This window comes from Bactrocera tryoni, chromosome 4 (genome assembly GCF_016617805.1).
Source record: "Bactrocera tryoni isolate S06 chromosome 4, CSIRO_BtryS06_freeze2, whole genome shotgun sequence".
NCBI lineage: Eukaryota > Metazoa > Arthropoda > Insecta > Diptera > Tephritidae > Bactrocera > Bactrocera tryoni.
In genome coordinates, this window is record NC_052502.1 from 37255969 (window position 1) to 37400147 (window position 144179).

General features: G+C 37.9%; 2 protein-coding genes across 2 annotated transcripts in view; one reads left to right on the forward strand and one right to left on the reverse strand.

The window, feature by feature from the left end:
- The first annotated feature begins 57891 nt into the window (after positions 1-57891).
- Positions 57892-97934, forward strand: LOC120774774. Its single transcript, XM_040104545.1, has 14 exons — positions 57892-57954; positions 61852-62411; positions 62481-63169; positions 72403-72475; positions 73501-73541; positions 75292-76894; positions 77431-77693; positions 77836-78064; positions 79593-79787; positions 81115-81177; positions 81337-81449; positions 81570-81650; positions 84591-85021; positions 94556-97934. The coding sequence occupies exons 2-14, from the start codon at positions 61870-61872 to the stop codon at positions 95576-95578; spliced, it is 5346 nt and encodes a 1781-aa protein (XP_039960479.1). The 5' UTR covers positions 57892-57954; positions 61852-61869; the 3' UTR covers positions 95579-97934.
- Positions 97935-136022: 38088 nt separating this feature from the next.
- LOC120776205 (serine/threonine-protein kinase Smg1) overlaps positions 136023-144179 on the reverse strand; it is a 26409-nt gene continuing 18252 nt past the window's right edge. Inside the window, exons 5-10 of the mRNA XM_040106840.1 lie at positions 143254-143591; positions 142390-143182; positions 140074-140649; positions 138958-140004; positions 137291-137756; positions 136023-137231 (exon numbers count right to left, since the gene is read on the reverse strand). Of these exons, the coding sequence (XP_039962774.1) occupies positions 137026-137231; positions 137291-137756; positions 138958-140004; positions 140074-140649; positions 142390-143182; positions 143254-143591 (3426 nt within the window). The 3' untranslated portion in view covers positions 136023-137025. The remainder of the gene's footprint in view (positions 137232-137290; positions 137757-138957; positions 140005-140073; positions 140650-142389; positions 143183-143253; positions 143592-144179) is intronic.

The following is a 144179-nucleotide window of genomic DNA, read 5'->3' on the forward strand; positions in this document are numbered from 1 at the left end:
TCATCATTGAAATTCATGGAAATGGAATTGAACATCTCCAAAACATCGATTTATCGCAGTTTGGCCGAACATTTGGGCTTACGAAAGCTGTGTGCACGGTTTGTTCCGCACAAATTAACTGACGAACAAAAATTGCTCAGAATCCAACATCGAATCGAAGGACCATTATTTGACCAAAAATCACATTTTAACCATTAACCAATTTTTACTTTCTAAACGCGGAAAAGTCAAGAAGAAAGTGTTGAGTTGTTTCCACCTAATCTTCTTCCATACAGCTTCTGCAGATAGCGTCTGGTAAGATTTCCAGCCTTACAGCATGAATGCCAATAGGCCAGTGGCCTGTTAAAAGCCCCACAACTAGGGAGAGGCTAGCCTTACAGAGGGTAAAGAGATCACTAGATCTCTTGAAATCATTGTTGTACCAAGAGGCTTTTACAACAGCGCATGTACCAAGCTTCCGCGAAGCCTAGCTATCTATTATTATTAGAACTCAAGAGGATACGAGAGCACCGACCTGCTCCCATTCTACTGATAGCGGTTCAGGGTACCTTTTTTCAAAGACACTCGATGTGATATAATGCAAGGTTAGACACTCCTCGACCAATCCTGAACGCACTGTTAATATGTTCAAGGCTAGTATCGCCGCTCTGCTATTTATGTGAATGGTAATTTCTTTGAAGAAAGCTGCAGTACGCAGCAGTGGATCTGCTGCTACCTTAATGGCTGCAACATCTGCTTGGAAAACACTGCAATGGTCAGGAAGTCTGAAGCTGGAGTTGATAGAAAGCTCTTGACAGTAAACTCATCCACCAAATTTTCCCCCAAGCTTTGACCCATCCGTAAAGAAGCTCACTGCCCCTCTCCTTCAACGGCTTCCTCCCACCCACAATATATAGTAGTATAGGACCCGCTAGAGTTCGGTTTGGCGACTCCATGATCCAAGTTATCTGGTCAAAGTCAAAGTGTGTGAAGATATGCGAGTGTTCAGATACGTGTGCTTTTAAGAATCCAAACTTTCTGAGTCTGATTGTGACTTTCGCAGCCATACACCTTCCGACCATGTTTCCGGGCACTATGTGCAATATGAATTTGAGAACCATGGTTATAGTGGACCTTAGTGCACCATGATTGCTGGTGAGCGCCATTCGTTGAACATTCTCGAGTTTCTTTGCAAGTGTGGTCTCTTCTAGCGCCCTTCACCACATAAACACTTCATAGAACATAATGGGCTTGACTATGGTGTCGAAGAGCCAGAGGATCACTTTTGGTGAGAGTCCCCACCCTTTGCCAATGGCGTCTCTACAGCAGTATAAGGCAATCGATGCCTTTTTTGCTCTCTCTTCGGTATTCGGCTTCCATGAAAGCTTCCTATCTCTTCCTATCTCTTCCTATAAGAGCTCTGTATATTTCACTGTATCCGCCGGTTGTAGACGGATGTCTCTCATTTCGGAACTTTTCCTTGTTTTCTAAACCGAACAATAAGGAAATTCGCTACCATTCATGATATAGGGGTAGAACTGCGACGTTGGAGGTGTTCACAAAGTATTCCTCAAGAGAAGCAAGACCTGAGAAGAACTGGTGGAGAATTGAGAACTATAAATATTTTAAAAATCTGATAAATTCCTTAAAAGTCAAGGTCTACAGAGTAAAGACAAATTAAAGGTGCATTTTCGCTGAAGTCGACTTAATGTGGGCTTTGAACTATTTCTGAAACTATATGAAGGATTGCAATTTAAGACTAAAAAGAAATGAGAGAGATTTGGCACTTTTTTAACGAAATCCAAACTTTCTTTCGATGTCGCCTTAACATCGAAAATTAAATATACCATTGGACTGAGCAAACCCAACTCCGCTGCCAATTACGTAGATTGCAACGCACAAACACACTCACATGCTACTGTCAATTGTCGAAAAGAGCGCAACGGAAAATCGTGACTTATTGACTTTCGCCGTTATATCAATAGAACCCGCAAAAGGGTTCATTTTGTGCGCCAAATCACATTCGGCCAGTCGTAAATATCAATAACCGACAATGACACGCCACATCACGACGAATCAACATATTCATAAATTTCTTCCGTTTGTTTAAACACACTCCTCGCCATTTTTGCACATTATATTTTTTGACTCACACACACACACACACACTTGCAAACATATACAATTTTATTATTATTTTCATTGTTTATTTGTAACGACCATAGAAAAAAGGGGTAAACCGAGAGGATGCCCCCGGAAAAACAAATTGAAATCAGCAGCAAATAAAAAAGGACGAAATGAGTGTGTGGGGGAAGATTGAAAAATTGTGGTGAGGGCGCTGGGATGGCATTCCTTGAGACACACAATGCAAATTGAATGACTGCTGGGCGCCTCAACGGAACACGAACACATATGAATGCTTTCGTGTGTGTATGTGAGGCATGGCGTGTGGCAAGGAAGTGGCTTAGGAATGGATATATGGAATTTTCGGAGCGAAATGCCTGCGGGCTTATGGTGTGGTAATGGTGATAAAATATGCAGTAAATTTGTGAATATGAAAGCAGGCGTCAGCATTGACTGCTTACACATTCAAATGTGGAAAAATTACAAATGGGAGGGTCGCCGGACGACACAAACACACATCCGGAGATTCATAACTGCATACATGTGCGCATATGATGGACGGGCTGACCCAACGGGATGTGGGTAACCCAAAGGCATTGCCATTCACACACACATACACATAAGCAAATATAAGGTATGACTCTCTGTGTGTGTGTATTTGTATACCGTGGATTGCTGGTTGGCGTGTCTAAGTTTGCGAATATGAAAATTAATGTATGCGCACTGATTGATTTTATGAATTCAATTGAATGCTTCGATATATTTATTTTTCGCTTTTATGCTTGTTTTCTGTTTTTTTATTTGTTTATTTTTATTTTTTACTTTTCGGCCACAGTTTTGCTTGCTTTATTTGTTTGGCACCGCAGCCATTCTTGGCGCCCTCTATTTGGCGGTTGGGCGCTTTGTGGCTATTGTGTGCCGCAACGTGTGGTTGTGGGTAAAAAGAATGACCAGTCAAGTGTGTCAGAAAAATGTGAAATCCCAAACAAATATGTGAAATACGCAAAAATTTTGCGAAATAAAAAATAGCGAACATTTTTAACTTTTTTGTGGCTGTAAATTTTTAAACCCAGCGCACATATTGTATATCTTTTTATACCCTGAACAAAGTACATATATTGAATTTGCAACGAAGTTTATAATATTCAAAAGGAAACTTTGAAGATCCTATTAAGTAGGCGTATCTCTTCAGAACCAACTAATAACTGGTTCTCACCTCTGCTTAAAGCCTCAAGTCATAAAGAGGTTTCTCCCATATCAAGTTCTTTATCAATTGGAAGATATGTATTCTACAATATAATTGAGCTTGACTCGGACCCGGAAAAAAACTTCCATTTTCACTTATTTTAAAGGATTACATGTGGTTTCTCGGAGAAAAAAGAGCCTTTTTTTAATGTTTTCCTCATATAAAAATGAAATATTTTATTAGATTTTTTTATTGTTACGCACATACACTATTAACAAAGAAATTTTGAAATTAAAAAAAAAAAACAAGTAAGGAAGGGCTAAGTTCGGGTGTCACCGAACATTTTATACTCTCGCATGATAACGTGATAATCGAGATTTCATTATACGTCATTTACATATTTTTCAAATACCGTATTTTTGTAAATTTTTATTCCGCTATCATCATTGGTTCCTAATGTACTCGTATATATTATACAGAGAAGGCATCTGATGGAATTCAAAATAGCGTTATATTGGAAGAAGGCGTGGTTGTGAACCTATTTCACCCATATTTCGTACATGTCATCAGGATGTTAAGAAAATATTATATGCCGAATTTCATTGAAATCGGTCTAGTAGTTCCTGAGATATGGTTTTTGGTCCATAAGTGGGCGAGGCCACGCCTATTTTCAATTTTTAAAAAAAGCTTGGGTGCAGCTTCCTTCTGTAATTTCTTCCGAAAAATTTTGGGTTTCTGACGTTTTTTGTTAGTCGGTTAACGCACTTTTAGTGATTTTCAACATAACCTTTGCATGGGAGGTGGGCGTGGTTATTATCCGATTTCTTCCATTTTTGAACTTTATATGGAAATACCCGAAAAAAACGATTCTGTAGAGTTTGGTTGACATAGCTATAGTAGTTTCCGAGATATGTACGTACAAAAAACTTAGTAGGGGGCGGAGCCACGCCCACTTTTCCAAAAAAATTGCGTCCAAATATGTCCCTCCCTAATGCGATCCTTTGTGCCAAATTTCACTTTAATATCTTTATTTATGGCTTAGTTATGACACTTTATAGGGTTTCGGTTTCCGCCATTTTGTGGGCGTGGCAGTTGGCCGATTTTGCCCATCTTCGAACTTAACCTTCTTATGGAGCCAAGGAATACGTGTACCAAGTTTCATCATGATATCTCAATTTTTACTCAAGTTACAGCTTGCACGGACGGACGGACGGACAGACGGACGGACAGACGGGCGGACGGACAGACAGACATCCGGATTTCGACTCTACTCGTCACCCTGATCACTTTGGTATATATAAAGCTATATCTGACTCTTTTAGTTTTAGGACTTACAAACAACCGTTATGTGAACAAAACTATAATACTCTCCTTAGCAACATTGTTGCGAGAGTATAAAAATATTTTATACCCGGCCATTGCGACGCCACTTCCGGTGACCCTTCTGAAAAAAGATGCGCCCGCGTTGTCCGGATAACTCCTTACAGGATCATCTAAAGTAAAAAATACGTATTTAAGTTAAGTTATGGTTTTAACTTAGAACTTGTACGAAGGAAAAAAAACTGAAAATAGGATAATTGGCAGACATTTTTACAAAAAAATTAAAATTTCGCAACATTTTTTTTTTGAAATAGTTGTAATCGAAAACAAAAATCCTTCGTGCAAGTCTTTAAAAATGAAATGAAAGGGTACATAAGTGTTCTACAATCTGATCAAATATTACCCGGACCCGGTATTTGAATACAAACCTCTATTATCACATCAAAATAGGCTTCTGAGTCAATACAAGCTTACTAACGCTTAATAATCCAATTCTCCATACACAGTGGTTATAAGCTTGAGATGGTCTTCGGCGAATTTTAGTTTTTTTCGGGCCCGGCCATTTTTTTAATCCTCATTCGTGATGAAGTAGTGTCCACAAAACACTTCTCCAACATTTTCAATGATTTCGTGGCCATGATTTCATTGGAAATACAAAATTTCTAGTAAATTCATTCATTTTTTTCAAAAATCGCCAGACAAATCATCCACATCGTAAAGAAGCAGCTGCCAAATACTGACTATTTGGCATAAGGCGATCAAATTGCACATGAATAAATAAGTGTACCAATCTTGGAAAATAAGTATTATATCAATTCGGTTTGCGCCCATTTTGTATGGAAGTTGCCTAGTCAAATTTGGTCAGTATGATAACTACAAAACTGGTCGGGATCTACCCATACAACCCGCCGTTTGCCACTACCTATCAAATTGCAACCAGGAAAATGAAAAGCACTTTGTGATTGTCGACCTCTTCAACTATTCCATCACTGCTACCACCAAAGATACTTTATTAGTATGCATGCAATATATATATGTACATATATTTCCACGGATGAGTGCTTGAGAAAGCTGCAAAGGTATTTATTTTTTATTAGCATTTGATTTTAAAACATACTTGCATGTCTAGATTATCGACTGAAGAACTCATGATACAGACAGAATGGTGAACTATTTATAAACGGTGATCTATTACGAGGTTCTCTACTTGTTTAAAACAAAAACACAAAAACTTCAAATTTAGTGGGGTATATACATATCTTTTCAAATATTGGCGCGGCTACGTCTCAGATGGACACTCGTTGACTCCAATTTTCGATGACTCGTTCGAGCATTCATTCGACTGTTAACTGGCGAGTAATATGCTTGATGTTTTGCTCCAAGGCCTAATTCAAAACAAAATTGTCTGGTTAGACTTTAAACTTAACATATCTCCACAGGAAAAACTCTAACGATGTGATATCATATTTGGTGGCCAATCGGCCGGCCCAAAACGTGAAACGTACAGCTCACTGAAGTGTTATCTCAATAAATTCATTGATTGATGCGATGTGTGGAAGTCGCCAAGATCACGAATTTCAACTTCAGACCGACTATTTATCATGGCGCGATTTGACGGTTACGTTCATACCGACAGGTTGCTCTTCGTCCAAAATGCGGCAATTTTCCTTGTTTACGTGCCCATTGATATAAAAAAAGGGATTCATCGGCGAACAAAATTTTTACTGGAAAAAGTTGGATCTTCTTGGAAGTTTTCTAAGCCCATAGAGCAAAGCGATATCATTTCAGCTCTTGCACAATTTGTATTTTGTAAGCTGTCAATTTTAGATCTCGACGTAAAATGCGTCAAGTCGTTTCATATGTCAATCCAAGTTACTGCAAACGGCGCCGAATCAACTCCACACGGTCTTCGTGTACACTCTCAGCTCCGGCAGTTACATATATTTTCTTCACTACGTGCTGGACGTGGTATATTTGGTCGAATATTTTCCAATAATGAATTCTGGGTCTCAAGATGGATGATGGTGATGGCCTATTATTACGCTCAGTAGGCCGATTATGTTGACCATAAGTTGAGCGGAACGCGTGAAACACATTCTTTACAGAAGGTGAATTTTCGTAATGAAGTTAAACGATTTGTAAACATTGTTTAGGCGTAACTCTTTTCATGATGAAATGCCAAACTATATTGAAGAAAAATAACAAGACAGCTTGATACGACTCATGGGTAATTTGTGAAGAAAGGCTATTGAAAAGAGGATCTTTACCTGGATCATCCAATTAAGTTCATTCAATATGCGATTTTGTTGGAATGACCGGAATTAAATATGTTAAATGATTTTATAGCCCCAAGCATCTAAAGCTAAAGCCAACTAAGGAACTAGAAACCACAATCCTGATACTGCTACTTATACTTCCGGTACCATTTTAGGAATCTATTTGTCCACACTAGAATGCTGGATGCGTTGGGTACAAAAATATGTGAATATTCCGCTACAAGACATGGTTACTGTCCATGTGGGTGTTGAGCGTGCATGTTTACTTAACACATACAGCCAGTCATATATACATACATACACACATATGTACATACATATCTGCCATTGCAAATGTCATTGGCATGCGTGACCGCCGCGAAGAATGTCACGCGTTTATAGCTTCTTCAGAGCACAGCATCCCTCCTCCCACGCTCAATACAACTCGCAGCACAATACGCAAGTTCGATGAAGACTATTCAAGCGCACAGAAATGCGTATGTCGAAATACAATAAAATAACAATGAAGCGGCGTATTTTAGCAAATAACATTTGCATAAAATTCAATTTAAAAATTTGTTGTTTTGCTATGTGACCGTTAGCCATTGTCGCAATAGCTCAATCCACAAAGAATACCAGCAGCAGAAACTTATAAATAAAATAAAATGTGAATAAAATTGCTATAAAGTTGAGGAGCGAAATTTGGCAAGTAGGCATTTTTAAGTTGCCACTGGAGGCCCTTTGTGCAACAACAACAACCACTATTTGTTCTTTTTGCAAAAACATCCGCAAAGTTTTTCGCTACAATGAAGCTTTGAATTTATAGCCACGCCATGGATCATTGTGCAAATTTATTACACGGATTTATTTTCCCGAATATTTGACACAAAAGAAATGAAATATTGCTGGAAATGATGCGTAGGCAGAAACTTCGAATTTTTTAGGGGAATCAAGAAAATGTTCATATAAAAAATAAAAAACAATGTACATTCACACTTAAGTAGTATATACTATGTATGAGTATATATGCAGAAAAAAAAAATTATTCTTCTCTATCTAAGTTTGGAATTTTAAGCACCAAAAACTTAATTGTTCATACACTTTAACCAAGTTCACAAGCCAAATCCCAACACTTCACAGCACCATACATGAACGCCATCATTAGCCATGGTTGATGGCTTTTCGTATTGCAAAAAATATCAAACCTTTATTCTGCTTTTGTTAGCAGTTAACATATTTAACTAAATTTTTTGCATGTCAAGTTGTTTTCTTCTTTTATTCCCCCTTAATAGTAAAATTCTGTGGGTTTTTGGGAATTTCAATTTTTGCCCCTTCCTTATACCTGACTATCAAACACTTTATTCCTCATATGTAATAATATCCAAATATTGATTTTTTGTATACTAGTTGTTGTTGTTGTAACGGCAGAAGTCTGAAGAGCCATTGGCTGGATAAAAGGCCGGGTCCGATCCGGTTACGTAGACCCGACTGTCGTGGGATCGGTTATAGTCAGCTCGGAGAGGCCTTGTATATACGCGCAGAAGCCCCTGGTAGTCTTTAATAAGTAGAGTTGAATTGGGTTCGACCCGTGTAGCATTCCGCAAATCTGACAAAAAAAAACTACTTGTTCACGTACTTTAATGCAAAAATGTTTTCAACGTCATATAACTCACATCTCCTTGCCAGTAATAATGTAGTTATTTGTTGAATGTCGGGTCCTAGGCGACGTTGTCAAACATTCCTTTTGTGACCTCTACTCAAACTTATTTTTACAAACGAGTCTAACATTGGCACACTTCATACCCAAAGCATTAACCGAAATGTGTTGAAACTATTCAGAAGAGATGTTCAGATGCTCTGTTATCCGTTTGATGTCAACATGTAGATTTTCAAGCACTGCCCCTATAACGGTTTCGATGTTATCGCCTTTAACAGAGGAGGACCTCTGCCTTCTCGACCTTCGTTGATTGATTTTTGCCGCTCTAATACTTGGTCCGTGATAAAGATGATAAAGTAGACTCTTTGAAATAATTCTGCAGCATTTTCAACAACTTCGTTGCTGTAATTTCATTGGCAACACACAATTTTGAGCCACAAATTGCCAGAAAAACTGTCTGGGTCGTAAACAAACAGCTGCCATACACACACAAAATACTTAATATATGGAATAATTTACATAAAATTGAACAAAATATATTCTTCTTCCTCTCCTTCTTCTTCTTCTTCTTCCATTTGGACCAGATGTTGTCATCGTCCATGCCTTTTGCAGCATACAGCAAGACGGGGATGATGAGTCAGTTTTAACAACAGTTATATGCTATAGTGGTCCGAATTGAACAATTTGATCGCGGATTGTAGAGTTGCTTTAGACAATGATCCGGAAAAATTCGAGAAAAATTTATGTCATATAAAATGTTTAATTTTGACAGTTCAGTTTGTATGGTTTGTCGGTTTCGACATATGAGCAGTTTCTTAAAGGAGAAAGGAACGTGTGCTAAATTTATATCAATATCCCAAAAATAAAGACTAGTTCGCGTATAAACGGACGGACAGACCGACAGGCGCACCTATCTGAATCAACTCAGCTCGTCACCCCGGTCATTTTTATTTGTATTTATAAGGTTTTTGACGTTTCCTTCTTGGTATTGACAACATACAAGTACTTATATAGACTACCACTGCCATGATAACTCTCTGTATGTAGGGTTTTGCGGTTCTACATAGACAACATTAGGAGCTGAGTGCCAAGACGACTTCCTGCATTGCTTTATACGATTCAGTGATATTTTAGACATTGATTTCTGTATAATCACTCAACTTGATTTAACTAGATAGTTATAAAATATATAACTTAAACTCGTTCCAATAATTTTTCTCAAAAACCATCTTGAGTAGTAGACAGCGACATTGCAATAGACGTGCCCGCAATTTATATGCAACAAGTCTTATTATCGGTAAGATGGGCGGACTTAGTCAACGATTCTTCTCGCTTTGCTTTAGAAATCTCAGAAGTGATGTCGGCAACCGTATTAATTTGAATTTGCTCGAATCCATTGCAGGTTTATCCAGAAATAGGATGTTCGATTTATTATTAGATCAAGACATTCTTTCACTAGCTTTGTAGAAACCATAAGTGACTTGCTTGTTGTGAAAACACGAGAACGAGAATGCTTAATTTAATGGAAGTGATCTCCGCTGGGAAAATACAACATTGCACACTGGTCTTGTAGTCGCAAGGCGATTCTGGTAACTAATAGCTGAAAAACACCACGTGTCACTCGATTATCTAATTTGGATCCGTCTGTATAGCTGCTGATCCCTGTGTGCCTGTCCACCTCAGCACTTTCCCACTTCCTACCGTTCCAGTGAAATCTCAGAGAAGAAGAAGAAGTAAGGGAAAGAAATATTTTAGACAGAATTCAAGTTTAATTCTATGGTATAAGATTCTGGTCTTGATAATATCGCTTAGAAGCGATCTAAGATATCGAAATCCGATTTTTGTAAGATAAGGTCAGCTGGTTATTCATAGATTTATTTTTTTTTTTTCAAAGTTTTCTAAATCATCTCCTTTTGGAATTGGTGTTGAACAAGGCGGCAACATTAATTTGTTTCACTTTCTCTTTTGTTTATTCGGACCACATACGTACCTTAAATATTTATTGTACGAACATCTTCAACCTGAAACATATGCCACAACAAACAAATTCCAGTGAAAACAAAAGTTTTGCACAAAGCAGAGAATTTTTTAATTGGCTTTAAAGCCATTTCCTCAACTGGCTTCTGCTATTGATTTTCAGACATAAACGCCGACTATGACGTCACCGGCGCCCGGTGCCAATGACTTTTGCTCGATTAAAGTTTGTAGGAAATAGAAAAAAGTTATGGAAAAAGTATAAATTACTTGCGACAAAACCTAGATTCGCCAGTTCTAGGCGCGCGTCTTGTGGCAAAAGTTAGCTTCTTTCGCTTTCTTCACAACACGACCGCCAGCGCACCCCGCGCACGCGCACAAAACTAAGTAAAATTATTCAAAACTTTGCCGACTTTAACACACAAACACACACACACACTCATACATACCCAACTCCCCTTTATGGCCCAACTGCAACTCTTGCCGCGCGCCGCTCATTTAGCACGCTTATTACACTCATTCATGTTTTTAACTTTTGCCGCTTTCCAGCGCTTTTGCCTCGCACTTCCGCTTTTAAGTGCCCTGAAATTTGCCAAAACAAAGCGAGCAGCTACTGAATTAAAAACAGCGCTTAGATAGTGTGCCCACTTTCGGAACGGGGCTCTTGGTGGTGGTGTTGTTGAAGGTGGGCCGGCTGTTGAGCCGCTTAATGCCCCGGGGGCGTACGAGTAACCCGTTTTTCAAAGTCAGCCGCCGCCTCCGCCGACGACACCTCCGCTGCCTGTGCGCCTTGGTGTGATAACGGTGCGTTGTTCAGCCGTGCGGTGTGTTGTCAAACTTTGCCGCCGCTGTTGGCGTTGGCAGCGCCTTTAGACGTCACTCATGGCAAACTTATGAAAATTCAGTGAAAAGTAAAGCAAACTTTTTTGAGAAACTTTTCACTTTTTTTGCTGCTTCTTTTGCTCTGCTATCTTTATTTTGATAAAATTTTTGGCTAACTCGGTAAACAATGAATGATAACGGCCCGCATAACAACAATAATATTTAGAGAAAACAAAAATGGTGAAATCTTTAATATTTCGCTAAAAACTTGTTGGTATAAGAATGTTGCAAAACTTAAAGATGAGTAACCTAGACTTATGAATACTCGCTTATAGCATGTGCATCCAAAAAAAATTGATTGGTGCATCTCATACGTATTCTAATTCACAATTCCATATTAGATTGATCCTCTTCTCTTTTGGAACCCAATTTAATTTCAATAGTCTTCCGTTGAGATGTGAAGCTTTTCCAAGCTACTGGGAGCAATTAAATAGCCACAGAACACCCTTAATCTGAATTCTTCTTCTTCTTCTTGATTGCCTTAAACACCGCTTACGCGATCAAAGACCTACTCGTCTCAGTCCTTCTTCCATCCGTCGCACTTCTTGGACGGCCGTCATGTCAGCCTTTATTCTCATGAGAACATCTACAAGTTGGGCAGCGTCATCTTCCCAATTAGGGAACCGGACATTACAGGTGCATGCCCTTAAATCATAATCCTTGAAACGTTTGCAGAGGTCGTTATAAAAAGGGGGTTTCTCATTCGAGGCCGGAGAATGGGGCTGTGTTTATACACTGTAGATGGAAGTTTCGCCTTCTCACTTCACCTTCAAACGTATGTTTTTTGGGTACCCAGATAATACTTAGTCTAAGACCGGAAGTCGTGAGCCCAATGGCTCAAACAATTTGTAAAATAATCGTTTTTGGCCACTGCCAATTGAAAGCATAGTTAGAATGATCCCACTTTAATCAAATATTCACAGTTTTGCTCAATAACTTTTTGCCATTTTGAAAGTAATTTCTTATTGTCGTCCCCATTGACACTCTAGCTACTATTGGCCAAAACCTAGGATATTTGATTTTCATAAACCTCCATTGAGGAGAAATATTCACCTGCAAATACGTTCGCCCCAGATAAGAGCAAATAGTATATATACGTTCTTGGTACCAAGCTTGGACTGTAGGGTGAATGCATAAGAACTCCCAAAACAAGCAATCTAGAGTTATGGTGAGTCACTATCGATATGAATGACCTGGCGTGGTCTTGATGGAACACCATCCCTCACCTATTGTTCAACGCTGGCCGCTTCTAGGTGATTGCTTCTTCAGACATTCCAATTATTGATGGTACAAGTCTGGATTAAGAGTTTAGCCGCAGAGCAAAGTAGATCATAGTAGATGATTCCTTACAATTCCATCATCCAAATGACAAAATATTTCCGACCGTTAATCGTAGCTTGGCCAGCGCCTGCGGCAGCTCGCAAACCGACCACTACCGTCATCGCTTGATGTTGACGCAAGTTACCCACTTTTTATCATTAGTAACCATCCACTTCAGAAAAGAATCGTTTTCGTTTCGCTTCAGCAACGATTGCATCACAATACTTAAGGTTCTAGTTTCCATATTTTTTGGTTAATTTATTTTTAGATCAATATTAGGAAATACTTCTTTACATATACAACTCCAACTTTCACTAAAATTATGATGCGATTTTGATGAATTCAAGACCTCTTCTCTTACAAAGATTTTATCCAAAACACCTTTGAATTGGAAATTACATAATTTCGATATTTCTTGAATCCAAGCAACGAAGACCATAAGACTGATATGTATTCGCTCTAGAAAGTTAAGATTTAAACTATATCGACCTTTGTGGCACTCAATAAATTTTAACACTCTTTCATCACAACATTATCGAAAAAGTGTACTGAAAAGAGATAGAGTCTAGCCGAATATTTTATGCTCTTGGAACTTGTAAAAATCAAAAACCGGGACGTACCTTCAAGTACATAAGGCTTGTTAGTTATATGGAACCTGGGCTACTTTTCTCCGGAGTCTATTCATTCTAAGCACAAAAATGCATTGTTATTAAAAAAAACACCTTCTCTAAATTGTATTAAAATAACTAAGATATTGGCTGATATATGCGACATAAAGTCACCCGGAAATTCGAATATCTTTACATTAGGTTTTTGGGGGCTAAGGGAAGTATTGACTCGATATAATCCCTTTTTAAAGCACACAGGCTATTATATTATTAGGAAAAAATTAGATATCTAGGCTTCTATAGTTTCCACTATTCGTCCCAAGTTTTATCCTGATATACAAGGTCTGTCGCAAAAGAAACAGAACTTTTTAAATATAACTGTTTCCGGTGGCGCCACCTATTGGTGGGTATATGAAATAAAAAGTTTGATCTCTTGTTGACATTTCGTAAAAATTTTGAGACAATTGGATAACTACAATCGATGTTATCGATCAAAAAGTGACAGCAGCTTTTGGTCATCTGTCGTAAAATGCAAAGAGGAAATATTAAATTTTGTTTAAACTTGGGAAAACGTTCACTGACACATTTCAAATGATGAAAAAAGTTTACGGTGATCAGTGCCTATGCCGTAGTAATGTGCATGAGTGGTTGAAGCGATTCCAAGAAGGTGGTGAGGACCTCTGTGACGATTAGAAGTCGGTCGTCTTCAGAAGTCAAAAATAAAGACAATACTGATTTGTTTTTACGATTCCGAGGGTATTGTACACCGAGAGTTCGTCCCACCTGGGCAAACGATTAATACTGTGTTTTACCTTGCTGTTATGAAGCGTCTTTTGTCACGTATTCGTCGTGCTCGACCACAATACCGTGAGGCAGGGTCCTGGCACCTGTTGCACGATCATGCGCCGTGTCATCGGTCGACGCTTGTCACTGATTTTTTGACAAAAAAACTCCATATTGACCATTAATCACTCACCCTACTCACCTGATCTGGCACCCTGTGATTTTTACCTATTTGGAAAACTTCATTTGCCCATGAAAGGACACTGGTTTCAGGACATTTCAGCTATCCAAAAGGCGGCGACCGATATTCTCAAGAGCACTCCGAAAAATGACCTTAAACACTCATTTGAAATGCTAATTGACCGGGCTAAACGCTGTATCGAAGCACAAGGAAACTACTTTGAATAAAAAAATATAACTTTTGAAAAATATTAATTTTTTGTTGTTTTTTTAACAGTCCTGTTTCGTTTGCGACAGACCCTATATTAATTCATTCTTGATTTATGCACTTGAAAGTGAAGAAAAGCGTGGCTGCAGACCATGTAGTCCATTTTCACACTATAACATAAAAATGCCAGAGGAATGTCACATACGAAATTTTATTAAAATCGGTAGGGACGTTCTTGCGATATCTGATTACCTAAAAGTGAGCGGTAACACGCCTGTTATATGGGGAGTGAGCGGGGTTATGATCCGGTTACATGCAGTTTCATACTGTCGACAGTGTTATTGCGCCCAATTGTATAATAAATGAGTATTCAACTTAGTTTTGGATAGAGATTCGTTCTGACCTCTATGGAATTCGGTAGATGACTTGTTATTAAAAGCGAAGGGATTGAGTTAACTTTTAAAACTCGAAAGCATCAGCAACAGTTAATTTGAAATTTTCGTTTTAGGAAAAATCTCAGTAGGCTTCAAGTAACTTAGCTAGTTTACGATAAGGTTTTTTACGTAGGATTCTATGTTCAACAGCAGTTTTCCTTAAAAATTGCTATGTAAGAATTATTACCGGCCACGCTAAAGCACTCAACTCATTTAATAACTCATTTAGACTACAATTCCAAGTAATGCTCGTCACATCTCTACCTAAGCCGCACAGCTAATTACTCAACGGAATAGCAAAAACCGGAAAAACCAGCATAAAAATCATAAAAACACAATGTTTCTTAAAGTGACTACTTAGAATATGACTATAAAAATTGGCCTCTACCTCATAATCATAAAACCGAATGGGACGCCGAGGAATATTTTTATTTTCTAACAACACAACAGCAGGCCTAATGAAGGACGGCACAAGAAAAAAATCATTAGCACTTTTCGCCACCAACAATTTGATTATGCAACACAAGAGCCGCAATAAAACGTGAGCACAGAAAATAAGCAGCAACAACAAAGAAAGCAGCAACAACTGCATTTAAATATAAAAACACAGCTGCGTCAAGCAGGTGACTACCGCAGGAAGTAGCCGCTAAAAGGAGTTAATTTGCTGCTGCAGTAAAATTTTTTTCTTTAATTTTTGCATAAAATTTTTATTATTTTTATTCCTTGAAGAGAGTTGTTAGCGCCGTGGACGCAGCGGTTGCTGCGGCTTGGCATACGACCGCAACCCTTTTTACGTCGATATCCTTGAAGCGGACAGTAGCTGCTGCGGCAAATGGAAATGAGCGGTCGGCGAGCTGTGGGTTGGGCGACACGGCAACCAGCGCATAATTGCATTTTTATTACTTTAGAGGTATGAAGAGTAAAAAGGCGTGAACCAGCTTTTTGATGGTGACGCCCGAACCACTGAAAATGACAGACTCTCAAGGCGGTTCATTAAGTTGAAAGCGCATTGAATGCTGTGCCGCGGTTGTTCCGAGCAACACATGGAGTATGCAATTTGCATAGCAAATGCTCACACAACAACAACGCTGGCGTAAAGAATAATATGGCTAAAGAGCATGTGAGCGCACTTGCGGGCTTTGGCATATGTCCCACGCTATACTTTAGTACCTAATGTAGGGTGTTTCAATTCGCAGAATCTGGTATTGGTAGACAGTGATGAAGATACTGTTTTGGTATCTTATGGAATGTGGTTTATCTTTCAAGAATATTAAAACTTTCCAAATATCAATTTCATTGCCAGTACCAAATGGCCATACCTCTTGTCTCCATGGATAATATGCTGGAAGCACTCACTTTGATCTGTGAAAATATTTTGTGGTACTGACCGTAAGCTTTTGGCAGGACGATGAGAACCGCAAAGCCAAAAACTTGCTAGGGAGGTTACTCCTTTCAAAGGATCAATGGGTCTCTTGTTAACTCGACAAATACTGGGCAACAACCAGAACTTTGTGCTTCCGAAGACAATCCTCTTCTTTCAGTTGTATATAACGGTTCCCGGTTTTTTTAAAGTTCATCATGAACCTTTCGTATTATTTTCATTCCCACTTTGCTGATATGGATTGTCTAGCGTGACTATTAGGGTGTTCTTTCATGTCTGGTTTGGTCACTCCACTTCATATGTCCCTATCGCTGATATTATTTTAATGAATTTTCTTCATTTGCGCGAATATTTGATCTTTTATCAAGGTGATGAGAATTTGACAACAAAATGAGTGCTTTTAAATCCTGCTCCTTTTCTCGAAATTCTAGCCTAAATCGGCTCGTATATCATGGGATGAAAACTAAAAAAATTTAGGAGACTTCTTCGTCTAAACAAATATTTTGACTAATATTTCTTGACTAACTTATTTCCTTCCGTCTAAACATGGATGCACCCATATTGGAAACCCCTCTATCTACATTAGTTATAAACATTCACTGTATATCTCTATGTCAGAGTATTTATATTCATCCATCAAGCGCATCAAAGGCGTAAAGAAACTTTCAATGAGTTTAATTTTCCATTGCGCGCAGCAATAACCTCACTCTTCCCGTTGGTGCTCTACTCAAATTGCGCTAGCGGTTAACCAGCAGCTCGGAAGTTCAAAAAAAGGTTCATTTGAGCCAATTTTTGTGCTCTTTCGTAAAAACAAAAAATTATTTCAAAATAATAAAAGTAAAGAAGTCGCAGTAAATATTTACGAACTTGAAGGAAAATGTGCATAAAAGCCAATTACAAGAAAAAACGTTAATCATAAAAAAATCTCACATTAAACAGAGGCCCTACCCATCATGCCAGCATAACAAATTTTGATGAGCGTTACTGCTGAGCCTTGAAAAGCTGTCCGCTAACCAACCTGTCCACCGAAGGCACCACAGCAACTGCGGCCAGGTTGTTGTTATTATTATTTTTGTTTTCTTTTGCATAATTTTCTAAACAACGCCAATTGCCCGGCAACGCAAAGCAGCTGAGCTTCTTCGAGGGGTTTTATGCAGGAATAAATTGACATTAACAGGAGAGGGTGGGTCTTCTGTGATATGCAACTAAACGTGGGGGTGATTGAATATTTCAGTTAGCTTTCGTTTGAATTCAGAAAAAAATTAATAAAAATAACGAATATTTTAGGATATTTTAGGAGAAAGACATTGATTTTATCCAGGAAAAACTCATTAAAGGTCTACTCTACCACCACTCAAGGCTAGAGAAGGAGTGTCTGACCTTTTGTAGCAGCAGCGTCAGCTACTTCTTTATCCGACTTGTGTAGGTACTTAGTCACAGCGAATTCGCTAAAAACTGTAAAGCTTATAAGAAGGGGATCTTTATCCCTTCCTTTGTCATTAGATTGGAAACAAGTCGGTTCTCCGCTGTTCTCTTACAATCTAGAATTGAACATATGGACCTCCGGTTAGCTCACCTAGCTGTAGTCAAAAAAGCGAACTTGTACGGCTAAACGAACCTTATGAGATCTGAGTGGAATTGAAGAGGTCATCTGAACTACTTACTTAGCAAGGTTTATCTCGGCACAACAGATGTTCTGACTGGACACGATTAATAGGCTTACAAACAGTAAGGCTACATATCTTGTCGGTTGCAAATTGCCAAAGTCAAATGAAGGCACTTTTTTTTCAAGTGACCAGGTTTTGCAAAACTCAGGTTGAGGCGAACTTGGTCAAGTGGTTGACTTGATGACCCATATCTAAGTGTTTTAGAAACCAAAAATAACCAGCGTTGCCCATGCATCCGCATGCAAGACGGAAATTATGGAGGACTTGTAGAGTTCGGTCTTTGTTAGTTGGGAGAGGATTTCGCTTTTCAATTTCCTACAGTACCTTATCTATTAAGTTCTGCAGCTTGAATTATTTTATCCAGGAGTAGATTGAAGAAGTCACACGATAGAGAGTCGCCTTGTTTGAAATGCTTGATATCCGACGTCTCAGAAAGGTTCTTTCCGATCCTGACTTGCTCGGCCGATAATCCGTTGGCCCTTTCGCTTTGTTGTTCTTCAGGCGGGTAATTACTATTGGAATATCATCCTGGCCGGGAAATGGAACATCCCTTCCATTGTCATCGACTGGGAAATCGGTATTTCACAGGGTTTTGAAAACACCATCCCTGATTCTAAAGTCTGTGAGCTCGCTTTTACGGCTTTTCTCTATAGACAAATTGGTGGTGGGGTTGTAGTTTGAAACTCTGTGTTGTAGCTATTCATTCTAGGAAAAATGGCAAATACATATTGAATTCTCGAAATTGTCTCTTTCGTAATAATTTCGGTTGAAGTTCTCTCTGGAAGTGCCAAAAACCTTATTAGGAATATAGACTTTTTTTTTAATAATACTTGAGCCATTTGCGAAACATATGTAGGTCTTTTGGATATTTTTGGTATAAAAGGTATATTTAGCCCATCAGCGATCAAAGGTAGATTAATGACTCATTGACAGATTTGATTAAAAAGTAAAATGAGAGCTTCTTAATTCATATGTACCACTACTTGGAAGACAATTTTCGACAGGATCTACCAACAAGAACGACGTGATGGTGATCCGTAAGGATGGCAAGGTTCAGATAAGTTGTAGGCCCAGGACACGTGTTGTTTCGACGGGGTCGGGCCATGGGGAGAGGGGTGTCAAATGTGTAGGGTTAACAGAAGAAGTGATTACTGTCATGCTGGTTAGTGTCATGTAGGGAATCGTTGCACTCTGGACAAATATTTGATAGAAGTTTCGCAATGGTCATTTTGAACTATCGCGGCAACTCGAGCTCGTCGTTGTGGGGGTGGTTTGACTACAAGTACGACATTCGTGTCTGAAGTTTGTTGCGTCCGAAATGATTTATATGAAAGCACCCAACTGAAAGTGCTTGGAGAGGTAGCTTCCTCGTCTGTATCCAGATTAACTTGTAAGCCGCCAACAACATTCCTTTGTCTTCTCGCCATGAGCCGCCGGCTAGCGACGTGTGGATTTACTACAATATCTCTGCTTGACGTAAAAATTACAGATTTCTTAGAAAACTTCTAATCGGAATCGATTCAACAAAATTTCTGTCGGAAAAAGTGAAGATACACGGGTTTGAAGTATTAACTTTCAAAATTTCAGAACTTTTCGAAAGTCTTGTGTGGACTTTTTTGGAACCCTATGATTTTTTCAATTTTCTAAGTTTTTGTAAATAACTACTAAAACTAATATAGAAAGTCACAGCTCTCCAACACTTCGAAATCTTTGTCCTTAAGCCTACCATTAAAATAATGCACAGAGTAAATTGAAACAATTTGGTTACGCTTTAAATTTGAATTTCGTCACTTGGGACACTCGGCAAACCTGAGGGTAATATCACCAACACCAAAATATAATCAACACAGCAAATGAAATAAGGAAAAAATAATAATCGTACTCATAACGGTAATAATATGCGTACTCAGGCCGTGGACACGAGGATTTGAAAAATCTTTACGAATTTGCCAAACAAACACCGTTGCAGTCCGTTACGAGGATGTGAATTGGACGCGTGAGGAAAAGAAACTCATTCTCTGCCAAGAAAAGCAGAAAATAAGAAAAGAGTGCGGAGAGAAGGAAACACTCGGCCGCTGAGCTGTCAATAAGCCACCCGGTGGCCATCAAATACGAGCACAACAACCACACTGGCGCTCCGTGCAACCTGTTCATAGCTGTTACGCGCTTGCCGGGGATGGGCGTGACGGACAAGCGCACCAGAGAGCGAGATTGACAAATTGACATTTGCATTTAAATTGAAAATTTACATTTGTATGATGCTTGTTGTCATTTTTATTATTCACCACATTGGGGTAATGAAAGCCTCCTGTGGTGGGACACACTCGTCGACATGCCGACGCCCGCTGTGTTACCTCAAAATAATCTTGAAGTGTATTTGCTATTTTGTACGCATCTTGTAGTATTTGTTGTTTTCTGGATGACAGCCGACACTTGTGGTCACAATGGTGTAATTCACTTTAAATACCTTATTTCACTTATTTGCGAATTTAATGCCTACAAAGCTTCACCTTTCCGTCATGCAACATTTGTTTACATTCCGCAATTCGTTGTTGTTTTGTTGTCGTGTTTGTCATGCTGACATATTTTTTTGACAATTCGACAACATTTCAAATTTCGACTGATGACTTGCGGGATTTTTTCAATTTTCTACAACTTTTTTTTTCAATTCTTTTTTTGATTGGCATGGAATCTCTGGTGACTAACAATTTAAATTAGAGTCTTCTTTGAATGTATTTAAGAGACCTCTGAGTTGAGTCGCGTTTATGTACTACAAGTGATTATACAGTTGCATTGTTCCCTTAGTACCTTTTATAACCGTTTCGAGAACGTTAGGTGGAGGCTTTAGCTAACCAAATTTCCCTGCTTTGCTAGGGATTCCCTAATCCATATTAATGTTGCGCAGTACATGTTTAAAATCTTTAACTTGATAAGGATAAACCATCCAACAAGGTCCTACTGAATGAGCTGAGCTTATTCCATATACGGATAAGTTAAAGGAGGTGGCGATCTTCTCGCAATTGGAAATGAAAACTCAATCAATCCAATGAAGTGAAGTCCTTAAAGTGGGCTTGCCTTTTGAGTACAAAATATATTTTTTAAACATAACTTACATGAGTTTCGTACTCCAAAATGTTTTTGCTCAATCCAACAATCTGTCTGCCTTTCAACACCTCAGCCACAAGTATTGGTTTTCTGGCTTTTTTGGGTTTTCTCCTTGATCAGCTGCCAGTCAGCTATACCAGGTATAGACTTCTAGAGGGCCAGTCAAATGCGAGCAAGAGGTCTTTGAGATATGCTTTACGAGTGTATTCATTGATTTGAGGCTTAAATATGCGTCGCTAAATTTAGCGACACCACACGTCAGAAAATCTAAGGAGGCCTAGAGTTGCGCTTGATGACCCTGTAGCAGTTTCTGAGGAGTTGAACTACGGATGGGAACTCAATGGATTCTCGAGTACATTCTCTATGGTGCTCGATGACGAGGAGTTACCCGTCAGAAAAACTAAGGGGGCCCAGAGTTGCGCTTGATGACCCTGTAGCAGTTTCTGAGGAGTTGAACTACGGATGGGAACCCAATGGATTCTCGAGTACATAGCGAAAAACTAGACTCAATAATCTGACGTCCACCCCCACCCTTCTCTATGGTGCTCGATGACGAGGAGTTACCATCTACGACAACCACCTGAAGGTTGTCTTTGGCCGCATCGTTGAAGGGCTTTGCCGAGGCTGGACTGTTCTGCTTTGATCCTCATCTGTGTTTCTTGGGTAGACTCTAAGTTTCTTCGGCTTTCCTCATTCAATTTATTCCTTTTATTGTGCTGATATTCTCCTTTGATAGGTACTCATGCCTGGTTTGGAGATATTTTAGATTAGGGTACTTTGCTTGATACCCACTGTGCTAACTGCTATCTCCACCGACATAGTATGATTGGTACAGAGATCTCCTGGTAGAAAACGAATTGGGTATTTTTGTGAAACTCCGTTACAGATCCTAGAACCCTGTACTCTGTTGTAAAAATCTTTGAGCATTGATCGTCAATTTGTTAGTACTTGTTGGTTTTTCTAAGTTTTTATTTTTGTGTTCCCACGAGTCAGCCTAAAAGGTTTTATCACTCATCTGCCGAGTCGGTATGCGTAGAGAATGCATTTACTACCCCCGGACCTCGCGCGGACATCGGAGGGCACCGCTTGTGATCAGCTATTCAATTACTGTCCACTGACCATTCAGCACGGGTATCTCAATACATTGACTTAGGGTGATGTTGGTGCAAATGTCCTCACACTTCTAGAATAGGAGTTGGTCGTAAAACCGAAAAGTTTATGCATCCTTATCAATATAGTGGGAATTATGAGGTATCGCTCTTAGTTGGAAGAAGCAATGTGCATTCTTATTTGAATTGTCGCATTATAATTTTTAAGCGCCTTCGTCACGACAAGGCGACCAAGGCAGAAGCGATAGTAATAGAATAGATATTTACAGCAATAAAGCTCAAATTCCAAAAGAAAGCTACCCGCATTCAATACAGATGTTTTTGTCAAGCGGTAAAGTGATAGGATGTCCAAGGACTTTCATAATGACTTCAAAGATGGCTTTGAGTAAAGATTCCAAAGAGTTCCAAGGTGAGTAAACGGAATGGACACCGAAAGACAGGGAATCGTAATAGCTAACGAAAGGGCTTACCAGCCAACCAAAGCCGAGCTCATTCTACCTATATCAGTGTTGTCCTATAACAAGCACTGGTCAGTTAAATATTTCAACTGCACCGTGGGAATATGCCGTCCTATATTCCTTTTTGTTTAGAAAAACTCTAAGCGTTGAAGCCACACTACCAACAATTATCAGCATTTATATACTCGGTACTTACGTCACGTTAATTACAGCTTGTGACCATATCGCTACGCGACGATCAGCAGCCACGCGAAGCACTTCGCAACACTTATATAAGCACTAATTTCTATTTGTGGCAGTTGGCGGGGGAGTAGTCCTACATTAGCAGCGCGTGGACTCAGCACGGACCAGTGCTGTCAACAGGTTAAACGGTCAGTATAACAACAACAACGACTATATAACAACAACACTGCCTGCAAGTGCTGCCAAACAATCAACTGTCAAGCGATAACATTTCAAACGTCACGCATTGTCCATTTGCCACAACAACAACAACAGCAACACCGCATTAAGGCAAATTAAATAAAAAATAACGGCAATAAATAATAAAAAAGTGGCAAAAGCGTAAAGTTGCATGTGGAAAAAGTTTGTTTGTTTGCTGTTGTTGTTTTTTTGCTTTCCTGCTGTTCGTACGATTGTCGCGGGTGTCGCCTTACAGTTGTTCTAGCGTTACTTTGACTTCTGTCATTCGCATTTGCCCTCAACACTGCGCCATTGACAGTTGGCAGTTGACTAATTTTCGTTGGCGTTTGCTTGATTTTTTCCCCCCTTTCCGCTTGCGTTTTTCTGATTTTTTTTTTTTTTTTTTGTATTATCGCGTGTCAATTGTCGGTCATGAAAAGGCTGACATCCACACACATACTTACATAGATATAATCGCACAATGAAGATAGCTAGCTGACTGATTGCCCGCATGGCGAACGTCATGCAATCAACAAACCGAAAGACGTTGAGAAAAAAACGCTAATAATCAGGGAAGTCAACAAATGTATAAAAAAAAAAATAGAAAGAAAATGAAAAAAATATGTAATTGCTGAAATTTTTATTTCTTGTAATGCCACACTTTTACTTTCGTTTTTCTCACATTAAAATTGCATTATAATCGTTTTGGCCACCTTGTCGCCATACATACATACATATGTATATACATATACACGAGCATACAAATATCCTGCCAGTTTTTCATTTCAAGTAAACGAGTATGAGCTTCCGTTTCGCGTTCACACGCTGCTCTCTCTCATCCTCCAAGCTGGCTACTGTACATATGTACTATATGTGTATGTGTGTCTATGTGTCTATGTGTATGTGTGTCTTTGTGTAATGTGATTAGCCTAGGACTGGGCTTATGCACTTGTTTCAATGGTTTTCCATACCCGTGTCCTGGCATTTGACACCGAACGACCAGTTCTACGACTGCCGCGTGACACACTTTGATTGCCATTTAATTGAATTTAATTAGGCTCGTTTTCGAACATTTTTTTCCGTGTTTTCATGGAATTCAGTCTTTTTACATTTATTTTACACGGCTGTAAGTGGGCTCACGACTCTCATTCATTTTATATATCCGTCAACTGCTTTTGGACAGTTTTGATTGAAAGTCCTGTTAAAGAAGGAATTAAATAAACAATTACTGCCATACATAAATACAGCTTATACTTAAAGAATATTTCATGTGCAGTTATTTATATTTCTAGAAATGCGTAAGGAGCATAATATACATTTTTTACAAGTAATTTTATATAACCATTTTGAACCAAGCTCAACAGAACTCTTACATTATCATATTATTTTTCGCAAAGCTTGAAGTTGGTCAATATTCCAACCCTTAAATTACCCTATACGTGGACATGGAAGCAACACGTTCCTATCGAACTAGGTATAATTAATCTTTTTCTTGGTTTGTAAGTCACAAACAAGCTACAAGGAATTCCGAGGTATTTAAACTTATATAATTGGCATTGTCAAATCTTACAGCGTAACTTTGCCTCTCATTTGTTTTATGCAAGAAATGAACTGACTATTGAGTGGAGAATGCGACTACTAGGATATTCTTGATGTAAACCAAAATGGGATCGCAGTTGAGTCTTACGTAATGCTAATAGAAAATCGAAATAGATTTAGGGTTATATACCGGGGTTTCCAATAGGGATGGTATGATCTGTAAGTGTCGGTTTGGCCAGTTTTAATACGTCATGATCTGAAATTTTTGGTTGCATCCGTATAAAATTATTGTCACTCCAGAACTGTAGCTTTTGGAGCACTGTAAGCATCCTGACTTTACTGATTTTAGCCTGGAACAACTAGAAAGCGATAACGATTTTTTTAAGAAAATCATCTTCTCCGATGAGGCTCACTTTTATCTGAGTGATGCGATAAACAAACAAAACTGTCGATTCTGCTGTGAAAAAAATCTACTTACTCTTATTTATGAACAACCATTACATTCACCTAAATTGACAGTTTGGTGTGGTTTTTCTTCTTCTTCTTCTTTACTGGCATAGACACCGCCGAGTTAACAACAGCGCGCCAGTTGTTTCTTCTTTTCGCTACGTGGCGCCAATTGGAGATTCCAAGCGAAGCCAGGTCCTTCTCCACCTGGTCCTTCCAACGGAGTGGAGATCTTGCGTCGAATACTTTCAGAGCTGGAGTGTTTTCGTCCATTCGGACAACATGACCTAGCCAGCGTAGCCACTGTCTTTTAATTTGCTGAACTATGTCAATGTCGGATATCTCATACAGCTCATCGTTCCATCGAATGCGATATTCGCCGTGGCCAACGCGCAAAGGACCATAAATCTTTTCTTTATAAAATTCTATTCTTTAAAACCTTTCTCTCGAAAACTCACAACGTCGACTCATCAGTTGTTGTCATCGTACAAGCCTCTGCACCATAAAGCAGGACGGGAATAATGAGTGAGTTATAGAGTTTGGTTTTTGTTTGTCGAGAGAGGACTTTACTTCTTAATTGCCTACTCAGTCTGAAGTAGCACCTGTTGGCAAGATTTATCCTGCGTTGGATTTCCAGGCTGACATTGTTGGTGGTGTTTACTTGAATACTGGTTCCAAGCTAGACGAAATTATCTACGACTTCTAAGTTATGACTGTCAACAGTGACGTGGAAGCCTGCCCTCGTTCACTACCAGTTCCATTTTTTTTGCTTCCTTATTCAGTCTTGAGAAATAAGAACTAACGGCGCAGTTGCTATGGTCAATTTTGCTTCTGTAGTTGAGCAGCTTAAGATCGCAACGCTTAAAACTCTCTTGCCTTTTATGACGCGGCTAATTCCACTCGTTCGCGGATTGTGCCCCTCGCGTCGGTTAGGCGGGAGGAGGGTAATCGTTGGGTATTATTATTATTATTATATCGTTGTCATGAGCATATGCCAGAGTTTCTACACTCTTGTAGACGACTGTACCTGCTCTATTCAGATCTGCAGCTCGAATTGTTTTCTCCATGAGTGAATTGAAGAAGTCGCACGGTAGGAGTCGCAAGTAATTTGTTTGTTTTGCTGGTGGGCTTTAATCTTTCACACGCTCGATAGAACCTTACTTGCGTTGCTGGGGAGGCTTATCCCTTGGTAATTGGCGCAGATTGTAAGGTCCCCTTTTTGTGGATTAGGAAGAGCACCTTTATAATCCAATCGTCAGTCCTGCTTTCGTCCGTTTATATTCTACAAAGAAGCTGATGCACACTCCTTATCAGTTTTTCGCCGCCGTATTTGAATAGCTCGTCCGGAAATCCATCGGTCCCCGCCGCTTTGTTATTCTTCCAATGGGTAATTGCTATTCGAACTACTTAATGGTCGAGCTATGGTTTCACCATCTTCTGGTGTTATGCTTTCACTGCCATTAAGCAGGCTGGAGAAATGTTCTCTCCACAATCTCTACTATGCTCTGGCCATCAGTCACTAATTCCTTTCGGGGGGTTCGACAAGAGTATTACAGTTTTCATAGAAATCTAAAATTTCAACATGTAGCTTGGACTATGTGTCTTCAGTTTAAATATTTATCAATAACATGAAAATTAATTATATATTTCGAACTATTGTCTAACACATGTGTAATAATTGGCTTTCTTTCCGAATTTCGAAGCTATGATTACAGTTTAAAAATTCTTACAGTTAAATAACGTAACATAACACTTATACGTATAATTATAATTTTAATTGAAAAAGTTTAACAATTTTTATGAAGAAGTCTCCAATTTACTATTAAAGTGTGTTAAAGTTTCTAATCGTAGACTTTAATTAACAACTTCGCGCTATTAAACGCTTAATTATTTATGTACTTATGTGTGTAATTAAATTTAATAAATAACATTTGTGTGGAACCTTTCCATCACTGCCATAACTCAGATGTTCCTGCTTGTGTTTCGCGTCTAAAGCAATTAAATATCAATAAATTTCGCCATTGATGCGTATTTGCCACGCAACTTTCTTAGAAATGTGGCGAAGGCAATAAATAATCTATGAATATACTTATATTTACACAAACGCACTGAAATATACACATATATATATATATATATATATAAGGTGTATAGCAAGAATATTCTCACACTTTATATTTCACGTTTACGGCACCTTCAATCGCAGATAATGAAACAAAGTAATATATGTGGTTGAAGTGCAAATATTACAAGAGTATGTATATTTCTTCATACTAGATATCTCTGCGGAGGTCCTTATTCGCTTGCAATACTTAAATGCCGTTTAAAGCGTTTATAACTGCGCTTAGAAGCTCATATGTCTGTAAATCTAATCAATATGCTTACATCTGCCAGTTTTATATGCATAATACACACACACTCATGCATACATGTTTATGTGTATATATGTGTGATCCTCCTTAAAACGTTCAACGCATTCGCTCCTCATGATTTGCCATTCAAGTTTTAATTGCTTCCAATTAAAAATGTATGCAATTGCCGGCGAAACTAAATTCTAATAAATCTTGGTAGCGGATGTATGTCTCTACACAACTTTGTGGGTATGTGTGTGATGTTGAATACATATACATATATACTAGGGTGTTACTTATTTTCAAATCGATTTTATTTGGCATACGACTCCTGAAATATCAGTTTCACACTGTGCGACACAGCACTCCTCATCGTGCCACCTGCGCTTTTGCCTTTTCCGAAAAATAATGGTTTCTTTCGAAGCTGTACATAAGGAGCTTGAAATGTCGTTCCACAGTTCCCTTACACCGAGTCGCTGAGTGATGAGTGCTCTCAGATAGCAGTGCTCAGAGAGCAAATCGACTAGAAAATCGTACGGCTGTACGTTGTAATTGCAGCTTTTCGACGTCCAAACTTCCTTGTGTTTGTTGACGTGCGTTTTTCGCTGCACAGAGGCGGGTGCGTACCTTCGCTGTAAGGAGATAGTGGTCCGAGTCAATGTTAGGACCTCAAAGCGTACGCACGTCTAAAACTCTGCAGACGTATCTTACGTCTATCACAACATGAGTAATATGGATGGTGGCGTTTCGATTCGGAGGCAGCAAGGTAGCTTGATGAGTTTTCCTATGCTAAAAGCTTGTACGGCAAATAACCATATCGAGCCCCGGCGAAGTCAATCAGCCTAACCCCATTAGGCGATGAATGCCAGGACGACGGAATCTCTCTCCCACCACGAAGCCAACGTCGAATTTGCACTTCTTTATATGGTCACTGTAGTAAACGCCAAAAGGACCTACTCGTCTCAGTTCTTGCCCTACCCAACGCAATTCATGGACAGCATCTTTACACTTACGAAGGCATCAAGGAGCTTGACAGCAACACCTTCCTAATGAATGGACCGAACATTCCAGGTTCACGCCTTTAAATCGTAATCCTTAATACATTTGCAGTGGCCGTCATCAAGAGGCGGTCTCTCATCCGAGACCGTTGTGTCTTTTCATTGTGTGTGCTTTATTACGTGGCGGGTCCCAAATCCAGCGCACAACCCGGGAGAGAGATGTTTCGCCTTCTCACTTAGCTTGCCTTCAAACGGATGTTCTTTGGCTACTCAGAGGATACTTGTGAGTTATCTCAATGAAAATAACAGTGCATTCTAAAATAGACTTGACCTGTCCTCTATGCAACGAATATGAGGATTTTCGAGGAACCGGCTGATTTCACTCCATATGATTGGTGATTGTATGTGAGGTTCCTTGGTGAAAGCCTGAGAGCATTTTATTAGTATGTAGCATAATAATTGTCCCTCCAATAGAAGTCAAGAGAATTTCAAACTTGATTGTAATTGATTAACAATTTCATCGAATAATAGATGTTTAAACCTTTCCCAACATTTTTTGGTACAAAGTTTTCCAGCACCTGAAGGAAATTCCCTGTCTTTGGCCTTTGCAAGAGTATAAAATGTTCGGTTGCACCCGAATTTAACCTTTCTTTACTTGTTATTTTTTGATATTTTACATTACATTTTTAATCTCCAAAGTACTGAGCCTTACACATTCTATGTTCCTCATACGACATGGTGTACCCTAATATGATATCTAATAATATATATTCATATAAATAGACTCATACTTACCCCACTGACTTGTAAAGCCCCATTGCCGATTGACACCTTTACACTCATCAATTACTCACTATAAATTTATAAACACACCCATACATATACACACATAGGCACATAGGTGTGTAAATATATACAAAGCAATAATTGCAAGAGCGTTTTATCGTTTGCAACTATCACAAATCTATTGAAACTAATTAAAACGCGTTGAGTCGCAGCTTTCCACTCCACGCGGCACTTGCACACACTTACTCACACACACACATACACATATTATATGTTGCAGCGTGCCTTGTGGGTTGTTGCCGCTGAAGTGTTGATTGCTTTGCTTGTATCGAGTGCTTCATTTACACCTTCGCCAATGAATTGACACATCCAACTACGCAATCATACCTATATACACCTACCTATACTTGTATCTCAACCTATCTAAAGCCGCTACTTCTAAGTATGTAACGGTACATTTGTAAAGTCTATCAACTTTTTGGTATTCCCCTTTGGCAGTTGTTGGCTTCTGGCTTAGAATTTTGTATGAAAGCGTTTAATGAGCGTGCAAAGCAACAATTATTTTAATTATATCTACAAGTGTGGGTCTTGATGAACACACACACACACATAGCCTCACACATATGTTTGCGAGTGTTAAGGGGTTAATGATTTGTAAATAAGCAATTAATTATGACTGCACTTCAAATATGTGGTTAATAAGTTGCGGTTAAAGCGCGGCTAATATGAAGTTGATTATACATACTTTTGTGTTTATATTCTATATACATACATACATATGTGTGGCTGGATCTACGTCTATGAATTTAAAATTAGTTTTGACAGTGTCGCGAATTGATTTGAGCCTTAATGTTTGAATGGGAAGGTTTTAAGGTGTCATCGCGCTTTTCTTCTTCTTCTTTACTGTCGTAGTCACCGCTTACTGCGCTACTTAGCACCAATTCGAGATAGCAAGTGTAGCCAGGTCCTTTTCCCCCAGATTTCACCAACAGAATGGAGGTCTTCCTCTTCCTTTGCTTTCATTGGCGGGTACTGAATCAAAAACCTTCAAAGCAAACATGTTCTCTTCTATCTGGAGAACATGACCTAGCCAGCCGCAGTCTCTTCATTCGCTGAAATATGTCAATGCCACCGTTCATCACGTACAGCTTATCGTCCATCCACTGCAGTACTCGCCGTTACCAATGCACAGAGGACAATAAATCTTCCACAAAACCCTTCACTAGAATACTCCTAAAACCGACTCATCAGAAGTTGTCATTGTCCATGCCTCCGCACCATAACTTGTAGAGTTTGATCTTTGTTCGTCGAGAGAGGACTTTACTTTTCAATTGCCTGCTCAGATCGAAGTAGCAACTATTGGCAAGAGTGATTTCGCGTTGGATTTCAAGGCTACTCGAGCCCCCGAACTTATACAAATTACTTCAGGGAGGGTAGTACAAATGTATCATGCCTAAAAATGATAAAGATATCAAAAGATGGCATGGCATGAGAAACCGTACCCGTTTACACAACAGCTGGTTCTTTATATCCGGAAAGCACAACCAAGTGCAGTCATCTAGCACATATGCGCAAAATTTGTTTTAATTTGTGATTGATTGGGGGTTGGAAGAGCTTTCACTGGTCTAGTTCGTTATAGCCCTTAGCTATCTCAGCGTTTTAGCGGTAGCTTAGCCTTTACCAAACTAATACCCATCATTCATTTCTTATTCTCTAGCATTACCTAGACTTCAAGATACATTTTCTTATAACGGACGAACTGAGTTACTTCGTGACAATCATTCAGTCAACTGGGGCATCTTCGTTTACTATCGCTCTTGCCCCAACGCTCCTCCCTTCCCTTTCACCAATAATCATATTGCACTTAGAATCGAATCTTAATGTTGGTTTTGTCGTATTATTAGTATTATTATTTTTAGACAACAAAGTCTCTCATCTGAAAAATTTATAACTATTCGAGCAGATGGAGAGACTCATATACGTATATCGCTATACCAAATATTATTTCGTTAATGGATCTAACTTTTCAATAACCTCTGTATGGTAGTCTCAAAGCATTTATATTGTCTTATTTCTTACGAGCTTGATTTATTACTTATGATTCACTGCTATAATTATCATTTTATAATTATCAGACTTTGCAAAATTTACCTGTTCTTCAGCCTTGTTCTCTAATAACTGTGCTCTCCCTTCATATTTATTCCATAGACCTATAGCATATTAATATATAGATAACACTTTACACTCCATCAGAAATTCAACCTAACAAAGACCATTTCCGCCATTTCATCTGGATAGCTAGAAGTATGAGATATGAGTAGAAGAAAGTATTGTGATGATTCTATCTTATGTATCTTCTCGCAAACAGCTAATGCAACTGAAATTAGATAAGATGTTTAATTTTACCGCATGAATTCCAATCGGATAGTGTTCTGTGACAACCACGACAACCATTGAGACGTAGAGCTTGTTGCAAGCGGAGAGTTCGCTAGACCCACTACGATTTATCTTGGGTTAGAAGGATCGAGCAACTTTACAGCTGCTGATAATTAAACAAATCATGCTGTGCTGATCTGAGGCGTAATAGCCTAGTAGTAAGCCACAAGAAACCAACGGAGCTCCTACCATTTCCCGCTGCGCAGTTATTGAGACTGTAGTACCTGACCCAGCAAACTCTTTAGCCTCACAGTGTCCTGCAATACCGCTGTGACCATACACTCAAAGCAGTCTAATCATAAAATAATTCGATGCTACAAATAAGGAGTCTTCACATCCTTTCACTAGTTTTGAGTGCACAGCAGCGACTTCAAGATTAATATGGGTCTCCGGAACAATACCCATTTCCGCTTGGAAGACGCTATTCTACAGTGGTCAGAAAGCCTAACACTGGCGCTGATGTAGAACCACCGACCCTTTCCCCCCGCAAGGCTTTCCCTCGCAGGCTTTCTTTGAAAGTATATGAGCAGAAAAAAGACATCCAATGCTAGACTCTGCCACCTAGTATTCCAAGTATTTTGGAATGAAATTAAATAGTACGAGAATTCCTGAGAGCGCAGGCTCGCAGTCAACTAAGTACTCAGATTCTCTGAGTCTTATGGCTGTTTCTTTGACCTTTGCGATATTAGATGGAGTTCAGTTGCTAAGTTCATAAGGAGTAGTAATCTTTTAGGATGCCTGCGCTTGATCAAATTCTGCGGCCATACTAGTGTATCACACATTAAGGACTTCAGATGCTTACAGCGTAGTCTTGCCTTGCTCTAGGCATTTCTTGCAGTTTTCTCGATCTGTCAGCACCATTCTGAGGGTGTGTGTCGCCAACAGACTGCAACCAGTTAGTAAAATATCATATATTCCGAAAGAAATTTTTGAACTTCCATTTAACCAGCTATCTTTTTGCAAATCTTTTCCGACTTCGTCAAATAAAGTATAAAATTAAAATAAAAAAAAAAAAACAAAAAATGCTCCGGCGTCGCAACGCGTCAACTAATTGTAAAAGAAAATAATAAATTCGCACCGACAAATATACAAACCTCACACACATCCCAACAAGCACACATACAGGCTGGCAATAAATCTGGAGTAAAGCATGCTGAAGCAAAGACAAGGAAGCAGCCGAAGAAAACACAGTAAAAAATTAAGCAAGTCTAACGGTAAGAAAGTATGGCTGCAACGCGTTATTCATCATCGCCATAATTACAGTCACGCCGGCAATGACAACGCCAGTGACAACAACAACAACAAAAACTACAATAACAATTAGTGTGTTGGTGGTGAAGGCAATGGTTCAAGCAACAGTGACTAGCATCCGAAAACCAAAAGCGTACAAAATATGTGTATATGTGTGTGTGTGTAAAGCAAAAATGCCGAGAGTGTCTTAAAAGCTGGAAGCTGCCTCACACGAAGCGCCCGGCAACCACAGCGAGGTGTCAGTGGAATATTAAAAAGTCAAAGCGAATGCAGTTGGCCAAGTTAACTGGAGTTTTTAAGCAAAATCGCGGCTTGCCACAAACACGCTGCGAGAGAGAGAGAGAGAGAGACGAAAACACACACACACATAATTATTTGCGTAAATGCTACGGAGATAGTGTGCTGCGGTGTCTGTCGCCACAGGATTTCCATTCAAAGCCAAACATAATCAACTCATTACAGGAACAGACGGAAATCCAGTTGTGGCGGCGGCGGCATTCAGCAAAAAAGGCACTAAACATTGAAATAAAATAAAGAAAGTGCAGGAATGCTAGTTATACACACACACATACATGTACAAACACTCTTCTGTGCTAATAAATAGCAGCCACTGTAGTGACTTAGCTGCGAAATCCGCGCGCATTGCTGACTGAAGCGAGCAGAGCTGCTAAAGGATAACAACAACACTCTTGGTAAAATTCATTTTTGTTGTTGTTGTATTTTGCTTTTTTTGTTTTGCAAAGGATCTCAGCCTTTTTGGTTCACAGATTATCAGCAGCCGCAGTCGCTGTCTAGTGTGTACATCCTCCTGTCCTCCTGCAGCTGGCGAAAGGAGTAGCAGTCGACTGCCGAAAGGACTCCAGCTGTGATTTCGAATTTTTCTGCGTATTCTCCGCGAGATTTACAAGTACTGCGGCGTTATTTTATTTTTATTTTGTTGTTGTTGTTGTTATGTTTAATGTACTCGTGGCTGATCTGCTTACAATTTCTTGCAATTATTTTTTGTGCTGACTACTTTTTATACCCTAAACAGGATATATATGTATTAAGTTTGCCACGATGTTTGTAACACCCATAAGGAAACATCTAAAATCCAATAAAATATATTTATATATTTGATCTATGATCACCATGACGAGCTGAGTCGTTATTGCCATGTCTGTCTGTCTGTCTGTCTGTCTGTATATAGTATTTTGAGTTATCGATCCGAAATGCTGTATATGTCCTTTTCTTGCACATTTGTGGGAATCGTCGATGTCGGGAAACTATAGCATACAGCTGCCAGAAATTTGGCATGAACTGTTATCCAAAACAATGGTTCAATTCCTGCAGAAATTGTTCAGACTGAACCACTATAGCATATAGCTCACATACAAACTGAATGATCGGAGTAACGAGCTTGTATGCAAAACTTTCTATTAGGCAAGATACATTCCAGAAATTTTTCATGAGTTATTGCCTAATGATATGGTGCAATCTCCAAAGGAATTGTTCAGATCCGACCACAATAATAAAAATTCACTCTAAAATCCACTATAAAATCAAATTCATGTAAGAAATATTTTTTCCTTATGAAGGGTATTCATAGTAGCTTCAGTGCAACCGAAATTAACGTTTTTCTGGTTTCTCTTTCATTTTATTTTTATCTTTTTTTCCGATTTTTTATTTTTTCTTGCTATAGCTTAATGCTGCTTTTTCCCTTCTGGAATTCGAAATAAATAAATTCAGTGGATTTTATTTTGAGGTTGTTGATGGTTGAGATTATTTTATTGTCAATACTTGTATATTGGATGGCACGCACTCACCGTTGGTATATACAGCACACCCATATGTATTTTCATACTCGTACAAGTATCAGTATTTGGTGTTATTTCTTAGTTATTTTATGGGTTAGTAGTTGATCTTGTACAACTAAAAGCTTTTAATGCCCTTACGGGCTTGGTCGCAAGGGCTTGCTTCCCTATAAACAGCTTTTACACACATATACACAGACACCTAGATAGAAACAGTAATGATTTCTGTAACGAAAATTGCTAATATTTTAAAAAGAGTTGCAATATCGATATAAAAAAAAACTATTTTAGATCCCCAGACTCGGATGTGAACAAGCGACGGATAAAAATTAAATAGTCTATTAAATACTTTAAGAGGTTAGGTGAGTTTCAGAGATACAAAAAAGCGGTATTTTTATATTTTTTTAATGTAAAGAATCATATATTTCAAAAATATTATACAATATGCCATATTAAAGGTAGATATTCCAAAAGTGTCTCCTGAAATTTTGAAATAAAAATGTTGAAAATTAAGCCGTTGAGACTTCATCTCCCTGGGTGTCTCACAAAAAAGAGATAATTTAAGATAATGTGGTCCCCAACGATACTTGCAACAAATGATCTTCCACTGCTACTGTGATTCCGACATTCTGGATGAAACCTAAGAAAAAATTCCTACCAGAAGACACTCTCCGGTTAAATGACTCAGGGTTGAAAAATATCAAATTTTTCTTAAAATTGACAAACTGACAGCGTGTTTTAAAAAGTTGAATTTTACCCAAAACTTTCGTCGATTTTGGCCTTCCAAAGTTCGATTTTTACACAGATCAAAGCACTGGTAAGTGGTTGTATGGAGAACTATATATGATCGCATATCACTTGTCTCCGATAAACACGAGAATACATTTAAAAAATGTAGTTTGCGAAAAACGTACATGTTTCTATGTTGTTATGCAGATAATTTGATGTCATTAATGATTTAAAAAAAATATCGGCCAAATGCCCATCACGACTCTTTTTGCATATCTAAGCTAGTTTACGCCAATTTTCGCAGCACTTTGGCTAGAGTTTCGGGTGTAATGCGAGATCAACCAGAAATGATTGGCGTAAATATTGGGTTTAACACAATATCGGCCAAATGCCCATCACGACTCTTTTTGCATATCTAAGCTAGTTTACGCCAATTTTCGCAGCACTTTGGCTAGAGTTTCGGGTGTAATGCGAGATCAACCAGAAATGATTGGCGTAAATATTGGGTTTAACACACCTTAGAGAAAATAATCTAGAGGCGTTAAATCGTATGATCCTGGCCTGTTCGGTGTAATCTTCATTTATTTATCAATACTAATCTAAATAAAAAACTTGTCCAATTGGCTTCATACTTACCTTAGAAACGGAACGAACGCTGTGCGAAGAAATTTTTGGGACTAATGATTTTGTTCATATCATGTTAGTGCTTTCCGCTTACAGCTTCATCTTGCGAAACAAAGTAAACAAGAAACTTTTTTCGATTTTAGATAAAACATTACCAAATACTCTGTAAGACCAAAGCAAACATCAGGTATACCAGTTAATGCTGTAGGGAACTAGTGAAGTTGATCGTCACCAAAATCGTATAACAAAATGAAGATTTATATTAAGCCACAGTAATGAATGTATGTACCATATTGAAGTACATATGTATATAGTTATGTACACACCTAAAAGGCTGATAAAGTGGTAAGGTTTTAGAGATAAAAATTTTTCTTTGAAGCTCCATTGTATAATTCAACAGAGTTAACTTCGAAGGCAATACATATTCTAATTTTATTACGATCTTACCACTTTACTTTACTTAGTCTCAGTCTTGACGATTTTTCTGCTTTGCAGCGACCATTCTATATATCCTGATAATAAGGTGGATATCTGAACGATTCGATGTCAATTCATGCATATTGGTGTTCGTGTTCATTGCATGTTCATTGCATGATGCATTGTCTAAAGTAAACAACACTTTCTTCTTCTTTAATTCATTCAACATTTTGCAACGACTTTGTCCTTCCCCATATATTGGTTGATCGAAAAGGGAAGCATATGAGCGCGAGACCGCAGGTGACCGCCCCTAGGGTATCATAAGGCCCATTGTACTCTCAGGTGATTGCCAAATTAAGCTTTATTCCGAAACTCAGTTGATTTGGAAAAGCCTGATTTTGTTCCATCTCAACTTCCCAAGGGATATGCTAGGAATATATCTCGTGTCATCCGGCTGAAGGCTCGACATTCGCATAGATAATGCTCCAGCGTCTCATCACCTTTTTCAATTTTCTAAAGATAGAATCTCCAACAACATGACTAAGCTTTATTTTTTCTAGAAGTAGCAGCTGGTTGCTATTTTCACCATTAGCACTGCCCCTTAGTAACTTTGTGCTGTATCCCGTGTGTCAAGACTTAATGAATAGCCAAGCGACAATTAAAGCTATATTACTAGCAGATACTAAGTCTCATTGCGTTATGTTAGGCAAGCAAGTAATAACTACGCACAGACAGACCTTATAACACCCTACATATATTTCTCGCCCTAGATAGTATGAGATTTTTATAAATTTTCGACTAAACTTTATGCATTTAAAAATATATATGTTTGCCTGCTTTGTATCTTTTTCCTACACCTACAATTTAGTACAACCAACGCAGTTGACTCAAGTGACTAGCGGTGGAGTTGGCAGTGCACAATTTTGACCCGGACTGATAATAATACAAATCTTGATTATCGACTTCAAAATAGGCTTCTGTGCCAAAACAAGTATGCAATTGTATTTAATTTTTGTTCAATTGTTATGAGTAACGTATGAGATGGCCTTCCGTACCTACTATGAGATTTTAGGCATTTTCAGTTTCGACTTAATTTAGAGCGCTATTCGTTGGACAGTTTCGGCGTCATATTCATAAAACTACGCTGTTAGGTCTGCTTTCTCCAGAATGGATAAGGAAGCGAAGCAAATGGGTCTGGTGGTGAACGAGGTCAAGAAGAAATATCGGCCGTCAACAAACAAACAGTCGTCGCACTCGCGACTTGGCTCTCACGTCACTGTTGACAGTCATAACTTTGAAGTCGTAGATAATTTCGTCCATCTTGGAACCAGCTTAAACACCACCAACAATGCCAGCCTAGAGATCCAACGCAGTATAACTCTTGCCAACAGGTGCTACTTCGGACTGAGTAGGCAATTGAGAAGCAAAGTCCTCTCTCGACCAACAAAAGCCAAACTCAATAAGTTACTCATTATTCCCATGCTGCTATAAGGTGCAGAGGCATGGACGATGACAACATCTGATGAGTCGACGTTACGAGTCCTTTGCGCGTAGACCACGGCGAATATCGCATTCGATGGAACTATGAGCTGTATGAGATATACGACGACATTGAAATAGTTCAGCGAATTAAAAGACAGCGGCTACGCTGGCTATATCATGTTGTCCGAATGGACGAAAGAACTCCAGCTCTGAAAGTATTCGACGCAGTACCCGCCGGAGTAAGCAGAGGAAGAGGAAGACCTCCATTCCGTTGGAAGGACCAAGTGGAGAAGGACCTGGCTTCGCTTGGAATCTCCAATTGGCCAATTGTTAACTCGGCTATAAACGCGTAAGCGGTGTCTACGCCAGTAAAGAAGTACGTAACGTCTGAGATGGCCTTCCATGCCTACAGTGCGAGTTTTGGTAGCTTCACTTTCGACTTATTTTGGAGCGCCTTTCATTGAACAGTTCCGGCGTCATATTCATTGACCGACGTTTCGTCATCAGTAATCTAGTGTTCTATGAATATAGCGACCTCATGTACTATATCAAGTTAAGCTTTTGCGATCTTAATTCAACGTCGTTTAGGCAAAATATTTAGGTCTTTTGATTCCCAAAATATTAACCAAGTGCTGCGTTGAGATGTAAGAGATGTTGGATACACTGTTATGTCTCTGATGCCAATACGACGATTTTCTAGCACTGTTTCTGCAACTTTTTCGACATTACAGTCAGTTTTTGACACTGGCGAATCCACCTGGCGGATGAGAGTGGGAGGCTTTGCAGTGTACCATATAATAACCAAATATACAAACCTGAAACTATCCATAGATAACTTTCGATGCTTTCTCCTACTATATAAAAATATATATATTCTAAAGTGTTGATAAACCTATCTCAATTTCAAATAACTTTTATTCAGAAAAAATATGTAAAAGTTTGTTTTTTTTTTGGTAATCTATAGGCAAATCTTTGTTTCGCTTTATTCAAATGAAAAGTCATTTAAACAAATTTTAAATCTAAACACAAAACCAAAGAGTTACACCACTCAAATTAAGCCAATCTAAACGCAACACCTACAAGTTGCTTAAGATTTTCCATTTCCTGCAACAGCTGCTGCGCTTCGAGTGTCCTTGAGCATTGTCTCCAAAGCGCCACTTCATTGTGGCGAACCCGCAACAATCAACACTCAACTGTCGTCAGTGTTGTTGTCCGTTGTTCTTTAGCTTTTCTTTTTTTTTTTTGTGTTTTTGTTTTCTTTTGTGTTTCTTTAAAAAAGTTGTACAACAACAAACATTGTTGCTGTGAACGAAGATATCAAGGCTTTTCTTGCGAATTGAGTTTGCGATAGCTTTTGTTGCTGCGATTGCTGTTGCAAACATTGTTTTTTTATTGTTGTTGCTATCTGCCACGCTATTGTTATTGCTGTTTTTGATTTTTCTGTACTTGTTGTTGTGTGCGATGTATTTTATCAACGCCTTTGTATTTATGTTTTTGTTTTTGCTCTCGTTCAATTATAATTGTTATTGCTGTTGTTGTTGTTGTTGTCACTGTTGTTTCGCCCAAAATACAGCGAAGCACTTAACACCAAAAATCCTATGTTGTGAATTTAATCCTTTGTCTTTGCGCTTTAATGGCTGGCTGAGGACCACGCTATTCCCGCTCCCAGCGCTTGCCGGCCTCTCTTCTCTACGCATCACATTGTTATTGCTATTGCTTACAGCTTAAAAGTGTGAAGCTCAGAAATTGTAGCGTGTACTCGCAGCGATTTGTTGCTGCTGCCAACGTGAGTCTCACGCCAGCTGTGTGTGTCTGTATGGGGTTCCGACTCATTTTCTCTAAGCTTGCCGCAGCTACTCGACGTCCAATGTAACCCGCTCACATTTCCCGCGGCGCTTTTTTACTAATTTTAATTTCCATTCAGAGCACTCACGGCTTCAGTCTCCATGTTTGCATGCTGAAAACCGAACCCCGCCCACACTTTCTGTCAGCTGCCAGCAGCACAGTCTTCCATAACACTCTTCCCTCCTCACCTCACTTCTGTTCTTCTCATTTTCTTTTAAATACCATTTCTTTTCGTGCCCTGCACTTAAGGACCTTGTCTTGTGGTTACTGCTGCACAGACAAAGCATCGCTGCCGCTTGAAACCACAGCCTCCCCCCCTACCATCTTCCACCTACAGTAAACTGATTCAGTTTAATTCGCTTTCTGCGCGTCGCAGTCGAGTTGTCAAAAATCCATTTCGTCTCAGGACTCATTGTCAGGCCAGCGACGGATACGCTTATGCTTAAGCGCTTGGCTGGAAGGTTAGCGGTGGTAGGAGTAGCGGTAGTGATCCCGCTTTGCTCAACGCTTGCCACCTATATTTCCACCGACCTATTCTCGCCACCGGCATCACCACCGCCACCATTGATGTCACCGCAACCGTCGCTCATTCGAATTTTCGTGGTTTTAAATGAAAGTCCTCACGCCACGGGCGCCTCGCAAAGCTCGCCGCAGCACGCGAACCAGTCGACTAAACCTGCCACACAGTGACGCTTGTGCGCCTTGCGCGCCTTCCAATTTTGGCTACCCTCTCCACTCCCCAGCTGCCTTTGGGAATTTAACCCATTCATCTTGTTCGCCAAAATCGCTGCTCGCGCCTCATTGTTCTTGCTGTTGCTGTTATTATTGTTGTTGTTCTAATTGTTGTTGTCGCACACAGCACTGCTAAAGGATTACTCAATTAATTTAATTATGTGCTGTCAATCATGGCGCTGTGTGCGCCGGCCGTCGAAGCTCGCGCTTTCCGTCTTCCGCTGAAGACGACATTGGCCGTCTGCTTTGTGCCACATTTTCAACCCCTACCCCGAATTGCAGAATACGTAAGCACAACCTGCTGCTTCCGCACTCGTCTGCTGCCACCCGTTAATTGTGCCACCGCTTATCTCCTCGCTCCTCACTCGCCGCTTGCCGTTCTCTTTTGATGGTTTTTCAATTTTTGCTTTTCATTTTCCTTCACCATTTCCATTTAGCATTTGAATTTTTGTTGTTCTTGTTTTTTGTTTTGTGTGCGTACACGCAAAATGACTTTTCCTGAGGAGCTTTTCATTTGGCATGGATTTTCCATTTATCCCAAATGTTTACCCTACCCCTGCCCCCACCGCACATCGCTGGTTGCTTCGTGGTTCTCAGCATTTCCTTCACTGTTGTGACGTTCTTGGCTCGCAGCTATGGAACCCATTAAATTTAAGCAACTCAAGTTCAGTGTTTTGGTTTTTCATCTCAGATCAAGTGGTTTTCTTCGCTTGTGAAAGGTAATTCAGTACTAACGGTATATATGGTATTTAGATACGTATGTATGTATATTAGGTTGTGTTTTTTTTAACTATTCATTTTTTTAATCCCCACATGAAATTTCTTTGGAAATATCCTAAAAAAAATTCCCTGAAAATTTGAGCCCTTAATATTAACATTATGGACTGGACCAAGGCATGTAAAAATTTTCCATGGAAAATACACGACAATCGTGATTTTTTATCTTTAAATTTTTATAGCTCAGAGGCATTTTCGCTTTGACTTTAGCCACATATTCGTCAGAATTGAACACTCTACAAAAGTATCCATTGCGACAAAGTCGAAACTCACACCGGCGAGGTAGTACGGAGCTCTAAACCTGATTTTTCCACGAAATTCGCAGTTTTTTGGTATATATCTGGTAATTGACAAGAGCTATAGAAAAAATTTATATAACAAACTTGTAGAAAATTTAATTTGCTACAAGAAGAGAAGAACTCAAAATCGCTATCACTAATAATTCACGAGATATTCGGCTTTTTAAGTACGGCTTTATAGAATTTTCAGAGATGATATGTACTAATAAAAAATCTATGAAGCACGGACCCTGTATATTTATTACCACTATTAAATATTTGAATCGGAAACAGTAATTAGCATTTTGGCATCACAGACCGCAAAGTTTGGAAAAATTAGGGAATAAAAATCTTGTCAAATAAAAAAGTTTTCCTTACAAACTCTTCGTTTGGATTGTTCCGTTTGTATGGCGGCCATAAGACAAGCTGTACTAACCATTAATGATTTTTTTGCTGTGACATTTGGCACAGATGTCACTGACAAACATACCAACCTTAAAATAAATATTTCGACGAACAGCATTTTCAACAACTTTTTCTTGTATAAAAAATTAAATATTTCATTAGAATTTATTGTTACAAACATACACTATTAAGAAAGAAATTCTGAAATTTTTGAAAAACATATTTTAAACTCGGCCATTGCGACGCCATTTTCGGTGAACCTTCGGAAAAAAGATGTGCCGATGTTGGCAGGATAACTCCTTACAGGATCATCTAAAGTAAAAAAATACGAGTTTTATATAAAATCTTAACTTAGAACTTGGAAGAAGGAAAAAACACTGAACATTCCATTTTTGCCACACATTAAAAAAAAAAAAAAGGATTGAAAATGTTGCGACTTTTTTTTTAAATTGTTGTACTCGAAAAAACATCCTTCATCCAAGTTTTTAAGAATTGTATCTCAAATAACTGTGCAAAATTTCTTGAAGATCGGTTAAGTAGTACTAGTTCTCGAGAAATCTTGCCTGCCGACTTTAAAAATACAGTTTCAAGAAAAACGGTTTCAAGAATAAGCCTAACTTTCCTCAATCGCACATGTTCTTAAGGCTGTATCTCCGAAACTATTACTCGAATCAACTTGAAAATTTAAGCCAACATTCTAGAGGTGTTGTAGAATTTAATAAGGCCTAAAAACTTAGATGTTTTTTAAACCCGTGAACCCATGTAACCCCTTAATATTCAAAATTATAAAATTTAATACTATAATATATAGAAATAAGCTTATTCGCGTTTTTTCTAAGGAAATTGGTTAATACTTTAAGGAGGTCATCCCATGTGCCGGCCTGTTTTTTAGGGATTTTTAGAATTTTTCTCTACGACTAAAACGCAGACAGAGCTTTAAGTTTATTATGGTTTATTAAGAAACCTTTCGTGACTGTAAATATAAATTTTCAGTTTTTTCACTGCTGCAGCATAGACTATTTATTATATTATATACTTTGAATTGTTCTTCATGCAGTCTATCGACTTACAACTTTATTTATCACTAAAGAAGCCAACTTAGGCGTTAAGAGATCATCTGAGTGTGAAATTTTCGAAATTATACACTGTAATAAACATTCTCTCAAATCTCGTAATCGAAATACAAATTATTACGGTTGCTACAGCTTTTCATGTAGAAAGATATCAGATTGGGGAACATAGCGACTCCAATCTTTAAACGCGTTTTTCTCAGAATAGTGCTTTTCAAAACGGTTTCCACTCTCAAAAGAAGAGTTTTGCGGATTCTAGTTCCAATTTAGAGATAACAATTTTAACGGCATTGCTATCGCGCTATAGAACCTTTTTTGTGTTTTTTTTTTTTTTTTTTTTTTTGAAATCTTCCTATTTTAGTCTACGAAAAACTGTCGAAATAAAGGGCCAAATTCGATACTTTTTGTTCAAACCGGCGCCATTTTGTCAAACAAATTAAAAAGAAGCTCCAAAGGGCGATTGCGACTTTCCTACAGATTAATAGTCTTTTTGAAATTTTTATTTTAGTTCAAAATGACGGCTGCAATCGTGGACATCCTACAGCACCTTTTTTACGTGTCATTTCAACAATTTATTTAACGATTATGCAAACAAAAAAAAAAAAAAAAAAACAAAAAAAAATTAAATTGTATTCGTCATGAATGTATTTATTCATAAAAAAACCGACCGATTAGTTAATTTTAAAATTAAAAAAAAAATCGCGAAAATCAGTGATTTTTCGGAGCGTCATACTGAGACCGATCTCTTGTGCTTTCTTATATTTGACATCATATTTCGAGTATCCACGTCTGTTAAAAGTCGCGGACGACCGCTAAAAGGGTTTTTAACCGATATATATTGCGCCTTTTTCGGACGCGTATGACCACCTACTGACTTATTTTAAGCTTATTAACTATTAACCGAGACGAACAGCCTTCCTCGGTAAGAGTTATTATAGAATTTTCAATGTCCTGGCTTAATTTTTGAATAATTTTGATATATTAAAAAAAGTCGATTTTAACTTCCAACGTAACCACGTCGACACTTTAAATCATAATAAGCACATTATAATATTTAGGTCTATGAAACAAAGCAAAAACAATGAGATGACATTTAACGGTAAATTATTGATTATTTTGCATTTATAAAAAAGAATGTCAAAGGTGCATAACTGAGCAAATACGAGTTGTTTTCTTTTTAATTTTATTTCTTTTTTCTTTGTGCATCTTAACGTTGATCTTTTCCTGTTATTTCACAGTAAATTATATGTATATTGTATAAAGAACATAAATATTTTTACCATTTGCTCTATTGTTTTCGTCATCAATCGATCTGAAATGTGCAAACATGTTCTCACTTTTGCTCCCCACTGTATATTTGACTCTTTATTTGGTGGCAGTAATCAAATTTAAGCAGAGGTTTTTAAATAAAATATTTAAATTGCATTAAACTATAATAGTTTTTGTATAAAAAAGGAGTTTATGTAGAGCTACTACCTGGCTTAAAATTAAAATTATGGGAAAATAGTAATAAGGTATGTTAAAAAGTTAGAGTATGGCTACACACTTTTAAGGGGGTATTCTCATGTGAACGCATACATTTTACCACTTTTTAGGAAAATTTTTTTTATGCGACAACAAAATTCAATCATTTTAATTTTTTAATATATTTTTATTTGCATTTTGAAATGTACATTTTACATTTTTAATATATATTTTTTTTAATCAAAGTAGTCCCCAACAAAAAAAAAGGAGTTCACTGGTCGTGGTGATAGCGGCTGTTCATGTTGTCTGAAATAAAAAAAATCGAATGTATTATTACTCAGTAGTTCATCATATCGATTTCATTAAAAAAAAATGTCGAACTTCAAAAAAAAGTTACGAAAATCTTGTTTTTTTCGTTAAAAATCGTTTAAAAAAATATGAAAATATTTTCGAAAAGAAACAATTCTGGTAGTGACGATAACTACTCGTATAAATGAGTAGACGAACATATCGTTACCTGAAATGCAAAATAACGTATCATCAAAAAATTCGAAATTGAGCGTCTTATTGCTTATGATTCACTACTTCAAATTACAAACATAATATTACATATGTATGTCCAACATTTTCAGTTTCTGCGCTCATATATGAACCAGTTTTAACCAATATTAAATTGTTTTTCAATCTTGTTCCATTTTATGTCGTGTTTTAATTCATGCCACTGTAAATTTCCGAAAATGTTGTTACGTTATTTTGCATTTCAGGTGACGATATGTTTATATAATCGGTTGAATACTTTTTTTAGGACCATGACAGTTTCAGAAAATGATGATTCGAGAAAAATGTGTTTAGAAACGTAGCAGCTGCAGACTTGTCATGGCGCCTGGTAGACAGTCGCGTACGACACGTCGGCGACTATGAGCTGTAACTTATCAAATACTATGAATTTGGGTCTGAATTTTTCACAGCATGTTTTCAATAGATTTTACTTTCAAAATATTAAAAAAAAAATCGACTTTTCGAAGTGATTACATGAGAATACCTCCTTAATAAGAGCTTCATAGTAAATATAATTAGAGCCAGGGGTGATTAATAAGCTGAATATCCAGTATTTACAACTGTTCTCAATTAAAAATGTGCATTGAAAAATACCAAAATGAGACTCTTTTAGTACAATTAGCATCGATAATAAATTTTCCTAAACAGCTGTATATAAATTTTAGTAGGTATACACTTACACACATACAGCTGTTGACAGCTAATTAGGAACGCTAACTGTTTTGTAGGTGCCTGATGAAAATAATGATAAAAATTTTTGATATAACGTTACTTATATTCCTAAAAGTCATGCATTGTTCGTATTACGCTATAGACTACTAAATTCAATTAGTTTTGTAGTTGTGAAGTTAAAGTTCTTTTAATTTTTTCCCAAATAGTAAATGCGTTAAGATATAGAAGGCGAATTAAATGCGACAGCTAATTAGAAACAGTTGTTTAAAGAATTAAAATTCCTCAAGGTCTTAATTTTTATTAATAATATGTATTATTGATTTCAGGTAAGGGTGTGCCTTAAAGTTGTGGTTTAAAATATATTATTCAAGTTTTTTAATGATAAAAAGCTGCAGAAGTACATCTTCCCTACGTAGTTACATTTTTGACCTTCGTCAGTCTGAAAAAACGTAAAAATAAATTGCGAATCAGATCAAATGCTCAACAAAAATTGATTTCATTGCCTGTAAACAGATATAGAATTTTAAAACTATTTCAAATATTGCGCGCAAAGAAAAAACCCGGAAAACTGCAGCAGAAATAAACCGCAGAATTACTACCATCCCCGGAGGAGACCCAAAAAAAGAGTTCCACTGACATTCTACATGAATTTCAAGGCGAATACAATGTAAAAATATCCAAGAGAACAATTGCCCGGCGTTTGGTCGAATCTGGACTTCACGGCAGGGCAGCACGCAGGAACCCACTTCTGACTAAAATTCGTAGAAACGACGCGTAGACTTTGCCAACTCTTATTGGTCTAAGACAACAAATCAACGGAGGTATGTCGTTTGGAACGATGTAACAAAAATTAATCGCTTAGGTCCTGATGGTCGAAGGTATGTTCGCCGTCCAATAATTCAAGAATTTGATCCTCGCTATGTTCCACGCGTAGTTGAGTATGGTGGAGGATCAATCATGGTGTGGGGATGTTTTATCTGGAATGGTGTTGGTCCACTCCATAAGATTGATTGAATTTCAAACAAGGAGAAATACGTCGAGATCATAAAAAATGGCCATAAGCTGAGGAAAATGTGCATGTTATAAGGAAGATAACAATTCAAAGCATACGTCTAAGTTGGCACAAAAGTTTTTTTATGAAAATTTGGAGTTGGAACCGTCCAGCCCAGACTTAAACCCTATAGAACATCTCTGAGTGATGTTAAAAGAGCCATATGAAATTAGAACGGCATGGCAAGCTACATTATTGGTGTGCAGAGAGAGCCTTATAAAGTAAATTCGGAATCGATGTGATGAAATATTAAAGTAAAAGAGATAACCAACAAAATACTAACTGAAAGTAAGCAAGTTTTTGTAATATCATTATTTTTTGTTGATAAAATATTTTCGTTTCTAATTAGTTGTCGCACTCAAATCGTTGATTCCACATGTTTTTGTTAAAATCTTCAAAACAAAAACGAATTTTAAACAAAATTTTTACTATTAGAGTTTAAGTTTAACATAGGTTTCAATAAAATAAGTGAAAATACAATAAATATACGTGATTTATTGGAAAATAACATCATTTACTTCAATTAGGAGCCGTTTCTAATTAGCTGTCAACAGCTGTACGTACAAGGTCTGTCGCAAAAGAAACAGAACTTTTTAAATATAACTTTTTCTGGTGGCGCCACCTATTGGTGGGTATATGAAATAAAAAGTTTGATCTCTTGTTGACATTTCGTAAAAATTTTAAGACAATTGGATAACTACAATCGCTGTTATCGATCAAAAGGTAACAGCAGCTTTTGGTCATCGGTCGTAAAATGAAAAGAGCAAATATTAAATTTTGTTTTTAATTTGGGAAAACGTTTACTGAAACATTTCAAATGATGAAAAAAGTTTATGGTGATCAGTACCTATCCCGTAGTAATGCGCATGAGTGGTTTAAGCGATTCCAAGAAGTTCGTGAGGACCTCTGTGACGATCAGAAGTCGGTCGTCTTCAGAAGTCAAAAATAAAGACAATACTGATTTGTTTTTACGATTCCGAGGGTATTGTACACCGAGAGTTCGTCCCACCTGGGCAAACGATTAATGCAGTGTTTTACCTTGGTGTTAGGAAGCGTCTTTTGTCACGAATTCGTCGTGCTCGACCACAATACCGTGAGACAGGGTCCTGGCACCTGTTGCACGATAATGCGACGTGTCATCGGTCGACGCTTGTCACTGATTTTTTGACAAACAACTCCATATTAACCATTAATCACCCACCCTACTCACCTGATCTGGCACCCAGTGATTTTTACCTATTTGGAAAACTTCATTTGGCCATGAAAGAACACTGGTTTCAGGACATTTCAGCTATCCAAAAGGCGACGACCGATATTCTCAAGAGCATTCCGAAAAATGACCTTAAACACTCATTTGAAATGCTAATTGACCGGGCTAAACGCTGTATCGAAGCACAAGGAAACTATTTTGGATAAAAAAATATAAATTTAGAAAAATATTAATTTTTTGTTGTTTTTTCAACAGTCCTGTTTCTTTTGCGACAGACCCTGTATATGTATATTTTATGTGTGCTTGTGGCATCATTATTGCTGTGGTAATTTTAAGAAATTCTTTGCATTTTTATTTTCACTCAAAACTCGTCATTTCCTCTCAAGACGAACTCATGATTCTATAATAGTAACAACAACTTCCGGTTGTCAAATACACACGCGCTCGCACACACACAATCGCCAATTCGTCATTCGTCTTCATTTTGACGTCACTCACACCAATACAAGCGCTGCTGTTGAGTACGAGTACGAGTATATCCTGCGGCTGTTGTGGTTAAAAATTTCGTTCGTACGAGCACTTGCCTCACTTGAGGATATGTGCGTGAGTGCGTGTATGTTGCACACATTCATACATTCATTTAATTTGGCTTCATTTGCTCAAACACTTTCACACACAGCCATATGTAGTATATACTCCTTTCGGTGCATGTTAATGTGTTCTCGTGTGGATTCCTTCTTGGCAGTGACGACTTTTCAATTCTGAGATTTGCTTACTTTGTGTGCCTCGTCTTGTTTGGAATGGATTTTAATTATTTTAATTATTTCGCAGCGTTTGAGAAGCTGACATTTATACAATTTTTGGCATTTCAGTTGAAGCTGGTTTGCAGTGAGTGGTGAAATAAGTAAATATGATCAACTCCCTGCTATACTTTGTAGTAGGTAGTCTGTAAAGTTCTTCTCATCTTAAAGAAAAACACACTTTTTTAACAAAATTCCTTTTTTTTAACTTTCGATGGAGAAGCCAACGAAGGTGATATACTGGCTTATAGTTCGGTTGATATTTTTCATCAAAACATACTTTTAAGCTATGTCTGTCTGTCTGTCTGTGTATACGCCACCTAGTCCCTCAGTTTATGAGATGTTCATCAAAAAACTTGAACACACCTTTTTCCTACTAATTTGCAGGAATATACGATTTTGGCACACCATAGGATATAGCTCCATCAAAACTGATCGATCGAAATCCAATTTCAGATAGGACTACTATAGCATATGTTTATAAAATGTAAATGCTTTTTTAATCTTCCAAATTAATTCCATCCCCTTCGAAGAAGGCTCCGTCCGATAAAACGTTCTTTTTCCGACGCTTTCTCCAGCTCTCGAAATAGTCGGGATGGTTTTCTTCCGGCCTTTATAGGCCTTTTTCGATTTGGTTTTTATCTTCTCAAGCTTGTCAAAACGGCATATCCTCCTATTGAATTTGCCGAGTAGCCAGTAGTCGTACGCAGGCAAATCAGGCGAATACGGAACGATATGAGTCGAACTTTTGACACAAAAGTCGTGTCGAACCACTGCAATATGACATCATGCATTTGAGTGATTCGAAACTTCATGCGTTTGATAAAAATATTCTTTTAAATGGTCTGGGCTGAGCCAAATGATATTCCAACACTATCAGCGAGGTCAAGCAACGATTTTCAAGCACCAAATATTTGTTTTTTTTGGACTGGCCCTCGTAGGTAGATGTTGATGGTCGTCTAAAGCGCGGTTCGTCTTTAACACGAGCTCAGCCCGCTTTGAGCTCGTTGTACGACTTAGTTAAGCTGCTCAGCTTATACAAGCGTTGTTTGAGGCAATATACAATGAAGTACAACTCGGCTCCTAGAACACCAGCAACACTGGACATACCAGAATGTTACTACGTGGTTGTGTTGATGGTGTTCAGACTAAACAGTTTATACTTCTAGGAACACGGATACTTGCAATATATAAGGGTTATCTCACGGCACCCTTAAAAAGTAGATTCAGCGGAGGGTTAGGATATGCTGGAACATTATCTTTGCGTATTCCCAGCCTTCATCGGAATGAAACGGAATATAATCTATATGGTTATCACCCGGGCGAAAGATGGGACTAATGGTGGCCTAAGTGCGGCCGCCTGCAGTCTCGGGTCTCTTCTTCGCCTCCCCTTTCAATCAAATAACCAACAAACAACTCTACACTAAAGTTACCTAAAACGAATATTGATTAATAGCTGTCTTACTCATTTTTAAGACCTTTCACAGTGTAAACTACATGTTTTCCCACGTTGTGAAAACCCATATTTTCTTAGCGGTCAGGGCTCCTACAGATCAAAATATTCATATTATCTTTCTTTAACTGACATGAAATCATTTTTAGAAATCGTCACTATTATCTCCAATTCCCTATTTAACTGAATGCGATATTTTGAATTATTATACCCTGAACACGGTATACTATGTTGTAGTACCCAAAAGGAAACGTTGGATAGCTTATACGATTTATATATATTAGTGGATCTGACCACGCCTTGCTGTGGTACGAGTATACATTTAATACTATTACTCATACATATAACAAATTATTCAATATAGTGAACATTTTCTTTACGACTAAAGGCGAAAACGTTTTTGTCGATATAAGAATCCAAGGGATTGTGCTTGAGGTTCAATTTTTGAATATGTCAACAACAAATAAATTTCATTGGAAAAAATAACGAATTAAAGGCTGCTTTCTCAATGTCTGGTTATCAGCCTTTCTGTGGAACCGGTTAATGGAGTTGCTTAATAGATTGTACTTAATAAACATCAACAAATTGTGGGACCGGTTAATGGAGATGTCCGCTTAACTGGGCGTCCATTTTTATTATACCCACAACAGGGTATATAAAGTTTGTCACGAAGTTTTTTAACTCCCGGAAGGAAGCGTCGGAGACCCTATAAAGTATATATGTATATAAATCAGTATGTTGAGCTGAGTTGATTTAACCATGTCCGTCCGTCTGTCTGTATACATATATACGAACTAGTCCCTCAGTTTTTAAGATATCGTTTTGAAATTTTGCAAACGTCATTTTCTCTTCAAGAAGCTGCTCATTTGTCGGAACTGCCGATATCGGACCACTATAACATATAGCTGCCATACAGACTGAACGATCGGAATCAAGTTCATGTATGGAAAACTTTCACATTCGACAATGTATCTTCACTAAAGTTGGCACAGGTTATTCTCTAAGTCAACAATGTAATCTCCGAAGAAATCGTTCAGATCGGCTTACTATAGCATATGGCTGCCATACAAACTGAACGATCGGAATCAAGGGCTTATATGGAAAACTTTCGTATTTGACGTGGTATCTTCACGAAATTTGACATAGATTACTGCTTAAGGTAATAATATAATTTTCGAAAAAATTGTTCAGATCGGCTCACTATAGCATTAGCTACCATATAAACTGAACACATAGTTACTAAAAGAAATGCACCTGTCAAAGATATATTGGCTTCGGTGCAGCCGAAGTTAACGTTTTTTTCTTGTTTATGAGTTGTTTTTACTATCTTATCTTCTAAGTTGGTTTGAAGTGTGCCAAATTTGTTGTTTGAGTGTGCCAAATTTTGCCAAAGTCGGTTCAGTAGTTTAGGAATCCATCGCGGACAAAGAAAGTGACACCTAATTTTTATATTGTATAATATAAAGATATGATATATATCAGTGACCAGCTTGACAAGCTTAGTCTATTTAGTCATGCCCGTCTGCCATCCGTCTATCTAGATGTATAAATCCTATAGTTTTTGAGATGTCGATAGGAATTCTGGCAGACGTTCTTTTTTCCATGAAGCTGCTCATTTAAACGATCAGAATCCAGTTCTTTTATGAAAAACTCTCTTATTTTACAAAATTTTTTCACAAATTTTGGCACGAATTGTTTTCCTAAATATCGTTACAACATTTGAAGAAATTTTTCTGATCGGAAAACTATATTATATAGTTGCGGTTAGTACAAAATGCGACAAATTCAAAAACAAAAACACCAATAAACCACATTTGTCTAACTAATTCTATGAAATGCATTCAAAACACTGCAGTATTTGTCAACTTTTAAACAACTTTTTATTGTTATTGTTTATTTTTACAATCAAATTTCACATTACTTTACTCCGCAAAGCAAAACAATTTCGCAATTTTTCAATTAAAGGCACTTGCACACTAAACGCTGAGCAAATATAAATGCGCTCGAGTAACTGCTGAGCAACAAATAAAACAAAAATAATTCACGCAATCAGTGCAAAATGCTGCGCGCCAAAAATACTAATTTTAACAATTCTTGAAAAAACATTAACAACAACAACAACACCTTAAGCGACTGTGAGTGTGACACTCAGCACAAAGAGGGCACACCGCTGCCGCCTGAGCGCCGGCCAAGCAGGTGAATGCAGATAACACTCGGCTCACATGTCAATTGCAGCGACCGACAAAAACAACAAAACACACACCATTAATCCACAACCGGGCACGGACGCACAGCAGCGTGGTCTTCAGAAAGCTGGCCTTTTGCTTCAGCGGTTCAAAATCACAAAATCTCTTTCGGCTTTGCTTGGCGAAACTAACGGAGCGTCGACCGTCGACCAGCGACGAGTGGCAAAAACTAAAAATCAAAAGCCAAAATAACGGATGCGCTGCATAGAACGCACACACACAACAGCAACAACAACCACAACGAAAACAGACTAGGCAACAACAATTGAAAAAGCAACAGCCAGCAGCGAGCCAACTAATCTGCGCACACACACACTCACACACACGACTATGAGCCTAGTGGGCTAACTGCAGGCCGCGCTCACTCCTCCAAGCAGCAGCGGAAAACTTCAAAACGCGGAAACGAAGCGGACGCTGGCGAAATTTTGGAAAATGAAAAACCAAAAACCGAAAATGAGCAGAAATAAATGAAAATGAAGAAACTGCAAATCGAAAAAGCCGAAAAATTAGAAATATGTCGCAGCGCTGCTGGGAATTTACAGTTGAATGAAGGATATGCACGAGTGCGGCAGTGCATCTCGGCTTAGCGCTGGGATAGTGCTGTCAGGATCACGTATAAACGAAAAAGAAAAAGCAAAAAGACACAAAAAGCAGGAAATCAACACAAAAATCCTGCCGCACTAATTCACATTACTTTCCTCGCTTGGGGTCGCCGTGTAGGGGTAAACCGATAGTAGGCAGTTGGTGGACGCAATGCTTTGTATAACAGTTAAGCGAACGGCGTGGAAACTGGGGAAGCGCTTGCCCCAGAGTGTGTGAGTGTTAAGCTATTTAGTAAGCGAGAGCCAACACGTGTTTCATATTTTCTGCTTTGGTCTCATCGTTCTGCTGCGTGCTGTTGTGCATTTGTTATACAAATGGCTGGGGTAATTCGGAATTGATTTCGTTTAGAATGGTGTTGCGCCACTGGCAGTTTCATCAGCTGATAGTTAGGGAAATAATATTTAAATTAAAATAATTTTTTTGAAATGGTCTACGCGTGAGAAGCTTTTATTGATAACGGTTTTAAGCATTTTATGGAGCATCTTTTAATGGACAATTCTACAACCTCGTTGAACCCTCTCTAAAGGGACAAGTCTACAACCTTGTTGAACATCGATTACCTCGGAGTGTGCTTGCCAATGCTACTTCTCTCTTAAAAGTGACCCTAAGTTACCCACAGATTGGTTACCGCATATAACTCAAAGTTGCTCACGTTGCCCGGGGCCCATGATGTGAATGGGATTGTGTATGTTAGCTCATTTTTAGCTGGATACCCAAAGTAACTACCACATTCCATTTACACCTAATTGGGCCTTATCAGTGTGACTTTACAACTGGCAAATCCTCCATAGACCAAACTTTTACAATGAGTTAAATCAAATACCTCCTTTCCAAGACCTTTTACGAACAAATCGACATCCATCACCTTTTCGTCGATATCGAGGACGCGTTCAACAGCATTGACGGCAGTGTCTTCGACGCTTTGTCTGCATTTTGTATCCCTGCGAAACGCATACCATTATTCAAAAAGACGTTGAGCCAACCATCAGACCGGGAAGGACCTCTCTGAGCCCTTCAATACCAGACGAGGTTTTGGGCAGGCTGATGTCCTCCTGTAATGTTGTAAACTGAACCACAATGGCACAGCTACTCTGAATGGACAGGCAGATGGTGTTGACAGCATAGGCCTTAACAACAGCGCCGTCTACATAGCTTTTTCCAATCTAGAGACCACCTACAAAGATTCATTGCATTTTGGTAACGACATCACTGCTGACAGCTATAAATTTGAAAACGTGAAGAACTTTGTCTATCTCGAAACCAGCGTAAATAAATACCACCAACAATTTTAGCCTACAGATAAGGTGAAGAATAACTCTTGCCAACTGTTACTTTGGGATCGGTACAACCACATACCTCTCTCAACGAACGAAGTATAAGTCTATAACTCTTTTATCATTCCCGTCCTATTATACGGCGTAAAGACATGGACCAAGATCAAAACGCGCGGTGAGTACCGAGAAACTGTGATCACGAACTCTAAGGCGGCATGGATATATTAGCTCACGTCGTACACTTGGTTGGATAACGGAAGCACCCGATGGATACCACGTCCACAGAGACCTGTCTGCGCTTGGGATGTATCACTTGGATGTTTAAGAACATCCAACTTTGATTCAAATGTTGAGACACCGAAATAAATGCGGTTAGGATATACTTTCCTTAGTTCCAGTGTTACAGATAACCAAAGATACGGTCCAAATAAGCCTAACTTTCAAAGGAAAAAGCTTTAGGAAAAATATGTTAGATGTGCAGGCTTCAGTGGACAAGACATATGGCAGGGTTTAATGTAAATAAGTAGGAATTTAATCTACAACAATGTCCATAGCATAAATGTGCAATAATTTCTTTTGCTTTGAGAGAAAACTCAAAAGCCACAAGAGACGGAGGATTAACTCAAAAGACCTTATACACTAGAAGTCCTACAAGCTTATGCTGTAATCAGAGGTATTTGCTGGGGTTTGAATGGCCGCTTGGAAGATCTGGACTATGCTGACGGTATCTGAGCAATGTAAATTAACATGGAATTCAACACCATGCGTGCTAAAAACTCTGTAAACCTTCTTTAACCGCTGGCTCCGCAAGATTATGCGGATATTCTGTCCTTAAGTTATAACCAATGCTGAACTTTGGGCAACGCGCGAATAAATACCTGTGCACAATGAAATTCGTCACCGTAAATGGAAATAGACTGGGCACACGTTGAAGAACAGCGTTTGACTGGAATCCTCAAGGGAGCCGCTGACCAGCCAACACGTGGAGTCGAAAGTTGAAGTTGACTTGCAAGAAGCCGTTCATAGCGACAAATCAAAATCCTTTTCCCAGGACAGTCGGGTCTATGTAAGCGGAACGGACCCGAACTTTTTATCAGGTCAAGGACTATCAACTCGGCAGAATTCTGCCGCTACAACAACAACAACACAACAAATCAAAATCCTGGACTTAACTAAATTTAATTATAACTGTGTTCCACCTGGGGGGAAAAAAATATATAAACATCTTGGGATAATGTTAAGTACATTGAGCAGGCCCTGTACGATCAATGTCTTTGTAGCCAATTCACGATGTTTTCCATCAATTTTAAATAGACTTCCCAAAAATTGGCATAAGTCTGCTGGGATATTTTTTGCAAGGTTAATATTTACGAATATATTTACGAAAACTGGTTGACTAGAGATTAGAGATCTAACCAATAATACAAAAGCAAAATCGCAATATAACACCACGCTACATAAATTATAGAACTCCGAAAAGTATTACAAACCGCTCCACTCCGAAAACTGTGCTCCCTGTGAAATCTTTTGTTTACATTTCGCCAACAACTCTACCTCAATTTCCTACAATTCAAAGCAGACAATGTGCCAAAGAGAGACAGCCACACCAATAAAGCACAGCTGACCACGTCACGCTGTTTCCTGCAATGTGTAGCATACTTCTAGGCAATTACCCCACTCAACTCAACACAGCTGCGGCGTGCACTCACCACCAAACCAGCGAAGGGCTGAGGCAAACAACAAACGAGCATGACATGCCAACACTGACGAAGCGAAGCAGGCGCACGAACGACAACAACACGAACGACACAATGCCAACAAAAACGACCGCCAAGCATACAACAATAGCAACAACACTGCTTGTTCATATGCTAGCAGCGCACAAACAACGCACGAACGAATGCGATTGGGGTATAGCAAGTAAAAACAAACGACGACGACGACGAAGTCAAGTCACAACACGCAAAGCCGACTGGGGAAATGTATGGCGAGTGTGGACGAAAGGACGTCGACGGTGCGCTGTGTGCGCGACATTTCAACAACAACAGCAAATTTTGGCTGCAGTTTTCATTGCGTTCGCAAAGTTCGACAACTTTGGAAAACTCTGCTCGGGTAGTTTGATGCCAGTTAGCTGCGAACTTAGAACAGGTAGAGACGCGCGCGCTTTTGGAGTTTCCTTCGCGGTGAAATTTTCTAAACTCTGAACTGAACTGAAATTGAAATTGTGAGCTGAAAGTTGAAAGCTGAAAACTGCAATAAAAAACACACAAACACACACAAGTGGACATTCCCATACATACATACTTATATACATATATGTGTGCATTTGCGTTAGTGTATTAGTTTGTGTGGACTGCCCAGCAGCGTGCAACATTAGCTGGCGTATACGGCAGGCGCTCCAATTGACTTTCGCCCGAAACGCATTCTTCAGTCGGTCGTGTGCGGCGCGTATTGTACCCACACTAACGGTAAATGCAAAGTTTTGCCATCAAAAAATTTATTACAAAGCCAGTGTCTTTATGAATAGCGCTAGACAGTCTGCGGAGTTCGCTAAAAAAGAAAGTACCGTTAGCAAATAATAATAAAGCCTGAAGTTATAAAAAACTTAAGTCGAAGACAAGCAAACAAGCCAACAACAATAACAAGCACAAACGCAACGCCGATATTATCATAAAAACTTTGGTGACCTCAAAGTCGCGTGTGGTAAAAATTCGCGAAAAATAACAAATTTCGTAGCCAGCCAGCTGTGCGTTGGTATGCGTGTGCCTGTGCGTTGGCATTCGAACCGGAAGTAGGCACTAAAAACCGTTACGATCATATAATTGTTCGGGGGCTAAGTAGTTCAATGATAAGCGTCGCGAAAACCGGCGAAAAAAAGTTGATTAAAAAGTGAAAAGCGGAGCGCGTAATTTTGCGTTGCGGCGCGAAAAAACTTTCTGTTCGGTCGTTCGGCGAGTTTGGGCAAAGTTTCGACCGCGTCGACGTGTGTCTTGCACTCGGTATACTTGGAAAACTTTGCAGCCAACTTTTTAAAGTTCAACCAAACAAAGTTTGTGCTCCGAGTTTGCCAGCCTTCTCTGTTGTTTTCACCGTTATTGTGCGTAAAGTTGGCGGCGGCATAGTTTTGAAACAAAACGCTAGTGCAAACGGTAGTGTTGAAAATCAAAAAAAAATATTTTACTCAAAATATTGTGCGCCCAGAAGTGCAAATTGGTTAACAAAAACAAAAAAAAAACTCAAAAATTAAGTGCAGTGTTTGTGCACAAAATAGTTTGAAAATAAAAGTAGCAACAAATAAAACTAATAATTTTCAAATATATTAAAAATTTTCGAAAGTACTAAAAAATATCAAAAATATTACAAAAATTTTTAAAAGTATTAAGAATTATTGAAAATTATAACAAAAAATCAAAAAAATTTAAACAAATTTTCAAAAAAATTTTTAAAAAATTTCAAAACTATTCAATAAAATTTTCAAAAATATTTAAAAAAAATAATTCAAAAATATTCAAAAAAAATCACAAAAATATTCCAAAAAATTTTCAAAAATGCTCTTCATGTGATTCAACGACACATTTTAACGCAACCAAATTTCCGCTACGCAGCTCTTTCCAACACTAAACGGCATTAGGTAAAGCAACTTGAATTTTATTAAGGCAAACAAACTTGCATATTTTTACATACTTTTCCAATCCTTTTATTGCTCACCAGCCTTTAATACAACGCAAATATCAAAAAATGTAAAGCAATCCCAGCTGATGCTTGAAAATTCAATGCAACAAGAATCAAAATATATTATCAACTTACTATATAAATTTACTTTTTTTTGTGTTCAAAAAATAAAAAATTTCAAAAAGAAATATTTTGCATATCGCATATACCATTTTAGTTATTTAAACACACCTTTATTTATTTAGCACAAAATTTTTCAACATTCAGATATTTGTAAGAAATATTTTAATATACAATTTCTAAAAAAACCCAAAATTACAGTGTTGCTTAAAATATTTTAGATAATTCCTTTACAGTTACTACACAGCACTATCACCTCATTCGCGTTCAGCAAGCTCCTAAAATTGTTAAGAGTGCTGGACCTTTGTGACCAAATGTCATATAAGAGTGGGCATAATAAACCATAGGTCACAGTGTAAGGCTTCAATTACTTCCTATCTATTTATCTACTACACAGCTTTATAAGCAATATGTAGAGTATTATATGGTTAACCGTCGATGGTGTGTGTGACACAGTGTCGTTGCGACTTGCTCATATCCAAAGCTTACTTTGGCAGTGCTATGAAATGTTGAAATTTACATTTCACCCGTATTGAAATTATACGAGAGGCTTAAGCAAAGATTTAAGACACTTTTAGAGTCTTTACAGAGTTGAGTTCAAAACAATATAGACGCCGTCAAACTAAATTTCATACTTTTCCGTTTTTTAAATAATTAAAATTGAGCTACTGAAGCTTAACCACTCACTGTTACAAACATATAGAGGCAAATATTGCGTCTGTTTTCAAAATGCTTTTTTGCATTAAAAGTGACAATTAAACTATATTTCGTCTGAAATAAATAGTTTAAAAAAGACCTCATGTCAACATAACAATTTATCAAAATCTGAAAAAAGAAAATTGTAATATATTTACGAAAATGTTCACCAAGTGTCCCAATAAATGCCTTAGATTCAGATTCAGAGCTTAGTAGTTTCTTCTTCTGCTTTTGCAAAGAAATTGAAGAAATTCTAGTTTTTGAAAGTAAATGAATATAAGGAAATAGAAGTGCTAGACTATTTTATATATTTTTCATATTTTGGTATAAAAATAGGTGCAAAGCAATAAGCCCATTTAAAGAAGTTCTTATAAATATTCATATAATAACCGGGTTTTTCCTAGTGGTTCCTCTGTTGGTTACTAAATATATTAGTCTATAAATTAAGTCCAGAAGATCAGTGCTGACAGCCTAAAAAAACAAAGAGAAACAACGTGAAAATACAACAGCTGCACAAAAAAACATTTTTTTTTTCAATATTTCTTTATTTATTCGAACTTTTTTTGAAAGCCTAACGATAAGTTATAAAATCTTAAATCTATTTAAAAACTAGGCAAGTTCAAGCAAGTGATTGAGTAGTTTTGGTGATACGTTGCTCTTTGGTACGCAGGCATATATCTTCTTTTAAGGCTTGATTGATGGTATTTTCGTCCAAACTAAGCCATTTAAATTCAGATAGAAGTCCGAAAATTGTTATATCAAGCGGATTTGACACATATTATATCCAGAAAATGACGCTCTCTGGCTTTTATTTCAATAAAAGGATAGTCATAAGCACTATAAGATAAATATATGAGCATTGCACCGCGTCCTTAAGTCTATCTAGCGCTAAACTAGACTCATAGGCACTAAGTTCCACACATTTGTTATCTGGAGACTTAACAATTTTGGACGTGGTGGTAGCAAGATTTCGCCCAATTTCAAAACATAACATAAGAAAGTGAAAAAAAATGTTCTGTACAAAATTTGGCTGAAATCGGTTAAACAGTTTCTGAGATATTTTTATGAATTGTATTATTTTGAGTTTATGCTTTTTCATTGCAGTATTATTTTGAGTCCTGCCTACTTTTATACATTTAACGGCTCTTTGTGGGAGTGATCGATTCCGCCCCTCTGATACTGTTAGGTGAACAAATTTAAAACACTCTATGCCAACATTTCGATACTAAAATAATCTTTGTACAATATACTTTCTTAATTAATACCAAGTTATTAATTAGTTATTATGAGTTTTCAGCAATACTAGTGATTAATGAAACACTCACACAACTGAGTTTACTTTTATAATTTTCAAACTTCTTAATAATATTTACATATTACGAAGTTGAACTGACTAATGTAGGTATAGACGAAATAAATTGCTGGAATTTTTTTCGTAATGAAGAGAACATTTTATATCAAAAAAATCTGTATGAAGTCGATTTATGAAATATATGGTTTGTGCTCTCATGAACAGTCATTTCTAAATAAAAAAATATATTGTATTTTTGTATATGTGGTGAGATGATTGCCATAGGACATAAGCGATCAAAAAGCCATAACTATATAAATATTACCTAATTCTAGTACCTTTCAAACGATGTACAGTGAAAAGCTGATAGTTAAATTTTATGAAGAGAGTTTGAAAGAAAAAAGAAAATTGAAGTTTAAAGCCAACTGCTGGTGTTAAGAACAAGGTCTGAATTGAAATATTTTAAGGAGCTCTCTCAAAGTTTTCAATTTTAAATGCTTTATTTTAGTACAGCCAATTTTTTCCATAAAGATCTTGGTATTTCTATGGTAAAGAAAGGAATAGAGGACAACAGAATGAAATATATATAGTATCAAAACACTGAGTTGCTTTAGTATATGAGTTGCATAGACTTAACATAGACTTCGGACTTCTGAATTTAAATCGCTTAATTTGGACAAAAATACTGTATCTGATATTTCGATGTTTTTAAACATATATTGTACTAAGGTTCTGAATACGAATTAAATCAGTGTAGATCGTAGTCTGCAACCCTTATACAAGTATATAATATAATGGTTGCCGTTTCACTGCTTGATTTTTTACTCATATACTCGTTCCGAGGTTTCGAGGTTCTTTACTTTTTTATAGGAAAACACAGAAACTTCAAACTAAATGTGGAATGTTTATTATTATTCGAAAGAATATTCTTTGACGTTTTGCTCTGGATGAAATGGCAGCCCTTTAATCTCTTCAGGTGGCTCTTCGTCCCAAATGCGGCAATTTTACTTGTTAACATACCCATTGAGCCGGAAATGCGCATAATCGCTGGACAAAATTTTACTCGAAAACGTCGGATCCACTTGGAACTTATCAAAAGATTATTTTAATATCGAAAGAAAATAGAGCGGAGCGATGTCGCTTGGAAAGTTCGAGCGGCTTCAGTTCTTGCACAACCTGTATTTTGAACGCTTTCAATTTAAGATTTCAATGTAAAAAGCCAAACTAGTTCTCTTTCAGTCTTTAATGGAGCTTAGAAACAAAAATTCTCATATGCACATACATAATGTATATGATATTGAAGACATTTTTACTAATACAAGTTCATTATATTTCAATTTTTGAATTTGGCTGAAACCATAAATACTAACTACATGGGTCTCAACCTAAGTACACAAGTTTCATAGGATTTTTATGAAATAATAAAATATAATATATAAGTTGTACTTATAGCAATACAGCATATGATTGTATAGAGCATACTATTATCGGAACTTTAATGAAAATTGCTTATTTTGAGTTATGTGATTTCGATTAAATTTTTTAATGGTTTCCTTATTAACCTGAATATTTAAATAATTCCAAAATCTACACTGACTATTTCCAATTATAGTCTCGACAATATTATAACCGCACAGAGTATCTTCCCACAATAATTTAGCTTCTTTTTTAAGAACGCATATACTAAATGTTACATAATTATACCAAAATATGTCGAAATATTCAATTTTAACACGAAAATGTATTTAGATTCGTACCGATTTCGTCATGGCATTGTCCAAACGACCGCTCACCAAGGAGACCGCTTTGCCTGAAAACAATAATAACAACAACAACAATAAAACCGAAGAACACGAAACGGCGGTGAAGCGTAAAAAGCGCGCCAGCCGCGACGATGAAACGGCCAATAACAATAATAACAACAACAAAAGCGATGACAAATTGTCAACGCTGCCACAGAAGAAGCGCGCTGTTAGCAGCAGCACCAACAGCAACAACATGAATAAAACAAACACAACGCCGCACGACATTGCCATGCTGCAAAACTCAGTGCATAACAGCAACAGCAATGTCACAAGCACCACTTTGCATTCACCAGACAGAACACCAGCAGCGGTGGTCAGTACAAGCACACCGACAAAAACGACCGCCGACGACCAGGACGACGAGACGCTCATACGTGAGACTCAAGCGGCACTGAAAAGCCTCTCGGGCAGTTGGCCACCGGAGGCGCGCAACAATCTGTACCGTCTGCAGGATCAGGACGAGAATCCGCCACCTTTTCAGAATCTCTTCGAAGAGAAACAAAAGTATGGCACACAAACGCTACCAACCGACAAAGAAACTTATTTTCAAACTGATCTCTTACGTTTCCACAGACAAAAGGAAAACGATCAGGCGCGTATCAATTCACAGCACTCCGAACAAACAACGTTAGACGAGCGTAAACGTACCACGGCCTTCTCGCAAGCGTCCGCCTTTAAACCGCCACACGATATCAAACGCAACGGTCTCATACCCTATCCGCCGAGCGCAACAGCTATGACATCGGTGGCGTCCTCACTACCACCACCGCCACATTACCCCATCTACACCAACATGAATGACTCTTCGGCTGCATACCTGAGCTATCAGCCCCACGCGCTGGCCGACTCCAACACAATGTCGATGCTGCCGCCCGCGCGTCCTACGCCGACAACGCCCGGCCACGCCAATGGTTTCGATATCGCCTCGCAAATCGGCGCCACCGATAGTAAAATCACCGAGCTCAAGCCCGCGCTGGCAGGCGGTGTGCAGTTGCATAAGCATAACGAAGCGCTTGGCACGCCGGGTGTAGTGGGCGCCGCCTCAGCTGGTGGTCCAGCAACGGCGGCCGATACTAAGCACTACACCATACTGCAACCGGCCGGTGTGGGCAGTCGTGCGGCATCGGTGATGCAGGATATAGCGCGTGAGGGCGTGGTAACGGCGGTCACAGCTGTGGGCAGCAACAATAGTAACGGTGGTGTTGGCGCGACGGTTAGCGTACCACAACCGACCTACTCGCCGGGCAGCATCAATCGTGGCGGTAAGTAGATCCGCAGTGTGCCGCGCGCAACTGCCCTCTTTTTATGCAAAATATTACTATTTTATTACTATTGTTGTTGTTATATGCATTTTCGTTCCAATTGAAGTCATTTTCCTTATATTGATAATTCGGTTTTCAATATCAATTTATTATTTCGTTTGAGGTTATGTTTTTCTGTTTGATTTTTGTGCATTGAATCGGCGTATACTTGTGCTTAACTTCTTGTTGCATTGAGTTTAAACTCCAAACCATCACCAATTCGTACTCACTGTGCACACCCTAAACAAACACCTACATTAGGCAGGCACATACATACACTGAGAGAAATAGCTTAGCGTGCCAAAAGTGCATTTACAGTACGCCCTGTTGCTTAGCTAGTATTAACTCTTTCACGAGGTATTCTTTTTTCAGCAGATCTCATATGTGTATACTCGTATATAATATATTTACAGATAATTTTTTTCCAGGCCGAGAGGTACCGATTCACGGAGCCAAGCAGTTTGATAAAATATGTTTTTCTTTCTTATATTTTAGTTCAATTCAAGACCAGCATTTAACTTTTAATATTTGTTTGGATGTGTCGTTTGTTTGGGAAAGTTTTTTTTCAATTCAAGCAACGGAGTTTGGATAAGTTATTTGTTTTTTTTTTCATAAATTATATTTTGACCGATTAATGAGTCAATCATTTTATATTGTTATTGATATATAATTTTCCACATTGTTTGAAGTCCGAGTAGAAATTTATTAGATTAAATTTTGAAATAAAAAAATCAGTGTTCCCAACTGCTTATACTTCCACCGAAGATACGTTCGGCCTTCAGAAACGGCAAAGCTGTGATATTTGCTTCTCAAATCCTTCAATTTTCCAACGATATATGGGTTATATGGTCTACAGAGCTTAATCGAGTCTTTAGCTAGAATATAAGCTTCATTACAAATCTAAAATATGCTCGACAAAAACCTGTAGTATAGTATACATATTAGAATTAAAAGCTGAGGCATTGCATGCTTTTTTCATTCTCATTGTCACAAAAAGCTTTTCTTATTTAATATTAGGGTTCCCTTATATAATTTTAATGTTTGTATGTATACTATAATGATTAATATTATCATTTATTGACACACAGTATATTCTAAAAACCGTAATGATAAAAAAATGCACGACTTTTTGTTCAATAAAACAAACAGCATTCAAAAAAATGTTGTTAAATCAGAAATCCTGCGGAGTATAGCATATTTATATATTTATTTAATTGAATCAACACGAAGTTTATGAAATTTAATAATGTAAAAGTTTCCATCTGATGCAACTCTGTAAATGAGAAACAGAAATTAGAGCTAACTTCACTATTTTCTGAGGATTAAATCTGAGTTTCGAAAAAGTTTATCTCATAAAATTAGAACCAGCTTGCCTGTTTCATTTAGACTACTTTAAGTAAGCTGTAAATGTGTAAATTTAAAACATTTGTTTTTTTTTTATTTTTTTTATTGTTTTGCGTCTAAAAAATTAAGTTCTTGCAAACTAATATTTATGTTTTGTGTTACAATACTGTTAATTGCAAGATTAAGAAAGCATTGTTGGCAATTTTGCGCTTTTAATCCCTATGATTTAAAGATTGTGACAGAAGAGTACCCGGAAATAGTAAACAAAACGCAAAATATTTAAATATTCATAAATATTTATTTTGTCGCCTTCAAAGTAATTTCCACCAGATACACTTATGCCAACGATTTTTCCAGTTCTCGAAACTTTTTTCATAACAACTTTTTGGGATGGCCTTCAGCTCCTCCACCGAATTTTATTTTATCTCCTCGATCGACTGAAAACGGGTTCCACGGAGCGACAAGTTTAGTTTGGGGAACAAGAAAAAATCACACAGAGCCAAATTTGGTGAATACGGTGGTTAATCGATGGTATTCAATACGTTTTTGGCTTTAAATTCGCTTACAATCTCGATGCGCATTATCATCAAGTAAAATTTATGAATTGTCCTTCCACAATTCTGACTATTTTTGACGGATGCTATTACGCAAATGCCTCAGTGCAGCCAAATAATGACCGTCTGTCCCTCCGGAACAAATTCATGGTGCACCAAACCACGAATATCGAAGAAAAAACAATGAGCATCACCTTAATTTTTGTGCAGCTTTGGGCTGTTTTTGTTTATTTTTTGGTTTCGGCTCGTTTTTTCCCACCATTTCGATGATTGTTGTCTTGTTTGCATGTCAACCTCATAAACTTAAGTCTCATCCATGAATGTGGGAACGAAGTTCGCACGATTAAATATCTTCAAAAAGAACTTATGAAAAAAAATTCAACTTTATCGAGACGAGTCGAGCAAGAACGCATTTCATACCCGAACTATCCACCAAAGTCCTTCGTACGGGCTTGTCAGAGATGTCGAGCTCTCTTGCCATCTTTGTAACACTTACCTGGCGCTATACCATATTCTTCACTTTTTTAATATTTTCATTAATTGAAGAGGTCGAAAGTCGTCCAGAACAAGGCATATCTTCAACGATCTCTCAACCGTCTTTAAAAGCTCTGTATCACTAGTAGGTTTGTATTTTTGATAACAATGCATCATCGTAAGCCTTTTCCAACATTCGCCACGATTTCGCACACGAAATTTGGTAAGAAATACAAAACTTAATACAAAATCTTTGTTCGATATTTTTATCCACTTTAAAAATCGCACCGCACCACTGAGGCTTACCGACTTAAGCTACAAAACTGACAGTCCTACCAACTTAGCAAAATACACTTTTTTGAAATATAATTTACCCGAGAAATTTAAACTACAATTTCCCAAAACTTTTTTGTCACAATTTATAGATGAAAAATAGTTTCGATTTTTTTGAAAGTTTGCTTAAAACTTTTTCTTTCCATGTTCATTTGTTTTGTAAAAACTTCAAAAGTGGATTTTATTGGTGAATTTTTACTTACCTTTCTTTACTTTTTTTTAATATATTTTTGTTTTAAGAACAGGGTATATTAAGTTTGCCTCGAAGTTTGCAACACATAAATAATCAACATGACGAGCTCAGTCCATTCAACCATGTCCGTCTGTCTGACGGTATATAAAAGCGAACTAGTCCCTCCGTTTTTGAAATTCGAGCTGAAATTGTACACACGTCACCACGGAAGGCCGGCAAGTCGATGACTAAATGAAGCATAAGACGTTGCGCATTTGTCGGAACCACCGTTAGCGGACCCATCAGAATCAAGTCCATGTTTGGAAAACTTTTTTTTTATTTGAAGAGGTGTCTTCTCGAAATTTGGTAGACATCCATAATATTGCTACAATCTTGAAATAAATTATTCAGATCGGATCACTATGGCAAATAGCTGGCATACAAACCGAATGATCAGCATCATTTGGCGTGATATCTTCAAGCAATTTTGCATAGATTATTGTGTGAACCAGTGAAACAATCTCAAAAGAAATCGTTCAGATCGGATGGCTATAGTATATAGCACCAAACAAAATCAAGTTCTGGAAGGAGTTTCTTTGTATATGTGGAGGCTATGACAGCTTCGGTTTTTTTTCAACGTATTTTTAAGATAAACACTTGATTTTTGTATCGAGTGGCCTTTTTTGATTCTTTCAATTTCGCTAAACAATATTCGTATAGGATTTTCTTACGAATATTTAAGAAAAAAGTGTAAATCTATTGTCTATAGTTTTTTCTAGCACAAATGAAGCATTTTTATTTTTTTTTTCGGTATGGAAAAGTGTAGTTTTGTTAAATTATTAAAAATTTTATTATTAATATTTTGTTTTTTTGTTAATTTTTAATAATCAGTTCCATTTTTTGCTTCTAAGGAAAGCGAAACTCCTTTGCACAGTGCTAAAAAGCTTTTTAAAATACAAATTATATTCCATACATCAGCTACTTTAACTTGATTACTCAATACAAAACTTAGCTTGCCACCTTTACTTTCTCAAAACAAAGCAAAGACACTCACATCAGGAGCATTACAAGTGCTTGTAAGAAAGTACACACACATACACTCAAACGCACGCACCAAAGTGCTGTAATAATAGAAATTGTTATCACAATCATAAGAATTGTTATTATTTGCGCATTTTGTTGGCATTTAAGCCGAAACCGCACCTTTCGCCTCACACACACCCACTCACACCAACAACGCACGAGGCAAATCACTTGACTACTAATGCCATTGTTCAGCACCCAGTCGGTGTTTAGTTGTAGCGAAGCGCACGAAAGTTGTTGGGCGAACCCTTTACATCACCACAGCTAAGACAGGCAGCGCGACGGAGGCGTCATTAGCGCACATTAGACACGTACGTGCGCTTTACAAACACATACCAGGTGTGTGTGTGTGCTGGTGTGCCTATAACAGTTTAGAAAATTCATCTTTTTACCAAAAACCGACGGCAGCAGCTCAGAGAGTGTGTAGCAGACGCTTTAGAAATTATTATTATGAAGCGTGTTTTTTGTTATTATTGTGCTGCGAGTACTTGTTGTGGCAGATGGAGGGAGTGTGTGGGTGTGTGCCGCACGTCGCACTAAAAACCACTTTCGCATATTTATTTTGTCATTATGTCGGCATTAATGCTATAAGGCATGAATGTTTAGCTGCCATTAAGCCTTAAGCTAGCTACATTAAGCACTACAACAACAAGAACAACGGCGAAAGCAATGGCAAAAACACCAGAAACAACAACTAATTGCGGAAGTAGATTTTCAAAGTAATTTCTCATGTATATGAATTTCGCTACATGTCCTGTGTGTGTGTAGGTGTACACGTATGTGTGTGAGAGTGCGCTCGTGTGTGTTTGGTGTTACTTTAGCTTTTTCGTTGCCATAATTTGAATGACTTTTTAAATAGTTTTGCACTCGCTGCCACAGCAAGGCAAGCGTCAATGATTTCTACTCCGATTCTGTTTATCCTTCCATGTAAATACATATATATGTGTGTATATAGCACCCACACCACTGCACGTTATGAAAATAATAAGTCATTAGTTGAGGCTGTGCAAGCATAGCTGCCGGCAATGCTTATTAGGCTCAGCTTCCATCTGCCTAGGTTATGAAATTCAATGCTGCGGCTTTTCTACGGCGGTGCGACACGTCGTATGAGTAACTTCTGTGTTGCCTTCAGCTAATAGCATATTTATGCTCCCATATTATTTTTGTTTTTGTATAGTACAGTTTAGTTTTTAATTGTTGTGCATGCTGAGCATAAATTAAAAGAGAAAATATCTATTTGATTGACATTTTAAGCGAAATTTTCTATAGTGAGGTCGGATATGCGTACATATGTAGGTGGCAAAGTATCTAAGACTATTTAAGCCATGATGTACAAATATGCGCATATGTGACATTTTAAAATTTGGTATGCAGAAACTTTTTAAGTTCATCTCATCGCTAACATATTATTTTAATATTTTAAAAGGATTATAACATACAGTTATTAGTGGGGGTCAAAGCGAAGTTTTTTTCCAAAGTTATGCTAAATCCTTTTGGGCGAATTTTCTTATGTATACATTTGTGCATTAGACTACAAGATGTTATTTTATAATTATTTATTTTTTATACTTTTGCTCGTTTTACATGAAAAATTTCTTTGTTTTTCGCAGCATAGTTTAATGTCAAGAGAATGGCGCATAGTTACAATCAATTCTAATTTAAAATCCTCACTTTAGAGAGCTATTTTATTTCAAGGCAGCAAAAATTATTTTTTAAAATAGCAAAAAATTATGAAATTGTTAATTTATTTATTGAAATTTTAAAAATTAATTTTTTATAATGAAATTTCAAATAATCATATACGAAATTAACCTAATATTTTAAGCTATAAAATACTAAAAATGCAAGCAAAATGAAAAATTGCTTTTCATTTAATTATTTCTCTCTCCCAATTCTCTTTTGTTTTAAGAAAATCGTTTGTTAAGGGGTTCCCTGGCTTTCCTCGGCCTTTTTCAATAATTTTTTCTCAAATAAAACATGAAATATTTTATTAGAATTTTTTATTGCTACAAACATACAGTATTAACAAAGAAATTCTGAAATTTTTGGGAAAAAAATATTTTAATTTGCCCATTGCGACACCATTTCCATGTCCTCTCGGGAACAATATGTGTCCGCGTTGGCAGAATAAATTCTTAAAGGAGCATCTAAAATTAAAAAATGAGTTTTATTTAAAAACTTAACTTATAACTTGGACGAAGGAAATTAAACTGAAAATTACATTTTTGGCAAACAAAAAAATTAAAATTTCACGACATTTTTTTTTGCAAATAGTTGAAATAAAAAAAAATATCCTTCCCCCAACTTTTTAAGAATTGTATCTGTACATGTGTAAAATTTCATGAAGATCGGTTTAGTGGTTGACGAGAAATCTCGAACCGGCTTCAAAAACACAGTTTCGAGAAAAACGCGTTTAAAGACGGCGCACTTAGCCTAACTAGCCTCGAGCGCACAAGTCATCAAGACTGTATCTCCTAAGCTATTACTAGGAGCAACTTGAAAATTTAAGATAATATTCTAGAGGTCTTATAGTATTTAATAAAACTATAAAAAAAAAACTCAATTTTTTGAAACCCGTAAACCCACGCAAGCCCTTAATGAATTTTTTCTACCGCAAAAACATGTTTTGCTTATAAAATTCATATAATTGTGAGATTGTTGTTGGATCCTTAAGACTTCGAAACTTTTGAATAAGAAGTACATAGATGTCTTTCATTTTTTTTTAATTTCATATTTCTTGTAAGAAAGTTGTTCGAAAATAAAGTAGACGACTTTTAAACTAGTTTTTTTTATTTAACCATTTTTCTTAAAAAAATTATTTAAAAAAAATTTTCTTCACCGTTTTTTGTGTAATTAATTATAATACGTATTCGTATGTATTTTTCTTCAAAAATATTTATTTTTTACAAAAAATGTGTTTCTTAGCATACAAAATTTGTTTGTTTGTTAGCTTGCTGTCCTTAAAATTTTTAAACTTTCAAATAAAAAGTACTCAGCTCTTTTAATTTTTTTTAATTTAATATTATTAGAAGAAAGTTGTTTGAAGACTAAGTACTGGTTCTTTTTTAATTTAATTTTTTTTATTCTTAAAAAAAATACACACATAGATGTCGTATAATTTTTATTTGAAAAATTTCATTTTTTTCATAAAAATTTTTCTTAACAAAAAAAAAATGTTTTCATTAAAATTTATTGTTTTTGAAAAAGGTTAAAAAGCTTTTTTTCTTTTTAAATTTATAATTTTTGAAAAAAGTTAAAATGTTTTAAAAATTTTTTTTTTTTTCACTATTTTTTGTGTAATTGAAATTAGAATTTAATATTTGTTAAGTTTTGCTAAAGACTGACTTTCATAAAATATTTTAATAATTTCCATCATTTAATTTGTGTTTGTATATTGAAAAATCTTAAAAACCTATTGAATTTATGCGGCTAAAATGGCATACTAAATTGTTGTAATTTTTATTTCTACAACAAATTTATTCTTACCGAGCACAATCCAAAAACTGTCGAATGAAGAGTTTATTTGAATATTTTTGCTTGTTTGCTATGGTTAAATACCATACAATAAAAAAACACTATCTTCAAAAATATTTTTTATTTCATAAAATAAGTATTAAAAATCTGATCTACAAAATTGTCCGCGTTAAAATAATAAGTGTTGCTTTCAGCAGCTAAAAGGTCAAATAAATTATTCCTTAGAGTATTTGCATAAAAATAATTTATTATATATCCGAAAAGGTTATCTTTCAGTCTGAAACGATTTCTGGTAAAATATTTTAAACTCTTTTAAATCAATAACGCTCAACTCTTACATTTAGCTATATTACCAGCGTTTGCGCTAAATTTTTCAATGAAAATATTTAATACTCTCAAAATTGCTCGCTTGAGTAAAAAACTAGCGCATTTAACTTCAACTGTTTACATTTTGTATGTATGTACATATGACTAGTTGTATAAATGTACATATGTGTGTGTGTAGTATATCAACTCTAAATTCTCTCCCCCCAGCCTACTTCCGCTGTCATTTTTAGTTATTTTCATTAAATTCTAATTAGTTAAGCATTTGCAGCAGCATCTCAGGTACTCTAAGGCACATATACCAACACACAACGCATACTCGAAGTAATATGCTGGCAGTCAACCATGCGTTGTATGCTGGCAGCAGGCGTACACATGTGTACATGTACATATGTGTGTGATCTCAATATTATGCCGTGTTCTTTAACCTCACACGTAATAGACACAAATATTTTCTAAACATTTTCCACAAACTCTTTTTAACCTCACACTCGCAACACATTGTGTGGAGAATGTCACCCTTTTTCACCCCACACAAACACATGCAGACACACACGTATACGAAGAAAGCAAAACCTGTATGAAATTAGCGAATGTAAGCACGTCTCAGACAGATACTTTTTTGTTGTTGTTTTTTGCCTATATGCCGCCACTACCGCTATTAAATTATTTTGTAAATTTGGCTTTAGTTATGTGTGTGTGAGTGTGTTTGCTTGTGTGCGTGTAAATAATGCAAAGCTGTTTTCCATCAAATTTTAATTTATTATTTAGGAAAAATGCCAAAAAGCGCTTCGAGTATGCTCTCCTGTGACGGCAAGTGTTCTTAAGAATGTGCAGATGTATGTATATATTTGTGTTTCCACATATCTGCCGATATATGTATCTGCCGTTGCGTTTGTGTGTGTGTTTCCAGCTGCGATCTACGCGCGCCGCTTCGCTTGTCAAGTCTGCATTTGCTTACTTTTAATTAATTAAAAAGCAAAAATTAGCGACTGACTGACAGCGCTGGGTAAATTAACACGCACACATGCACCATCAACAATACACACATATACATAATAAGATATGTATGAATATATATCCTGCAAAGCATTCAAAACTCAAACATTGCTTCATTTCATTGCTTTTGATTGCTCATAAAATTTTGAAGAGCCAGCTCATATTTCTGTTATTTTTCAAAATCAGCATGCAGAATATTTAATAAAGTTGTCAGACGCGTGTTTATTGCACTTCATTTATTTATTTTATTTTATTTATTATTATTTTTTTTTTTTTGAATTTATCTGAATGTTTTCTTTAAGACTTTTTGAAAATTATTTCTAATTATTTATTTTGCTAATTATTTATGAAGTTGTCATTTCTTGCGCTCTTCTATGTGCCATCGTGCGTCATTTTTGGTTTTAGTTTTTATACCGTTCCTCCCACATTCGTTGCAGATGGCACCAAGTGCCCCACGCCAAGTTGTAACGGCCAAGGACATATCACGGGACTTTACTCACACCATCGCAGGTACAAAAACTCATGTCAAACTTTTTTTTAAAGAAATATTGAGTTCACACTGATGAAAGTGCTTCGCTTTTGAAAAAAAAGAGAACAGGGTTGCCAATTATGCATTTAGAAATAATTGACTTAACACATAAATTAATTTTTTTATATTGTATGTTTTGGAATTTTTCATACGAAATACCGGAGCTTAAAAATAAGTTTATAATCTTAAATGCTGGATTAAAAAAAATTGAACCCTTAAAACTAAAATTAAAGAAAAAATTTAAAATTAAAAACCGGTTTGAAAAAAATCTCAAATACTGGATTGAAAAATCAAAAATATTTTCCGATTTTGCCATTAAAAAATCTCAATTTATTTAATTTTTTCAGACATTTTTGTGTTTAAAAATCATATTCAACTAACTTCTTAAAAAAAAAGCAATGTTTTCTTTTGAAGTTATTTTTTTTTAGGAAAAATGATAACCCTGTCTTTATAAATATGGTTTATTTATAGTTAGCAAGAAGTAACAGTAATTATAAAAAAATCGTGCAAAATTTCAGTTGTCAGTTGTCAGCTGTCAGTTGTCAACTGGCAATGGAAAAATCCCAACTGGACTTAATTCAATTTTTTTTTATTGAATTTTAATGTTATAAAAATTCTTTTACAAATTGCAAAAATAATAATAATTTTTAAGGAATATGGCAACCCTATCTTTCTAACACGCTTTATGTATTTAGCAAGTAGCAGACATTATAAAAAATACTTTTTTCTCGATTTCAAATAACAATTAGGCATAATATGCTCCGAAAATTTAGCTGTCAGCTGTCAGTTGTCGGCTGTCAACTGCTGAATCATAACTCTTTATTAGAAATTAAAAGTCCCAACAGTTGTATAAAAATTTTTACGCCAATTTTAGCACATAAAAAATATAAAGTTTTGAAATCAGTCTTCTAAAGCCATTTCTACAGTGTGAACTTAAACCAAAAATGCAACGCTGACTTTATACTTAAAAGTACATAACCCTTCGTTTATTTTACTCCTTCTATAGCTTATCTGGTTGTCCAAAACGTGATAAAGTCACCTCGGAATGTAAGTTAAATATTTTTTAACAGCTTGTATGTTTGTAATGTACCGTTACTTGATTTTTGGCATGTATGTATGAGTGTTGTTATTTTAATTATTATTTCTCTTTAATGCATGCAGTTTGTATTGGTTTTGGAATGAGTGCTGCGCATTTTATTGCGCAGTTGTATATAGGCTGAAAAGTAAAAAGTGGATAAGTCAATATAGAGTGTTTTTATTATTATTTTTTATTACATTTTAGTATTTATCTTATTGATTGCATTTTTTTATATATTTTGTTAACATAATTTTTGATTTTATTTTTAAAATTCAGTTTCAAAAAATTTGCAGAATTTCAATTTTATTGGTTTATTTTTTTTAATATGTGTATATTTCTTTTTTAATATTTTTGAATTTTTTTCAATTTTCTTTATTTTTTTAATATCTCTATCTTTTTAATATTTATATTTTCTTACAATTTTTTTAATTTTTATTTTATATATTTTATGATTGCTTTGTAAAAATTATTCGTTTTTATTTAAATTGAAGCCAGTTGGTAACCCATAAAGCATACTTTTCTCTAACGCACACCATTATTCATCTTCATCTAGGCAAAATTATTTTCTATTATGATAAATATTATGATAAATAATAATTTTTTTACAAAATATTTTTTTTTTCTCAATATATAATTAATGTTAATTTTTGAAACACTGAATTACTTTGAATGGGGTAGAGATTATTTAGACAATCAAAATATAAAAAACTTAACCTAAAAAACTAGAAAATAAATCTATACCAAAGCACCTGGTATCTAGTAAATGTGCCCGCTTTTCACATACTCAGCCTCTCCTCTGACGCAACTCTCTACATACATGTTTGTAACTCTTCTCCTACTCACTAATTATAATGTTCGCCTATCCACTATCGGCAATGATCAAGCATCAGTAGCTCTCTTACTCTCTTTGTGACTATGCCTATTACTACGGAACGCCTAAACTAAACAACTATTAACTAGTCAACTATCACTTTCCTTAACTCTGCCTCTGACGAAGGCTGCTCGGCAACGCCTGACTGCTGACTACTTTAATTCTGAACTCTGTGGAATGCCAAATGCTCGTGATCGTAAACGTACTCGTACTCGTAGTAAAACGGTGTTGTGATAAGAATAGAAATTATTTGCCAGAAAATTAATACAAACATTCTCTCTCACTCCCCAAAAATCGCTCTCGCACCCTCTTTGGCTTATGCTTGCATTCCCAAACGCCAACACACGTTTAGTATTGGCTTTACATGAGCAAATTCTCAAGTGTCCCACACCGGGTTGCAATGGACGTGGTCATGTGCAGGCACATCGTAGTGTACATCGCAGTCTATCCGGTTGTCCGAAGGCAGTAAAACGCGCCGCGAAAAGAGAGCAACAAGCAGTGTTAAGCAAGAGGCCAAGTACGCTTCGTCACACCACGATAGATAGCAAATGTGACGCGCCTCGTGAGAGACTTGAGGCTGAAGATGCTTTGAAACCCCTGCGAGAGGAGCTTCACAGTGAGGTTGCAGGTTTGTCGCCTTAAAGGGAGGCATTATTTCCATTTGTAAATATTTTAAAAATCTCTACCCCTCAATTTGAGGTTTCGAGCTCGTGTTTTTTAAAATGCTTCAATTTGTCCCTTGTTTGTTCATTACTTTTTGTTGTATATTTCATTATTTTTTTTTTTTGCTACACACTTCGTTAAAATCGAAATCGCCCACTCTTATACTCTCCATTTCTCACCCACAGCTGTGGTAGACACATTAAAGTCCGAGCCGAAGGAGTTGCCTCATTTGGAAAAGTTAAAAATCGCCTCGAATCAATACTTGAACAACAACAACATCAGCTGCATTAATAACAATAGTGGGCACGTCACGACCGGCAGCAACAACAATAGTAATACTTCCGCCAGCCACAACACACTCAGCCACAGCTCGAGCTCGACGACGAACTCAAGTGCGGCGAGCAACGCAATGCCAATTATCAAATCGGAATTCAGTCCGGTCGCCAGCGTCAAGTCCGAATACAACAAAAGTCCCATGCATCCATATATGAACAATGCGGACAGCACCGGCGGTGGTCCAACAGACCGTTCGGCTAACGGTAATGCGCCCAATACCGGCGCTGTGTCCACAACGAACTCAGATAATTTGCACGCGCCACACTTGAGTGGTGTCCGAAGTGCGACCGGAACACTTCAAGCATCCGGCTACGTGAGCATGCAGCAGCAGCAACAGCATCAACAACAACAGCCACCCCAACAGCAGCCACCAACGCATACAATGGCCGACCCACATCAGCAGCAACATCAACAACAGGCGCAACAACAAAGTCCACATAATCCACATCAACAACAACAACAGCACACAATGCATCAACAACGCGGTCCATTCATCGAAGACTCATCATCGCTAATGATGTCCGCTGGCAATGGTGCTTCCGTGAACGGTGCCGATGCCTATCGCACCGATGGTCATCATGACGACGCACAACATCAACAACATCACTACGAGCATATGCGCTATGCGCAACACATGGGGAATGGTGTTGGTGGTGGTGGCGCCAGCGTTGGTGATGGCAGTCTAGGTGGTGGCAAACCACCCACCTCTGCTTATGGACAGGAAATGCTCACTGCCAATGGTGCACCCACCAATGCGATGTCGCCCAATGCACGCGCCTACGATGCCAACCCACCCACATCGCTCTCATCGGCCGCCGCTGCAGCAGCCTATGCTGATGCCACGGGCGTATCCAGTGTAGCCGGTATGCCGACAGCCTTCGAACGCTACGATCCCATTTGCAATGGTCAGCGTCAGGGTCCACCCTCGAATATGTATCATTATCTGCCACAGTCCGCAGACGATTTGCAAGTGCAGCAGCAGAAATACTTGCAAGAACAACAAATGTTAATGGCCAAAGCGGAACACGATGAACTCGCCAATGGTGGTCCAATATATCCACGCCCTATGTATCACTATGATCCGAGTATGGGTCCATTGCCGCCAGGCTTTTCCGCCATTAATTTGTCGGTAAAGATGGCAGCGGCGCAAGCAGCAGCTGCCGCCGCCGCTTACCAAAATCAACAGCAGCAGCAGCAGCAACAACAACAGCAACCGAAGCAAAGCGGTTCACCGTCACCACCTGGTGCTCCGGTCGTAGATTTGTCAGCCTCCGCCTCGGTGACATCGTCCAGTCCGCACGGTTTCAACTCGCCAGCATCACACAACCAGTACAGTCAGCGCATGGGCGCTGGCAGTCCACAGCCTGGTGCGAGCCCCAACATCGCCAGTCCGCAAGTGCCAAGTCCTCAGGGACAAACTTTGGATTTGAGCGTCACACGCCTGCCACACAGGTAAGAGGTGTTGTGGGGACTAATAAATTTTTATAAGAGGAGAATGCCTTGGACAATTTGTCAGGCACTAGTTGTGGAATAAAATATTTTGTTCCTTTAGTGAGACCGGAATTACGGTCGGAACTGGTTGGGATTTACTTTATTTATTTTTTTAAAGAAGAAGCTATGAAGAATCTGAAATTTATATCTAGTAACACTTTACTTCTGTGCGGTATTTATTCAAGAGAGGCTGAGGCCTAAATATATCGGCCTGTTGGGCAAGGTTGAAGTTTTGGCTTGAACCACTCTAGTATTTCATACCTTGCTTAATAGAGTCGTATTTAAAAAGACTTCTGTTGTAAACACGATACAGTCGTAATACGCAATGCTTTTATTAGGCACACTTAGTTTTATCAAGCACACCTTAGTTCCAAACATTTCACACATATACCACTCAACCCTAGAGGCACATCCCTCCCAGCAATGTCCTTTTAAGATAAACCAAAAAATCGACGCTTTCATTTATTAAAGCTATATTTTTCTCTCAATCTTTACAGTATTATCACGAGTCCACAGTACGGTACACATCCCGACGGTCTGGTCGTCGGACATCCACAAGGCTTTGGACCAGGTGTACCACCAACCGGCGCTAACGGTGCGCCACGTTCACCACAAATGGAGCCGGTCGATTTCAGCGGACCACCAAGACCACTCGGTTTCGGGCTGGTCGGACACATAGGCGGACCGCGTCCATATAGTCGTGAATCGACACCGGATAGCGGCGGTTCGCACTACATCGACAGCTATCGCGACCCAAGTGGTAAGTGAAGCGTTGAAGTGTACAAAGATTTCAGTTTAAAGATTTGTATCTGTTGACCAAAGCCATAATTTTGGCTTCTTGCGGCTTGCTAGTTACTTTCATTTTAATCATCTGTGTTTTTTCTTCCTCTTTGCAAAATTAGGCTACTCCCCTCATCCCGGCTATGGCATGGTCGTACAATCTGATTATCCCCCAGCCGGCTATCATGGCTACGGTCCAGCCGCATATCAATGCAGCAATCCTTATGCGACTGCTGTCGGTCCCGGCGGATATCCGACACCCGTATCGGGCGGCTACTCACCCAGTCCAGCGTCGTGTTACTCCATGCCGCCGCCACAACATATACCACAACACGACAAGACAAAGGATAGGTTAGTCGAATGGCAAGTCAAATCACTTTACTACTAACAGCTACTTTATTGCTACTTCGTTTGAGTTCGTTTGCATATTCGTGTGCTTAGCATCCTTTTTACTAACATTTTTGTTGTATCCTATACCATCATATGTGTATTGACGTACCGTTACCACCGTTACTCATGGTGGCGCATGCAACATTTTTGTCCACTGAAAAATAGTTTGTCCAACCCCTTTGAGCGTGCGTCTGTGTGTGAAGGGGTGGTGTTTCTGCCGCAAGTGGCAACATTCGCCGGAAAGGACACTAGTCTCGTTATTACGATAATGAAAAGAGCACACCGTCGCAAATGTCCTTGTCAATGTTTTTATATATATATGTGTATGTATGGTGTATGTGACTCGAGCGCTTGGCAGGACATTCGTGTACCGTCATATCTACGAATATTATGGAAAATATTAAAATATGCAATAATGACACTTATCAGACGAGCTGAGTTGAGTTGAGTTGTGTTTCGCATTGACAAAGGACCATTGTGTGTAGTGACGTTGTCGAACCTTAATGAAAATGTGCGCCGACTGCCGAGTATGGGCCTGCATTGGAAAACTGTGTCCTTTTTGACAGATTTTAATATTTATAAAGATGTGTGGCCCCCAAACGACAGAGTGGCAATAAATTGAAATTACTCTACAAACGAGCGGACGCACACGAGCGTAGAGCGACCGGCAGGTGCTGCCGTGATGGTCAGAGTTGGTGACGGCAGAGCGGCGCATTGTCGCATAAAACTAGTTTACGAGCTAACCGATGATGAAGGCAGTAAAGACTCACTCACGTCCAGCAAAGAGACTTTAAAGCAAGCCAAATTCTTTAATGTGTGCGATGATTAACTGAAGCCGCCTTTGTCTTGAGTGAAGTTTGGAGCGCACAGCAAACTTATAACTGAAGACCACTCCCGTCGACGGCAATCGAAATCCAATTTAAAGCTGGCTTTACGAATCGAATGCTGCAATACAAATCTGCGCGCTTATGTGAGCAAGCAGTCATTCAGGCGGATGGCCGGTCGGCAGAGCGACGGACTCGCACACTTAAACTTTTAAGTGCGCACTCAGGCGTACGCTGACCAATTGATAGTTGAATAAACGGGTTTATCCGTTTCTAAGTATGATGCACGAACCTTTACACCCGCATACTCTCTTATAGCTAGCACTCAATTTAGTTTTCTTTGTGCGCGCTCCTGCAGCCAGCGATAAGCTTGCAATTTGCCAGACAAATTTATTAAACTGAGAGCAAACTTTCAATACTCAACTCTGTATGGACAAAAGTGGATTTTTTGCTATCAACCGATTGATTTCTAAACGCATCAGCCGTCATTGCGCTCGGTTAGACAGAGATACTGATTGATTTTGCTTCAGCAGCTTCACAGTTTTAAAGCTTTCATTGCATGCCTTACAATGCTTAAGAATTCTTTATTTTATTGCTCGACTGCTCTCACTGCTTTCTAACATAGATTTTAATTTTTGGTCTTTGTTTTGTATCCACCTCCACAGTTTGACGGGCTGTACGCGCAGCGATCGCAATCATCTGCAGCCACACTCGCAAGAACTGAAATGTCCCACGCCCGGCTGTGATGGTTCGGGTCATGTCACCGGCAATTATTCATCGCATCGCAGTTTATCGGGTTGTCCGCGCGCCAATAAACCGAAGAGTAAGCCACGCGACGGACAGGACTCAGAGCCGCTGAGGTGAGTACCTACTTACACTATACTTTAATTAGGTTAGGCTGAATTTGACAGACAGGCTGTCATGCCATTTATTGGCTTATAGGTCTTTTGTAACCCCAGATGGTTATTCCGTTTAATACTGTTGTCTGAGGCGAGTTCTCCGAGGCTGTTTTCTTCCTTTCATTGGGAGTGTTTTTTATGTGGCGGGTCTCAAACTGCACAACCCTGTGGAGAGATGTTTCGCCTCATTACTCTATCTTTATATCCTCTTTGTAAACACAGCTATAACCAAGTAAGCGGTATCTACGCCAATAAAAAAGAAGAAGACGAATTCTACATAAGGGCGGAAAGTAGTAGAGAAGGTATTCCTGTGTCTCTTTTATGCCTACTTCCTTGCATTTACTGTACGTGTCCTCGTTACTAACGATCATTTAGCTCGCATGTGATGCTAGTAAGTTCTTATCTGTCATTTTGTCAACAACCATCCTTTAATCTTTTCGAGACGTTGTAAGCATAAAGCAAGCGTGTTTTCTTCGATGCCCTTTCTCATGATCTTGGTGATCGTGCGTGTCCTTAAGGCAATCCATCTCGTCCTGATCTGAAATTTCATTGTGTATCGTTTTGAGCTCGTGAGCATTCACTCCAACATCAGAGCAGTAATAATAGTGCTGAGTTCGCTAACTAGGCGCTCAAAGAAATATCAAGCTCCTTCATCATCACATTCCCCTAGGTACTCGATCAGCGGCCCGACGGAATTGTTGGTAACCGCAAAGCTGGCACCCTTGGACTTTCTTCTCCGTTTTCTTATCTTTACAAAGCTGAAGTTGCGACATTTTGACACTCTTATCTTCGGCGAACAAGGAGACATAGCCGAAACTGGCATTAACAGTCTTAACAAATCGGAAACTATGAAAAATATCTTGAACCATTTAGAGCTGAGGTCCGGGAGCTCAATCTTAATTTTGAAAGGATAGGTAAGCGAATGTTTTTAAGTATTCTAGTAAGTTTCTGGGTTCGTCGGAGCGTTATTAATTTATAATCTATCTACTCCTACTTCTGCCTTCATTTTCAAATAACTTACGTACATGGAGCCAGTCACCTGAGTTAGCAGTCATTGATGTGAATTTTTTAATATTTTAAGAGGTTGTCAAGGCATTAGAAAATATATATCTGAATTACGTTTCACAGAAAGAAGTAAAGGTTTTGATTCCCTCAAATTTTTGACATTTTTACTCTAGGGTTTTTAATTTATTTTACGCTAGCGTATAAAATATTTTGGAATCCAAGGATCTTTCATTAATATATCAAATATATATTAACCTAACCACAAATTCTCATCTCTCTTCAGATGTCCCATACCCGGCTGTGACGGCTCTGGCCATTCCACTGGCAAATTCTTATCGCACAGAAGGTAAATATTCTTTATTACTACACATACATATACATTCATATAAATATACACACTCCACACAAACAACACACATATTAACATCAATTCCGCTGCTTGCCACACTGCATACGCATAATTAACCACTTTCTCTTTTCTTACCTCTCAATCTCCATTCTACAGCGCCTCCGGCTGTCCCATCGCGAATCGCAATAAAATGCGCGTACTCGAGGCCGGCGGCACCGTAGAACAGCATAAAGCCGCCGTCGCTGCGGCGACTGCGATGAAGTTTGACGGTGCGTATGCTCAACATTTTGGTAATGTCTTGCGAACCAACTCATTAACAGCGGCGCAAATTACTAACCCTTTACATTTCTTGCAATTTCTTCTTGTTTTCACACTCGTTTGAACAGCAGGTTGCGGCAGCGCTGCCAGTCAAGGCATGAAGAAACCAAAATTCGACGATGTTACAATGGTCTACCCCAAGGGCTATACAGGTAAGCAATGAGATTGTCTCGCATAACTTTTTCTCGAACATGTGTTGCTTTTGTTTTCGAACACCACTTAAAAGTACTACATGAAATCACTTTATGCTTTCCGTTTCGGTTTCGATTTCGATTTCGTATGTGTGCGTGTGCTAATAAAGTATTTTCAAATTTTCTTTGAAAGAATTTGTTTAGTGTTCTTTATTGTGACGCCAAGAAAGCGTATTATTTGAAATATTTTATTATAATTTTCTAGTAAGTAATTGCGTAATTAATTAGAAACGTGCTAAGCACTTAGCAAATGCAGTAATTGTATGTAATCTACTCCACTAATTAACTTTTAATTAACTCTAATTAAACAATACGAACAAAAATTCTAATATTCATTTCTAATTATTCTCTCGTTTTCTTTCTTTTTTCTTATACGTTTCGTTTCATGTGGATTATTTGTGTTTAGATTACGCGACGTTTTGTATCGGTGCCGAATATCTGCTATAGAATGAGCATTTTGATTAGCAAAACCAATACTAAACACTCTTTTACATACATACAAGTACATATGTATAAGTACATGTATAGCAAATACAACGTTGTTTAAGATTTTTCAAATGCCACTCTCTAAAAGAAAATTCACTTTGAAAAGTCTTTGCTTCCAAAACCAAAAAAAAAAATAAAATTATAAAAAATACACACAGTACCTTATATCTAAATATCGTAACGACATTTAAACCGAATCGTACCGATCCATACTGTATCACCTACCCACCGATCGATTGACATGAAGACTAAGGTAAGCTCTAATGCTCAGTCCACCTTTTTTGTTTTTGTAAAATACTTATAAGCTTACACTTATTCATGTTATTTGCGTTAGCAACAATATTTTCACCAACTTTTTTATTATAAAGTACACCAACATATTTAATAAGCGGTCTGCAAGCTTAATTTAGTGAAACAAAATTTAATTTATAAATGTTATGAATTCTTCTATAAATGTCGCTCAGCAAATGTTGCTAGCAACATTTTTATATGCTCTTGTAAATTTTTTTTATTTATGTTTTTGGCTCAAAATTAATAATTTTTGGGAAAAATAATGTTACTAAGCAAATGTTGCCAGCAACATATTTGTTTTCTCTTGTAAACTTGTCTTTATTAGCTCATAATGAAAAATTTTTGCGAAAAAAGTATGTGTTAGAGAATGTTGCTAAACAAATGTTGGCAATGTTATGAACTCTTTTATAAAATTGCACAGCAAATGTTGTCGGCAACATTTTTGTTTTTTCTTGTGAATATTTTTATTTACTTTTTTTTTAACTTTATTAATTAATAATTTTTGCAAAAACAAAATTTTTATTTTTATTTTGTAAAATATTTTACATATACATTAGTAATTTTCACCACACAATCATTTTTACTAAAAAAAGTTTTAATAGTATGTTGCAAAAAAAAATTGTTAGCAACATTTTCTATTTTGTTAAATTTTTTGTATTGTTTTATGTAGCATAATTATTCACATTTGCAGAAATAAATTTGGAAAAAAATGTTGCTAAGCAAATGTTGCTGACGACATTTTTTTTACATTATAAAATATTTTTCCGCTCATAACCTATAACTTTTGTGAAAAAAGATATTTTAAGAATATGTTGCTAAGCAAATGTTGCCCGCAACTTTTTTGTTATTTTTTTTAAATACTTATATTTATACTTTCGACTCATCAGTAATCATTTTTGGCAAAAATATCAGCTGTAAAAACATGTTGCGAAACGAATATTGCTACAACATTTTTTACTTTGTAAAATATGTTTTAGAAATATGTTGCTAAATAAATGTTGCCAGTAGCATTTCAATTTTATTTCATAAAATATGTTTACTTGTACTTTCGGCTCATCATCAATCCTTTTTGGCAAAAAAGTCAGTTTGAAGAACATGTTGCAAAGCAAATATTGCTGGCAACATATTTCGTTTTCTTGATTTTTTATATAACAAATGCTGCCAGCAACATGTTTTTATCTTGTAAATAATTTTTTTCAGGAAAATGTTGCTAAACAATTGTTGCCGGTAACATTTTTTTTATAAAATTCTTTTATTTATACTTACGGCTCATCACCAATCATTTTTGGTGACAAAAAAGTCAGTTTTAAGGAAATGTTGCTAAACGAATGTTGCTAGCTACATTTTGTGTTTTGTTAATTTTTTTTCTATTTTTTTCCTATTTTTTTATATTGCAGCATAATGCATAGATTTTTTTATAAAAATATGTATTTTTAAAAATAATGTAAACTTATATTCTAGCGATATTTTTTCATGAGAAGGCAGCATTGCAATTTTGCTATACATTTTATAACCATATTTTTGCATATTTTTTTGTTGCTATGAACATGTTGCTAAGCTAAAAAAATTAAGTTTCAAGCAACTTTTTGATGTTTCTTTATAAAAGCATATCTTCAGTATTAAATTAAATATACATGTTGCTAAACATATGCATATTGCTCGCAATATTATCTTTACCAAAAAGTAATAATTAATATACCCATAGAATCTCTCAAAAATCAAAAGAAACATGCTTAATAAGCATTTTTTATTTTAGTACATTTTTAGTACAACAATTTTAAAGCCGCTTTTGATTCATTAGTGCTAACTGCATAACTGCCAATCGAAAATAATATTTTAGTACAACAATTTAAAGTGTACTAAAATTGCAAAAAAAACATTTAGTACTAAGTTCTAAAGTGTACTAAAACTGATTTCTTATCATATACAACAATTTTATTTACACCTTTGTAATATTGCTCAGACTGTACCCAAAACTATATCAATAAATTTGGTACAACTAAAATTTAGCACACGCGCACATATATTTTTTTTGTTGTAATTCCTAATAATTACTTAAAAATTTCAACTTCAAATTCTACATATATTACATTTATATTTCTCTATGCTCCCCTCTGCGCGCAGGCATCGACATGATGATGGGCGGTGTCGGTTCCGCTGTCTCCTCGTCCGCTTCCGTTTCCAGTAATCTCAGCAATAGTAGCAGCAACAACAACGCCTCGGTGGTGAGCTCAACCGCTGCGCTGGGAAATGTCTCGTCGTCGGTGACCGGCACAGCTACCCTGCCCGACAGTTTGCAAGGCAACAATACCGCCAACAACAACCACAGTAACGGCAATAATGCAACAAATAACGCGAATAACAACAATAACAATAACGTGCCCTCAACAAATGGCGGCGGTGGCGGCAATGGCAGCGGCGTGGGTGAGGACTTGAACACGCTTGAAGCAGAGATCTCCGAATTGCAACGGGAGAATGCGCGCGTCGAATCGCAAATGATGCGCCTCAAGTCCGACATAAATGCCATGGAATCACAGTTGCACACCAGCGATAGGGTACGTAGGCTCAGGTTCGTTGAGGCAAACAAATATCAGTAGCTTATAAGTATGTAGCAACATATGTATGTTTGTATGTAAGTGAAATGAAGGCCACTCGGCCGTGCTCGAAGCGCTTCCGGGTAGCGATGAGCTTAAAGTAGGATCCCAAATCTTGGAAAAGTTTAGCTTGAAGAATAATTTCGAAAAAATGTTCGAGTAGGCGGCGTATTACTGGTTGAGTGCTTGACCTTTTGACCTGTGCGCCACATTTGAAGCGCCCATTAAGCCTTAAATATTTAGGGGACCACTTTCTTTCATATATTTGTATTATAGAACATTTATGTATGTATGTGTGTGTGTGTTTCGTTTAAATTTGTTTGCCTGTAGCTTTGGACTTGTATATTTGACTTTGTTTATAAACTTCTTATTACAGTTTTTCAAGGTCGTCGTCGAAATTTCAAAACATAAACCGGCTTCCACCGAACCGCAAAACAGTTTGAAAAGTAGATACCGCTCAGACAATGCGTACGAAAGAGCTAGCTAGCAAATATTATTAATACAACAACAACACGAAAAACACTAAAAATATGGCATCGTCGGCGGCTGGCAAAAGACGCAACAACTTTCACACCAAAACTCAAAACTTCGAGTTTTCTAACTTTTGCTCAGCGACCGCTAACTTTTGCCATATGACCCAGTAAGAAGCGCGGTAGCTGCGCTGCCGACGTCTACGTCAGCGCCGTCACCGTTAAAATCCAAACACCAAACATAAAGTTCTAATTTTTTCTCTTAACAACTTTTGTTATTTAAATTATAGCCAAAGTACAGAGCTCACAAACACCCTCACCCACACACGACAGACTGTAGGCGGCACGGCGCGAGCGCCAGACAAGCGGACAGCTGACGTCTAAAGGCGGTCGGTCTCGGAAAAGTGTTAGAAATTCCTGTCTGACTTGGCAATGACTCATGCTTTTAGCGTCTGCAACAACAACAACTCGCACCCAGGGTTTACTCGCCTCTACACAGCCGTCTTCCGTCGGGCGCTACTTTCTACTTAACTCAAGTTTTGCGCTTTTATCAAAGTTTATCAATTAATTTTTATGAAAAGTTCTTGCACTTTTCGCCAAACTTCCTCGACAATCGCTCGCTCGCTCCCACTTACTTCCATCGCGCGCTGTCTCTCTCTATTTGTCTCTCTCTCGCGCGCGCTTTAAAACATTCACACGCTTTAGTCGCGTTTGGTCGCTGCGGTTAATGGACTTGTACCGTTGCCGCCGGCGTCAACGTCAACGCCGTCCGCGGCGCTGTGTCTGCGCTGTTTTGCTTAGCAAAATTTGGAGCAGAAAGTTTATAGTCTAACAGCTAAAGTTTTGCATTCGTCATCGTACTAAAGTTTCGGCGTAAAGTTATTAATAACTTAAGTCAAAGTCCCACTTCTGGGTCGAATTGTTGTTGAAAGTATTGAATTTTCCACGGCACGCCATTTTGTTTGGAATTTTAAGTTGCACATATGTATGTATGTATGTGTAAGTACACAGAGGCTTTAAGGGTTATTAAAGGGTTAACGAATGGAAATTGTAGTAAATTCTGATTTATTCCCACAGTGTAGCGGAGCGTCAAGCTTTTATTACGTCTCTCGTTTCAGAAAAGTTATGCTCACTTCCAGCTCTATAAAGATGGAATATGGAGATAATTTCCTTCATAACAACAACACCGGCCATTTTGTATTATTTTCATGTGTCTTGTCAAATTTCCTGTATTTTGCTCGCAAAGCATGCGATCCGCAATTTTTGATGAGAGTCAAAGAGAAATCCTTCTGTTGTTTTACCGGCCTTTCAAGCTAAAATCTACATTTTAAAGACATACTCAAACGGTATTTCAAGTTTTTTCTAACAAATTCCCAATTGGTCAATTGAAAACTATTTTCGAAGAGAGAATTGAAATAATGTCTAGAAAAAGTTTTTTTTCCATACCGCGTTAAAAAAAAAAGGTTTTTTTAGCTTTGAGCTTCTACTTTTTTGGCTTTCGAGGAGCACATATTGTATCATCAACCTTATTTCTCGTAGTGCTTTATTGACAGAAAACATTCCCCTAAATAATACTGAGTTAACAGCACCAGACCAGAGTAAGTCAGGGTCCACTCCAGTTGCGTGCATCCAACTGTCGTACGAATGAACTCATTTCTAGGTAGAAACACCGGAAACTCTGAGCTCTTCAATAACATATCATCTGGATGAGTTTAAGCACAGTTTAAGGACAACTTCCACGGTCAATGATTACTTAGCGTCAACACAGAGCATGTGAATCTCGGCATAATATGATAATGACTATTTACAGCCATCTCTCCCTCTTTTACTTGGCATTTCGCCTCGAATTTTCGAAAACTTCCATTGGAGCTTTCGAAAACAGAGAAGATACAGCTGAAAGCTAACTTACTCGCCACCCATACTTCTTCTGCTTAGGCGCATAACTCTAACATAACCTAAAAGTTGGACAACTCGAATAAGTAATATACTTCTGTAGTTAAAAAATAGTAAGACTTTATAATTTAAATTTCGCGCCAAAACCCATTCGTCGACATATTTTTTTTCTAGATTAGTATGTCTATCAGTGACAACTGTGCCAAATGTTTTTTCAAAATAATGATTAGTGTTTAGTATACGCTTGTTTACTTGAACTACATAAAGTGTATTCGGCGATTTTTACGATGAGTGGAATTATTCAACAAAGAAGTTCTATTAAATTTTGTATGCAGAATCCAATTTCTGGGCCCGAAAGGTTCAGAATGTTGGAAAAGGACTTCGGTGATAATTATTTGTCCCGAGCAAATGTTTTTGATTAGTATAAATTATTCAAAAGGGTGGAGCACGTGTTGACGACGAATATCCAGGGCGGCCATCAACATCAACTGATAATCCATATGTTAATAAAATAAAGAAATTGCTGCTTGAGAATTGACGTTTAACAGCCAGATATCTTACTGGCATCGTTGGAAGAGCGCAAGGATCAGTTAAAGCCATTTGGAAAGATCATTTGGACGTAAGAAAAGTGAAAGCACGATTTTTTTCAAAATCACTCAATTTATTCGAAAAACAGCGTCGCTTCTACAGTCAATGCTTTCCGACTAACAAGATGTCATGAAATGTAATATTACTGGCGATAAGTCTTAGAACTACGCTTACGACCCAGAACAGACGATCAATCGGCCGAATATCGTGGCAAAGGTGAGCCGAAGCCGAAAAAACCACGTGAAAGCGGGTGTTGACAGTTTTCTTCCCTCCAAATCCCTTTCGACCGGCCAAAATGTCAACAAGGAATATCATTGGAGTGTTATGCGTAATTTGTGTTAAACTATTTGTATAAAGAGTTCGTTCGGGTCGACAAGTCTTGGTTTTTGACCCCGATAATGCATCGTCGTATACTGCGTTGATTCTTCGTGAATTTATCGCCAAATTGTCAACCAATATCGTGCCGCAACCATCGTGTTCGCCTAATTTAGTGGTTCATTGTTATTCAGTACCTACAAACGACCGTTTCGGGGGAACCGTTTTGAGTCAATTGAAAACATTAAACGTGAATCGCTACGCATATTGAAGGCTATTCCGGAAATTGACTTCAACAACTGAGATTTTGAGTTATAAATTAAGAATTTCAAAATTATGAACAAAGTGCTGCGATTTTTGGCTCACAGTAGTATACTGCATTCGATGACAAAGTTTGAAAGCGAAATCTTGCTGAGGTTAAAAGTCTTTAGTCCTGGACAGTCTTCGCCATTTTGCGCCTGTTTGCAAAACACGATGATTGTTAGTAGAATCGACTAACAAAGCACGTCCAGGGTTAATAAAGTATCCGCACATTTTCTGGCATTAAATTGTATTTAGTGGCGCAAAGTTTTACCAGAGCACAGTAAAGCCAAAGAGAAATAAGTTTAGAACGAAGTTATTTTCTTGCTTTTTCCCAGTTATGGCATAGTCTCTATAAGAAAAACCGACCATATTTCAATTATTTTGCTAAAAGTTATTCTCTCTATTTTAGAAACAAATATTAGCTAAAATATAAGCCATTCAGAGCGCTTGTCCCAAGCAACCGTCTACATAGCTATTTCAAAGAGAGTTGTGGATCTAATAACTAACTATTCGAAAAATTTAGAAAAATTGATTTCCAATAGCACTCATTCTTCGGTACTTCCGGTGTATTTTTGCTATGAAAAGCTTCAAAAAAAATCCAGCAGCCGTTTTCATTAGGCTTAAAGTTGTGAACATTCATATCATATACTATAAATATATATGTGGATATATATAATTATGTATACATATGTATGTATGTATATGAGTTATATTTAACGCAGAAAATCATCGTGGATAACCTCGCTTTTTTAGCAAAAATTACCAGATCAATGGAAAGTAAGAAGTCTCTAACATATTCTAATCAGATTCTACAAAACAATTTCCATAATTTTTTATATTTTTGCAAGCAACATTTATCCTAGTTATATTCACAGCTATTCATTTGCATCAAAGCTATTTTTCTTCCTTGAAAAAGAGGTTGGTTCTATTTTTCCATTTTGCTTAAATTTTCACAAAGTTTGCACTTCTCCAAATGCTGAGGGCTAAGACGCAAGCCTAAATACAAATTACACAAATACACATTGTAAATGAGGTAAACAAATTCAACAAATGCAATGATGATGAATTGCATGGGCACTGCAAGCACAAACACACAGCTACACGCACTCACACAGCGACAGCAAGAAAAAAAGAAAAAAGTACCTGACAATCAGCCGAGTGCACAGATGCTATATAATAGTAGTTATATGTATGTGTGTATGTATATATGTGCGTTCATACAACAAAATGGCGTTCGGATGACAACCAAATACTTACAAGATGTAACAACAACTACAATAACATTTCGGCCAATGAGTGAGCTTTAATGCAATTTGAATGCATTTCCATGCAAGGGCTGGGCCGCAAAAGGACTTCCAGTGCGGCAACATCCCTCGGCAAAGTAAATGCAAGCACACTTTCCTTTATATGTGGGTATGTATATATGTACATATGTAGGTATGTATGTATGCAATCGTTGGCAGGCAGCGCGTGAGTTTGAAGGCAGCTGCATAAATCCCTAAAGGCGGCGTGTGCATGCGCGCCAAGCATTGCACTGGCGGTGAGCAAGCAGACCCTATCCCCAGTGGTCACCTATGTACCATATACACATACATGCTTACACACATATACATGCAATACATATGCAACTGCTCACAAATAGCAACATGTGCGCCTGCCAACCCCACCTGCCGTCGGAGTGTACACGAAGTTTGCTAATGCGATGCTACATTTTGTTGTTGTTGTTGCTAGCTGTATTTATTGATGTTGTTGTTGTCGTTATTGTACTTGTAGTCAGCTGTCCCTTTTCGGTCGTAAACAAATCAACAAATCGCGTTTCATTACAATTCGCTCCTATTCAGTCGTCCTCAATACGACCAACAACAACATATCATACACATACGCGCATGTTTTACAAACTCACACATACATACATATGCATGTAGGTGTACAAGCAGATATTCCCAACTGCGTAGTCACATGAGAATTGCTCAAGTTGTGTGTAACCTTTTTGGCCTCCCATGTGGCCAACTACACGCACAGACTCATACAAGCGCTTATACGAATATATAAATGTACAGGTATGTATGTGTGTGGCTTGGTAGGGAAAATAAGGCCAACAACGTTGAGGAGGCGCCGTGCGCTTGGACTGCGCTGGCGCTTAACCAACGAGCGCGCAGCATTTTATACATAAATATTGGCATACACATGCCTGTATAAGTGTGTGTATGTGTTATGTGGCACTCAAGCTGCGGTGTGTATCCCAGCGTGCTGTGGCCCACCACCGCCGACATGCCAACCCCCACAGCGCAATTGGCGCCAACAACAAAGCAGCGCCAACAGCGCAGACCAACTGCCTTCCAGCTCCCCTTTTCCGCTATATTTTTGTGTGCATGTGTGTAGCCATGTATTACGTTATATACTTTGAGCGCAAGAGGGCGTCGCAGAACTTATTTTTTTGTGTGTTTTCCAGCGCTCCACTTAAATTCTTTGTGCGTTTGTGTGTGTGTGACGCTTTATGTTCAAGCAGCTCTTCTGAGTTTTTCTTTATTTTTCGCTCTTTTCGATTTTTTCTTTTTTCTTCCTCTTTCTTCTAGTACATGCAATTTTTCAGGATTTTTTCTGCGCTTCGTGCGCTATTCGGCCTTTTCGCTCGCACTGCTGCATTGTCGGTATAAGCAGGGTATATATTATCTTTGCTCCTCTCTTCTACTTGGCCGTGGCTATTCATGTCTTTGCTAGCGGTAAACACATGTATGGAAGTGTATCTGTGTGCGCTCCCCATTGGGCGAAGCACTTCATTTTTATTATTTGGCCCATTTGGTAGGTGCCTCACTTTTCTATCGGATCGTTATTACGCCTCAACGACTCGTGTATGAATTGAATTGTATGAAATTCAATTGAATTAAATTCAATTAGATGATTTTATTAAATGATGTGGAAGAATAATGACAGCCTGCTATATAAAGATGCCTAATTAATGCGGATTATTTGATTTTATTCAGGCTTTTGATGGTATGCCATAATGGTATTGACTGAGATGAGCGTAATTTAATATTTCAGCAGGCAGGCATCGTAAACAGGCACCTAAATATATCTATATATAGGTATACATGTACATATGTGTGTATATACTTTCTTAAATAGCTGCCTTATTGCATTAGTTGAAGGATTTTCGATTTTTTAAAGCGTGTTTATGTTGCTGTCATATGAATGGAAGTCACGCAGAGTTTAGCAAAGGCTGAAATAGATCAAATAGCTTTCTGGATTTCTCTCCTTTTCTCCAAAGAAACTAATTGTTTGAAAAAAGGGGGTTTACCATCCAGCACAAAATCATTTTAGTGCTTAATAATATATAATCGGAACACAATCCAAAGCCCTAAAAAATGTTCTTTATTGCACTTGAAGTATTCGTCTTCTTAATTGGCGTAGACACCGCTTTTCGCTGTTTGACACCAATTGGATATTCCAAGAGCAGCGAGGTCCTTCTCCACCTGGAGGTCTTCCTCTTCCTCTACTTTCAACGGCGTGGGAGCCAAGTCGCGAGTGCGACGCCTGTTTGTTTGATAACAGGAGATATTTCGTCTCGGCCTCGTTCACTATCAGACCCATTTGCTTCGTTTACTTATTCAGTCTGAAGAAAACAGAACTAAAGGCGCGGTTGTTGATGCCAATGATATCAATATTATCTTCGTAAGCCAGCAGCTGTACAGTCTTATAGAATATTCTGAGGCTCGAATTATTTTCTCCAGCAGTAGATTGAAGAAGTCGCACGATAGGAAGTCGCCTTGAGTGAAACCTCGTTTGGTATTGAACAGCTCGGAGAGGTCCTTCCGATTTTGACGGAGCTGTTTTGGTGGCTTGCTCAACATCAGTTTACACAGCCGTATTATTTTGGCGGGGATACCAAATTCAGACATCGCGGCATAAAGGCAGTCTTCTTTTCGTGCATTCAAAAGCAACTTGGAAATCGCCGAAGAGGTGGTGGGTGTCGATCCTCTTTTCACTGGTCTTTTCCGAGTCTCTGGAAGACATGGTGAATATCTTGCCAGTTTTAACATTTAGACTCTTTAAATCATAAAAGTAGACCTATTGGCGCGAATAACATAATATTAGGAGAGTCCAACCAAATCCGAGCAATTCAGCCTCAGAAACTGCTCATCTGTGGTGCCTAGACTCCAAAAAGTTTTCCTATGAAAGTAGTTACTAAATTTTGTTCTGATCAAATTTGACCCGGACTAACAAAACATATTGCTAATTTAATTATAATTATTTTTAATATAAATATTTATTTTCGAAAAAAATTATTTTTTCTTGTTATAAGCCTCAGCTGTCCCTTTTAGGACCTTCCCCCAAATTTTGGATTTTTCGGTTTCGACTCGATTTGGAGCGCCATTCGCTTGATTGGTGGAAAGTTTAGACTTTATATTCATTAACTTACGTCTCGTTACCTGTAATAATGCGATTGATCAATGTGGGGCCCCCAGCTACGAAGCTAAGCATCTCTTTAGCGACCTCTAAACGACACTGTTTTTGCAACCGATTCAGGTCTTTTAGTACTCTAGTCATAACCAAAATTTGTTCGATGAATCAATAAGAGATGTTGATCCTAAGCAATCCTTCCGATCCCAACACAACCTTTTTCAAGCGTTGTTTCTTTAACTTTTTCGATGTTATCGTCATTAAAAAAAAGTGGACAGACGACTCATGAGGCAAGTTTTCGATGACTTAGCGAAACACTAGACACCCCAGAACACTTCTGCTAAATTTTAAACGATTCCGTAGTACTGTTTTCATTGAAAGCTGTTAAATTTTGTTCGATGGTAAAAATCGCCAGACAAACTTTCCACATCGTAAGCGAAAAGCCGCCAAACACTCATTACTTAACACGAATATAACTTACGATATGGTATATGTGGTGTGCTCTTTGGGCAGAGGGAATGGACAAATTATAGGTCCATATTTCTTGAAAATGAAATCGGCAATAATTTTACAGTCAATGGGGAACGCCATATGGCCATGATTAAGAATTTTTTCGTCCCTGAATTGGAGGATGTGGTCGGCAAAACGCAAATTTATTGAAGGAAACTTTTGGTAAGCGCATTATTTCCCGTGCGATTTAATACCGCTGGACTTTTTTTGTATGGTTATGTGAAGTTCCTTGTCTACGCAGTTCATTTCGAGACGATTGACATCTGGGAAGCGAATATTCAACGTATTGTTGCCGATATACAGCCCCAATTGCTGCAAAAAGTGATCCAAGATCGGAAGAGCACACGTCTGCTCCAGAATTTATTCGATCCTGCCGCGGTAGTCAAATTTGGTCAGCTAATACAAATTTTCTGGTAAATTAAATTTGAGAATATCCTTTACTCCAAAGAATCTCACTGTTGTACATTAGAGATTACAGCCTTGGAGTTTAGATAGGCTTGTCTACGGTTTAGCGAGCGTCATAAAATTCGTTGATTTTTCCTTTCCTTCTGTCCTTTTCATTGATTGGATTTTTTTTTTACATGGCGAGTCCCTGCTCGCAACCTTGGAGAGGGATGTTTCGGCTTCTCATTTTAGCTCGCCATAGAATGTTTTTTGGCTATCCAGAGGATACTTGATCTAACACCGGAAGTCGTGAGCTGCTTGAGTCATATGTAAAAGAATCGTTTCTAGCCACTGCCAATGAATGGCGCTCAGAGAACTTTCCTCAATTGCATGATCTTTTACAAATGGCTTCTTCCAATGTTACGTTAACTCAATAAAAAGTAGTTACGCAGAATAAAAGCAGAGACATTGGAATTTTATAAACTGAGAATGAAACCCTCTTTAGAAATCAGGCATTCGTTTTTTATATTTAGATAATTAGCATCTTCTAACTACTAAGCACCTTCCATAACACTTCATATAATTAATAATTAAATTTTTGCTTCTTTCTTTGCACGCTTGCGCTCTGTAGGAGGCTTCTCCGCTGAGTACTCATCAACAGCGTAATCTCGCTGCGGTGACTATCAATGCTGGAGGAGCAACAGCTCTTGGGAGCGTCTCCTCCAGCGCCTCAATCGCGTCCCCGCTCAGCAATCACAACGGCAGCGGCAACAGCGCCAACGGCAACAGTAACATCAACCTCGGCGGCAGTGGTGGAACCGGAGGCAACAACAACGCCCTCGCCAGCACAAACATCTCACACTCCCTCACCAGCAGTCACGCCGGCACCATAGGCAGTCACAGCCATAGTCACAGCGGCAGCTATTTAACACCACCGCCAAGCGTCAGCATCAGCACCACCACCTCCTCCACCGCGTCCAGCGGCGGTCCACCCACATCCAGTTCCTATTACGAGAGTTTACGAAACAACGTTATCACACTACTTGAACACGTACGACTACCACCACCCGGCGGCAGCAATGGCGGCACAAGCATGAGCACGAGTCCACTAGGCGGTGGCGGTGGCGGCGGCAATAATGTGAGCAGCACCAGCATAGGCGGTCATCCAAGTGATGGTCTAGGCAATAGTTTGTCCTCAAATTTGGCGGGACTACCCGCCACCGCCGAGGTGTTGAGTAATCAGCAGTTGACCAGCGCTTACGGTGCGCCACATCCCTCACATCCCACACTCATACCACCAAGTCCATTACCCACAGCCTCCATTGCGCCCACAAATGTGGTTAGCGGTGCTGTGTCCATGTATGCAGCGCCACCGCACCATTTAGGCGGCACTCATCCGGGTATGTTAGGACCACCACCGCCGCCACCTCCGCCACCACATGGCGCCTCAATGCCGCCACATCATCCGTACACCGTGCATCATCCGGCTGGTTATGCGCATCATGAACCCTTCGACTCATACATATCAAAGCTACAGTCACTCTGTGTGCCACCCGATGTCTATGCACTACCCGATGATGCCAGTCGTGCGGTGTACGATACAGTTAAGCCGAGTTTGCATCAAGATTACACGCTAATGCCGACGCCGATTTAAGCGTGGATGAGAAGAGGGTTGATGTGGGAACGCGACTATTGGGTTTAATTAGCTGAAACTGGATCGTCCTTCCACTATAGTTTCTACGAAGGTTCGAATACCGCATAGAATACCAGAAAGCTCTGAAAGCAAGAAGAATAAGAAGAGATGGATCGGTGAGTTAAATTACAATTTTTTGAATTAAGCAATGTGGAGGATCGGTATAACCCTTTAAATATGTACAGTAGAGATAGATTTGGGATGGGTGGTATGATATCAAAGATCTCACTATTAGACGCCGAATTATCCATAATAATTAAATACTTACAGTCCCGCCAAGAGGGCATAAGGAATATCCGATGATTTAGCTCTATTTCATGACTTTTTAAGCAATAGACTGAGCGTTTTTTTTCCTAGCATGTGGTCATATATGTGGATATAACAGAAAAAGAAGGTATTGGAACAAGAATATTTTTACAAATCCTGCGTAAGAAGCTTTCTATCTTATTATTAGGCACAAAAACGTTTGAAAATTGTACACTTTCCTCTGTTAAAATCTTTAGGGGTTTTATTACAGCTTCAAAGCCTCAGAGATGATAGCTACATAAGCGACAACATCAGTGAAAGCTTGTATTATGACATTAGTTCGTTTCTTTTGAAGAATGAAATGTGGAGCTTTCACTGTTATGCATAAAAACAACATTTGACCACTGGCCTCAGTATAAAAAGCTTTAGGGGTATTGTTATAGCTTATACAGATAGCTTCATAGATGAAAGTTCCATGAGTGAAAGTGATCGGTGAAAGCTTGTATTATGATATTAGTTCTTTCTAAGAATCAAATTTTTTGCCTAACATGTGGAGCTTTCACTGTTATGCATAAAAACGTTTCAAAAATGACATGGACCAGGTGATAAAAAAAGCTTTCATGGTCATTGTTATAGTTTCATAGACATCCATAGAGAAAGTCTGTTTACATTTCATGTCTTTTTAAATTGAAGTCCTTTGCCTTACATGTTGAGCTTTCATTTTTATTATTATACATAAAAACCTTTCTAAAGTGGTCACTGGCCTTAATCTAAAAATTTTGAGAATTTTAGAAAGTTTTGCTATAACGTTACAAGAGAAAGCTTCATTGAAAGCTCACATAATGTTGCAAGAAAAAGCTTCGTTGAAGCTCCCATAGTGTTACAAATGAAAGCTTTGTTGAAGCTCCCATAATGTTACGGGTGAAAGTTCGTCAGCCGTAAAAGCAAATAACGATGAAAGCTCATTGGGGAAAATGTGAAAAAGTAAAGAATACTTTTGTGTGATTTTTGGGATTATTGATTACGAAAAATTACTGAACTTTTTCCAATATTTTGTCAACATACTTATGCACATAGCATAACTTAGGAGAATAAAAAGCGAAATAAAATATTGAAAAATAGCATCATAATTATTATAGCGAAAAGACAGGTATCAAGCATTAGCCTTACAAAATCTATAATATTTAAAAAAATTTGTATAATAATTAGTAAGTACTAAAAAAATCAGAAAATATGTATTTGTAACTGTATATGGGCATAGATGTGCATTTGTAATTATGTAGATAAAAAGCGATAACTTTCGATTATGTAATATTGGAATATTTTTTTCGGATCTTTTGTGTGAAGATTGGAGTATGTGTTCGGGAACTAAATGCTAGTCAGAAAATTAACTAGATATAATAAGCTCTAGCTATAATAATCAATGTATGAGTACTAATTATATATATTGTTGTTGTTTTATATGTTGTTTTATACAGTTACAACAACAATAAATAATTATACTAAGACAAATATTGATAAACTGGCGCTATAGAAAAAGGTATACGAACATATGGGTCTTTTCGAAAGCTTGGTGCTGACTTGGCGGTGAAAGAAAGTCTTAGAAAGCTGATAAAGATGCTACTTCCGCCAGTTAGCTTCTAACTCTGAAAGCATGTTAAGGTTTTCGAGGAAGAGTTGTAGCAAAATTAAAAGAAGAAGTAAAGTTGATGCTAAAATTGTATATAAAAATGTGTGTATGTGTTTGAGAAGGCCAACTTTGCCGCTGAGATCCTTCAGCGCGCTAAGGATTATAGTTAACTGTATGTATGTAAATGTAAATTATTTAGAAATATTGAATTTATAATAGATGTGCAGTTCCGCAATACAGCGAAGTATTAGAGAAACCACACTCATTCGCTATGCTGAGTATATATCGTCACCTAAAATGTAAAATTACGTAACTTCACTTTTCATAAGTTTACAGGCGAAGGAAAAGCGATCTACTAGAAACCGCTCATATTAAAAATAATAAAGGTTTTGGTTATAAAATGGTTATATATTAGTTAAATATTAGTTATATATTAGTTACATATTGGTTATATATTGGTTGTCACAACGTTTTTTTACATTTTAAGTGTCGATATATACATGTATATAAAAACCAGATTGTATATATGTACAGCAAAAACTTATACATGTATGTTTGCAAATGTAAAATTCATTTTCTAAGCACCATTAAGGGTATTCACGCATATACATAGCGATTTTATAAGAAATTTTGCTCAAAAGTATTTGCTTGTTTTCTGTTAATATTAAAAAAGGTGTAAGTATAAATGTGAGGTTTTGAAACTTGTAATAAAAATTTGTTTTTGTAAGTTGTTTTCCAACACATTTTTGTTGTAGCTAATTAATGAATAAAATAATAAAAAAAATTTGACTAAAAATATTATATAAAAATTATTATATAACGTAGTTTGAACAGTGTAATATGTGAAAGTATGAATCAAAATTTATATTTAATGCAAATAGACTATTTCAATAAGTTGTCAAGCAAGTAAAAGTAAAAATTTAATGAAAAAGTATGTTAATGGCGAATATAAACTTAGGCTGTACATACAAATATAATAAAAAACAAAAAAAAAATATAAAAAAAATAATAGTAATTTATATAATAGCATTAAAAATGTATTTCTATGTATCAAAAATATAAAAGCTGTTCTTATGTGTATTAAATAAAAATTAGTTTTCTATATAGCAAATAGCAACAACGCAGATATCAACTAAAGTGCAATAAAAACATTAGCTTTAAGTGTAAAATAGCTGAACGCAAAAATACAGAAAAATATTTAAAAGAACACAGCACAAAAAGAAGAAAGGCAAATACTTGAAAAAGCGATAAAAAATAAAAAAAAATATTAATAAAAATATATGTAAAAAAATACATTAAAAATAATTTAAAAACATTTAAGAAAAATAAATATATTTAAAAAATAAAAAATATATATAAAAAATTAAACTTAAAAGTATACAAAAATTAAAAAAAAATTAAAATAAGCCTAAATTAAACAACCCTAATACAGAATTCCAAAAACTTCTCAACAAAAACCAAAAAAAAGTAAAAAAAAACTTGCAACAAAATTATCAGTGTCTAAATAAGGCACTTCCCAATAGAAACTGCATAAAACACAAAAAAAAAAATAAATACATATGCATACATTAAAAAATTAATTAAAATTAAAAAAAAAAATATTATTAAAAAAATATAAAAAAAATTAAATTAATTAAAAATAAAAAAATGTATATATAAATAAATATAAACATCAAAACATAAAAAAATGCTCAAAAATAAAATAATTTGACAAAAATAAAATTAAATAAAACAAAATAGTGTATTGCTCAGCAAATTATTACAATTAAAGAAAAACGAAAATGAAAGCAAGCAATTACGCTGAACTTTTTAATAAAAATATATTTAAGAAACATTAAAAACAAAATCTGAAAGTAAAATAGCACAAAAGCTCCGATTTCGCATACTGTATGTAACACACATTATAACGGTAACTCTAGTATTATTAGCCGTAAGCAAATGTAGATGAAACTCAAAAAATAAAACAAAAACACAAAAATATTTAAACCTTACTTACCGATACTACTGGGATAAGCCAAAGCGTAATAAAAGAAGATTGTATTGATAAATGATAATTAAATGTTAAAACCTAATTTAGAGATTAAATAAATTGCAACAAAAATAATTCAAATGATGAGTTTTTTACTTATTTTCAATAAAAAGGTAATAATAATTTTTTTTTTAATTTTAGGTTTTTTTTTAATTTTCGAAAACTTCTCCCAAATCCCTTTAATTTGACATCAAAATCGATCCGTTAAGATTTGCCGCAACTACGAAAAAATCGTCATTTCCTTTATTTTCTCCAAATTTTTCAAAACTCCTCACAAATTCCTTTAATTTAACACCAAAATCATCAAAATCGGTTAAGATTTACCGAAATTATGAAAAAAATCATTATTTTCTTCAATTCTTCCAAGTTTCTAAAACTTCTCTCCATTCCCATTAATTTGACACCAAAATCATCAAACTCCGTTAAGATTTGTCGAAACTACGAAAAAATCACAATTTACTTCTTTTCTTCCAATTTTCCAAAACTCTACTTCAATCCCGTTAATTTGACACCAAAACCATCAAAATCGGTTAAGAATTGCCAAAATTAAGAAAAATCACCATTTTCTTTATTTTTTTCAAAACTCTCCACAAATACCTTTAATTTGACACCAAAATCTTCAAAATCCGTTAAGATTTGCCGAAACTACGAAAAAATCATTATTTTCAACATTTCTTCCAAATTTTCCAAAACTCCTCTCAAATCCCTTCAATTTGACACCAAACTCAGCAAAATCGGTTAAGATTTAGCGAATTAACGAAAAAGTCATCCTTTTCTTCAATTCTTCCAATTTTCTAAAACTTCTCTCCATTTCCCATTAATTTGACACCAAAATCATCAAACTCCGTTAAGATTTGCCGAAATTATGAAGAACTGCTATTTTCTTCCAATTTCCCAAATCTCCTTCCAAATCCCTTCAATTTGACACCAAAATCATCAAAATCGGCCAAGATTTGCCGAAACTACGAAAAAATTCCAATCTGGTCACCCCAGCCACACGGCGGCGCAAGCAAAAAATTTCATTTCCCAAATCGCCAATTTGCACCAGGCGACCAGAATCGCCCAGTAGGTAGCTGCCGCAAAAAAATATTTTTTCCTGTAGCATACCTCAAAGGCGCAAGTGAAACTGCTTTATCCACAGCTGCAGGACAGCCGGAAATGAAGGCTCCTGCCACGTTAACACGAATAACTTCTATAATTCGCCACCGATTTTGTGCATTCAGGCACCAAATTAAAGGGCAAGCGTATAGCTATCCGATTACATATGAATAAACATTAACAAATCACAGAAGGACGATATTTTTGAAATAATATGCGAGCTAGCAACACTGTAATGAAAAACTCGAATTTTGTATTTATAAAACAAGATGAAACAATCTTTGTGCTACTAATGCCTTCAGCTACCTTTATACGTGCAGTATGTGATATAGTATCAATTCATATGCTCCACATCAACAGTATTGCGTGTTTTTAGAAGCACTTCTTTCGCACTAAATTGCAATGTTTGAGTAAAGGATGAAATGAAGTGCACTATATATTTATATTCTCAGAGTGTTTACCTTTCGTTTGCCACCAAAATCTTTGAAATCGATTGAGTTTTACCAAAGTTATAGCGAATTTTCGGACGGCACTGCGTTGGTACTGCATTATCCACCATTTCCTGTAGTTGCGGGCGCGCCTTTGGGGTATGCTACAGAAAATCAAAATTTTTTCCTGCAGCTACCTACTTGGCACTTATGGTCGCCTGGTAGAAATTGATGTTTGTGAATTCAGCGAAAAATTGAGGAAACGTGCTGGGGTGACCAGACGCAATTTTTTCGTAGTTTCGGCAATTCTTAGCCGATTTTGATGATTTTGGTGTCAAATTAAAGGGATTGGAGAGGAGTTTCGGAAAATTGAAAGAAATTACGAAAATAATTAGTTTTTCGTAGTTTCGGTAAATCTTAACCGATTTTGATGATTTTGGTGTCAAATTAATGGGAATAGAGAGAAGTTTTAGAAAATTGGAAGAATTGAAGAAAAGGATGACTTTTTCGTAAATTCGCTAAATTTTAACCGATTTTGGTGTCAAATTAACGGGATTGATGTAGAGTTTTGGAAAATTAAAAGAAATTACGAAAATAGTGCGTCTTTCGTAGTGTCGGTAAATCTTAACCGATTTTGATGATTTTGGTGTCAAATTAAAGGGATTGGAGAGGAGTTTCGGAAAATTGAAAGAAATTATGAAAATAATGAGTCTTTCGTAGTGTCGGTAAATCTTAACCGATTTTGATGATTTTGGTGTCAAATTAAAGGGATTGGAGAGGAGTTTCGGAAAATTGAAAGAAATTATGAAAATAATGAGTCTTTCGTAGTGTCGGTAAATCTTAACCGATTTTGATGATTTTGGTGTCGAATTAAAGGAATTGAAATGGAGTTTTAGAAAATATGAAGAAACAGAGAAAAAAGCATTTTTACATTTGTTTGCAACACGCTGAAGAAAAAATCGAAGACCTTATAAAATATATATAAAATGATGATTAACATGATGAGCTGAGCCAATTTAGCTACATATGTCCGGCTCATATCGGTTCACTATAGCATGTAGCTGCCATACAAACTGGAGGATACTCACCTGTAAAGAAATATTATCCAACTATTTCAAGTAAATTTTTGTCTGTTTTATTTTTTTTTTTTTGATTTCTTTATTAAATTATTTCTTCTGCTATATTCAATGCAGCAACATTGTTTTTGTTTCTTTGTTTATTTAATATAATATATTTTCTAAATTATTATAATTTTGTATACCTACCGATTGTTTGTCTCAACTACAACTAAAAAAGATAGATATAAAATTATACACATATGTATATGTACATGCATACATACATATGTATATGTAATTGATCAGGACGACGAGACGGGTACAATTCCGGGTGACTGTCTGCGCGTCCGCCCGTAAATATTGAGATATCTTAATGAAGCTTAGTACACAGGTTTTTCGGCAACTTAAGACGGTTGGTGTTGCAGATAGGCGGAAACGGACCATTGCCACGCCCGCTACATACCGTTAAGTAAAAACATATAAAGTTCAATAACTAAACAACAAATTAGGATACAAATCTGTTATTAGGTACAAGGGTGCTGGAAAGGTTATTTGCGGTTTAAACTTTTTTTTTTAAGTGAACGAGACTCCGCTCTCTAAAAAGAAAGGCTCACAACCCATTAAATAAACACATTAATACATTTCAAACCCGATAGGTTACGGAGTTGCTACAGATGAGCAGATGTATAACCTTTAGAAGAAATCCTATAGCTCAATACCTGAACTCAGGACTTTTTTTTTATTAAAAATGGGTAAAAACTGTTGACCCTAGCCCACACAAGTATATCTAATAAAAATATATGTATTTGAACTTCCGGTTGACTTTCTTCTAAATTTCTGGGAGCCTATAGACATTAGACCACAAAAAATAGTACGGCAGGTCTTGAAGGCCAATTTCTGGTTGTTAATCGTCGATTCTCAAGCAACAATTCCTTTAATTTTATTGACGTGTTGCTCATCAGTTGATGTTGATGGTCGTCTTGGACGTGGTTCGTCGTCAACGCTGTACTCAATTTTCGACGGTTTTCAAGCATAAATCGGTCGATACTGCTGCAATTTCACGTTCGATATTCGGTTCATCAATCGCCGCTGGCTTGTTGGCATAGACTATAGACTTGAGCAGCCCCACAGAAAATAGTCTGACGGCGTCAAATCGAACGACCGAGGCGGCCAATTGACTGAGCCATTCCGTGAAATTCACCAAACTTGGTTTTCAATAAATCGATTGGGACATTCGCTGTGTGGCTTGTGACGCCGCCTTGTTGGAACCAACTATTGTCCAAGTCCATATCATCCAATTCAAGCCAAAAACATGCGGTTATCAGTGAGCGGAAGCGATTCCCATTCACAGTAAGGTGCCGGTCTGGATCATCTCGGAAGAAGTACGGCCCAATGACGTGGCCGGCACATAAACCGCATCAAACCGTAATTTTTTTGGGATGTAATGGTGAATCATGGTGTACGTGTGGATTGTTGCCTGATCAATAACGCATATTTTGTATATTGACGAAGCTTTTTAGCCAGAAATGAGCCTCATCGCTGAAGATGATTTTTCGATGAAAATTGTTGCTCAGCCCAATTCACGAACATACGACGATTCTAGTGGTCAAGCGGCTTCAGTTCTTATGTCAAATTGATCTTCTAAAGATGTAGTCCACGATCGCCACAACGACGTCACAGAGACCGATTTGGGTCTTCCTCAATTGATGCGCTAGCGGCAGCAATATTATCGACGCTATGGCCACTTCTTTGGCTCGCTGGCACGGAAGCATTTTTTCCCATTTCCATAGGAAAAATATGGCGTCGTTGCATATGTCTCTATCGGTCTACTTTTGTAGCGACCCTGTGAAAAAACCCTTTAGTACATAGACCTACTTAGCCTTACATGCGCCAGATGGAGGTTCTGTTTAATTTGAGCTGAAGTATTCGTCATACTGGAAGTCATCGCTTTTTGCGAACTTTAAGAGCCTTTTGATACTTCATCTCATCCTTTGAACTACGAAGCTCCTAGATTCCTAGTCTGGACGACTAAAATGTATACGTATTTTCTTCTCTTAAACATGATCTTGGCGATGCATGCCCTTAAGGCCCTTGGGATTTTGTACCTCCTTGTAAGAAGTACCATATCCATCTTGTTGGCATTTACATCTTCGTTAGCCGATATCGCCCTTTGGTTTATGCCCTTAGAGCGTTATTCAGCTTGTTTTTTTGTTAGATTTCTACTAGCCACCAACTATTGGCTGGAGATGATTGATTTGCTCCATAAACTCCGATCTCACGAACCACTTTTGCATGACTATGATATAGCAAATGTCTAATAAATTCCTTTATATTTCTCTTAGTTCTTTCACAAATCAGAATGTCCATCAACTTAAAACACTTGCCACAATAGAAATCACCTAGCAACCTTTTGAAAACTCCTCTACACATAAGAAAAGGATGAGAAAGGCGCAGAGGTAAGCGGCTGGTAAAGTGCATGAGCGAGTCCAGTGTGACCACAGCATTTTTGGTACTTAACTTGATTTATGTGGCTTCATTAAGCATTCCACACATACCGGCCACAAAAAGCACAAAGCAAACGAAATGCTAGAGGTACTGTTTGTCCCACGAGCTCTCCCCTATTGGACAACACTGTGTGCTTCAAACGATGGTCGGTCACTAAATAAACGAGAATAGTGCGCTTTTCAGGATAATTGCAGCGAAAAATGCTGGTTAAAACTAACAAAAAGTTGGGGGTAAACTGTGTGTTAGGTACAAGTAAACACGTGTACATGGTTGCTTAGAAAAGCACGAGAAGAGCGACTAAAGTTCGACTTCGTGAATTTAATAAAATTGTAAAAAAATATGTGCTAAATTGGATTTTGAAGTTTGGAAGTCCTCAGCTTAGAGCAAATTTTTTGGATTTCGATCTGGATTTCTCAATAGAACTTGCTGAATCTGAAGAAAAACTACTTAGGTTTTCTACTCATAATTCGGCAATATTTCGATTATAGGTTACAGCTAAACCCTTCATCTCATATTTAGTCTAACGGATATCCCTACTACTGTTACTATTAACAAATACATCTTCGAGTATCCTGCTTCACATAGCTCATTGACGTAGGTCTATAAGCTCCTCATACCAAGCCACAAAACGGGTCACACTGTTATTCTCTCCTCCCTCAATTGCATCCCTGAAAACTTGGAACACAGCGACCCAAAAGCTACTACTGGTGGCTGTTTGTCTATTTATATACCGACGAGGGATATATAGACGATAAGAAGTCGCTAGAGAACAGACGCAGTGGGCTCGTTTACGGATGGGTCGAAGTTAGGATAGAAGGTTAAAGAGGAGTCTGCTGTAAAGAGCTCTCTCTACAACTTAGCTTTAAGCTAGCGGACTACTGTAGTGTTTTAGGACAGAAGTAGACGCTGTTAAGGTCGTAGTAGACTTCTTCTTTCAGAAAGCTGAAAGTTGTTAAAAATAGCATCATGCTACTTTATCATCAGACTGGTTTGGGTGCTGACAGCTGTAAAGCCGATGAGCTAGCAAAAGCGGACACACGCACCTCACTCACAAAGGAGTGGTAACGAGTCGGATCACCATTGTCATCTTTTGTTCTGGCACTAGACCTATGGACCTCACGTGCGCTTAACAGAAATTGGTCGACGTTCAACTCTTATGTGACTGCGAGGCGCCAGAAGGGCGTAGAGCCTACGTAGAAAGGACGTAGGAGATCTACTGAAGTGCTTGCTTTTAGCTAAGTTCATCTTGCCGCAATTGCAGGGGTTCTTACTGGACATTGCCCAATAAGCATTCATGCAGTAAGACTAAAAATCCAGTCAGACGCAAATTGTCAAAGTTGTACGAAAGAAAATGAAGTGGAAACATTCTGGAAATCACACCTTAAGCGAACCAGGAGGCAGAGTCAAAACTGTTAGTGGTCGTCTCAGCAAATTTGTAATCCGCTCAAAGTTATGATCAATTTTATAGAAGTTCTAGGTACATTTAGTTACGAAAACACTACAGCACTGAAAGTATTCGACGCCGTACCCGCCGGGGGAAGCAGAAGAAGAAGAAGTTCTCTACTTCGGGGAAGAAGGACCTGGCTACACTTGAAATCTTCAATTGGCGCCAAACAGCGAAAAGGAAGAACAACTGGCACGCTGTTGTAAACTCGGCTATGACCGCATGACAACGCTTATGTACGTATTTACGTGAGTAAAGAAGAAGAAGAAGGTAACATCACCGACCGGCTGTCTGTTCTACGCTATCCAAGTAAGATCCCAATTAGGATCGACCATTCAAAATCACCTAAGCCCCAAGAAGACTGGAAGAGGTCGATGAGCAGGTCTTAAACCGGCTAATGCAAATGGAAATATAAATAAAGAAATATAAAATGGATTCATGATCCAACAATCTTATGCATATAAGATCACTTTACACTAAATCTATAAAGTTTATTCGCATTCACTACCGATGAATTCGCGACGACGAAGATTTCTGCATGCAAAACTTTTAAAGTCTTCACAAAAATCAATCTCCTGCATCAAATAGATTTCGAAGTGGTCATTAACAAAGAAAAATCTAGAGCTTCGCTGGGTTTTGATAGCCATCAGATATTGTCGAAGAACGCGCTATAGATTAGTAGAATTTGAATTAGGATCCCAATCTTTCGAGTGAAAAATCTTTAGCTAAGTGTGAATAAACCCTTCAGAAACAATAGAACCCTTCACATCATACTCTTCAACTAGAGAACATACAATAACGTTCGTCTACCTTCTCTGCTTCTGCGTTCCCTGTTTCAGCTGTAAGCTATATCCCACGAGATTCGTTTATATGCAATCCAAACTGACATCAATTTTCATCCGACCAGCAAAAATAGGCAACTCAGCAACAACTACGAAAAGATTTCAGGAATGTGCTACGTCGCTGTAACAACAAAACCTCCCCTGTAATAGCTTAACTTTTCCAACAACTAAATTCAAAGCGAACATTAGTTGGTCCCACCCATTTCTTTGTGAATGCCCGGCTGCATATCACTTGCACGCATAGATCAAAAACCGAAAAACCAACAAAATTTCGACCAAAACAATTAAGGGCAACAACACGTCGGCACTCGGCGGCATTCAAACGAAATCTTGCGGCTCGCACCGCCCCCGACCGCTCCACGCACTCGTTAACGCTGTTCAAGTGCTCATAGCGCTCTCTTGCCGGACAGCGGGCATAATGGTAGTTTTAGAGGTTATGTTAGCATTTGAAAATCTTCACTAGACAACAATCGTTACAACAACAAGTGCAACAATTGTAACTATTCAAATAGAAACTATAGCTCATTTGATCATTTGTGATGGTGGTCCACACTTTTGCGCAGCGTTGCCATATCAGCAGTCGAGTGCTGACCCAAGCCCCGATACACACAGATATGAGGTCGCATAAGTATAAATGTGTGTGTGCGTGGTTAGTGGTCAGCGGTTGAATGCTCACATGCCTATCTCACCCCTGTAATTGTTGAGCGCACTGGCAGCGCCCCACAAATATTTGCATAGTTACCTTTAATGTGGTCGAATTTTATGCAAAAACCGTTTAGAAGACGACCCAGCTGAAGAAGAATAAGTAGTAGTGCATCAAAGCGCATGCTGGCGCTCCTATGCGGGTTTGCATATGGAAATTTTGGGGAAATTTTGGGAAAATTTATTTGAATTTCCATGAATTTGCTTAGGGAAGTATGCGGTGGCAGCCAAGGCACCCACCCTCTCCGAGGGCCAGCTGATTGTCAGTTTAATGTGCAAACACATTTCCTGTGTGCTCTTTGATTGCCAGTTTGAGCAGTCGATAAAAGCTGCTGGAGAACAATGGGAAAAATGTAATAAAATTTGTTAGCCAAAAAGCGACGCTGCGAACCCTTTGAGAAGCCAAGCCAATGTGAAAGTAACTGATTAAGCAATCCTCATGCCTTTTCATATGTGCTCTTAGTATATTTGTTTGTGCGGCTATTTCCTAAAACAAACAGCAGATTCTTCTTTGTTGCTAATTGCGCGTTGAAAGTCTATTGTGGCTGCGGGTCCTTCACATGCATCCACCCCCTGAGTAGCAACGCACAAAATCGACCTACACGCATGTCTCATATAAGTAGAGCATTTTAAATATATACACGCATATGTGATATATATATATGTATGTATATATATGTGTATATAAATCAAGGAATACGAGGGCTGTTTGATGACAAGGTGCAATAACGTAAACAGAAAGACATAACGTAAGGAAGAGCTAAGTTCGGGTTTAACCGAGCATTTCATGCTCTTGCTACTTGCAAGGATTAAAGCCAGGGAAGTACCTTCAGGTAGATAAGGCTTGTTAGTTATATGGGGTCTGGGGCGAATTTTCACCCAATTTTATTCATCCTAAGTATAACGATGAACCGTTATAAGAAAACCGCGTTCTCTCAATTGTATTAAACTAAGTCACATATTGACCTATATATGCAGTATAAAGTCACCCGGAAGTTTGAAAATCTCTATATTTGGTATATGGGGGTTAAGGAAAGTATTGACCAGTTCAACCCAATTGTAGCACACAGGCATATTACTATCAGAAAAGGGTTATCTCTGAATCTCAATTGCATATCTTACACATTGACCGATATTTTCGAAAAAAATGCAACTATAAACACTTGGGTCTACAAATTCAGTGCCTAGGGGCTTAAACAGCTTTGGTTTGATTTAAGCAATTTTAAGTCACAAGGTGGGCATATTTCAAAAGCAATATTAGAGCATATCTTGATATACAAGGTGCGTTCCAAAGTAAACAGGACTTTTTGAATCTAGAGTCACCTGGTGGCGCGATCTATATGTCGACCGGTGCGTTAGAATCTGCTGTCTTTATCGATTGTCCAATGACATTTTATCAATTGGAAGTGAAGTTGTTGCCCGTTAAATGTCAGTATGTTTGTGTTATCGGTGCGAAAATGAGCTTCGAACAAAGAGGCAACAATAAATTTTGTTTTAAAATTGGTAACACTTTTACCGAAATGTTTCAAATGAAGAAACAAGTTTATGGCGATGATTGCCTATCCCGTAACAGAATGCACGAGTGGTTTTAACGTTTTCAAAGTGGTCGTGAGGCACATAAATGACGATCAAAATCCGTGATCACCAGAAATTCCATCGAAACTGTGCGTGAATTCATCAAAAATCGGCCGAAATCATCATTGAAATTCATTGAAATAGAATTGAACATCTCCAAAACATCGATTTATCGCATTTTGATCGAACATTTGGGCTCACGAAAGGTGTGTGTACGGTTTGTTCCGCACAAATTGACTGACGACCAAAAATCGCTCAGAATTCAACATTCGAAGGACATCATTGTGACCGATTATTTGACCAAAAATCACATTTTAACCATTAACCACTCCCCATATTCACTTGATATGGCACCGTGCAACTTTTTCCTTTTCGGAAAAATGCATTTGCTCATGAAAGGAAAGCGTTATGCAGACGTGGTGGTCATTCAAAAGGCTTGCACCGGGATACTGGCGGCCATACCCGCCAAAGAGCTAAAACACTCGTTCGACATGCTTTTGGACCGTGCAAAAAGCTGTATTGAACCAGAAGGAGACGATTTTGAATAAAATAAATTGACTTTGCCGAAAAAAACATTTTTTCTGTTTTTTTTTAAGTCCTGTTTACTTTGGATCACACCTTGTAGTAATTCATACTTGATTTGGGCACTGGAAAGTGAAAGAATCAAATGGAATTTAAAATTATGTTATAAGGGAAGTCGTGACTGAAGTCCGCTTTTGCTCATTTTCACACTGTAACATAGGAATTTCATGTACCGAATTTGATTGAAATCGGTCGAGCGGGTCTCGAGATATGTGTTTTCATCTAAAAGTTGGCGTTGCCACCCATTGTCTAATTTTCACACCGACTGCATTAAAGCTCTATCATACCATCGCTGAGATCAAATTTAATGTATTTTAATTTTTAACAGTGCAGAAGTTTTTATAGTATTGGTTGTTGTAGTATATGTACATTAAGCTTATTAGAGGGCGAGGCCCCACCTAATTCTTCAAAATTTTCAGCTCATAGATGCCTCTTTCCATTTGGGTCGCCTGTGCCAAATTACAATTCTATACTTTAATTTTATGCTTAGTTATGGCCTTTTAAACGTTTTCGGTTAATGCCATTTTGTGGGCGTGGCAGTGTTCCGATTACGTCCATCTACGAACTCGTAAATTTTTTATACTTCGGAACCCGCATACCAAGTTTCATCAAGATATCTCAGTTTTTGCTCAAGTTACAACTTGCACGGACGGACGGATAGAGAGACAGTCACCCGGATTTCAACTCGTCTCGTCATCGTAATCATTTATATATACATAACCCTATATCTACGTACAACTGTTTTATCCAGTTTGTATCTCAATTGCACGGATAGGCGGCATTGAAACAAACAATGTTAGCATCAGATAATTAGAAGAGGAAAGTAAAGAGCTATCTCTCCGATCTTCTCACTTCTTCTCTGCAAGGAGCCTGTCATTAACACCCACTCATTCCATACCTATACACTAACTGTACGAAGGATCTTAAAATCACAGTCGATGGCATTACAATTACGGCGGTCAAAAACCCGTTTAAAAACATTTTAGCCGTTACACTTGGCAGCCCGTACTTCTTCACACCATAAATCTTCAAGTTGTTACCCGGCAGCTCCTAGAGAAACGACAAAGAAAGTTTGTTGGCAACATACAAGACAACCGGCCGACCAGTCATCCACTACACTGCACCGGTATGGTCGCCAAGATGTAGTGAAAACCGTCCAATTACCGACCCTTAATGTCTCCTGTGGAAATCCTACACAGCGAGGTCAACATGCTTCCAGTTAAGGCACACAATGCTACCAGTCTGTTTCAACAAAAAGTTCAGTTTGCTCGATTTGTTTTTCTCTAGTGCTTGTCGTACCGTATTAGATGACTGAAACTTTTTCAAAACTTCCGATATGTTATTGAGATATCCGATAATATGTTATAAGTGTTGGACTACCTTCACAGTAACCATCCTATCCACTTACTCGTTTTTTCGGTACAATTCCAAATCTAATAATAATAAAGCAAATCTCTCCTCCCCCTTTCTTTTTCGAATTTGTCCCTCAGACTTTCATCTCTTATCAAACCGCATTAAATTCATTTTAAACATTGAGTCTGCACTAATTTGGATTTCGTAACCATCGGATTTACCGTATTTTGACTACCTGTCCTCTATTCCAAGAGTTGGAATAACTAAGTTATTTATAACATATTTCGCCGAATATTTGTCTCAGGGAGAGTTAGAGCCATTTCTTTGGATATTGACATGCGCCATTTCACTATATATTTGATAGAATATGTAGAGAAAGGACTTAAGAGCTGTTTTAAATTTTTTAAATCTTACAGCCTTATGGCCTTCAAATTTTGTCTTTTTCAAATTATAAATGTTCCCTTTTTGAATGGAAACTCAGAATAATGATCAATCGATATGAACTCAGCTATCCCAAAATGCCGTAATTTAGACCTTTCGACTTTCAGACCATCCTGGAGGGAATTGCTTGTATATTTTTCCTATGAGGATCTTAGTTAAGTATGACTTCAATATCTACCAGCTACATCTCTGTATGACCATTTATATTATTATTCTATTAAATCATGAATTGATCTATAGAACATGTTACAATTAAAACAAGCATCTGAAAAATTCCAAAAATCCTGCGGACTTTCCAAACTTCACTCGTAAACAAACAATGGTATGTTTTTTTCTCCAAACTCATACTCGGTCGATTCGGCACTTTACTTGCTAAGGCATTTTTCATTTCTCATTTAGCGCCATTACTTGGCTTAATGGAAAATTTCTTTTTGATTTCGCATTCCTTTCATAGCTAAAGGATATATTTTGTATGCAAATTTGCTATATATGCTTGCATGTATGTCAAAAACGTACCCATACATAGGGATATTAATGTGTCTCTTTTAAAATCAAATTGTGGAGATAAAAAATTAAAACGAAATTTATTAGGCGCCTCAAAGCAAAGAGTCTAGCAGCAAAGGGTTAATTTATACGGGTGTTGTCTCAAATACATACAAATATAAATACATATGTACACATATTCTACTCATATGTGGGATGTATGTGAAATACAAATATGTGCGTACATAGCAGAAAGTAATTAAGATAATGTTTGAAAAATAGAAAATAGGCAATTTTTTATTGAAGCCATTTCAAATATATGACATTTACTAACGAGACTCAGAAGCAGACCTTCAGGCTTTGTACTTAACAAACTTTGAAAAAAATTTTAAAAATAAGTAGAAGTCAATATCTCACTTGAGGTTGTCTAAACTTTTTCCGAAAAATCATTTTTTATAAAACAAGTAAGATCAGATATCTTTGCGAATATACCCATAAAAAAAGACCACAAATCTTGAATGAAAGAGCTCTTCATATTCTGAATAGGTGCCCCCAAGTTTTAGAGATATCCATCTGAAATTTTGCACACATTCTTTTCTCACCAAGAGTAGATATCTACTCTGATAATAAGGCAGCGATATTAGTCTTTACTTCGCTGACTGGATGCTCACAACTAGTGAAGGGTTGTCTAGACTCCTTAACGCTAAACTGATTTAAGTATCTGACTACAACAGTATTGCAGGAAACTGTGAAGCTGGTTAGCTAGCCTCCATTGACTTTTTGTGGTTCACTACTATACTGTTGGAACTCGGACCAGCACAGCAAATGTTAGTCAGCTATTAACAGTTGTGCAATCACAAGGTCCTTCTGGCCCAGGATAAATCAAAAGAGGTCTAGAGAACTCTTCGTTCTCAGCGAGATTCACCTTCTAATGGTTATCGGCGATCTAACTGGACAATGTCCGAACAGTATTTCTGCGATAAGATTGAACATCTTACCGGATGCCAGTCGCATCAGCTGTATGGAGGAAGATGAAATCAAGACAGAAACACCTAGGATATCATACTTTAGAAATCCAAATGCAATAGCGGAAATATAAATAAAATAACTAGGCAGATTTGTGATGAGATGACGGCGTTTTTTCGATAGTTGATATCCAACGACAACAGTTCTTAGTTTGGCTCCAAAAAGGACTGTACATAACCGTCTATGTGAGATCTTTCACCACGCTGAGGGTTTATCTATCCTAACCTTTCTCACCAAGAAACTGCACCCTGTCAAGTATATGAAAGACAAGTAAAATTTTTTTCCTAGGTTGGTACAATTGTCCTTAATTATGATGCCCAAAATTAGCACGATCTGTCAACCAGTATGTATACAGCAGCTGCTTATGTCAGTCGACCTCAGTAGTGTTTTGTGGAATTTTACAATGACCGAAAATATTGATCAACGTATTTGTATTGGAGACGGCTTTTGGTGAATATGCTCCATCAAAAACGCGCACTTACGAGTGGTACAGAGCATTCAAAGAGGGTCGGGAGACCGTCGAAGACATGCCTAGTTCTGAACGGCCTTCAACGAGTGTTACCGATGATAACGTTGAAAAATTGAAGGAAATTGTTGCCGAAAATAGCTTTGTGAGCTTGAGAGATATTGCCGATAAATTGGAGATGTCACACGAGAGCGTACGTACGATTATGCATGAAAAACGGGGTATGCAACGTGTTGCTTGTTCCGATAGATTGTTTTCTTCGATATTCGCGGTGTCGTCCACTATGAATACGGTCCAACTGGTCAAACCTATCTGTAGTAAACGTGCAAGTTTGGTCGGGCGAACAATTCGTAGATTCTTCATCATGATAACGCACCATCGCACAAAGCCATCATTGTGAATGGTTTTTTGGCAAAACACTCAACAAATATCATTGAGTAAGCACCGTATTCACCTGATATGGGCCCCTGTGACTTTTTCTTATTCTCTACACTGAAATATCCACTTCGGGGAACGCGCTTCGACTCAATTGAAGACATCAAAATAAATTCTTAAGCTGATGGCTTACCCGCTAGTGCTATATATATAAATTGTAATTGTAATTAAATTACCTTTATCAATTTAAAAAAAAAAAAAAAAATTCAACGCGAGAGCTGAAGGCCATGCCGGAAAGTGCGTATAAAAAATATTTTGACGATTGGAAGAAGCGTTGGCACATGTGCATTGCTTCAAATGGATGTTACTTTGAAGGCGACAAAATAAATTTAGATGATGATTGAGAACTTTTCGTTTTATTTATAAATTCCTGATACTTTCTTGACAGGGTGTATATTAAAACCTCCGATATCGGACCGGTACACAAAAGAAATCTGACTTAAGTATAAGAAGACCAAATCGAACGAGATAGATAAGAGAAAAGCTTCCAGCATTATAAACGTAGGCACAATATAAGAATAGAATATCCATTTCATCTAGTAACATTGTCGCAGTTAAGAATATGCATCTGGCAATCGAAAGAAATATCGGCATCAAAAACCTGAACCGGAACAGATAATCACTACTCAACAGTTCTCCTACTCTGTGAGCTCTATTTAACTACTCAACGCAAGTAAGCAATTAAAGGACGACGAAGAGTGTCGGCAGGTAGATTAAGGAAGTCATTGAAAAATTTGAACTACATGTATTTTATAACTTAAAAGAGAGAGCAAAATGTTGACTTTGCAAAGCTTCAAACAAATACAGCGTTTTATGGAAATTCTAATTTTCAAGAAAATTTCTGTATATTAATTGATCATGTTCTGAATTTAGGCCACAGTAAAATATCTAAAGAAGATAACACAGCCCGACAAAATTAAAAAAATTTTTTGCTACTTTGAATTTATTAACTGATTCTAGTTAATTTATGAGCGCTTAATTCAAATCTGTAACCAGTTTGTCTCTATCAGCTCTAGTTTTCATGATAATGCTTTTTTATACCCTCCACTTAACTTATGACCTGAAAAAAAAAATATAAAAGCTATATTATATATTATAATCCGTTCTATGGCGATCAAAACCCAAAAATTTGAGTACCATCATCCGACCCTGACAAAATTAAGGCACAAACAACCAGATATCGATGGATGTTATTGCTGAAAGAGGCTTCGGTGGTTACCCTTATTTGATAAGAAAAGCATTGAGATTTTTATTTAAATAATAATATAATTTTTGATACTGCACATAAGGTTTTGTCGAGAATATAGGATGAATGAATGCATCTCATCTTGAACGAACTGATGGAACCTTATCGTTCTGGCTTCTAACTTTGACAATTTAATACTGGTGAGATGAGTCAACGCCCTCTAGACAAGGATAAAACTCTGGAAGTTATCAATGCATGTGAGGTGGGTAAAGTCAGGGGACTCACTATTGTTTGGCGACGCTAACAAATCGTTCAATTTTATTACAAAAATTCACGTTCTGTAAGGAATGTGCTCCGCGCGGTTCGCTCAACTTACGGTCAACATAATCGGCCTATTGAGCGTACTATTCGCAACACCATTATCCATCTTGAGAACCAGCATTAATTATTGGTTAATATTCGGCCGAATAGACTACATCCAGCACGCAGTAAAGAAATCATAGCAGCCGGAGCTGAGAGTTTACACGAAGACCGTGGAGAGTCGATTCGGGGCCGTTCGCAGCAACTCCGTCTGACGTATGGAATGACTTGGCGCATTCTACGACGAGATCTTAATTAAATGCGTACAAAATACCATCGAAGAGCAACCTGAAGAAATTCAAGAGCTGCCATTTCATACAAACAAACAATGGTTGGGTGTGGTTTGAGAACCGATGGAATCATTGGTCCAGATTTCTTCAAAAATAATGCCGGTGAGAGCGTAGCCGTCAATGGTGACAGCTATCACGACAAGATAACCAACTATTTCATGCCTGAAATTAAAGCTCGTGATATCGGCGACATTTGGTTTCAACAAGACGGCGGCACTGCCCACATCAATATCGCACCGTTGGACTTGTTCCTAAAAGGATATGTTAAGTCTAAAGTCTATGCGCACAATCCCGATTCGACTCAGGCTTTGGAGAAAAATATCATTCGCGAGTTACCAGTCGAAATGCTCGAAGGAGTCAGCGAAAATTGACCTCCACGGATGGATCTGAGTCGTAGCCATGACCAAGATTTAAAAAAGATAGTCTTCAAAAAATAAATATCAAAGAATATTCTTTCGAATGATAATAAGCATTCACCTTTAATGGGTTTGAAGTTTCGGTGTTTTTTTCCTTAAAAAAGTAGGGATCTCGCATTATGAATTCAGCAAAAATCGCTTAGCTCAGTTTGTTACTATGTCAATCGAAAAAGAAAAATAATTTATTTACTTTTACTAAATATTTTGTTGTATAAAAAATGGATCCAACATACCCTTATGCATATCTCTCAAGACGGTCACTACCCACTAGCTCAATCTACCGTAGCTTCGAGAACACAAGAAAATATTGTGCTGTCGTAAAGACATTTAGACTGTCACTTATAAACACTTTGGCAACTTCATATCTGTTTACGTGTAGTCAAAGGAAGAAAGAGGGTTGCAGATGCAATTTTCGGCATTATTAAGCCCAAAAAATACTGAATTTAGTTTGTATTAAGTGTATGTATGTGTAATCTAAAGTACTAAAGTACTCTCTTACATTCTCTTATCGTTTTTTCTGACATCTCCGCCTATAAATTATGAATTCTTCCACCAAAATTATATTTTAAATACTTGTATATGGAGAACATGAATATCAGAGTGGATTTTGACTACGGCGCGACTCTTCCATTCAACTGCAACTGCATAATTCATGACTTAAATCTATTTAGCCGCCATTAACGCTGGCAACTGCTTCCGTCCACACACACACAGTCGCACGCTTATTACCTTTCCGCCACTTGTTGGCCGCTAAATCTTTTATTATTCATCGTTATCCTTTTTCATTTCCAAAATTCAACTCTTACACGCATAACGGTTTTTTCTACGGCGGCACTACTTGCATGACGCACGAAAGGAAGAATGGCGAAAAAATACTTAATAATGAAAAATTTAATTACATATGAACTCATAAATTAACCGGTGCCAACAGCAGTGTCAGTGGCCGTACCACACAAGGACACACACACACCCGTGCGCGGCATGCCAATGTCGCAGGAAAGGATATGCGTAAGACAGGTATTATGTGTACGGTGCTTGAGCTTTGTATTCTTTTTACACGCTGCGCTAATATTTTTTTTGCGTTGTGCCGGAAGTACGTCAAGCGGCTGGCTTGCCTCTTATTCGTGTTTGACTTTTTTATTAAATTACCGAGTTTTAAAAGTGTGTGTGTGAGTACTAGGAAGATATTTTTGTTTAACTTTTAGTCCTCAATCACTACACCCTCTTTCCCTTTCAGAGATTGTTGCTAGATATTTGTTAATTGTTTTATATTTAGACCGTTATTTCTGCTTTCTCCAGAATGGATAAGGAAGCGAAGCAAATGGGTCGGGTAGTGAACGAAGGCAAAACGAAATATCTACTGTCATCAAACAAACAGACGTCGCATTAGTGACTTAACCCTCACGCCACTGTTGACAGTCATAACTTTGAAGTGGTGGATAATTTCGTCCATCTTGGAACCATCATCAAGACCAACAACAATATCAGCCTCGAAATCCAACGCAAAGAACTCTTACCCACATACGCTACTTCGGACTGAGTAAGTAATTGAGAACTAAAGTCATCTCACGACGAATAAAATCCAAATTCTGCAAGTCACTCATCATGCCCGTCCTACTATATCGGCGTTACGAGTTTTTAAGAGAAAGGTTCTGCGGAAGATTTATGGTCCTTTGCGCATTGGCCACGGCGAATACCGCTGTCGATGAGCTGTACGAGATATACGACAACATTTGACATAGTTCAGCGAATTAAGAGACAGCGGCTACACTGGCTAAGTCACGTCATCCGAATAGATGAAATCAATCCATGAAAACTCTCCCCTCCCGAAGGGGGAAGCAAAGGAAAGAAAGACCTGGCTACACTTGGAATCTCCAATTGGCACCAAACAGCGAAAAGGAACCGCTGTTTTAAACTCGTCTATACTCGCTTAAAACTGGGAGGCTGGCCAATATTTGCGCTTTTTGACATCAGTCAAATTTTTGTTACAGAAACTAAACAGCCTGTTTCGCGGTGTAGAATATCGTGCGCCTCGTTAAAATCCGCAACCGTCTGAGCATTTTGCATTCATTTCTAAACAGACATGATACGCATCCATTGATATGGACTTTCATCCACAACCACCCAAACCAGCACTTTTTAACCTGCAATGCAAAGTCTCATGGATCTCAAATGTATTTGGTTTTCTTAACCATGACAGCTTTTTTAGAAAATGGATTCGCTAATATACACCCTGAGTTAGAGGGTATTCTTGCCCAAAGCCCTGAATTTGAGCAGTTATAGGTGAAAAAGCCTCATACTAATTTTTAAGTACTATAAAATTTCCTTTAATTCTTATCAAAACAGAGGGTCACCAAGACCATTTGCAGGAGTCCCGAAAGAAAGACAAGCATGCTTTTTATTCACACGAACTCGAAAGGACTGCAGGATGTTTGGTGGCCTAATGGCAGGTTACAACTAGCTGACATCACATGCGAACCGTACGGGCAGGTGAAATTGGAAATGAGAGAGTGGCTGGCACACTCCATTGCTTCTGTCTATCCTTATCTAAAGCTCAACTTAGATATGTAGGAGCTTTTTTTTATATTTCATTTGTCCCTTGAACGGCTAATGATATATCAAAATTGGATAATTATAAGTCTCTTTTCACAAAAAATGTTGACGTGCTGCGCGACGTAAACAACAGCTCTTACTAAGCTCAACCTTCATCTAGGGTCTGGTATGGCGTGACAGCCAGCTCGTATAACGTTAACTAACCTTATTAAAACAGCATAACCATTGTGGAAGACCTCTCAAGTATGGCTGCCGGTATGCTTACCCGCCTTGGCTACTAACGGATTTTTCAATAAGAGCGCTACAAAAGTTTTTTTTAAATAAATCAAAAACGGTTTGGGATATGAATGAAATTCTTAATTCCTGTGAAAGTACATTCGATGTCATTATGTATGAAGCTGGATATTTTTTGCATGGCTACCACGGGCACGCTTGCAGCAGTCCAGACGCTGAACCCAATTTTCGACGGTTTTGAAGCATAAATCGGTCGATACTGCTGCAATTTCACGTTCGATATTTAGTTCATCAATTGCCGCTGGCTTGTTGGCATAGACCATAGACTTGACGTAGCCTCTCAGGAAATAGTCTAACGATGTCAAATCTCACGACCGAAGCGGCCAATTGACTGAGCCATTCCGTGAAATTCACCAAACTTGGCTTTCAATAAATTGATTGTGACATTCGCTGTGTGGCTTGTGGATACATCCTGCTGGAACCACATATTGTCCAAGTTCATATCATCCAATTCGGGCCAAAAATATTCGGTTATCATTGAGTGGAAGCGATTTCTATTCACAGTAACGTTCCAGTCTTGATCATCACGGCAGAAGTGAGGCCCAATGACGTCGCCGGCACATAAACCGCATCAAACCGTAATTTTTTCGGGATACAATGGTGACTCATGGAATACGTGTGGATTGCTGCCTGACCAATAATGCAAATTTTGCTTATTAACGAAGCCATTTAACCAGAAATGAGCCTCATCGCTGAAGATGATTTTTCGATGAAAATCCGGATCATTTTCAAGTTGTTGCTCAGCCCGATTGACGAACATACGACGATTCTGGCGGTCAAGCGGTTTCAGCTCAGGACAAGATCTTTTCGCAAAATTTGCCACAACGACGTCTCAGAGATGCCCAACGTTTGCGAACGGCGTGTGAGAGACTGATTTGGGTCCTTCTCAATTGATGCGCTAACGGCAGCAGTATTCTCGACACTACGATCACTTCTTTGTCTCACTGACACGGGAACATTTTGTAATGAGCCTGTGGAATACAATTTTTCTACTAGTCGCTCAATTGTTGATCTGACAGGATGATTATGACGACCATAAATTGGACGTAGCGCTGTTAAAGTTGAGGCCACTGACTCCGAATTTCGGTAGTAAATTTTTATAATTTCGACTTGTTATTGGATCGTATGTCTTACCATGCTGAAATAGCAAACCTTACTGAAGATAAATGTAAAAAGAGCGGGAAAAAATATGACGTCATTTGCTGTCCCTATTGGTGTACTTTTGTAGCGTCCCTATTAAAAATCCCGCTATATTTGAAAATCTTCATGTTAGTGTCAGAGAGATAGCAGAGGATCTCATCATCTTTTATAGAACGACTCAATATATTTTGGTTAATGTTTTGAGTATGAATCGTGTAGACTCGTACCAAAAGATTTGAATATTTTGCTATAAAGAAAACAAATGCTTGACAAGGTAACTGCGGACCTGCGGAACATGGGTTTATGAATACGACTTCGAAGTTGCCCAATAATATAGAGCATGGCGACTAAAAATTAGCCGACTCCGAAAAAGGCAAAATTTTATAGAGGCACTGAAAGCCATCATATGCGAGGTTTTATAAAGAGTGTCTGGAAAATCGACGTTGATATGTTTCTATTGGCACAGAAGAAACCTAATTTGAAGGCGATAATAAAGATTTGTATTAAAATAGATGAACATGTTTTTTTTTTATTCAGTTTCTTTTCACCACATGTAAGATACGTATATATGGCTTTTCCAAGTAGGCAACTCGAATTCTTCAATGACTTCCCTAACATCCACATTTTTCGTATGTCTTCATTTCCTTTATATTTTATTTTCTATTTTTTGTGTATTTTTTTTTATGAAGTTCGGACAAAAAACTACAATGCCTTAACCAATCCTTCCACCTCAAACCAATTTGTCCGAACGAACTTTTGGCTTTACTCCCACTGTTATATAAACGAACCCTTTCCCTAAATTGAAAAGACGCATGGAAGAAGAAATAAATAGTCTGTCCAGATGACGGGAAGAATAAATGTAATATTATTTGCGAAAATATATTTAATTGTCAAAACAAATTTTGCAAATGTGAAAGGAAAACATTCATCATAAGATTACCATACCGCAAGAAGCGACCGTCGTCAAATCGGAAAAGCCAACACACCAACAAAGCAACACATGCACACATTCTTACTGGACCACACACGCCCAGCGTTGGACCAGCACCCCAAGGAATCGAAGAAAGCAAAAAGAAGAGTTAGTTTGCGTTCGGGTGATCAGTTGGTTGACCATCTGAGTGGTTAGAATGCTGTGAGCCAAATGTCATGGCGTGGTCACTCAAATGAATAAACGAAATTAAACTGGCACTGGCACTGGCGCACCGGAGATGGGGTGCAAATGTGGCTACCGGGCGCCGGATCCAAGGCGAACACTTCCGCAGTGTATGGAGGTGGAAGTGGTAATGGGAGGCAAAATAAAATAGAAAAGACTAAATGTAAGTGGCAACAACCGAAGATGACACGGTACACACACTCACACAACCCCCGTGTGTTCCACAAGCGCATATGTGTGGATAAAAGAACAATAGTGAGGGGTGCGGGCTTTCGGTGATAGCAATACAAAGCGTGCGATTGTGGGTGGAGTGAAGCGCAGATATGTAGGCACCACATGGGACCGCATGTCAACTCATATAGCCATCAATAAGTCATGTGGCAGGCGGTCAGGCGAGCACGCCAAGCAGTTGAGCGCCGAGCAGCGTTGAATACTTAAGCGTATGAATAAATGGATAGTTATTTTTGTAGTCGCATTCGTTTTAGCATTCGCTTATCCATTGATTAGGGTCATTTGACCGACAGCACAGGCACAAGCGTGCGAGGCACGGGTATCGGCTATAAGCTTAGTCTCAGCCAGTAACAGACGACGTAGTTACATGCAGCACTGAGGGCGATTCTGCTCCCGATATTTCTATTTATTTTCTAAGCTTTTTTGTATGGCATTTTATTGTTGTTGTTTGTATTGTTGCTATTGAAACGTGCTGAAGTTTCCGGGGCGGCATCCATACCCACACCCACACCCAAATATATATACTTGTAAGTATCTGTGTGGCACATAAATGTAGGCACTAATTACATACAGGCGTCGAAGTATGGGTTGAAGGGGAGGGGTTTGGTATGAGCACCGTCCAACGGATGCTTAGGTAAACTTTCCCAACGTAATCAGCAGAAATAGCAGCAACAGCAGTTCGATGAGTTTTATTAGTGAGTAATGGCGCATGATTTGGCAGTTGATACCCGTTCGTGGGGGCAGCAGGTTAAAGAGTTGTGGGCGTGATAGCTCACATGCTCCACGTATGCGGACGTGTACGTATTTAGGTTGTTAGCAGCAGCTTTATACGAAGGTAGTTTGATAAGCTGGTTACTTTTTGAAGTTTGTGAATTGTTTCCGGAAAAGCCTTGGTAACAAGATTCTTGGTACCGAGAATATACACAACAAAGGAGCTATTTCTCATTACAATATCCAATTTAAATGTTCTAAAATTCTTTGTAACGATTAAATCTTTACCAAGCCGGCGGTTCACAGTTTAATCAGCCCACAAAACTCATTCCTTTTTTGACGCAATATATTTCAAAGCCCTTGAAGCCCGACTTTAGGATAAGGATTACATTTTCGAAGTAGTAGTTTCAAACTATGGTTATCTCCCGGTTCGCCGGCAGAGCGGGTGCTCCCGATAGGCAAATATTTAACAAAAGCTTAGTCAGAAACTCTTAAAGGATCGCAGTTTTCAATTTTTGGATTTAGGATTAAAAAAATATTCAAAAGTCTAGCAATCAAAGATGCCTCTTAGGATTGCAGGTTGTTGCCTATGAACTTAACTAGCAATACTTTTAAACTTAGAACTCAAAACCACACGAATACCTGCATATACATATCAGCTATTCTGGTCGTTCCACGTGAGTTCGATCTACGTCAACTGAAGAATCTGAAATTCTTATTCGACCGAGGACAGTCAACTCGACAGCATTCCTCATATCACTTATTGAAAGTATGCTGTCACTACAACAACAATACCAGGAGTTCACCTATAAGCTTTGCACTTATCGCACAGCCCTCGTAAACGTTTTTGCGCGTCTGTCGCTGCTAATGAGCAACCTTAATGAATGCTATTTTTCATGTAAGTAACAAAAACACTAACGAAATTTGCAGAAATGACAGTCCAACTTTTTTTGCAATGAAATTAGGGAAGTCAGCGAGGTGTACAGGAAGGGATAGCGTGAAACACGCACACATATGCTGCATTTAGTGCAAATATTGCCAAATAATACTAATGAAATTGATAATAGTTTATTAATGACAAACGAACCTGTCGAAACTATGAAATTTTGGGCCACGAAAGGGTCTTCAGCAATACATATATGAATAATAGTGAGTAGTACCGGCAACGTATTTTATATATTTGATATTTAACGAGTGTTAAGAGTCATTACTCAATAATTTAATTCCTAAGTTAGTGATATTTCTTTCCTCAAATCATTCTAATTTCGAATTCTACTAATCGATATTCTATCAGCTGCTCAAAATATTTTGGGTTGATCCATAAGAGACACTGAGGTCCTCTGCTATTTGCCATCGCAACGATTTTCGGACACTTTTTCTTTTATTTTTTCGATGTTATCGTCATTAACAGAGGTGAATGGATTTTCGATGACTTCACGATCTTTACTAAATGCTTAGCGCCACGCCACTACTTGTGTCTTGTGGTGACACTTTCAACGAACCCGTAGCCACGACTCCATTGAAACACACAAAATTCCAAGCAAACTCGTTTTTTTTATGATAAAAATCGCATCTCATTGATATATGAAAATTAATCTGTACACCAACATAAAAAAGGAAAAAAACAATTATAACGATTCATTTAAGGCAGTTTTAATTGATCATACCGAATGAAATATGATCAGATGGCATAATGGCATACAACTTCTGCCAAATATTTCAAGAACTCTGCCGAGTGAACAGTACTTGGCTGAAATAACGGTTCGTTTCACAAGTTCATTTGCTCAAGGTCTCATGACAATGAACAGTGATGCAGCATTTCAACTGGAATTTCGGCTGCAGTGCGCTGAATGTCTTCGAATTCCTCGCGCATTACTTGTTGATTGGCGAAAATATTTCATTTAACATACCCCATAAGAATATAATCAAAAAATAGTTATCTCGAAAATAACGAGTCGCCAAACTTTGCACGCAATGTGCCCAAGTTTAGAATTGAAAAATTAAGCGAAGCACCGTCTTGCTAAGAGCGTCCAACGGGCGGCGCTCATCAGCATGTGTGATGCACTAATGTTCTCTTCAACCGTTCACTTAATGCCACATTGCACATTGCGCCCGTAGACAACAGCGGAAGTTATAAGGCTGTGAAAGTTGCTATCATCAGACTCCAAGAATCTGGGTTCTAAAGAAAACACGTATGTGAACACTAGGATATCCTCACATGCTTTGACTTCATACCAGATCACTTGGATCATGGAATCGCCAAACCGAACTCTTGCGGCTCCTTCACTGCCCTCTGTTTATTACAGGAACTCTCTATCAACTTCAGCTTCAGATTTTTTCGCTATTGCAGTGTCTTCCAGCCGAGGTGGTAGGAGAAGCTTCTCTGCTCCAGAGTGCAGCCTCCTTCAGAGAAGTAATCATTCACTCAATAACAGAGCGGCGATACTAACCTTAAACTCATTAACAGTGAGTTCAAGGTTGATCGAGGATTGCCTAACCTCGCTATCAATAACATCGGTATAGGTGCCAGGCCATAGCAGAATTGCAAACCTGATGAGCTGGCAAGGAAAGGCACCCTACAGCCGCTATTGGCAGTATGGGAATGGGTCGGTGCTCCCGTATCTTCTTGTGTTCTACTACCAGATAGTTGGGCTTCGCGGAAACTTGGACAGCGCTGAGGACACATCGGTACATCCACTGTCGCAAAAGCTTTTTGGCCCAAAATCGATGGAAAGAGATCTAGTGATCTTTTTACCCTCAGTAAGGCTAGCCTCTCCCTAGTTTTGGGGTTTTTAACAGGTCATTGCTCTATTGGCGTACATGCTAAGATTGGGAATCTTACCAGACGCCGTCTGCAGAAGCTGTATGGAAGAATATGAGGTGGAAACAACTCAATACTTCCTTCTTGATTGTCCCGCGTTTGGGAGGTCAAGACTTAAATACTTGGGAGCGCATACCATCAGACATTCCACCGAAATGGTGGGAGTGGAAATTAAATGCCTGTGCAAAATTTGTATTGGCGTTTTGCTAATTTATAAGTTCGAGTACAGGAGTTCTTCTTTTCTATCGCTTCACAAAGGACTACATATGTATAATAATCCACGTGTGATCTCTCTAGATCAGCCATCTAACCTAACCGTCTTTTTGGAAATACAGACCGTCCGCCTCAATCCTAATTTCGAAAGAAATAAGGCCCGATGTTGCCGCCATACCACAATCCATACCAAACGGTAAATTTTCGTGGATGCATTTGCGTTTCCTGAATAACACGAGGATGTGACTGTGTTATTGGAACAGGAGCGTACGCAAAGGGAATTTTAGGGGTTCAAAACAGGACTCGCATTGCATTTTTTGTTATTTTAATTTGAAAAATGTGGTGAAGTTCTGTCCGAAACATTCTTACATTAATTAATGTAATTGCATAATTAAAACATTTTGAATTTCAGATTCTGTTCGAGAATAATAAATGAGGAAGAGCCAAAAACATTCATTGAAACCCAAAACTTTTGTAACATAAAGTTCTATACAACTGCAACTATACCGGCATCAGCTGCTCCAAGTGAAAGATCGACTTTTCGACTCTGTGCAGGTTAAAAGATTACTTGCGAAGATAAATTGAACGGCCTTTCTCTTCTCAATATACATAGACATATTGATGTTTCGAGCAAAGAAATTTTTAACATCATGACTGCACAGCTCAGAAGACTAGATATCGTTTTATAATTAGTTTTTGAATTTATGAAAAATTGTGTGCAGTTAAAAAGTAAACACAATTTAATGACGTTCTCATGCCTTTTTTATCATTTTATCCCCCTGAAATTGAATTTGACGTACACCGCTGCCTAATAGCGACAATTTTGTTTGTGGCGAAACCATTAAGTAAGAAAAGTGGCTTATCTTTCGATAAAAAAAAAACAGTATAGCCACCTGATAATGTGAATTTGACTAATCTTGGGCAATTTCCTATCATTGAACTACCAAAATGAAGCAAGACATGATGAAAAGGCAAACCTTAGGAAGACGCTGACAAAATTTGACACAAATCTGTAAACAAACATGGCTACACGAGCTGTCAAAACCGTACCATCACTATTGGAAATTCCCAAAATCTGTGGAATGATTAGTGCCTGTGTCATAAGGTAACTGGTGATCCAAATAGAGGTACTTTTTTCAAATGCCTTTTTAGACAAATAGCGCATGATTCGTGTGAAGCTGTCATGTTTTTTTTTGTCTAGTATTGTTTGGCATTTAATCATAGAAAGACTTACGACTGAACAACGTTTACAAATCGTTCAACTTTCTGCCGAATAAACCACGTCCAGTACGCAGTGAAGAAAATATAAGAGGTATGTATGTAGCTGAGAGTGTATACGAACACCATGTAGAGTCAGATCGGCGCCGTTCGCAGCAACTTGAACTGACTTGGCGCATTTTACGTCGAGATCTTCAATTTTAAGCTTCCAAATACAGCATGTTCAAGAACTGCAGTCGCTCGACCTTCCCAAGCGACATCGCTTCGCTGTATGGACTCTTAAAAAGTTTCAGAACAACCGACGTTTTCGAGCCAAAATTTTGTTCAGCTATGAGGCACATTTCTGGCTCAATAAGTATGTAAATAGTAAGCATAATTGCCGCATTTGGGATGAAGAGCAACCTGAAGAGATTTAAGAACTGTCATTTCATCCAGAAAAAACAACGGTTTGGTGTGGTTTGTTGGCCAATGGAATCATCGGTCCATATTTCTATAAAAATGATGTCGGTGAGAACGTAACCTTCGATGGCGACCGTCATCGTGCCATGTTAACAGACTATTTGATGCCTGAAGATCATGATCTCGCGACATTTGGTTTCAAGAAGACGGCACCGCTTCATACACATTGCATCAATAAATGTATTTATTAGTTATTTACTTATTACATCAATAAATGTATTTATTGAGTGAACCCTTCGGTGAGCAGATAATTTTACGTTTTGGGCCAGTCAATTGGCTACCAAGATCGTGTGATATCACACTGTTAGATTATTTCCTCTGGGGATATATAAAGTATAAAGTCTATGCGGACAATCCCGTTTTGAATCAGGCCTTGGAGCAAAACATCATGGGAGTCAGTGGCCAGTTACCAGTCGAAATTTTCGAACGATTCATCGAAAATTGAACTTAACGGATGGACCATCTGAGACGTAGCAGCAGCCAACATTTGAAAAAGGTAATATTCAAAAAACAAATGCCAAATAATGTTCTTTCGAGTGATAGTAAACATTCCTCATTAGAATTGAAGTTTCTATGATTTTTCTTTAAAAAAAGAGGGACCCACGAGATGGTTCACCTTTTACAATACGACGAAAAACTTAGTCTAGGTATTTTATATATGGAAAAGCTTATTTACTTGGCATGTAAACTACTTTCACAAAATATTGACAATTGTGTGGCAATAATATTTTAGAAAGTCACCTGCTTAAGAACAGGATTATTTGAGCTGCTTGAAGCATTTAGCGATAATCTGGAGATCAAAGAAAACACTGTTTGTACAAACCATTCATAAATCTTTGTTAAGAATGAGAAAAACAAAAGTTGGAAGATATTGTCGTTAAAAATCATGGAAGTAAACATAGAGATAAAACAGAAGCTTGCAACGTCGTTTGAGATTAACTGATGTTGAAATTATATCCAGTAAAGTTATTTGGATTTTATACGAAATGTTGGGACATTTTTCCACTATCGGGATTTTATACAACATTAACCGGCTATTCGACTATTTTCTCTAAACTAAAAAACCGCTCCGTGGATCGTATGAAAGGTGAAGAAACTAGAAGATATCAGTCTCCAAACAACAGTTGTACCAATACTTCGGTTCGAATTTTATGACAAATGATTCGAGGATTATTATTAATCTTCTAAGGAATTTTTTTTTCTATGGTTTTCCAACTTCCTTCGGCACAGCAACGCGAATACGATTGTAAAACGACAATTATATTAAAAAAGATGTTAAGAATTGGACAAGCGATGCAATTGCATAAGCTTAGAAAAATTTTGGAATCAGAATAATTCAAAAAACCGACTCATCCACCAATTTGCAGAACACGTTTTCATGGCTTTTTTTGAGTTATGAACCAGCACCATAAAGAATTTCAAAAAACGGTGCTGGATATATGATACTCAAAATTGACAGTCAGTTACTCAACAAATGCATTGATAGTGGGTGTAGTTAGAAGTAGTCTACAATATACATACATATGTGTGCATGTATAGGTGTTATGCGCCGAAATAAATCAACTTAATTGAAATTGAATAGAAATATATACTTGTATGTATGTATATATACAAGCAGACATTCATAAAGAAAAAAACTATAGTCTACTTCATACATACATATGTACATACATACATATGTAGACATTTACAAACTAAATGAATTTTACTATTTTGACCTCTCAACCATAAAATATGCAATTACAATAATTCTTTTCGCTCCGCCTTAAATACGAAAATAAATGTGCACACAAACTACTGGACAACAATGCAGCGAACTAAAACAACAACACCAACAACAATAAAAGCTTTTTACACATTTTCGCATTGTCAAATGCTGAGTCGACACTTTAACGTTGCATACTTTATGGCTGCAGAACCAGTGACAAACACTTTACACGCTACACACACACACATTCACACACGCACACACTAACACACTAACACTCATACAGGGGCACACAATGACATTTGTAAACTTGTAGTATTTTATGAGGCTGCGAGGAGCAACGACAATCCAATAGTTGCAGCACTTGCAGAAGAGCAATTAGCAAAGTTTTTGTTTCGGCGGCGGCGACGGCCACGGCCCAAAACACAATAACACGCCACACCCAGCGATTTTGTGCCCACAAGTTCGTAACTCCAACCACGACTATGAGTGTAGCACACAAATGACCAACAGCAACAAAGTGTCGTACCCTTCCGCTAAACGGTGGGTTAGTACAAACAAATGTTACTGGTCAGGATCTTTAGTTGCATTTCAGCCGACTGGTGGTGCGGGTTGTGATGTGTGTACAATGTAGCGAAAAATGTTGTGAGTCCCGATAAATCGGGATCTCGATATTCTTGATATGATGCAAAAGAATTTATATACTATCTCTTATAAAAATAACGCATTTCGAGCGACTGAATTTCGATACCAAGCACAGTCCCGAACAATCGGGATCCCGAAATTTTTGAAATGTTACAAATATTATTGTATAACTCATATCAAAAGTATTAAACAGAACATTTCTTTTGATAGTCCCGAACAATCGGGATCCCGATGTTTTTAAAATGATGCAAAAGAATTTATATTATTTGTATTGTCTCTTAAGAAAATATCACATTTGAAGCGACTGTATTTTAAAACCAAACACAGTCTCGAATAATCGAGATCCCGAAATTTTTAAATGTTACAAATAATATTGTATAACCTAAATCAAAAATATTAAACACAAAATTGTTCTGATAGTCCCGAAAAATCGGGATCCCGAAATTGTTTTCAAGTTAACTTTTTATCTCTTTCAATAATTTTCCCTTTTTAACAGCTGTGTTTCGAAGCCACAATTAATTTTTTATATACCAACAAAACTAAATCTTTAAATCTTTAGTCGGAATGCCAATGTACTAGTCATCGGTTAAAGCAAGAAAGCAAATGAATAAACCAGAGAATCGCCCGAGCACTGTATCACAAACACTAATAGGATGTCTCCCACATCTCAACCTCAACGAAGACAGCAGGTAGCCAATAAAGAAGCCTAGCATACCGCATTCCAACAAATAACAGCTGCCATGTTTTGGAAGACTAATGCCGAGCCATCTTCTAGACAACCGTACCGAAATTTCATAGCGAACTACTAAACATATGTTCTACAGTAAACAGTCTCTGAATAAATGTAACCATCTTTTAGTAGATAGCCTTTAAGGAGTACCGAAATTCACGAACCTTTTGCTAAAGTCCAACAACATGAAAAAATACGATTGAGCTTAAGTTAGAAGATTTAAAGAAAACAAAAATTTTTTTTTTAATTAACACAAAATGCTAGCTGGCTTGGGCGCATGTCTATAATCTATACTACCAAATATCGTTGGATTAAACCTCAACAAAGGCAGAAGAAATTATTGTTATGAAAAACGGTGGACCTCGACAGTCGATGACAAAAGTACGATTATATCGAAAAGCTTTTAAAAAAATCATCAGACGTTCGGAAGCGACTTAAAACTTGCGAGACCCGCCTTTTGTCATTAAAAAGAGGATGACGTAGAACTATCCACTCTATTCAAATAACCGGGATCCCGAAGAAGTTCCCTTATATTTAATTTTCAGATGAACTCACATAAAATATAAATGAACACATACACAACCACACAACCATAACCATGTAGTCGCTGTGGCTCTACTTTCGTTCAAATGCCAATTATTCATGGTTGACGTAAGCAAATGACAAGCAACTGAGGGGATAAGAGTGTTAATTACTTTCAGCATGTCAGTTGCAGTAGATTTTCTTGTGCAGATTTCTTTCTTCTCCCTTTTTTCCCATTTCTTGTTGATGTTTTTGTAAATGCGCTGTGTGCCAAGTATTTCGCAACGCATTAAATGGCAAATGGCGTGAGAAGTGCGTCGCTGAAAGCGTGATGATTGATTAATTGAATGGAGCGAAACTTGCAGAGAAAAGCACATTCAAAATTTGAGTGCAACCTTACAATGATTTGATGAACCGTTATGTTTTCTTAAAATATTTTATTGATCTTCTACACGGGTATTAGCTAAAACTGACTGAAATTGGTGTTTGGTCAAAGCGGAATCGCTGGAAACTATTCGAATAATGAGCTTGAAAGACGAGTGGTCTCTTTAGTCAGGTATCTACTTGCAGTCTACAATGGGATAGTTAAGCCATACTTAAGCTCAGCGAGCATTGGACCAGCACATGAGCGATATTGCTATTGAAAGCAAAAATTTAGCCTGAACCCCATTGATGACGCCCTCCTTTATACGCTTTATGGTAAGGCTTATTTAGATACATGAATTTTTATATATTTATAGAATTTTCAACTCTATTTAGTTAAATTGAAGTTAAAGCAATTCAACTGCTTGGTAGCAATTGTAGATTTTCACACTCTAGGCAACCCAACGGACACGGAGTAGAAACTCGTGACACCACAAGAGAGTTATAGTTTGACTACACTTAATAAGACATTTTTTAAGTTTCGAGTTGATATTGATAATACCGAATTTCAACGAAAATTCAATTGGGTTGGAAACCGTAATAGGAGCCTTAAACTTCAACAGACAGATGTACACACAGAGCATTAGGGCCAAAATAATGATAGTTAGTGGCCTGACGCTTGTATCTCGCAAAGTCGAGAAGACAAATATAAACCTTAAATCTGAAGACAAACCTTCGCACAAATTAAAAGAACAAATTCTCAATGTAAGTGAATGAAGACAAACCTTCGCACAAATCAAAAGATCAAATTCTCAATGTAAGTGAATTTGATCTTTTGATTTGTGCAAATGTTTGTCTTCAGATTTAAGATAATAAAAAAGACATCGGTAAAGCAACAAAGTCGATTTGTCAAAAGTGTAAAGGGAAAGGTGGAAATTACAACATAATGTACCAAAAAGACACTCTACAGCGCATCGTCACATCACAGTCCTCAAGTACTCTAATCTAAGCAACAATCGGGAGTGAGTAACGATGAGCAATGACAATATTGTAAACGCACATTTGAAATACGAAATTATGCCGAATCGAACAAACTGGTATAAATCAAAAAAACTGGTATAAAATAATAAACTGGTAGAAATCATATAAATTGATATAAAACAATAAATTGGTATAAATAAAAATGGTATAAAAGAAAAAACTGGTATTAAATAAATAAACTATTATGAAACAGTAAACTAGTATAAATCAAATAAATAATAAATAAGAAATTTATCAAGCCAGCCGTTATAATAATTTAACGACAAACTGGTATAAATTAAAATAAACTTTTATGAATCAAATAAACTGGTATAATCAAAAGATCAAGCAGTTATTGTATATTAGTGACAGATTCTTTTAAATTGAACTCAACCCGCAAACTCTTCTATTGCTTGCACATATGATTGATTGGGCTCAGGGTTAAGAGCAGACAACGGACTTACGCCCCCTTGTCTTTTGTATAGAGAAAGTCAGACCCACTGCTTCAGTATCTCAAGAGGTTATTTTGGTTTTAATCTAACCTTTCGTTATAAACTAAACTACATCCTACTACTACATTATTTCCGGTAATACAAGTATGTAACCGAAATTTTAACTATATACAAGGTGCGTTCCCAAGTAAACAGGACTTAAGAAAAAACAGAACAAATGGGTTTTTCGGCAAAATCAATATATTTTATTCAAAATAGTCTCCTGCTGCTTCAATACAGCTTTTTGCACGGTCCAAAAGCATGTCGAACGAGTGTTTTAGCTCGTTGGTCGGTGTAGCCGCCAGTATGCCGGTTCAAGCCTTTTGAATGGCCTCTACGTCTGCATAACGCTTTCCTTTCGTGGATAAATGCATTTTTCTGAAAAAGAGGAAGTCGCACGGTGCCATAACATTTTAATACGGGGAGTGGTTAATGGTTAAAACGTGATTTTTAATCAAATAATCGGTCACAAGCGTCGATCGAATGTTGGATTCTGAGCAATTTTTGGTCGTCAGTCAATTTTTGCGAAACGAACCGTGCACACACCTTTCATAAGCCCAAATGTTCGGTCAAAATGCGATAAATCGATGTTTTGGAGATTCCATTTCTATGAATTTCAATGATCATTTCGGCTGATTTTTGATGAATTCACGCACAGTTTCGATGGAATTTCCGGTGATCACGGATTTTGATTGGCCCACATGTTGATCGTCATTTATGTCCTCACGACCACTTTGAAAACGTTGAAACCACTCGTGCACTCTGCTACTGGATAGGCAATCATCGCCATAAACTTGTTTCATCAATTGAAACGTTTCAGTAAAAGTTTTACCAATTTTAAAACAAAATTTAATGCTGGCTCTTTGTTCGAAGCTCATTTTCGCACCGATAACACAAACATACTGACACTTAAAACGCAATAATTTCACTTCCAATCCATGAAATGTCATGAAATTCTCACTGGACAATCGACAAAGAGAGCAGATTCTAACGCACCAGTCGACATATAGATGGCGCCACTAAGGGGCGCTAGATTCGAAAAGTCCTGTTTACTTTGGAATGCACATTGTATGGTACATATATTATATCATATATTATAAAAATGTTACTTACCTGATGCTTTCATGGTTTCCATTTATGTATGTATATCAAGCACATGTAGGCCTTAGATATAAATTTTTATAATTGTAACAGCATTCGCTTCCAATTATGTTTTATTTTGAAGACTGCTTTTGATTGACTTGTTCCTTTTATTTCAGTATCATGCGATTCAAATATCCTCCAATGTCTTTAAAATTTTAAAAGCCAATCGAACACCCTGACATTTACGATGAAATCGCTTGTGCCTAATAGCTGCAATAAAGCGAAGAATTCTTACAGTCTACCAATATTACTGGGGTAAAATTGAGTAATGGTGATGCATGTATAGTAAATTTTCACGATTTTGATGGAATATCGGAATTTTAATCCAACTCATTTATACATTTAAACTAAGTAGTGGACTAAAGTATAACCTGAATACTTCTAAAACGTTGACATCTAAACAATTTCAGTGTTTAATCTATATCGGTACTAAATGCTGGAACCCAAAATTTCCCAAATTTTCGATGGTTTTCAAGCACAAAACGGCCGATACTGCTGCAATTTCATGTTCAATATGCCTACGAAGTTCATCAATCGTCGCTGGCTTGTTGGCATAGACCATAGACTTGACGTAGCCCCACAGCAACTAGTCAAAACAGCCAATTGACTGGGCCATTTCGTGAGATAACTCATTCACCAAACTTGGTTTTCAATAATAAATTATTGATATTTTGCTTATTGACGAAGCCATTCTGCCAGAAATTAACCTCATCGCTGAAGATGATCTTTCGATGAAAATCCGGATCATTTTGAAGTTGTTGCTTTTCGCAAAATTCGCTACAACGACGTCACAGAGATGCCCAACGCTTGGGAACGACGTGTAAGAGACTGATTTGGGTCTTCCTCAATTGATGCGCTAGCGGCAGTAGTATTCTCGACGCTACGATCACTTCTTTGTCCCACTGGCACGGGAACATTTTGTACTGTGGATACAAATTTTTCCACTAGACGCTCAATTGATTCGGTAGTAAATTCTAATAATTTCGACTCGTTGTTGGTTCTAAAAAGCGGAAAAATATGGCGTCGTTTTTGGCGTACTTCTGTACTAATAACATTTATATCCTGATCAGGGTATTATAAGTTTGACAGGAAGTTTGTAAATCCCTAAGGAAGCGCCGATGAGCCTATAAAACATATACATATACATATATATAACTGATCAGTTGATGAGATATCGATCTGAAATTTTTCACGCTTCCCTTTCTCGCCAAGAAGTTGTTCATTTGTCAGCAACGCCGTTATCAGACGATTATAGCATATAGCTACCTTACAAACTGAACGATCAAATACATTTCCATGCCCAGAAAACTTTTCACCCCCCGCATATACATTTTTTTGAACACCGACTAGGGATCAAGGGAATTTAAATATTTTTTTGGTACATTAGCTGTACGAGATATACGGCGACATTGACATAGTTCAGCGAATCAAGGGACAACTGCTGTGCTGACTAGGTCGTGTTGTCTGGATGGAAAAGAATACTCCAGCTTTGTAGGTTTTCGGTTTAGTACCCGCCGGGGGAATCAAAGGAAGAGGAAGACCTCCACTTCGTTGGAAGGAACAGGTAGAGAAGGACCTGGCTTCGCATGGAATCTTGAATTGGCGCCAAACAACAAAAGGGTAGAACGACTGGCGCGCTGTTGTAAACTCGGCTATAACCGCGTAAGCGGTGTCTAAGCCAGTAACGAAGAATAAAAAGGAATCTGTCATAAGCTGACACTGGCAGAACCAGTCGTTCTGTCCGCTTAATAAACATCATACAATTTTAGGACAATGTGCACGGTTAATGGAGTTGTCACCTTAATTAAGGGACCTTTTAATAGAGTTTGCACTGCATTTTTTAATTAATTATGTTAAACCTTTGGCATACGAGTGTTTTTTGAGAAAATTGCCTTAATAATTTTCAAAAATATATATATTTTGTTAGTAAGGCAAAATAGGCTTAGAAAAGGCGGATAGTTTGGCAAATGTTTAAGGCAATAAATTGTCTCGGGCCGATTCTGTGGAACTAGTCATTGACAATCTAAGAATTCTTGAAAACAAAAAACCCAAAACAAAAGGAATCTATTAAAGTTTCACTCTCATAAGGCCTATTTTTTCAGACAATTTTGTAAAGCATACCTTCCATTTAACGGTACTTTCCGAAATTTATAAAAAAAAAAAATACCTACATATGTATAAATGTCATAGCTAGCAGACAGCTTAGAAGGTTACAATGTTATAGAGGAGACCCTAATTTCTGTCCTTCTAGGACCCTCGCAAAAACTACACTACCTCACACAAATTTCGAAATACTTTTGTATTCGTGAAGTAAATGTAGATAGGAAACAAAAGGAACTATTTCTGGTTTCCTATTCCAACACTGAGTAATAAAACAAACATGTTTTTGTTGTAATTGTAGATCAAGTTCTATATCGACGAAGCAGTTACATGTATTGTATAGCTTTTTTATTTTTAATATTTCACGGCCAACTTAATATTAGGTCACCAAATAGTTTTCTATAGATGTTGTTGTAAGTCTCTGACCATAGAGACTACATGCTACAGGCATACTGACAAATTAAATTAGAAATTTATAGTGAAATTATAATTGAAAACGAAAAAAATATATGTTTATATATTAAAATTTTATATTTATGTAATCTAGAAATAAAAATTCAGCCCGCAAAGATAACGTGCGCACACAAAAAATATATACCGTACACCTTTCCACGAAACACCCGCACACCACCCCCGCCATATACATATGTATGTCGGCCAACTACTCCCTTCACGTACACATGCACACACACAAAAGCCCCGCACGCCATAAACGCAGCTGGAAAGTGGCGCATGGCAGCAAGGTGAAACGGTTATTTATTGAGCGCACGCACGCTCAAAACAGCGACTGAATTCTAATTTTCAAAACAACCCCCTCCAGCATCCCAACAAACAATCCGTCCAACGTCTAAGCCAGCTATACCGAAAATGTTTTGATCGTATTTTCTTGTTGTTGTTGTTATAATACAGGAGACTAGGTGCAGCTATAGCGTTGTTGGCGCCCATGCTTCCTACTTCCTTATATGGACAAATTTTCCAGCTAATAGCTGCTCACGCAGGTTACCCCTTAGACGTTGCTCGCTGATATTAATGATGATTGTTGTATAAATATATATGCTTATATATATTAAGTATCGTAGGTTGGTATGTAACGGTTGATCATAATGCTGTATCTTCCACCTAGTCGTCTTGGTCGTCCTGCCGCGCTCCATCTTTCCACTGCTTCTCTATACTCCGCTAACTGTTCCTGTCCACTGCATTGACTGTTGCCGTTGCTGTTGCTGTTGCTGCTGCTGCTGCTACTGCTGAATTGAGTTAAGTTAAGGCTTCCCCATATACGAAGCCGTTTCGTTAAGCATTTAAACCCAAGGAGTCCAGCCTTCGTAGAGCACAGCTAGATTATCGGGATTCATTGCCTCGCGTAAGATGTAGTCAACTTGCTCGGCAATGGTACAGCGTCGATTTGAGTCTGGATCGCGACCTTCCAGCTTCATGCGTACACGCTTCCAAACGGACACGGCGTAAGCGTTGCGTTTCTGCTCGCCCGGATTGTTGGCAGTGCCAGCTGAAAGTACAGCCATAAAATATTAAAGTATTCAACTTAAGTCTATAAACAGCACCTACCTTTCTTATCAGCAGCACCGTCATCCACCGCTGACGTGGCTGTGGCTTCGTCTTTGTTTCCCGTGGATTTTTGTGAACCCTCCAAAGCCGCCGCATAGCTGCCTTTGTTGCGCAAAGGCGAATCCGAGATCCTACAACTCGACGACGCACCTTCCCTTTCTTCGCTGCTGAAACGTTGCGCCAACTCCAGTAATCCAGTGTAGTTTTGCTCGTGGCTCGCAAGCAACTCCTGTACTTTGGTCTTCAAGTCCGTGGGCGTGGTGTCGGTGGTGTTACGCGCAATTAATTGCATCTGCAGCTCCGATAATTTATTGTGGAATAAGCGTAGCGCGTGTTGTAGATCTCGCGCATGCGCAACAGAGCCAATTCGATCAACAGCTGATGTGGCGCGTGCATTCCGATCATTCTTAGTGATCGCTTTAAAGATGTGACGCATTTCGCTGCGTATTTGTGGGTCGATCAAGGGCTGTATTGAAGAAATTCATGTTAAATATGTACGGAGGTATTCGGGTCTCACGTTGTACGTTGTGAAAAACTTGTATGACTGAGGAATATCCATTCAGTTCAGGTAGGTATAGGTTATATAAAAGGGTCTAAAAGGAGCGGCGACTCAATAAACTGGTTATATTTGTGATAACCACGGTTGTGACTCACATAACCTCAATAAAAAAAATTTCTGCTAAATTACCTAACTTATAAATATTACCTTTTTATGGAAGGATGTCTGCTCTCGTCTGAAAAATTTCTGGTAAATTACCTAACTTTTAAATAGTACCGTTATATGGAAGGCTGCCTGTTATTTTTATTGATAATTACCAATATCAGTCGGCCATTCTTCAAATGTTTTGAAAATGTTGTCATTGATTTTTTCTAACGTTCTACTATGCCCTGCCTAGGAAGGTCCAAGAAATTAACCGTTTCAACAAGAATATATCAATTTGACGAAGCAATGACAGTGTGCAAGGCCGAGTTCTTCAAGAAACAAGATAAAACATTAACTTTGGCTGCACTGTGGCCATAATGCCCTACAGAAGTAAAAACGGTTTTCATACAAGGAACTTGATTTCGATCAGTCTGTTCGTCTAGCACCTCTTTGCTTTCGTTGTCCGATCTGATCATTATGTTCGGAGGCAGTAGCTCTGCATTTGACAATAATCTGTGATAAACTTCGTGAGAAATTCGGCTCAAGGAAAAACGATTTCCCACAAAAATGATGAAATTTAGAAAAATTGTGCCGAATTAACAGTCCTTGGTCGGATAAAAATCCGGGTCCATTCAGGTTTCTTAGACCCGACGGGGACGGTGATTTTGATCCGTCAGTGATATTCTATACCGGTCCGATATCGGCGTTTCCGGCAAATGAGTAGCTTCTTGGGAGAAAAAAGGACATGTACAAAATTTCAGATCCATATCTCAAAAACAGAGGAACTCTTTCCTTTTCTTCTGGGTGTTACAAACTTCGTGGCAAACTTAATATACGCTGTGCAAGGTATAAAAAGTGGATCTCATTGGACAACTCAACCGTTTGCCAAATGGTGAGTGAATGTTGGAGACTAGGAACGGCTTAATAACTTTGTATCAAATAATAACGTTTTCCTAATGTGGATACTTAATCAATTTTCGCCTCAGCCGTAACAGCGATACTTAAAATAAGTCAAGCTACTCACCAGCATCTGTTGTCCCTGCTCGAAAAGTCCCTCTTTCAGAGCATCTTGCTCATGCTCCAATGTGGCCAGTTTGCGCTGTGAAGCGAACGTCATTTCATCCAGCAAACCGGCAATATTCTCTATCCAACACTGATCCACTTTACCCTCCGGATCCAAGAGCTGCACAATCGATTGCTCAATCGGCGTAATACTTGCGTTACTCTGCTGCACTGAGGCCACAGCGTCCTGCCACTGTTGCAGCACAGCGATAAAAGCATTATCAGCCTGTATGCGATTATCCTTGCTCTGCAGCAATTCGAATTGCAACAAAGCATTGGCATAATCGTATATCTGTGTAGCCGATTGCAACAAGCTGTTGTAGCGCAGCAGCTGTGCCTTTACACATTCCATAAAGTCGGCTTGCACTGACAGCAAACTGCCATTCGATTGCAATGCCCAGTTCAGCTGCTGCGTCACGGCAGCCGTATACTTATCCACATCTTCGTGTATCTTAATCATTGTGTGCTTCCAAGCGCTCAATGACTGACTGCAAGCTTGCACTGATTTCAGCAGTTTTTCCTTCGGAAAACCATACATCAACTGTGTATCTGACTGCTGCAGCGCCGCTTCATTCAACCAAAAGTGTGCGCTGCCAACGAGCGCGCAATGTTCGGCCCATTTGGTATGCAGGAGCACTTGCATTTGATAGTTCTTGCCGCTGAAACCTTGCTGTAAGGCATGCAACAGATTCTGGCATAAACCCTCGGCATTCAACAGTGTAGCAGCCTCCAAGCAACGCAAATTCGGGTATTGAGCGGCGAGCGTGGTCAATCGGCCGTGTAGCATGTGCGCGAAAAGCGATGGCAGGCCGGCGAGTATTGTGTGCTGCATAGTGTTCATGTACTCGTTAATGGATGCTGCAAAGCGACGCACATCGTATATTTGTTGTGTGTTGTTGTGCAGCAATGCTTTGACATTATCGCGTGCCGAACGGAAAATATTGGCGATTACTTCATATTTCAAGGTGCTATCGATCGTTGCTGTGGCGTTGGTAAATAAGCGCGACTCCTGTGTATATAAGAAATGTAAATACATTATAAATATTACAACAACAAATTATTCGAAAATTGGCATTACCACAAATTGCTTGAAATTGGATTCGCCCATTCGCTCCAAAATGATTTCCACAGTGGGTCTCAATAGCTTAACGCGTGTTTCGAAATCATCGAAGAGCGCGTAAATCTCATTGAAAAGCAGCGTCACCTCGGCGCTGCCGTTATGCATGCGTTGCGGTGAATCGGCAGGGTTCGGCGCATGTGTACAAATTTCTGCCAAAGCTGCTTGCGCTTCATCGTCGTTGTCCTGCATGTATAAGCGCACGATACGTTCGGGCAACGTTTGTTCAAAAGCTGTTTTCAAATTATGCAACGATTGCAGCGTTTCGGCGAGTGTGAGTAAATTATCGTAATAATGTTGATCGGCATCTGGGAAGGCTACTTGGCACAATTGTTGCAGCATTTCCAGGAAATTCAACTGCTGATTGAGCAGATAGTAATCTTGTGTATCCAAAGCACACTCTTCGAAGATCAGAAACGAGTCGGTGGCTTTCGACAGCGTTTCAAGCATGCAGGATTGCAGCGCTTGTGTGTGTGTGTCTGGATCTAAGGCGATGAAAGTGTGTATTGTGGCCACAGCGCCATCAAACAAAATCGACTGCAAATATATTTGAAAAAATAAAAATTAATTAATTGAAGAAGAAAAAAAGGCTCATGATAATAAAGCTGAAAGCCACTGAAAGTATGTATTTTTTGTTGTTGTGAACGAAATGTCTCAAATAATTCGATTTAATATTATTGAGTTAACAGCTTCTGACAGAACATATATCTGATTTAATTGATTTACATTGAAAGGTTTGACAACTTTTTTTTCCATTTTCTTATTTTTTTTATTTTTTTTTTTTTTTCTGAACCATCAACATCTCAAGAATATTGTGTTAAAGTTTTAGGTCATTCGGAGAAAAACTAACGAAGTTACAATAACAAATAGGACGATTTTTTCGTCCAAAATCGTCATTTTGGCTTAAAAATGGTACCAAAAATTGAAAAATTAAAAAAAAAACTCGACGTCAATTGAAAGATAGACTACTAAACTAAAGAAAGCATTTTAACTTTTTGGTTTCAGATGATCCAGTGATGCTGTAGGCTGGTCACGCACAACAACTTTTTTTCGAAGTGCCTGCAGAGATCGACGATAAATCCGTTATTCCTCGCTATTTTTCGATAAAACTTTTTTTAAGTATCCTTCAAATGTTGTACTTTCATATAATAATAAGTAAAATAAACCTACAGCAATAATTTTTTCTAAAAAAATTCACGAAAAGAGGTATTTTTTCGACGAAACAAACCGTACCCCCCCTTAACACATACCGACCCAACTCCGGATTATAACGGGATGCCTCTTGATGTCTCCTATCGAACATCTGCATAGTGAGGTCCGCATGCACAGAGTTAAGGAGCATAATGAACTCCTCTCCAAGCAGTTTCTGCTGAGGTCCCTGATGTCATCTGCTTGAAGCGGAACCGCCTCCTAGTAGCATCAAGAGATCCTTCCTCAACTACGTCGACGACATAAGATAATACGCCGACCAGACTTCGGACGCAATTAATTTTAGATATGCACCGACTGCTATTCACCATTGGAACCATAAACACCTTCACCGACTCCCTCTCAGTGAATGGCGTACTCGGAGTCCATCCACCCATTGAAGACGAATAGCTCTAGTTGCCGCGAGAATCGAGAGTGACCCTTGCGCAGCTTCGTTCTGAATAATGTGTCAGGTTAGACTCCTTCTTATACAGAATCGACCCCTACATATCAAACATATGACCAGCATGCATTCAGTCTCCGCATAACTCTAACCACCTCTTTGCATGACCAAATAACCCTACACATCTAACACCCCTCTCCTTATGGTCCGAAACAGCACGTTTCCTGATCCTTCCTTTGGATAGCTTCAATGACAACTGATTTCAACCGTACCACCCTAACGGGGAGTAGATAACCATTACAACAACAACAACCCCGGAGTAAGTCATGAAAACCGTTCAACTTTTAATTTTTCGTTCGCCTTTTTTAATTTTCAAAATTTAAGCTGAGATTCGTAATCAGCGGCCTCAAAAACCCACAAGTAACAGGTTTCAATGTTTAAAAAAGTTTAGAAAGTTGAGTTTGGAACTCAAAATCCACCAGGTTGGAAAATAACCATAACGAGATGATCGTCAAAAACTGAGGTAGTCCCTCGCGAATATGTTTCGCAAAAACCCTTGACTAAATGTCGAACAAAGACAAAATTCGCGCTATGTAAGACTTAAAGTACGCTTACGCAATATATAAATAACTCAGGGATGTAAGCAAAACTCTTAATAATAACAATTTCATATACTCAACACTCACCACTTGATTTGACTGGTCATTCAAATCACTAATGGCGGTAGCCAATTCCATATTCGCTTCAATCCACACTTTCTCCAAACCAGCTGCATACTGCACGGCCTCGGACTTCGCGCCATCCATTTCGACCGGCTCGCTCTCTTGCCACTGCTCAGTTTGCTGCTGCAACTCGCTTACGCTCAGCTCTCCGCTCATCAACTCACGGTAGGCTTTCTCGTATTTGAGCAAATGGTTTTCCAGCAGACGTGAGCGTGGATAAAATTGCATCACGCCAATATATTGTTGCAACAGATCAATGCATTCCAGTGCGCAACGGCACTGCTGATAGAGTGTATTATCCATTTCCTTGCGTGTGAAATCACACTGTGCATACAGTTGCTCCTGGCCGCTCTGTTCGAGCAGGGTGTGCAGCAGTTCGAATTCATTTGTTGCTACATTTTGTTGCAGATCGCACAGTTGCAATTGCAGTGTTGACAATTCGCGTGTGGCAGAGGTGGGTAGCAATTGTTCGAAATATATAGTCAGTATAGCATGGGTGTCCGTCTGATATTTTTGCACATTCTCCTTCATCACATTGAGCGCACTTTCGTCACGCTTACAGCTGTTGTAACGATCGGTGATCGTGTTTAGCGCGTGACTGCCCATCGCTGTGCCGAGTGCTTGCAATTCGCGTATCATTGCCGATTGTTTGGTAATGCGATCGCGTTCTTGCTCTTCCCGACGTATCTCGGCTTGCAGTTCGATTAAGTGATCGAGCGCACCCTCGATCTCTGACAAACGCGTCTGCAGATCGTCTCTGTAGAAGGGGAGAGCGTGTTAAATAAAATGAAGTTTCAGAAATTATCTTTCAGATTGTCTTCCACTCACCTGTATTGTGTCCAAAATGGTTTGAGTTCGTGCAGCCGCACTTCGAGCGACTGCCGTGTGTATTCCCAAGTCGGTTTGCGCTGTGTTGCTTCGTCTGTGGGTCCATTGGGTTTCGTGTTGCCCTCCTTTTGTACGCCGGCCGCCACCGCGTCCAATGCATTCAGACTCAAAGCGGCTGCGTGCGCTGAGGTAGCGCGTGCTACAGTCGTGGTGCCATCGTCACTTACCGTCCAATCAACTAGGGGATCATAAACGAATGCCTCCAGCAGTGTGAGTAATGTTTCACGCTCTTTACGCAATATCTTCAACACATGTTCACAGCCCAGGCGATATGTGCCCTAGAAAAATGTATGCAAATAGAAAATTATTATTGATTTATTTAATTATTATTTTAGGGAAATAAGGTAATTAATAGCGCGTTTGTAATGTAACAACAAAATATACGGTATTGTTGTCATTTATAGTTCAGAATACTTGGAAGCATGTTTTTTATCATATGATAGGCACACGTACCTCTTGGGCTAACCCCCTGCGATGATTGATTAAGCATCAGATAAAAATAAATTGAATAATGCAAATCATTCATTACAACAACTAATCTCTCCAAATTGCTATATTATGATACGTGTTTTATTAGCACTTGTTATTATTGTTTTGGCAATAAGATAAGATACAGGAGAGTTCCCTTTCCCTCAGTTGGCCAGAGCAAAGATTGAGATATCTAACTAAAACTTTTACTTTTTGCTAAGAAATCTTTGTTTGGAGTTTTAATTAACGAATATATATATACAAGGTCTGTCGCAAAAGAAACAGGACTGTTAAAAAAAAAACAACAAAAAATTAATATTTTTCAAAAGTTATATTTTTTTATTGAAAGTAGTAGTGCAGCCTTTAGCCCGGTCAATTAGCATTTCAAATGAGTGTTT

Excerpts from the sequence above, each read along its gene's own strand:
- LOC120774774 (XM_040104545.1), top strand. The coding sequence starts at position 61,870 with ATGGCATTGTCCAAACGACCGCTCACCAAGGAGACCGCTTTGCCTGAA. Across the intron at positions 72,476-73,500 it reads CTTTACTCACACCATCGCAG|CTTATCTGGTTGTCCAAAAC; the intron begins GTACAAAAACTC and ends CTCCTTCTATAG. Across the intron at positions 81,651-84,590 it reads CTACCCCAAGGGCTATACAG|GCATCGACATGATGATGGGC; the intron begins GTAAGCAATGAG and ends CTCTGCGCGCAG.